This window comes from Protopterus annectens, chromosome 7.part0, assembly GCF_019279795.1.
Source record: "Protopterus annectens isolate FY-2018-M chromosome 7.part0, PAN1.0, whole genome shotgun sequence".
NCBI classification, from domain to species: Eukaryota; Metazoa; Chordata; order Ceratodontiformes; family Protopteridae; genus Protopterus; species Protopterus annectens.
In genome coordinates, this window is record NC_056739.1 from 212,990,485 (window position 1) to 213,106,929 (window position 116,445).

The 116,445-nt window shown below is 40.8% G+C and overlaps 1 pseudogene; it reads right to left on the reverse strand.

The window, feature by feature from the left end:
• Nucleotides 1-41,954: 41,954 nt before the first annotated feature.
• On the reverse strand, nt 41,955-101,423 carry LOC122805909 (annotated as a pseudogene).
• Nucleotides 101,424-116,445: the final 15,022 nt, after the last annotated feature.

Consider the following 116,445-nt stretch of genomic DNA (forward strand, 5'->3'; position numbering starts at 1 on the left):
AAATCTCTCCTTTGCTTGGGGATGTCCACTGTATACCAATATATTTTTTGTTGCTTGACTCAATTCCCTTACAGCAAAAGGATATTGGTTAAATAGCTAATCCAAATACCTTATTCTGTGGCTTTATTTGGTACAGATATCAGACTTTTATTAAAGTGGTCCATTATTCCATCCATTTAAAGCAGCACATGAAAATTCTTAATTACGTCACACTGTAAAACAGTAGCAAAACTGATGTATTACCCGTATATCTTTGAAGGTCCATACCAGGGAGAAATTTAATACTAGTTATGCAAAGGACACAGGAGATGCAGCAGAAGGTACATAATTAAAATTCCAGACTTAGTTTAAAACAGGAGACAAGGTGTTTTTATTCATTCTATTTGCAAAAAACAACATTTTAACAAGATAGCAGAGATCCTTCTGTGCATCGGAGAAAATTAACAAAGGCGACTACAAAATGAGACAGAACAAAAAATAAAAAAAAAAGAACAGATAAGTCACATACTGTAAATGTACTGAACCCTGGCGGGAAGCTGAAGCTTCTAGTTAGCCTGAAAGTTGATGTAGACACCTATTAATATGGAATCAAGGAGTCTGCCTCTGTTATTCACATACAGGAAGGCTCAGAAGCAAGAAGTAAAAAAAAGCTAATAAATGACAAGAGATTTGTTTCTGAGATAACAGGCAAAACAGATGTATTAGACTTCCATAATGGAACTGTACCAAGGGAGAAGGTGAATCTAAAAAATGGACAACAGAGTCATTGAGAAGCAATAAGTGCAGTATATAGTTCGTTTTTTAAGCAAGGTTCAAATGACAAATTCACCACCGTAACAGGTACAAGCAAGCAAAATCTGAGGGTAATGCTACTCAGTGCCAGAAGTCTAAACCTCAAAATGCATTCACTCGAGGCACTCCTTAAAATGGAGAACATTGACATCTGTGCAGTGACAAAGACCTGGTTCAAGGCTCCAGAGAGCACCCCTGCATTACCAGGCTATAATTCATACCACATCATTTGGCCACCTAACCTGGATCGAAACACTAAAGTTGGAGGTGTGTCCATATCCATTAAGGATATCCACACCTCCAGGCTAGCTGCTCAGCCTAATGTATTCAAGATTATCCAAGTGCAACTACCTTTGGGAAAGACCGCAATCCAAATTGTAACTTGCTACAGATCCCACACCATGCCCTAGGATACCCACTCCTCATTTCTTGATACACTGGAAAATATTAGGGTACAACTCAAGACCTTAATAATGGGCAATTTCAACTACCCCACCATTAACTGGGAAAACTACTCATGTACCAACTCTTTTGCTCAATGTTTTCTGGAATTCATAAATTCCAACACCTTGGATCAACTTATCCACACTCCCATCAGGGGCAGCAATATCCTAGATCTGGTCATTACCAGCATGGGTAACCGATGTTCCACACCAGAGGTCAATTCCTTGTTGGTCAGATCTGACTGCAAGCTAATCAGCCTAAACATCCACATCCCGCCCCCAGTCCCCATTAGGGACACCACCGTAAAACATTTCTCCAAAACCAACTTCACGCTTCTTATGACAGAAGTGGCAAACTTCACAACACCCATGCAGACGAACAATAGAGGTATGACTGCTGAATCCCACACAAATGCACTTTGGCGCCAATCTGGTGTTCTCCTGCCATAAATAAACTCTACAACAGAAGAAAGAAACTGTTGTAAAAAAAGAGTAAATTCCCATGACTGGAAGAACTCCCTGGTCAGCCTCAGTAAGAAGCTGAGATCCCTCATAAAATCCTCCAAAGCTAGTTATGAAAACAAAATCGCCACTGATTCTAAAGACAACCACAAATCATTCTATAGCTATATCAAGAATCTCAATGGCAACACTCAGATTTGCTCCGAGTTATAGCACAATGGCACTAAATATACAGAACAAACTGATATTGCCAACATCCTGGCAGATAGGTTCAGTGCTAACGTTACCCCTCCACCACCCCCTAAAGGGCCCATCTCTATACCGGAAGAATGCAAAGTTCCTGTAATCACGACTGCACAGGTAAAAAACACACTCTCCAAAGCCAAGAACACAGCATCCATGGGACCTGACAACATCCCAGGTGGCATTCTACATGAACTACAGAATGTACTGGCACCCCACCTAAGCACCATGTTCAATCATAGCCTCACCTCAGGCTTTGTGCCCATTGAATGCTGCACAGCGATGGTTATCCCACTCCACAAAGGGGGAGCCACCACAGACCCAGGGAACTACCGCCCCATTAGCCTAAGGGAACGTATCATCATGGAACTTATAAACAAAGACATTGATAATCTCCAGACTCTGGACCCCGCCCAGTTCAGGTTTGTAAAAGGCAGATCATGTCTCCTAAATCTGATTGACTTCTTTGAAGCAGTCAACAAAGCCGTAGACGTGGGTAAGGTGGTTCACACAGCCAAGGCTTTTGACACCATCCTCCACTCTGGAATTATAGATAAACTCACTAAACTAGGAATAAATCCCTATGTCACAAGATGGGTTGCCAACTGGCTCACTGACAGGACCCACACTGTGAAAGTATCAGACTCCAAATCCGACATCAGACCAGTGACAAGTGGAGTACCACAGGGTTCAGTCCTGGGTCCTTTCCTGTTTGGTATCTACTTTTCTGAAGTACAGGCTAACACAGAAGGTTTTTGGCTAATGAAGTTCACAAGTGACTGCAAACTAGGAGCCATAATTGAAACTCCTAATGATGTGGACATCCTACAAAAGGGCCTTACTGAGAAAGATGCCTGGTGCCAAAGCCATGGCCTCAAGCTCAATGCCAAAAAGTGCATTGTCATCCCCTTTGGTAAAAACTCTATACCCATGAGCTACCACATAGGTGGTAGGCTACTTAACACTGAAAGTGTAATAAGAGACCTTGAGACACAGGTGAACAGTAGTCTCTCCTTTAATAATCAAATTGCCACAGTAGTCAGGAAATCCTTCTACGTGGCACAGCTCATCACAAAAGGTTTCTCATCCAGGAAAAAAGTGGTCATTGTTCCCCTCTACTTGTCACTCATTATACCCCTTTTGGTATGTACCTCACAAGACATTTACAACAGCTGGAAAGGCTGCAGAAATACCTCCCAAAGAGGATTACCGGCCTCAAACAGATGCCCTATGCTGACCGTCTCAAAAAACTCCAGCTTTACTCCATCACATATTGCCTACTCAGAGACGATCTCTGCCTAACATACAAAGCTATGTCAAATGCAGAGCTGTTGGACATGCTCCACTTAAAGAAATCCCAATTCCTCCAAGCTACACTCTCTAGGGACCTAAACGTTGTCACCATAATAAACAGAACATGCTGGAGGGATAGATTCCTGTCCCAGAGACTTCCCATACTCTGGAACAAACTACCTATCTATACCAAACAAAGCTCCTCATTAGCACTCTTCAAGAAAAATCTTGATGACTGGATGGGAAATAGGAAATTCACCCCAGGGATCACCTCTGTGGCTCTGCTCGACAAGGGCACAAGAAAATAATTTTCTTGGGTGGCGAAAGCTAGGGTAGCTTTTTGGCTAGGCGTCTATAGGCCCTAGGGCCAATAGCCTAGTACCTACCTATGAACCTAAGTGAAAGAATGCTTAAAGTAACAGTTATAGAGGAGTCCCAAATTAATTCAATAGTCAGACTGTGATCTGAAGAAGTTGGGACATGTAGCCTGATGAAAAGCGCTTTATGTGACTTCTTATTTTTTTGCAATAAATAGTACTTTACTTTCTCGTGCTTGCAAGATTATTTAGTTGGGCAGCTGGATACAACGTACAGTTTCTTCTTCCTTTTTGGTGGTACAGACTTAGTTTGTGGCTGTGTCTTAGTTAGACTGTGTCAATCCCCAAGTCAGAGAACTGTACGAGACTTTGCAATGATTTCTAAAAACTTAAGCTGTTCAATTTTGACACATTTCCAATACTTCAGAGTGGATGCGGTCATAGAGAGACAAGGTAAAGCTAGAATTATCACCACCCTTAGATTTACCCAATGGGCACTGGCAGATTTTACATAGTCTTGAAGCCAAAGAAGGGTTTTCCACTTCTAAAGGCCTTTTTCATTATACCATCTTATCCTTTGAATTTCATTCAACTCCTGCCACTTTTCAGTGGCTCAAGAATAAAGTTCTGTAATGTCATGTCAGGTATTCGACAATACCTTGACAACAAAGTAATTTATTCAGAAGATTGAAAGTCACATCCATACAAAGTGAACACCATGTTGGATTCTAAGAAAGGTAACAAATGCAGTTAATGCCGCCAAAGGTAAATTTGTTATGACAGAATCCAGATACTTGTGTCATGTGACTGAGACAGGAGTAATTAGATCCCAGTCAGGCAAAATTGTTGTCAAAAACTAGCCTGCACCCAGAGCAAAATGACATGTGAAGACATTCATAGAACTAGCTGGCTAGTACAGAACTGCCATAACCTGTCTTCTAACAGACCTGACAATGGATAGCCTAAAAATAGGCTTTATACCACAAGACTGAAGGACTGCAACAGTTATTTCATTTCATAAGGGTGGACCATCAACTGTCCCCAGAAACTACAGACTTATTAGTCTGACTAGTCTAATGTGCAAAGCCATGGAACAAATTATCATGGAAATGAACAATAAAGAAATAAGCATCATTCAGGCACTGGACCCAACTCAATTATGGCTTTGAAATGGGAAGCTCATGCCTACTATACATGGCGGACTTCTTTGAGAAGGTCAGTAAGGCAATGGATGAGGGGAAAACAGTGCATGCCACCTAGCTGGACCCGGCTAAGGAATTTGATACAGTACTCTACTTGAGTATAGTTGACAAACTCACCAAACTGGGCATCAACCCCTACATAACTTGCTGGATTGCCAGCTAGCTCACAGATAGGACCCAGGAAGTCAGGATTGGTGATATCAACTTCACTAAGAGACTGATCACTAGTGGGGTACCTCAGTGCTCTGCATTGGAACTACTCCTATTTGGTTTCTACTTCTCAGAGGTAAAGGCTAATGTCAAGGGCCTTTGGCTGACCAAGTTTGCAGATGACTGCAAAATGGAGCTATCATATAATCCCCCATGACACAGATAACTTACAGGAGGGTCTAACACAGATAAATGACTGATACCAAAGTCATGGACTAAAACTCAATGCCAAGAAGTGCATTATGGTGCCTTGTTGGAAAACGGACACCCCGGGCTAATTATTCCATCAATAAGACACCCCTAAGAGTTTACTTAGTAGTCAGGGATCTGGAAACATATATAGACAGGAATCTGGCCTTTGTCCAACATGTGGCCAAAGTAGTAAGAAAAATACTCTGTGTCATCCAACTTAGGGAGGGTGGCCTAATGATTAAGGTGTTTACCTTGCAAACACAAGGTGCAGGGTTTGAGTCTCATAAGTGATAACTGGCTAAGCTTAAAATGGCTCACAAGTGCAGTTAGCCTAGTACTAACCTATGAACCTTATGAGCAGGGGCATGGTATCCAGTTTCAAAGAAGTCATAATGCCACTTTATTTGACCCTTATCAGATCCATCATTCAGTATAAATGTCCCCTTTGGTATGTACCTGGCCAGACATATGCAACAGTTGGAACACTCCATAAAGGTTTCTTACTAGGAGAATCCAGGGTATAAACACATAGTCCTGTATGGCTCACCTTAAAGCTCTGTCTCTATATTCTGTCTCTTACAGGTTACTGAGAGACAACCTATACCTGGCAAACAAGGCATCCTTAGATGCAGTTGCACATCTGCAAAACAAACAGCATCACAATCACTAGATTCTAGGATTTAAATTTTGCTTGTGACATAGATAAGACATGTTGGTAAGACAGGTATATCTCTCAAGAGGATCCCCATGTTCTGTAACAGGCTCCTCATCCATGTGAAGCATCCCTAACCCTATTTAAGCATAACCTTTACCAATGGATGGGAAATGAAAAATTCACCCTAGGCCTGGCCTACATGACTCTGATAGAGAGGCAGACACTAATGCCCAGACTTGCATACCTCCCACATAAGCCCTAAAAATGTCCTAATTTACCCCCTCCTACTAAATGCCCATGCTATATATAGGGATACAATTGAGTTGGATTGCATGTCTAGGCTTATAAAGGTCCTGGTAGTCATTAGCCTAGTATATAACTACAAACCTGTGAGCCTATAAGATACCTGTACTAGGCTTGTCACATATTAGGAATTTTTCCTCTCAGGAAATCCAGAATTCAGGGTCTCCATCAGGAAATTCAGCTTTGGTAAGAGAACACCTCAAGCATTTTTAATCATTCTGAGAGCTAATATATTTATGAAGTGCATTTCCTAAAACAACTTGGATTTCATATTTGCATTTAAATTATTTTATAAGAATAATCTTTTGTTTGTATGATCTGGCATCCTGGGGGATATGAAATGTGACCATTCACAGTTCATTAGACTCCACAAAAGATTCATTTTTCATGATACATTTTGGAAGTACACAAAAAAGTTTTAAGTCTTTTGTATTATTATTATTCCATGTGAAACAATGGAGTTGTCCTCCAGCTACACTTTATTTTTTTCTGTGATAAAATTACATTTTTTTTCTTATTTCATTTTCAATATAAGTACTGTAGATATGAATAAAATGTGAAAGCAGAAAAACTGAAAAGTACACATTACAGGAAAGTGTATAAATAATATCCATTCCTCTTCCTGTTCTTGTTTCCTCAGTACGAGTTTTAGAACCCCAAGCTTATCTAGTTTAAGTTTCAAGTCAATACACATACCAGTTACCAAAACAATGTTGTAAAAACCTTTTAACAAGCGCAGCATGTTTATACATTGGCTTACCTGTTGCATGTAACATGTTATTTACCGTCTATTCAAAACTATGGGTAAAATTATTAACTTTAAAAGAGAAGCAATGCACTTTTACTTATTGAAATTAGTGGGGCTTTTGTCAGGTTTTTGCTTTTTTCAAATGTAGTAGACTTAACCTATACAAATAAGATGGACCATAGAAGCAGATGAGGATTTTAAACACCTGGCATCTATATTATGCTAAAAGCCCATCTTTGTAGCCCAAGTTTACAATAAACCTTTCATTTGATATACCAATGCATATAAAGCTGCATGAGGAGCTACATTATTTCAGTAAGTAGGTGGGAAGGAACACCCATCTGTTACCCAAGTAGGAAGTTAAATATAGCCAAGGCAAGAATAAAAAAAGTCTTGCTATTGATTAAACACTATCTTCTCTAGGATATTTATTCTGGTAACTGAATATGTAACCCCTACAGTGGCTGTGCAAGCAATGAGATGTAAACACAAGTTGGGTAGGTGATCCTTGTTGATACAGCTGTTCTCTCTCCCCCCAAAACATACCTGGCAAAAGCCATCTGAATGTGGATAGGTTATCCTAGTCATATAACACATCCCATTCAGTATAGAAAAAAGAAGTTATGTACTTACCATAACATTCCATGTTTGTAGTCCACCGATTCTCAGCTGCAGCTCGGCTGATAGTAAAGCTCAAGAGCTTTTACTGGCTCGAGGCTAACCCCTATCCCATGGTGCCTCATGGCAATTCCCCAGATCTTATTTGCAAGAAAGTAAATAGCTACAAAATAGTAAGTAAACTATCAATAACTATGCACATACAAACAGAACACTCTGTATTACTATCCATGCCAAGTGGATGGACAACTACAACCAGGTCGGATAGCATAATGGATAGTCTACCAGTTCCTCCAGGAAACAGGAAGGGGGAAGGAGGGTGGGACGCAAGAATGTAGGTGAGATGGACTACAAGCATGGAACATTATGGTAAGTACATAACTTCTTTATGTTATGTAGTCCTATCTCACCGTAATTCTTGCTGGATGGGACAGCGTCCCTAGCACCTTTATCCCGGGTGGTTCAAGCGAAGAGACTCTTCAGCACAGTGGACCCAAAGGATGACTTGTCCCAGGAGGCCAAATCCAATTTGTAATGAGTGACAAAAGTATGAGGTCTTGCCTAAGTAGCTGCTGCACAAATGGTATCAATTGGGAGTTTTGATCTAAAGACATATGAAGTAGATACTGCTCTGTTTGAATGGCCTTTTACTTTGGCTGGTTATTGTTTGCCAGCTATTTTGTAAGCAAATGAAATATAGTCTGAAAGCCATTTAGACAAAATGACATTAGAATCAGGCAAGCCTTTATTTTTGTCTGCGAAGGAAACAAACAATTGGTCTGATTTTCGAAATTCTTTAGTCCTGTGCAGGTAAAACCTCAGAATTATGTGGACATCCAATTGGTGTAGTCTATATTCTGATTTATTACTATGATTTGGGAAGAAAACTGGTAATTCAATAGTTGTGCTGAGATTATGCTCTGAGCATACCTTAGGAAGAAAGGAAGGATTAGTCCTAAGTGAGACGCTATCCTTGTGGAAAACAATGTAAAGAGGTCGAATGGTGAGGGCTTGCAATTCTGAAACTCTCCTAGCAGAAGTTATACCCACTAAGAACAATGTCTTCCAAGACAAGAATTTCAGATCCGATGATGAAGATGGTTCAAAAGGTGGAGAAATTAAAGATGTAATAACTAGGTTCAGGTCTCAGGACTCCGGTGGTTTCCTGATTGGAGGTCTGAGAAGGAGGACTCCTTTCAAAAAGGTTTTGCATAAAGAATGGGACATGACTGGATTTCCCATGTAGCCAAAATGATAATTAGAGATGGCAGCTAACTGAACTCTAATAGTAGCAGCTGTAGCTGCTTCTTAAAAAATGGATGCCAGGAAGGACAGGATAGACTCTATGGGAGCTGAGTAGGGATCTATGCCTTGGTTTACTGCCCAAATGGAGAACCTTTTCCATTTACTGGAATATAATTTCCTGGTGGAAGGTTTCTGTGAAGAAATCAGAATGTATCAGAATGACTCAGAATCAGAATCAAAATGACTGTAGGGGAAAGGGAAACACACCTGGCTATTCATAGAACTGGAGTAGCCATACTGTCAATCTCAGGGTTTGGATAATAGAATGGAACTGCCCTGACTGATGAATCAGGAGGTCTGGAGATGGTTCCAGAATCCTTGGTTCCTCCGAGAGATAGGGCCACAGGAAGGGGAACCAGACTTGGTGAGGCCAGTAAGGAGCAATGAGGATCAGGGTACTCTTCAGCAGTTTTGCTTTCTGAATCACTTTTGGTATGAGAGGAAAGGGTGGAAAAGCATAAAGGAGTCCCGGATGCCAACTGTGAACCAGAGCATCCCTGGGTGACATTCCCGGATGGGGAATTAAGGCAAAGTAGCTGCTGCATTTGGTGTTCATATATGAGGGAAATAGGTGACAGCAAGGCTGGCCCCATTTGTGAAAAATCTCTTCTGCAATTTCTGAATTCAGGGACCACTCGTGAGGCATCAGAATTGCTCGACTGAGCTTGTCTGCTATCACATTGGACTTCCCCAGAATGTGCATTGTTACCAGAAAGCACTGAGTGTCCGTCGCCAATTTCCATACTCTTAGAGCCTCTCGACAAAGTGGGTAAGATCTGGTTCCCCCTTGCTTGTTTATGTACCACACTACAGATATTTTGTCTGATTGAATTGCAATCGTCCTAGTGGGAAGAGAACTGTGAAGTGCTTGCAACACGTATACCACCGCTCTCGTCTCCAGAACATTTATGTGCAAGTGGCTCTCGTGATCCTGCCAAATACCTTGGACTGTCATTCCCAGATAATGCCCCCCATCTGGTAGACATTCGTGGTCAAGACTGCATTTTTTTGAGGGTGAGCAAGTGGGCGACTTAGATGAAGTTGAACCGTACGTAACCACCATGTTAGATCCATCTTGCAGGTGTTTGTGATGACTATTTGGTGAGACAGCGGGAGATCCTGCATTGACACTGGGCAAATAGTAGCCACTGAAGTACTTTCATGTGCAGATGGGGTAGGAGAATGGTGGAAGCCATAGTCCCTAGGACCTGAAGGACTATCCTGGCTTGTACTTTGTCTTTCTTCAGCAAGGATCTGACTTGGTTGTGCAACGATTCTATACCTTCTGGTGTTAGTTTTGCTGTCATGGTGGTTGAGTCTATTTCTGAGCCTGAGAAGACAATGCATTGTGATGGAGATAAGGCTGCATTTTTAGGTTTATTGTAATGCCTAATCTGGCGCACAAGGATAGAGTCTCATCCATGGTTCTGATTAGTTGGTGCTTGGTGGTAACAGTGAGGAGCTAGTCTAGGTACGGAAACACCTGGAATCCTTGACATCTCAGGTAAGCTGTTACCACTGCCATGCATTTGGTGAACACTCTGGGGGCTGTAGTGAGGCCATAGGGCAGTGTTCAAAACTGAAAATGACTTGCTCACCGCCGAAAGTGTAGATGTCTTCTGGAGCACATGTCCATTTTGATGTGGTAGTATGTGTCCTGAAGATCTATGGAGCACATCCAATTGTCTTACTCGATAAAGGGAAATATTGACTGCAGAGTGATAATATGGAACTTCAATTTCTTTACAGACTTGTTGAGTTTGCTGAGATCTAGAATTGATCTCCAGAGACAGACAGTTGGGCAACCCCTCAGGGGCGATGGAAGCGACAATCAGAGAAAGTATCTCTATCTCCCTGATGTTGTGGACCTCCTCTGCCACGAGGGTGGCATCTTTCATTATATCCTCCCCCTCTGCCTCTAGGGGAGGGTTGACCTTGTGCCTGAGGGAAACCTTTTTGGGATTTACGGAACCACATTTTCCCTCCTGTTTAACCTTTGGGATAGGGTCTAGAAGGAAGGGAGAAATACTCTCTGACAGCAGATAAGGTTTTCCCTTCCTGCTCGCACCTGGTCAAAGTCTCTTTTACCTGCAGTCCAAAAAGAGCTGAACCATCAAAGGGGACGTTGGTAGACAAAAGGAGATAAAGAGAAGAAAGATTTTCTTTCTTTTTTTTTTTTTTATATATAGAAGGACTAGCAGTCAGGGAGGAAATGCCCTCTAATTTAAATGGGCAACTATGGCCCTCTAACTAAAATGGGTCGTACAATCCTAAGAAAGTGGGACAGGGGATCAAGCACTCACAACAATTACAAAGGTAATAGTAACAACAAATTAGATAGAAAGATGAAGAAACTAGACAAAAAATATCAAGATTTATCAAAAAATCTTCTACTTAGCCAACGAGCCAGTAAGGAAACAACCTTGAAGCTTTCACGGCAAACGAGATCTGGGGAATTGCCGTAAGGCACCATGGGATAGGGGTTAGCCTTGAGTCAGTAAAATCTCTCGAGCTTTAGTATCATCCAAGTCGGAGCCGAGAATCGTCTCTAAACCCATCCAGCAAGAATTATGGTGATATAGGACTACATAACATTGGGTGTTCCATGCTGTTGGGGGGGTGAGGGGGTCATTGCAACACATTGACTAGGTCAGAGATTAAGAATATTTTGATATCTATGTGTGTGTGTGTGTGTGTGTGTGTGTGTGTGTGTGTGTGTGTGTGTGTGTGTGTGTGTGTATATATATATATATATATATATATATATGTGTATATATATATATATATATATATATATATATATATATATATATATATGTATATATATATATATATATATATATATATATATATATATATATATATATATATATTTATATATATATAAACACACCCATAGCCACAGAAACCACATATTACAGTGGTAAAGCATGTAGTAATGGGCTAATGTGCTGATTAAAAGCAAAGCCTATGTCCAAAAATGGCACTGGCATTTGGCTCACTTGCAGATAGACTCTTCAAAACTATGAGTGGAGACTCTTCTGGATACCCTGACCAAAAGAAGCTGTTGAATATCAGGAGTCTATCTGTGGATGTGTTTGTGGAGTACCAAGAACCAGACTCTGGATGTGTGAGGCAGCCTGACCAGAGGTGATGTACCCATGAAATATAAGCAACTTTATATTTCATGAAGATACTTTAAAACTGGACTGAAACTCAGAACTGGATTGCAAATGAATCAAATGTGTTAAAATGCATGTGAAAATTCGCTGTTTGTATACGTTCAAAGTTAGTTCTGTTTCATTTTTAACACACATTAAATAAACTACAGATTGAACTAGAGAGACTGTTAAAGTTTTGGACTATTCATTACTGTTGCTTTTAATTCTAAGTTTAAGAGTTTTTATTTTTCATTTTTTCTCAACAAGTGAAGGCAGTCTGCTATTTCCATGAGGAGAACTGCTATCACCTCACATCTTTTCTGTGGTTTATGGACGGATATACATGTATACACACATATACGCAAAAATTAGAGAGATATACAGGATAAATATATTTCTGCTTTTTAACTCTATTACAATTTTATTTTGACTCCTTTGAAAGGTGATATTCCCTCATTCCCTTGGTGTGCTATTTTTGTGTACTCTGTCACGTCTGTCCATAGTGCGTAGTGAAATCTAACAAAAAGTCCTGCATCTCCATAATAATGTGTAGCTGTGTTCACATTTGACCCTATCAGCAGAAAGTAGTACACTTTCTTTTGGGTAAGTGTTGTTGGCCATGGGACCTACTCTCTCACCATGTGGTCTGCGAAGTGTCCCTCTCACTGCCTCCAATGATGCATACTATGGCCCAGGTTATTAACATGCTTTTGGACAGACCTTATTCTGACACAATATACCATGTATGCATGACACAAATTCCCTTGTACAGATGAGCTCAGAAATCTCAGTATCACACATTATATATCTTTAGTGGGTACTTACTTGTTTTTCATATGGGAATGACAACATAACTGTTCTTCTTGATTGTGGGTCCCAAGGCTGTTGAAAAGGCAATACTTCTCTTACAGACTACACCTCTTTTTGGGGATACACTACACTGCATTACTCCAATCTTTTGGAATCTGCCCTAAGTGTACCATAAAGTAATGCTAATAAAATAATCAGTAAAACAATTTATGGTGTTATTTTTTCTTTGATAAGTTATAAGAGGTATTTTGATAGTATGATGAAATCTAAATGTTTCTACTGCATATCATTACAGTCCTCTCAGGACAACAGTAAACATTTTCAGATATTTCACCGAAAGTTGGTTGCTTTTATTAAGAACAGTGGTGCAGGGGTTGACATTTTCACCTCACAGCAAGAGGTTCTCTGGTTTGATTCCTGGCTGGGGTAACTTCTGTGTAGAGGCTCTGTCCTAGTTGGACTTTCCCGGTCAACAAATGTTAAATAAATAAATAAAATAAAAAACTAGTGCTTAAAAAAAACATTTTAATCTTACATCTATGACAAATATTTTCCTTGTATTTAAGAATCAGAGGAAGATGAAATGACAACACAGACTTCATAAATGCCAGAATGCAATTACCATGAAGCCAATAAAAATTTAAACATAAATGCATGTAATGTTCTTTTACTATCTTTAAACAATGAAAATCCACAGATTTGTAAATACGTTCATGAACTACTGTTAGTATACGGTACTATTTTTCAGTATTTAAATAAATGTGAAGCATGGATGTCTAATAAAAGTAATATAGAAGGATGAGCTGATACAGGCTGCTGTAATCCAACTATGAACTTCAAGTAAAAGACTAGTCTGATGAGATGGATGAATGTAGTAATCAGAGTAAATAGGCTAATTGTCACAATTCATGTAGTTGTTGCAAGAATGTTAGCTAATTTTTTATACAAGGGAGGAGTGTCCTATTACCATTTCCTGGCTATTTAGATGCACATTAGAGAAACAGCTTATTAAGTCTGTAAAGAAGAAGTTGAGGAACATGTTGAGATCTGATAAGCCAGGCTTCCGCTCCTTAACTGGAAATATTAATATTATTCTCACAATGTTCTTGCAAATAGCTTGCTATCTGATCCATAACATTCCCATGGAGGCCACTAACCTGGGACTAAAAAGTTGCACTATATACTAGAACATTCCATAACAGATAAGGGCAAACATAGAATCTCCAAACAGAAACTATTAGCACCTAGAAGCACAAGGGATTGGAGTCTCCCTCATATAAATAGTTATGCATTCAAGTTTAATCTAGCCCAGTTAATAAGGTTGGAACAGGGTGATGGGGATCAGTGAAGTTCAATGGGGAGTATGGAAGGTAAAGGAGATGGCCTGATCTACTTCAGAATGTTGCAATGGCAAAATGATTTGAAGTATTTGGGAGTATATTACTAGGGGATACAATGAGCAGTTAGGATATGTGATCACCCATATCTGCAAAACTGGATCAAGGCAGAAGATAGGGGAGTTTGGGAAGCCTGTAAGATATTGCTCCTGTATCAGCTTATACATAGGGAGAATGTGAATGCAAGAACTTCTATATGCTCTAAAATGTTCCAAGAGCTGTAGAAACAATATAATATTCAAGGTTTTCAGTTGTTCACTTATTTACAACTTGTTACCTATCACAAGGACAGAGCTAATAATTACAAGAAGAAGGGAGTGAGGTGCATATCCTAGCAGACGTGGAGTGATATTAGGTTAAAATGGGGTGGGGGGACATCTAGCTTAACTTGAGAAACCTAAGTCCTAAGTCAAAGGCTTTTACCAAAACTTTTCTAACCCAGAGGTTTTAACAACTGGGAAATTAGGAGCATGAATGGCTAGGCTGAAAAAGCTCTAGGCCCATTACCCTAGTATCCCCCTATGATCCTATAAATGTTCTGATTCCTGTTATAAATGTCCTAAACAAGTCTGCTTCATATAGGGATGGTTCCCAAAATGAAAAAGTTAAAGACAAAAGTTTTGAATTCCTTAAGACAGGTTTAAGATGATCTCCAGTGAAATGAACTGCAAGTTCTATCTCGTGTCAATAATTTTGCAGGACAAAACTTGCATAAACATAACCTGTCTATATCAAATGAATAATTTGGGTATTTTCTCTCCTTGGTAAACATTCTAGCTACTACTGGGCAGAAACCATTTACAGAAAAAAGATCTGGGGAGAAAGTCGTCTCAGCATCTGAGGACATCATCATTAGCATTATTCATATGTTTACATCCCTATTTATTAATTCCATCAGGCTTACACATACGCAGGAAGAAATACTTCAGCATTAGGCATGAGTCATGGTGACTAATTCATATTTCAGGGGATTTAGATCAGCTAAAATTCAGAGTTATGACACATTTGCAAAGTAAACATACTTGGTTATGATTCAGAAATGCATAACTGATATGATAAATATTTACAGCAGTTTTCATCTACAACTGGAGAGCTATTGAAGTAGCTATGAAGTGAGTTTTGTCTTTCTTTAAAAAGTGGAATTTCACATGAAATATATCACTGTTTCTGATGCAATTAAAGAATACATAAGTGATCTCAAACATTTTAATATGTAAAAGTAACAGTTAACCAAGGAACAAGATTATGAGTGCAGGTGACATTATAAATAATATAGATTTGTTAAAGATTTGAATCATCCAGTTTGCCCTTACATTTAAGAACTGAATATGATTCATTGATGCTAAATCACTGCTCACATTCTTTAAAATATATTTACAAGACAATGGTTAAATAATTCCATCCTGAATTCTAGAAAAAAAGTTTGGATGGCCTATCGACTGCAACCTCAGTGCAGCAGTATTCCATAGTAAAGGCAAACACTGGATTTGAACCTTGTTAGCTAGTGTTTTTGATGACTTTGTAACAGTCATTTGACATACTAGGCAGAATCTTGTTAGCCTCTCTAAGTTCTGCCATGTGAATGTGCTTAGTGTGGACAAAGCTGAGTGTAAAAGATTCTAAAAACTATGAATTTGCTTGTATTTTAATATGCACCCCTATCTGTGCTCCTGACAGGAATGAGCTGCAAACCTTCTAGAGGTCATTTTATGAACAGCTGATGCATTGTTTTATAGAGCTACATTTTTTTTTTGCATTTGGCTTACTCCTAACATTTCTGAAAATAACAATTTTAGATTTAAGCTGATAAACGTACATATTCCATGAATAGGTTTTGTAATAAGGAAGAAGATGGAATAGTATTTCTGGAGAGATGTACATTCTTTTTTTACAAACAGTGTATAATACAACAGAACATCATACAAAACATGATAGTACATTAACATTGCATATCATGATCTGTAGTAAATGATTTGCAGAATTCAAAGATGCATTACATAATCCAAAAAGATGCATTGACCTGTATAGCTGAGGTTCCATGTACCATTTCCCCCAGAAGCTTGGGTTCACAGTTTCCCTGTACTTTGTGGTATTGTATAATGCCCTGTGTTAAATTAAACAAGTTCCGAGGTAAAATAAAGTAGTCCTCCAGTACTCCAACCGAACATAAACTCAGATGCTGAAAAATTTATAGTTTCTGTTGAAAAAGAATCTGTATCATGGTTTACTTCCTGTATTTATGTGTAAAAAAATTCTAACATATACTCTTGCACTCTGATCTTTTCAACCAAGCACTTAAATGTGAACTGAAAATGAGAGAAAAGTACATAAAACGAGTACTGAGTTACAATGCTGCAATGTATCTGCATCACATGCTCTGTTACTCGATGAGGGGGTTATTGTACATAAAACGAGTACTGAGTTACAATGCTGCAATGTATCTAAGTCACATGCTCTGTTACTCGATGAGGGGGTTATTGTACATAAAAAGAGTACTGAGTTACAATGCTGCAATGTATCTAAGTCACATGCTCTGTTACTCGATGAGGGGGTTATTGTAAAGCTTCTGTCTTAAAGTTTACATGTTTGGGTTTGTGTAGGAGAAATCACTGACATTGCAGAATGCCCAGATTTTGCCTCATATTTTTGGTCTGTTCCTCATAAAATTTGTGGTTTTCTGACAAATCACAGAGGATTAAATATACTAAATACTGACAGATGATTGAGTTTCAGCCTTCATGTTTGTGTCTTTCAGCTTTTCCTGGTTAGGGGTCGCCACAGCGGAACTCCGGTCCGCTAATGATTGGCAGTTGATTTTTACGTACTGGCTTACCAGGCCTGACGCACAACCTTCAACGAAAGGTACGCCCATTCACGCATGTCTCCATGCAGAAGACGTTCTAGCTGAGAATCGAACTGGACATCGTCTTACTATGAGGTGACAACACTACCACAGCACCACCACCGCAGTCTGCCTTCATACTCTTCAGAAAATCCATGTTAAAACTGTTATCCTATCAACTTTCTAAGTTTATAAGAGCAATATTTAAAAATGTTCCCTAAATTTGGCCTTTATCCCTCATTATTTTTGGTTTTGTCCAGATTTGGGGTTGGGAGGGTGGCCTAATGGTTTAGGTATTTGTCTTACAAACACAAGATGCAGGGTTTGAGTCTGACAAGGAATAACTGGCTAGGCTTAAAATGGCTTGCAAGGGCAGTTAGCCTAGTACTAATCTACGAGATTTTATTTATTTCTTGAAGCAAGAGGTTGAGAGGTATGATCACTGGCTAATTTGTCAAGTCTAAATTTTAATTCATTTAATGTACTAACCTGCTTTAAGGTTACCAAAATTATATTCTATAGCCATCAAATTCAGTTCTTGCTAGATCAAGTTTAAGGAACTTGCTGCAGTTCCAGATTAATTGATGATGTATAAGATCCACCCCCATGCAAGCAATATTCTCTTCTTGGTTAATTATTCTGAATATATTGCTTCAGCCTTTGAACATTTCTAATGCCATGGCTTTGCTGCCAGTGAAGAAACTAATGGGGGCAGATGACCTGGAATTTTATTCAGTGACAATTCAGTCGTATGCCATCAGTAAGAACTAGAACTGAGCACACTAGATGAAAATCCAGCCATCCTAACTCACAGGAAAAGCAACGAAAATATATGTCGATATGGAAGAAATTGATTTCATGGAGTATGATAAACTTAAGAATTTTTAGCCAGGGCTATAGAAAATAACATATCATGAGTGGATATTTAATATAGATAAACAATTAAGTGCAAAAAAATATATGACAAAGTATATTTTAAAGCTCTGGCTTGAACCTTATAGCAACAGTAAAGCAAAATTTTTAGCAGTAAATAGAATTAAAAATGCATTGCCTACTAGCAACAGAAAATGGTTATGTTATCCTAAGAAATCTGATAAGGTAGTTAACTTTAGTAGAATAATTATTAGTTAATGACAAAGTTTAAAATGAACAGTCTGCTACTAAGGTTAAAAAAGCTGTAAGACGTTCATTCTTTTGTTAAACAAAAAGTTGCAAGTAAAATGTGTTAAAGTTGTTACAAATCTGACAGACAAGTCACGTTGCCAAGTTCTTTGCCATTAACATTGAAGAGGATGTTACTGTGAAAACTGGAGTGCATGCTTTAAATGAAGATGTTCCAACATCTATAATATTTAAGTCATTACTGTATTACAATTAAGCTAATAAAATGGACTGTATTTTTAAAAGGGAGTGAGGTTGAAGTTATGCCTATTAGATTCCAGAAGCATGGTTCCCACACTCAAGATTCCTCTGGTGTGTAAATAGAAGATTAGTTACAACCAAAAAGTGGAAGTAATATGCATTCAAGTTGAAAGAAAATAAAATCCCCTCACTCATTTAGAAATGTAGACAGTTCTTGGAAAGTGTTGCACCCATTGCTGTACCCCCCCTGATTTAACCCATGCTGTAATATTAGGAAAAAATGTTCTACATTTTACTGTACGATGGAAAATACAGGAGGACTAAGAATCCATTGACACTGTGTGGCTGGCTAACTAATATACTTGGTAAGAAAGAAATAAGAGAAGAAGCCGAATAGGCCTACACAGTGTCAGTAATTTTGGGGAAAAATACGCCTTGCACTTCAAGGCAGATTGCTAAAGAAAGAAGTTCAGTTAGTTGACTTATAAGTAAACCATTTAAACTTTAAAAAGACACAGTGGGGAGATTATAACAAAAGTAGGGCAAGAGAGACTATGACTAAGGTTGCCGGTGAAAAGAGTAAACAGGAGGTCCCCATTACTTCTTACCACCTACTTTATGTTAAAGGATAACCTCTTAGATAAAAAAAGACCACAAAAGGGAAGAAATTCTATATCATTTACTGGTGCCAAAACCTTGTAGGATACTAGTAATGAAGCTAGTCCATAGCCATATGCTAGGAGGTTATGTAGACATAGACAAATCTAAGACAAAAGTATCAGCCAGATTTTACTGGCAAGCATAAGAAATGGAACCTTTCTTCACTTCTTGCCCAAAATACCAGAAACATTGCAGTCTCTTGAACATAATGCCTATAGTAGAAGAACCATTTGAATGCCTTGCTATGAACACTGTGCGACCATTAGTGAAATTCAGCAATGAGTAACAGTACATGCTGGTTGCAATGGATTATGTTACCAAATTTCCAGAAGCAGTGTTACTATGCGAAGTTAATGCCGAGGCTATTGCCAAAGAACTGGTGTTATTTTCCAGAGTAGGTGTTCATCAGAAGATACTTATTGACCAAGGCATTCTGTTTGTATTAAGGACACGGCATCGATTATGCCAGTGCCTTTATGTCAACATTGATTATGCCAGTGCCTTAATGTCAAAGAGTGGAAGACATCAGTTTACCATCCACAGGCTGACTGGTTAGTAGAAACATTGAATACAATGATGAAATCCATGTAAAGGAAATGCATTTATAAAAATGAAACAAACGTGCAACCGGTTATCATCCTACTTACTGTTTACAATAAGGGAGGTGCTGCAAGCTTCAGCAGGGTTTACCCCATTTGAGTATCTTTATGGCAGACATCTGAGAGGGCTGCTTGACATAGTTACAGATACTTTACAAGTATGCTAGATCACTACATTTAGTTTGCAGGCTAGAATAAAGCTGGTAATGCCCATAAAGGAGCATAAACCTAAGAAATGCAACAAGTTCATAATAAGAATGTCCGACTTACAGAATTTAACTTAGGAGATCAGGTACTAATGCTGATGTCCGCCACAAAAAACACATTTTGAACAAACGTGAGGGTCTATTTGGGGTGAAAATGAATATAGTAAACTATAAGATAAAACAACTAGGAAAGAGAAAAATAGAGCAACTCTACCCCATTAAAGAATTCTCAGAAACCTTGCAAGCAGAAGTTCCTACAGGACAGACCAGGGAGTCTTTACTTGAAGTTCAGTCTGAGGAATACTTCCCAAAACTAGAGAAACAGGAAGGAAGAGACATTTTGTATTCTTAAAAATACTTGGGAGAAGTAAACTAACAGAATATAATTTGGAGAGAACACCCAGAGTGAAAGCTACATTAAGATGCTATAGAATACCACAGTTACAAAAGCAATTTGTAAGAGACAGGCATTAAAGAATGTTCAGACTAGGCATAACAGAAAAATTAGTGAAGGGAGTAGCCCAACAGTGCATATTCCTACACCTGATGGAGAGTATCTGATTGTGCAACAGCTTTTAGGAAACAAGGTACCATTCAAAGGTTGACAGCTATCCCTTGAACAGAACTGAGGAGTTGATTGAGAACCTAGGAAACGTCAAGTACTTCATAACATCAGACTTGATGAGAGGATATATCTCTCAACCACTTTGTTAAAGGGGAAAAAGCAGCCGTGGGACATCTGATGGTCTATTTCTGCACACAATGTTACTATCTGGCCTACATGGGTCCTCATATATGGACCCCGTGATGGATAAAATACTAACTACATTATACACACACACACACACACACACATATATATATGTATTATATATATATATATATATATATATATATATATATATATATATATATATATATATATATATTATATGATACATGGTATGCTATGGCATATCTGTGTGTTATGGTCATTCATTCGGAAGACTTATCTAAGGTGCAGGCTGGTGAAGAATCCATAACAAGAAGACTTCAATGTGAACTTTAAGAAAAGCAAACTAGGTACAGTGGAAACTAAACTCATGTACCTTATAGAAAAGACAGTTGGCAAGACCAGAATTAGAAGTAAGAGACACTATTGAAATCTGGTCTGCACCCTCTGCTTAGAGATAAATAAAGGATTTCATTGGTCCAACTGGGTATTACAGAAACTTTATTACTTGTCCATTGTCAGATCTCACAAGGTTGGAAGCTCCTGTTAAAGTTCTGAGGTATCTTAAAGCAAATAAAATCTCAAATACTGAACCTGCGTTAATAAGTATCAATTTTATTGAGAGTTTACCCTATGAATAGATTCATCAGAGGGTGGTGTAGGGGCTGTGCTATGTCAGGAATTAACACAAAGCTGAGCAATGTAGAAAGGAAATACTCGGCTATTACAACAGTGTGTCTAACAATAAAGTGGGCTTTCTTTGCCTTGAAATACTATTAGGTAGGCATCAATGTGGTAACAGACCCTGATCTTTTGCAATGGTTAAGTAGACAAACAAACCTACAACAATACAAAGTTGTGCTGTACATACTATCCCTACTTCCTTTTCAGTACACTGTATCCTTTAGGTGTGGCCTAGCCACTGAAAAAGTGGATGCGCTATTCTGGGGGCCTATAACCTGTCATTATGTTTTCAAAATCTTGGACTTGTGTTGGATGGATAGTTGTGATATGCTGACCTTGCTAAATATGCAGTTTATCTTTAAAAGTGCATGTTGAATTTGGAAAATGCATAATGTACCTTTAAGGTCACTGTATTCTGTGAGATGTTAGAATACTCTTGCAGAACTGAAGCCGCAATCACCTATTAACTAAATAACCAGGTCATAACTGCCAATCACTATATGGCAAAGAGGACTGGATGGCCAAAAATCATGAAATTAGTTTCTCACATGAAGGGTAACTTGGAAGTATGAAGTGTGAGACCCCAGTTACTGTCCACTTAAGGAAACTGCTTTAAACAGTATACATAGAACAAAAAGTTTGGCCTGGAAAAAAGCTACAACCTGGAACTTTTTATGTCAGACTATTTGTTTTAGGGGCTGCACAAGCTAGTGTTTTAATGGAGAGCAACTTAAGGTACTGCTTAGCTTCTTTAAGTGAAAGCCATGAGGGTAGCATGCTATTCTGCTTTTGAAACTTAAAGTTGAGTGGGCTAGATTTTTTTGTATCTAAGCAAATTTGTGGAAAATTAATCTATATTTTATACTGTCCTACCTTGTGTGTGTATGTGTTCAGATATACAGACATAGATAGCGGAACCTATAAAAATAGAGAAAGATGTTTTTAATTCTCCTTAAATTAAATATTACTGTTTGACCCAGAGCTGGATCACAATCAAATGGGGCCCTAGGCAGGGTAATGGACCCCAACCCTCCCCACTACAGCCATTCCCCTATCCCATTACTTGACTTCCTTCCCCCGTTACCCCACACACCAACACTATTCATCTTATTTTCTTCTTTACTTTTACAATGATTAGAGGTTTTGATTTAATTTAAAAAAACATATTTCCAATTTTAGAGCAGAAACACTGATAGCCATTTCCTAAACAAAACAATCTCACATTAAAATCAGACTCACCATGAGCAACAGTAAACTGCTTCCCTTGAAACTCACATTAATTGAAAATGAATTAAAACTTACATACACTGAAAAATGAACAACCCACAGCAGATTAAGGAGATCCTTGGACCCCCAGATTTTCAACCCATATCCCCCTGCACACATTTTTAGGACCATGCATAAATGCATGTATTCTTTAATTTACCATCCTGATTTTTTAAGTTAGATTTCTTGTTTAATACAACAACGATGTTTAATTAAGCAGTAACTGCTAGAGGGTTTTAAAATTATTAGTTTTGAACATTTTTTTAGTAAGTAGTGAAACAAAATGTATGAACCGTTAACCAATAATGACAAAAGTACCCATTTCAGAACATTTCAACTATAAAAGCTGAACCACTGTTGTTATAATCCACTGTCTGTACACAACAATCACAGCCACTTTAAAGACTGTGAACACATCAGGCATGTGATTTTGATAAAAATAGCAACAGTAAAGGTATTCCCATTTTCCCAAATCCAGAATTATAGCTACTTTACTGATTGCATCCTTCTCATATTTCTGTGTTGAGAAACACTAATACTGAATGGTCACAAGTTATTCCTTGGTTCGATTCTCTGCTGGTCTTTTTTGTGTGTGGAGTCTGCATGCCCTTCTTGTGTTTGTGTGGGTTTCTTCCTTGTGCTCTGGTGTCATCCTACATTACAAAGACATGCAGTAGGTGGATTAGACAGAGTAAATTACCCACAGTTGAGAGCGTGCATGTGAGTGTGTGGTATAGAAGAACCTCGATAGGGCTAGCCACCTGGTCATGTGAACCCTGACTCTAGATGGTTGTCACTGTTGAAATGACACCACGATCCCAAGTGCAAAAATGAGAAAAAGGTGTTGTGGATGGAGTACTGGATCAAAGTCACATATTTCAAATTTGTTTAAAAAAACATACAGTAACTAATATTAATTCACACTTACAATAGTCCTGCAAAGTAAGAGAGACTGTATAAAAATGACCAGATAAGAGTAGAATGTTCTTTCATCCACAGAGAGAACCCCACTAACAGTTATAGCCACTTGGTTGATGGTGTGCACTACCTATTGATATGAAGTAAGAAAACCTATGAAAAATGAAGAAAGTGTGAAGTGGTGGTGCTGGTTTTAGAACTTTTCAGCCCATTGATTAAACACCCAGTTTCACATTTATGAAGCAAATGAGTGTAGTATGTGGAATAATTTGAATGAATGTAAAGTTTCAAATTGCATCATCATCCATTTTCAACAGAAGACTGCAGGTGGGAGCCTGCATGGAGCTCTCAAAAATGTCCAGGAGAACCTTTACTGAGCTGAGTACTGCTGGCACACAGCTTACCCAAACTGTTTTAAGGTTTCTTTAATTCTTTGTAAAGGGTGTCCTCATAAGGTTGGAGAGGGGGAAAATAGGACAGCTAGAGGAAGACAGAGAAGACAAAGAAGACACAAAATGAACACAGTAAGAGAATTGCAATGGAAGAGGTGGGAGAGGACTGGTACTATGTTTTTTTTCCTGCGGATAGATCCCCATGTTCCATTTTTTAATAAGGAAAGTTGGGGAAGAAGAAAAAAGGGGACATGATGTATGAGAGAGAATTAAGGAAGAGTTAAAGAACTTTTGTTTTTTCAAATAACTTTTTATTTATTTCATAAGAATAACAAGAAAGAAAATAGAAAACCAATATTATAACATGGATACATGAATGAGCGAATAAACTGAACTCATATTAAACATGTAAAACAAACAAAACCTGAAAAACATACTAAAGTATATACAGTATGTACAAATTAACTCGCAAGTGTGCTACCATAAAGAGAGATAAATTAGGATGAGAGAGACATGGTTCTCAGAGATAACAGTATAAATAAAGGTTCATCATGAAGTGTAAGATAAATCTCAGTTCTAAATAAAGTTGTTAGGGCTGTTATTCTTTAAGGATAAGGTCAAGAACCCTTTTCCAAACTTTTCTTAAGAGGGCAACCTTCCTGACACCTTTCGTAATAAATTTCTGTGCTGAGATGTATGCAAGAGCCATTTCCTTAAAGTTATTCCAACAGAGTCTGGTACGATCTATCCAGTTTTTGGTGATATATAATTTCATAAGAGAGCATAGAATAACAAGTACATGCATATCAAGTTTAGAAAGATTTACAGTAGGTATATGAAGAATCGCTATTTCCCAGGAGAGGGTCGATTTATGGTAACCCATTTTCTCGAGACGGACTTTCAGTGAGGACCAAAGCTTATGTGAGTAATTGCAGAACCATAGAACGTGTAGAAGATCGGCACTTGGGAAGGAACAACACGGACAAGAGGGAGAGTTCTTAGAGTCAAACTTGTTTAAGACAGAGGGAGTATAGTATGAGTTGTTGTTGATCATTAATTGTGTGTAAATAAGTTTTTTAAATGGGGATAGATCTAAGGTATTTTTTATGGCAGAAAGCTTTTGTTTCTCCGAAAGATGTGAACTATGATTGTCCCAATAACCAGAGAAAAGGCAGTCTAAGTCATGTATTATGGAGATCAGCAGACTGTACGATTTAGAGAGCATTTTCTCTGAATTTGAAAGAGTTTGGATGACTACCTCCAGCTTGGTGATATCTTGAATATTGACTATGAGGTGGGCGAATTTTGATGCGACTAGTTCTCGTAATTGACGGAGAATAGTTGTGTACTTATTATTAACCTTAAGGATTATGCGAAGATTGGTAAGTGATTCATTTCTGTGTTTAAGAATATCCCAAACCACAATATTTTTAATGAGAGGAAAGTTAGAAAGATTAATTAACAGATTATTCATTTTAATATTGGGATTTTAGTGGAGAGGTTGGAGTAGAGGAAGAATACTATAAAGTTTAATATGTTTTAATAGAATTTGAAAAGTTCTGATTTTATGTTTTAGATTGGTGGATAACTTAGAATTGTTGATAGCATCCGGGGAAAGAAAAGGGAGAGCGACAGGGTTAATTTTGTTGGCTTGAACATGTTGATACCATAGCTTGATCCAGGTAGGGTAAGAGTTATACTCTCCATGATTGAGTTTCGAGATAGACAGAATTCTATTAGCACAAATAATTGTATAGTACAATTGAAAGTTCAGTAGACCGAGGCCGCCCTTACTCTTAGGGAAGATTAATTTAGAGTACGAAATTCTGACTGATTTAGGAAACCAGATAACTTTGGCTAATTCTTTATTAATTTTTGATAAGAAAGACTTAGATATTATCTGATCTGAGGCATTACATTGATAAAGGAGTCTGGGAAGTATGTTCATCTTAACTATTGCAGATTGGGATAAGAGAGATAAGTTCATTAGTTCCCATCTACGAAGGTCATGTAATATTTTCAACCAAGTTCTGAGAAAATTATTTTGGAACATAGACAATTGGTTATGTTCGAAGTGAATGCCAAGATATTTAATGTCAAAGGTTGTCTGAAAGGGAGAATCAGGAAAATAATTAGATTTGTGACCCACAAGGTTGATAGGAAAGATGTGCAATTTCTTATGGTTAATCTGATAATCTGAGGTCTTTGAAAACTTGTTAATAGAATTAATTATTTTACTAAGGTCAGTGTTAGGAAGTTGGAAATATAGGTTAAGGTCATCTGCAAAGGCAGAAAATAATATTCTAGTGTTTAGGACTTTGGGAATCACATGAAAGGTATTCTGGGCAATATATAGAAAGAATGGTTCTATAAATATGTTGAAAAGAAAAGGGGATAAAGGACAGCCTTGTCTTGTACCATTTGTAATCTTTATTGATTTGGATAGGTTTTTGTTGATACATAGATATGTGTATGTATTTTTATATAAATATTTAATCATATCAGAAAAGACGATAGGTATACTAAGATGAGCCATGGTTTGGAATAGAAAATCCCAGTTTACCCTGTCAAAGGCTTTTGAAGCATCTAAAGTTAGTGCATAGATCGGATTTTTCTCTTTTTTGGTGAAGTGGATTAGGGAGTCCAATGTTAAAGTATTGTCCCATGTGTGTCTATGGGTCATAAAGCTGGCCTGTTCCAAGGAGATTAAAGAGGGCATAACTCTTTTCAATCTGTTCACCAGGAGAGATGCTAGGATCTTAACATCAATGTTTATTAGTGAAATAGGCTGATAGTTATGGGGGGGTCAGCTTTATCTTTCTTATTTTTCAAAATTAGAATAGTTTTCGAGGTGTTCCAGTGTAAATCAGATATTCCATTTTTTATTATATAGTTAAATACCTTCAAATTTAATAGAATTCAGAAAGCTATCCATATACCGGTTAATAGAGGGGTCTACTTTCCTACAATAAACATTTGAGTATAAGGACGAGAAAAGTTGTATTATTTCAGAGTCCGACTTATATATTTTATTTTGGAAATGTAATAAGGAGATTCTGGGGGAGCCCTGATTGTTTTTTATTATTCTTGCCAAAGTTTTAGAGGGGATTTGCGTCCATTCTTAATAAGTTGCAATAAGTTTTTGTTCAGATAGGGAAAGGTTTTGTTGATGAAGTTTTAGTAGTTCTTTTTGAGAATTGCTAATTTCTTTGTGTAAGTTAGGGTCTGGATTTAGCCTTTGTTGTTTTTCTAAATCAGAAATCCTCGAGATTAGGTTAGATTCCTTATTTTTGTAGAGTTTTTTATAATAAGAGGCTTTGTTGATTAAAATACCTCTTAAACTGGCCTTACAGGTGGCCCATTGGATATCAAATGGGATATGTGACCTTACAAGGTTAGAGCTAAAGTCTGATAGTATTTCTGTAATTTCTTGAGTTATGGCCTTATTGGAAAGCAGGTTGCTGTTCAAAGTCCAGTTATTATATTGGGGGAGATAAGTTGATCCTGGATCGTGTCTAATCTTGAAAGAGATTATTGAATGATCAGAGAAGAATCTAGGTTCTAATGAGAAGTTTATCTTGAAATTAGAGAGGGAATCGGATACTAGAAAGAAATCTAACCGTGACCATGTATTATAACATTTCGAATAATATGTGTAAATTTCGTCTTTAGATAGATGTCCACCGAATGAAATGGGGTCAATAAGGTTAAAGTCATTTATTAAATCCTCTAGTGCTAGAGATGCTTGAAAATTGTATGAGGGAGATTTGCTGGTGCGATCTATACTGGGGTCTATAACAGTATTCCAATCTCCCCCTAAAATAATATGGTGGTCCTGAAAAGCAGAAAGAATGTTATAGATCTCTAGGATGAAGACTTGTTGTTGAGTACATGGGCCATAGAGACTGAAAAAGAGGATTGGTTTATTGAGGTTGGAAAATTGAGAGGTGAAATAACACCATCTACCATTTTTGTCAGACTTCTCCTCCAGGATAACCCCATGAAAATCATTTTTGATTATACTGGCCACCCCTTTAGAGTTGGAACTATCGCCGGCAGAGATGATGGATTTTATCCACTTTTTTTTCCTCTTTAGCCCAGTCCTCTTTGTACATGTGTGTTTCTTGTAAGAAACATATGTTAGCTTGAGATTTAAACAATAAGTGAAAGAGAAGAGATTTTTTGGATTTGTTTTGTAACCCTCTAACATTCCATGAGTCAACAGACCATGCCTTAATCACTAATTAAAAGGAAACTATAAATTTGGGGTTTAGTATAACCTTACCCTTGAAGAGGGTATTTACACGTAGGAAGGAAAAGGATAGTCAGTGAGGTTAGGTATTTAGAAGAAGTGAGAGACCATATCAAAACATCATGTAGAGTGAGGAGACTGATAGTAATAATAATAATAATAGAAATGGTAGCACAGTATTCCTTCAAATCTACCCCGGTGCCTAACCACCCCACCCTTATGAGTGAAGGAATACAAGCAAAATAACAAAAGTTACAATAAACCTTGATTAACAATGAAAACACACAGTAGAAAATTGTCATGTATAAAGTCCTTTATGTATAAAGTGCCAGAAGTAGCCGTATAATGACATAAAGACAAGGGAAGACTTAGGTAGTGGTTGATGCGTGGAGAAAGTTAGTAGGCGGATAGATTGGGAAGCAGATGGAAAAAACACTAGTAAAAAGACAAAGAAAAGTAAGAATAAAACTAAAAAAATAAAAATCGCCGCTTGTTATTTATCTATGTAAGCAGCCGAATTAACAATAGAAAAGGCCACACATAGAAAGCTTATAGCACAGTACTAAATGTAAAGGACAAAGGAGAATGATCATAGAGATAAATATTGGATACAGACAAAGGATGGAAGACATTGGCTTTGAGCTCATATAGGATGCAAGCTTATGTGTACATATATGATTATAAAACTAGTACTACATAACATAACTCATTGATTATTCCTACTACAATAATCTATCTAGGCAGTAAATAATGAGCTGCCAGTAACTACAAATATGACTAGGTAATATAGGAGAAAACCTAGGACTGAGCAAATGCAGTATCTGTTGAAGCAGCAGAGGTAAATAAAATGTGAATTAGTCTTAGTTAGGCTATGAATAACATGTCTGCAACTTACTAACACACATGCAAAATCTAACATAAATAACTCACAAAGGACCCCGAACATCCAAGTTAAAGGATACAAGTTAGATAATAAGCATAAGTAAATATGATGCTGGTTGTATGAGGTCAATTAGTAAGGCAATGTTTTCCATAAGTAAGGACTATGCAACATTTTAATGAAATTATTGATTTTAACGCCTCAAGTTCTGCCTATACGTCAGGCTTCTTATTTTAACCATGTCCTTATCTGCACTAGATCGCCGAAGAATGGGACATACTAACCAGCAGCATCAGATGCAACAATAAACAAACAACATCAAGGGTTTGACAAATATAGTATTGGCATCGCTTTAAATTATTGTTTGGAACTGACAAGAAGCGTAGCAAGCATGTGTACAGCATTGATCGAGGCGAATGTTGACAAGCTTAAACAACCCTTTAAGTTATCAAAGAAGCCAGGCACATAATGCAGGAAGGATAGTTAGCAATCAAGCAATATTAATTAGCGTATTGTTTATATGACTAATCTGAGGAGTCATCGATAGCTTACTGCTTTGTAAGTGGAGCCAGGTCAGTCATAACGCTAGAAGTTGGCGTATCGAAGAGACAGTTAGTAGTTTTGGCATCATAGGAGCAGCATACCGCATGGGAACCACAGGAAGTCACCCAGCATGAAGATCCCCCAAATCACTAAGGCTGGATACAACAAGGTTCCCAGTTGAACCAAAGAACCAATGTCGCACAGATAGATCCCGAAGGGATATGGGACCAACAACCCTGTGCATTTCTGTAGATGCCCAGCTACCTTGTAAAATGAAGGACTAGAGCAGATATATCCGGTGCGTGAAGAATTATGTTCAAGACTCCAGCAATTATAGTGAAAGTATTAAAGAAATATTCCAGAGTAGAGGCACATTACAGAACAGGGGAGTTGTTGAAGGCTTTAAGAAAAGCCTCTTTTGCTTCTTTTGGGGTGTTGACCGTGTATTTATTTTCATTATAAGAGAAGATCAAGGCGTTCGGGTATCGCATCTGGAACTTGATATTTTTCTTAATCAGGTCAGCACAAAACTGAGCCAAATTTTGCCTGTTTAATTTAATTGGGAGAGGCAAGTCCTGAGAGAAAGTGAGTTTGTTCCAGATAAAATAATTTTTTTTTTTTTTTTTGCAGCCATTAAAATTTTTTGAGTGTCCTGGAAGTTAAGTAGCTTAGTGTAGATTTGACGTGGGGTAGAAGAGTCTTGACGTTTATGCATGGACCTGTGTGCTCTCTCTACAACTAAGCCAGTAGAACGACTTTCCAAGCCTAGTAAAGCTTCGAAGATTTGCCTGGTGGTTGACAATAAATTGTGGCTATCATAGGTCTCTGGGAGACCTCTGATTAGTATGTTATTGCAGCGACTTTTAGCTTCCAGGTCCGTTACTTTAGATTGTAGATCCAATAGCATTGTAGCTTTAGCGTATAGTTCTTCAGACAAGGATTGGATCAAGACTTCATTAGCCTGATTCTTGTGTTCAAGAGTGTCCACTCTTTCCACAATTTGGTTGATAGTTTTGCCAAAATTGGTTAGTTGATCGGAGAATCCTTGTATGGCAAGATGTATAGGGTGAAGCGCTGATTTAAGCTCATCTAAGTGGAAGTTGGCTTCAGTTTTACTTTTAGCGCTTGATTTGTTGAGATCCGCTGGTTGTTTAGTGATTTTTTTGTCTTTTGGAAACCACATCTTTTTCTGGAGAGAAGATTGTGGAAAGTTTAGCTTTGGTAGATTGCGTCTCCATAGTGTCCGAGTTATCAGCCATGGTCTAGATACGAAAGTTATTAGTGTGTGTGTGTGTGTGTGTGAGAGTGTGTGTGAGTGTCATCATGATTTTATCTGTGCATGCCCACCATAATGCAGGATCTTATCATTATTCTTCTGTGTAGTTATTAGTGTGCAGTAGTTAGTCCGAGGCCCCTTGGATGCACGTGGCTAAGATCACTGGAGCGAAAATGCGATATATTGACTGTTCTTTTGTCTGGATTAGTTAAATAGTCTTCCGATTCCGATGAATAAGGATAAAATAGTTGATTCCTTTACATAAGTCGTGAGAGTTGGTATTTAAAGCATGATAATTCAGCTGAGACTGTAGGTAAGGAAGGGAGCCCTATGGAGAGGGTGCAAACTAGACGGCCGCCATCTTGGAATCAAGTTAAAGAACTTTTTAAATATCAAATTACAGAGTGCAGACGAGACAGGCAGGAACACTATGGTAGGCTGACTTGGGGGGGGTGACAAGACAATGGCAGACAGATAAAGGGAGGATGAGGATATCTGTAAGGTAGCCTCCACTCTGGCCTGGAGGACATCAATTATTTCCCCTCTCTGATAGACCTAAGGGGTAATCATGATGGTATCATACCTCCCAACTGTACCAAATTACTCGTTTTTTACCGAGTTTTGGAGTTCAAATGATGGGGTGCCACGGTTCCCGAGTGGCACCCCTTCATTTCCGATTTTTTCCAGCTTTTTTGTTTTGAAATTTTTTTTCGTGCTTTTCGGCTGACGTCATCACGTGCACGATGACGTCAGCACTGTCAGCCTGCCGGAATTGAACTCAAAGGCTCACATCCATTCCACACATTTCTGGCTGTTTGAATGGAGCTATCTGCGTGGAGAATGGAGTGCTATGTACTGCTCTACATGGATCTATCTGCTGGTGCGAGAACAGAAAGGAACAATTGCTGCTGCAGACAGAAAAGGAAACTTAATTTCTTCAAGGAGAAGGAGTGGAGAAACAACTGCTGCAAGCTGCGAGAATGGACTTGACTTCTACAGGTACTGCTTAAAAGTGAGTGAGTAAGAGAGAGGGTGTGTGTGTCTGTGTGCTGCCTCTTTCAATTCATTTAAGTAAATTTTGTTAACCTTTATACCAACTTTCACTCCACAACAAGATCGAACGTAGTTTGTCTTTAAAAAAAAATTGAATAATTAGTCATGCAATTAAAACAAATTACGGAGCTGATAAAGGTAGTCCAGGACAAGTCTCTCAACTACTATCACACAAACTGTATTGTCCCAATACAAAATAAATAAAATCCCAAAAATGTAAGGTTGTGCACATGGCGTATGCCCGGTAACGGTTACTTCACAGAAGCAGCCTACAAATGGCACTGGAGTGTTTAATCAGATATCTTATTAAAGACAAATGATCATTGTTGGACTGCAGTTAAGAACAGAAACAAAGTCTGCTGTAACTGCAAATCTACAATCATAACTCTCAAAATACAAAATAGTCTGGTATTCTAAAACCTGATTTTGTGACAACAGCCAAAAAGGACTACACAAAATTATTAAATAAACCAAACCTTAAAGTTAAAACATATTTATTTAAATATGCCTTTCTTGGTAATGCGTCTTACTACAAATCCTTTTACTACATCTTTTAAATCATTAAAAATCACCATAATCAGATAGCAACTCCAATTTTGAGCCTCCGACTTTGACCATCTTTTAGTTATTTATTTGACGACAAAAAGTTTAACTTTAGAAAATACATCAATGTTATTCAACAATGTAAACCACAAACTGAATACATGACCAAAAAATACGGAAATGTACATGCTCACTGCTGCACGATTGCTCACTAGTAAGCAACAACAGGTGATTTCATGAAAAACTTAGTCGTGCGTGTCTTTCAGTTAAAACTTACATTACTCAAAGTACTCCTAATATGTGACTAGTCAATAGGCACTACGGAATTTGGGGGTGTGAAAAAATCAATTTTTTTAATTAGTTCTACAATACAAAAATGCAACTGACACTCACGGCGTTATCGCAGCGTTATCACGATGAAATAATCATATTGCAATCCTCTTCGCTAAACTCAAACATGCATGTTTGTAAACAAATCTAAATACCAATATTCTACACTACCTTAACAACATGCAAACATGGCAGCGGAAAGATCGTCATCCATCTGTTCTCGTAGTTGAATGAATACCATGCCTAAGATACTACTGCCCCAGCTTGTTCTTGTTAGAGTTAGCCTTTATCAGTGGCTCACTCACTCTCAAAGTAGTCTGCTTATGTGAATCCCATAGTGATGTACCAGGCTTTTGTGAATCTAGGGGCCTACCTGCTGTAAAATCCTCCTAGTGTGTCTTGAATTGTCAGCATCTTTACTTGTAATGTTGAAGTGCAAAAACAGGAGAACAAGATAAATGGCTATAAATGTCATTGCAGCTGCTTGGCATACAGAATACAGTACTAAGTGGACAACATGTCAGCATATTTATTGTATGTTCTGAAGTAACTAACTACTAGTATGAAGCATACCTTCCACTTTAGTCATGCCACTGTGAGATGTTAGCATTACATCTTCAGTCATTATTGCTGGTATAGCATGTATCATAAATTCTGTGCCATCATAAAACTATGCATGCATCTCAAGGGCTCTTGTTCCTTGAACTACATGCCTTTCACTGTGTTATGACACAGATTTGTTCTGTGGCTTCTTCCACACACCATATTTAATGCCTGGGAAACTCCTTTCATGCTCTAGCCTTCCTGGCATCTGAGTTAATTTCACCTGAAACATTACAGTGCACTGTTTTTCTAGGGTTATGCCCCCGATCATTGAGAAATGGATCATTCAGTTGAGTTCTGATTTGCAGTGTCTTGTAATCTTTTACCTTGCCGTATGACAACTGTAAGAAGAAGCTCATCAAAATGAGTCTATACACTGAACAGTAACATAAAGCATGCATAGTTTCTGCATCCCCTTACGATTTAAAATACTGACATAGCCTGGCTTGAATGTATTCTGCACTATATGTGTGTGTGTGTGTGTGTGTGTGTGTGTGTGTGTGTGTGTGTGTGTGTGTGTGTGTGTGTGTGTGTGTGTATGTAAGTAGACTTTTATCATGGAAATGTTCTGAATAGGGCATTTTTCTCATTATTGGTTCATGCGTTTTGTTTCATTGCCTACTGGAAAGATGTTTAAACAATAAATTTAAATTGTACTCTACTTAAGTCTAACAAGTGTGCTGTATTATACAAGAAATATAATTTAATAACGTTAGGAAGGTGTATTAAAGAACTCATGTATGTTTCTTGTTTTATGTGCACGGGGCCTATTATTTGAAAATAGCCCAAAGAAGGTAATCTTTATCCACCACTGGCCAGGTGCATTTTATTTAGATGTGGTGTGGGTATCAGTGTTGTTTCAATGAATGTGAGTTTCAAGGGCAGAGTAGTTTTAAGGCAAAGTCTATTTGCATTGTGAGACAGTATTGCTTTGTTTAGCAGATATCTTACTGTTTGTGCATTGTGTTATAAAATGTAAAACTATAATCCAAATAATCATTGTAGAAGTAAAGCAGTATGTATCATTAGTGTTTATGGTAAATGGGGCAAAATAACCAAGTAATGGGACATTGGAATGGCTGCAGTGGGACTCTGGTGCTATATTTTGGTTCTGTTCTTCATTTTGCATTTGAAAGTTGGTATCCCATGATTCCATTGGAGTGGACGGGGTTATGTAATTATATATGCAAATTTTATGTTAATCAGCATACAGATTTGTACCTATTTTTCATGGCCCTTGTCCAGATTTTTGATGTTTCCAGGTTGAGAGGTATGGATGGTATGGCAGCTGAGGCTTCTAGTGGCTTGATGGATGGATGGAGACAACTTGGTCAGTAAGACTTATGCTCACTGGAGAAGAAATTTAAATGGGTGGAACTACCGTTACATGCTCTTCTCAGCAACACCTCAATCAGGACCTGAAACTCGTGGTGTTGGCTTACCAGGCTACCTTACACCAGACAGGGCTCATGGGGTGGGGCCAGTACCCCTCAACTTGTGAAAACATCCCCAGTTGGGCAGGGAGAGGTGGAGATCTTTCCCACTCCTGGGTCACCTGTGGCTTTGCTGCCCTGGACACTGCTAGACATGTAGAAAAAAATAACAAAAGTGAGAGAGAAAAAAGAGAGAGAGAGAGAGTGAAACAGACTCAAGTGTTAAAAAGCAAATGCATTTATTTTAGTAACAGAAAATTAAGGATTTCATTATTAAATCTGAAAGTGTCATTAAGCAATGTCACATATCGCACATGTGCTAACGGAATGACGCTTGTGATGAGTACCTTTTTGATTTTTATTACTATTGCTGCTTCTTGTGTGATATGAATGAATAACTGCATTAAGTTCTACAGTGACAATATGAAGTATTGCAGCAGTAAGTACTGACAGCTACTGGTCTAGTATTTAGGTAGCACTGTCACTGTCAAAGTAGTCATTAATTTAGAGCATTTTCTTCCACTTCACTTCATCAGAATAATGAATGTGTACAAACCTCACTGGCTGTATGAACAGACTACTTACTAATGCTGACCTGACAACTTCAAATGCACTACTTCAGTGATAACTGAAACTATATTTTATTGTTGTATACTTTTCTTTTTTCCTTTGTTTTGCTTGAGTATTTGTCATACTTATGAGCTCGTTTCACCAAAGCCCCCCTACTTTCAGCTGGTACTGCCCCAAATTATAAGCAATTTTCTCAGGAGCTGTTGAGATATGAAAAAAAAATGAGAAAAAATAAAGTTGCACATCCCACATTTGTCTGGATTTTGACTGAATTAAATATTTCCTTTTCCTGTTATCTTTAATAACAAAGGTTAAGATATGGCAATAACTCCCACCCCTTTCATCTTTTTTTGTATATCACGCATTGTCTTCTTATGAGGAAATGCAACATATTTCTCTGTAACTATATGAGTGGGCCATGGGGAAGTAGCTGTCGTAAAACTATCCCCAGGATTGATGAAGCTCAGCGCAAGGACGGCATTAGGCTTGCACCGACTGCGGCATAGAGATGGTGCAGTAGCATCACATGCATATTAATGAAGGTGCGCTGCCACCACATCCACGTGCATAGGAAATGTGCATCAGTGCAGGGGGCGTGTCCAAGCACTGCACGGAGGCGTGAACATGTCGGCTGCATACTCGCAACCTAAAATGCTGACTAGTACAGCCTGCCTCCAATAGTAATCACACCTGTCAGTGTCCGTGGATACTGAAATGTATGCAAAGCATACAAGACAGTTTTGCGAACACCAAAATAAAAAGCAAATACAAAGGCACGTAGCTGAATATTGAGTCCCCATCCCTCGAACAAATGACATTTAAAACCCTGTGCCCGTATTCCATTGTAGTGTCGATAGTTATACCAAGTGGAAGCAAAATGCATCATGTTAGCGCGCCACCAATAGCTAAGCCTAGCCCAATGGTCAGGGTTACCACCTGTCCCACATTGTGAGGGACAGTCCCCCTCTGGGCAGTTGTGTCCATACCAAAACCATTATAAATGTCAAATGTCCTGCGATTGTAGGACATAAGTATGTCACATATCTTATGTAATAGTCACATACAATACTTATTTCCATATGTAAAATACCTACATGTTACAAGAAACAGAATAAGCAAGTAAACGAAACAGAAGAAGCAACTAAACTGCTACAACAATAAGCTTACATTTAGGCATAAAACAAAATTACCATCCGTTGTACTGACCATGGGTATGTGTTGGCCTGTAAAATCTGATGTGTGTCCTGAAAATGACCCATCCTGGCCATATGAAAAGGTAACAACCCTACCAATGGTCAGAGCATTCGCCCAAAATCTGCCCATTTGTGGTCCAAGCCGTCCTTGTCAGGAAGAGCCAAAGATGAACGGGTATTAACCGGGTCTACCTACCATGTCATGAAAGATAAGTATCTGCATGTACCTATGTGTGTGATGTACAGCATGTGGAAGGCAAAAATGCTAGGGTAGTCCTCACAACCATACAGGTACCAGAGATATGTAGTGTATGCAATGTGTTCCCTTGACCGTGCCATGGGCCATCAACCAGAGAAGGGATGGATGGAGTGTGTGGAATATGGGGGTGGGGGGAAGGGTAATGTAACAATTCGCCAAGGGGAGACTGTGTTGGATGCACAATAGGTGAACTGGAGGTGTACGAGGGAGCAGTGGGTGAATCAGAAAGAAAAACAAAGAATAAACATACACATCCACAATACAACCTGACAGGCCATACTGTAGAACACAATCCCACAAACATATGAAAATGTGCGATACACATGTACAGAAACGTCACCGGCACATACCCACATAATGGTCTGGCCTGAACTGAGCCATCCAACCACAACACACCTGGATACATAATTGAATACCCACCATCCCCTCCACAGCACACAACCCCCCCCCTTCCTGAACGTCCACCAAATCCAACCATACTCAGGCTGCTAGCTTGGCGCAGCCATATCTGCACATAGTAACCACTACTCATATCTAGTAGGCAGTCTCACTCTAGGCTGTCTCAGGATTGCAAACTATCTATCCCTTGCACGTATAACCCTATCACATTTTCGTAAAGTCAAAAGAATTGAGGTTATTGGTCTACACAATTTTTGGACATCCCTCATGGGATAAGTATCCTGTCTAAACATCAGACTTGGTGTCACGACATGATGTCCAGTCCTGTAGACATCTGGACAAAAGTTGTATGAGCAGTAGTTGTCCATCTGACCGTGATGCATGTCTCCCCACATGCATTATCGGGAATATATACTTTACACATTTGTATAGTGGCAGTCGGATATAGGGTGATTAAGGCGCTTTAAAGCAGACGTAAGCAGGGTACCACCTGTCTCACTTTGCGAGGGACAGTCCCTGTTTGGGCAGTTGTGTCCTGACCAAAAATAATACAATGGCAAATGTCCTGTGATTGTAGAAAATAATTATGTACCATATTTCATGTAACAGTTGCATAAAACAGTTATTTCTGTATGTAAAATATGTAAATGTTACAAGAAACTGAATAAGCAACTAAACTGCTACAAGAATAAGCTTTCATCTAGGCAAATAAGTAAAGTTCTAAGCCCTGTACTGAACGTGGGTATGTGTCGGCCTGTAAAATCTGATGTGCATCCCGAAAATGCCCCTCTTTGGCCATTAGAAAAGGTGGCAACCCTAGACATAAGCAGGTATGCAAGTGCATATGCTCGACGGTAGGTGGCAGTGATTAAACGGTATGGGAAATGTAAAAACGTATGTAGGTGTATATGCATGTGTATGTACAGACCGATATATATATATATATAGAGAGAGATATAAAGATATATATATATATATATATATATATATATATATATATATATATATATATATAAATATATATGTATGTATGTAGTTATGAAGAATGAACATGGTCACAATATAGGAGTCACAACGAATGTGAAGGGAAACAGCAGCGGAACTGCCCGTAATATTTAGTGCTGTTATATATCAGGATGGCCATAGGTGAGCACACCTCTGCATCCCCAACCACAGGTAGGACGCTAAAAGTGGAACTAACGATGTCCCTGTGCTAAGTCTGACTTTCAACTAGGTACAGGGCAGTCCCGGTCCCCAGTTGGACAAGCCTAAACCCGGATGACCACATGAACACCCCGACAATCAAATACATGTATGTGCCAGGACTACAGGCTTAGGAGGTCTGAATATACTTTGAGTGAGTCAACATGCGGAAAGGGTCCAGAGCGGTATGGAATGGCGCATGTGTAGTACTGCAGTTTTCCCAACAGGAAAATGGATGCCGGCTGTGTTAGTGAAGTGTTGAGTTGTGTGTTCGGGTAACTATGAACCATGGGTATACATATAAATGAAGGAGAACACAAATAATGTAGTGGTTAGAGCATCCGACTATCGAGCAGACATTGCCAGTTCGACTACAGCACACACTGTTTATGATGCGTAATCCGTATACGAGCATATCTTGCTAATTTTATGCTGTATAATGATATACAGCCAATTAAATGTGAACTGGGGTGACGTATCACAGTAATAATGTAGATGGATTTTGCATGACGTGAATCGGCGGTTAAACAGAAAACTGCAGCTGACAAGTGTTGTATTCACCCTTTGTCCAAATGCCCTTGTTCCACCCAGCAAGACAATATACCGTGTCGGCCAGGACCAATGCCAGGACCCTACACATCACAATCAATGTGATTTACTACTAAGCCATGGCAGTTATACCTAACGTTGATGTTATCACAAACATAGCAGACAGCACAGTCATTCAACAGTATGATCAAAGTAATGAAATCATATAGATGTGTATGCATGCGTACTTACACACACACACATATATATATATGTACATACATATAGGGTAACCACCTGTCACACTTTGTGAGGGACTGTCCCTCATTGACCAGTTGTGTCCTGTACACTTAGTGTCAAATGGCAGATGCCCTCATCTTTAATGACATAAATATGTCCTATATTTATGTAATAGTTGAATAAAGCAGTTATTCTGTATCAGAAACACCTAAATGTCATACACAACTGAATAAGCAACTAAACTGCTACAAGAAGAAGCTGTGAAATATATATATATATATATATATATATATATATATATATATATATACATACAACAAGAAAGCAATCATAAAGGAATATAGCTGGCCAGAGGTGGGCAAAATCTAACCACAGGTAGGATGCTAACAGTGGGAGTAACCTTGTCCCAACAGGTAAATGGATGCCTGCTGTGTAAGTGAAGTGTTGAGGCATGTGTTCAATGAAGCAGAACATGGAATGATTGTTGCTCTGCTGTAAAGCCAACATTTAAATATGTAAAAGAACCCTTCAATCAAAGTGGTACTGTCATAATGAATAAGCCACAAGTAAGCACAAACCAGCAAATGTAAGTTTGTGTGTACAGATGTAATGTATGTATATATATATATATATATATATATATATATATATATATATATAAATATATATATATATATATATTTTTTATATGTAATGTATATAGACATGTATCTATACACACACATATATATGTGTGTGTGTGTGTGTGTGTGAGTGTATATATATATATATATATATATATATATATATATATATATATATATATATATATCTACACACACACACACACACACACACACACACACACACATATATGTGTGTATAGATAGATATCTACATACATTACATATAAAAAAATATATATATATATATATATATATATATATATATATATATATATATATATATATATAATGAACGTTGTAACAATACAGCATACACAAGGGATGTGAAGGAAATCGAGAGCAATTATGGTATTATACAGTGCTGTCAGCATATGTCATAAAAAGCTGCACAGGTGTGAGCAGAGCACCGCCACTCACAACACAGGCATGGATTTACCAGTGGGAATATCATCGTTGAATTGCTAAGTCTACTGTACACACAGACGGAATGTAGGCCATGCTGGGCCCATCAAAAATTTTAAAGCGCAAATGGCTGTAATCCATTACACAAGGAAAGGCACGTATGTGGAAATATACATGGCGGGAGACCCTGTGAATGCACGAGGTGGGATAACATGTGTGTAGGGCCCCAAACGCTCTGGAGAGGGCAATGCGTAAGGTGTTTTATGGCTGCAATAACAAGTTGATAATGGATGTTACGTGTGTAAATTCAACACCGGTGGGATGGAGGAACTATGGCTGTGGCGGATTTAGGCATGGGCGCAGGGGCGCGCGGTGGCCCCTTTTTAGACTTTTAGACTTTTTTTTTTAAATGCATGTCTTACAGAGAATCCTGTCAACAACGCGCCTAATACTGTACATTGGAGATGTGATTGGAGGTGCAGTCAGATGACTTTTCTTTAACATCCTCCAACTGCATCTCCATTTTAATTTAGGCACGTTGGTGACAGCTGTGATAACGAATCAAAGTTATTTACCTTGCGACGGTCAGACTGTTCAAGACAGTCTAAAACCAGACAAAAGACTTTAAAACTGCTCTTCCAGTGTGAGGGAGTGAGCTGCATTGAGGTAATTTGCTATTTTTCATTGAAGTACCAATTATTTTCAAGGCGCCAAAAAAGCGGTAGTTGAAAGAGTGCTGCATTTGGCACGCTTACAGCATTAATTAATATATAACTCGCAGAGCTTTATTAAGCATTTGTTAGTGATGCTTCTGGCTACCGTGGCAAGACTTTAAATATAAAATAATGGTCTGTGCCACAGATGACCCAATGTTTGTTTTCGGATGCTGCAGACATCTGCAGAGTAACACCTGGCAGACACACAGGAAAAAAAAGTAATGTGCACAATTCTGCAATGATCTGGCCACTCCATGCATGTAACTGCATCATTCGTTAGGCCCAGGATTCCTAAGTGTCAAGAGGAAACTAAGTGAACTCAGCAGGTGGGTGGTTATCATTCAACACTTTTTGCTGAAGGCCCAGACAACCATTACGTGGAAGTAGAGTCCCTAGGCTACTAATATAACACTGAAGTACACAAGTGACAATAACATCCATACAGCCGTTTTTAGTTAGAATTTCACTGGATGTCCTCATTTTGTGTCATATTTTTGTATGTTCCTCATAAAATGTGTGGTTTTCTGGCAAGTTATTGAGAATTTAAGTGAGTAAACAGTGACAACTTTTGGGTTTCTGAGTTCATACATTTCAGAAAATGAGTGTGAATGCCAAACCTGTTAGTCTATCAACTTTTAAAATTTATAAGCGCAACATTTAAAATGTGTTCCTGATTTGGAGTCTTTGTCCTTTCTTACACTTTTTTTTGTTTTATCCTGAGTTCTTACTCTAAGAGGTTAATTGAAAGTAGTGCACAGTATAATGCCCAGGGAAGTCTTAGCCATCGTGAGGCTCCAAAGCGCCCTCATCCTGTCATGTACGCTACCATGATTTGGTGTCTGTCAAAGTCTTACAGACAAAGCTGATATTCTTCAGAATAAGCTTTGCTGCAATGCCAAACTGTGTTGTTGCTTATACAACTTTAAGAATAAAACAAATTGCTTAAAATTCAAAAGCACCTGGGTGATATTTTTTCCAACTGTTTTACGTAAAAGTTTACAGAATACTTTATGCTACTCTTTGTGGTTAGTGGGAAAGCTCATATATTAGCACTGATATCTAAATTCCTACCTGTCAAGAAGCAAAAAATGAGGCTGGGCTGATAAGGCTCCGGTTACAGGGATTCCGTCCTGCCATAAACTCATCAGTGCAAACGTCACAGTCGTCAGCATCTCTCCAGTCCCAGTAAGGAATGGTGAAGTTTTCATCTCCAGTCACTTTCTGGAGCTCGTGTTCCCAAAGAAGCAGGTAAGCTCTGTGCCATGGAAGGAAACCTGGCGCTTTGTGCACAAAGTCTATATTTCTTCAGATACGCGATTTGTTTACGAATGTGTCCCAGGAAGAGTAGTAATGCATCCAAACAAAGAGATCATAAATGTTTATGTCCCGGAACATTGGTGTGGTGCCCACCTCAATAACATAGTCTCTACTAGGAGTGTGCTTTGCAAGACTGACATAGGCAGGATACTTGTTCTTTTCAGCTGTAGTAAGCTGTAGTATGTTCTTTCTAACTAGTAATTTCCATTCATTGCAGGTAGACCCTGTAAAGCCAAAGAAATATTCTCCACAGTTGGGTCTCATGAAGCTTGCAGCACATTTGCAAGTCCTGTTATAAAATACTGTTGGCCATTCTTCTCCATCATCTACGCCAGCAAAGGGGAAATGGGGGCCATTGATGGCATCAGTAAGAATTACATCTTGATAGGAACCTATTCCACTGATCTTCCCACAACAGGATCCATCCTCAGCCCAGACTGGACAACATTCCTTTCTTATAAACTATCATCAGAGCTGCAAGCTCTTGGAAATTGTTTGGAAAAAGCAATCAAGGTTAGGAAAATGCAAAGAAGTAGCGCTAGATGCAGCCGCTGTTTCTTCTCTGGGCATACAAACAAGAAAGAGATGCAACCTTTCTTTAAAACTTTTTATTGCAGGAATTGCAAGTATTTTCAAATTAATATGACCATCACATGTTCAGATTATGTCAAAGGAGTTCTTCATCAAGGGAAGCTGCTCTAGGACATTAAAGTGCAATCGGGGGCAAGTAATCACTTTAGGGTTATTAACTGTACTTTTTTTTTTGTGGACAGTCCTACTTAGGTAGTTTTATCAAAGAAACACACTCAGTTTCCTCGTAAATGTATCATTCTAAACTTTATTAAATGAGACATATAATATGTTTAATTATAACTAAACTTCAATCAACAGCAGATATTACTTTTACGAAAAAAATATATTAGCGGTAGGTATTTATTCTATAGCATAAAATACCATTCATTTGTGAGATGGGAATTTTTCATGCCCTCTGTAATAATTTTTTTTTCCTTACCCACTCACTTGACACACATACAGACACACCCAGGCACAAAAAGCAACCGACAGACAGACAGACAGGCACAAGTCTTTAGTCATATGGGAGCAAGGAGGAGAATCATTTGATTGCAAGATGTGCATGTGTGTGTGTGTCTACCATTTTAGAAGAAATATGGCTAAGTGTATTTATATGGTACGTGTGACTTTATAATTTGGAAATAATCTTCATTCTTCAAACACAGGGATACCCCTCAGCCTCTTAGCACAAGAAATCTAGACAAAGCCTAAAATAATGGGGGTGTGGGGGGCAAAGGCCCAAAATATGAACATATTTTAGATAGTATTCTTACAGGCTTAGAAAGTTGCTAGAATAACAATCTGCGTTAGCATGCATTTTCTGAAGGGCATGAAGCCTATAACTGAAATGTATGTCATTATTTAGTGATTTCAGTCCTCAGTGACTTGCCAGAAAACCACACATTTTATGCGGACCAGACTGAAAATGTGAGTCAAAAATATACACAGTATGATGGAGATAAGGCCAGAACTCACAAGTGACATGGCCGCCAGTGAGATTGTGTGTTAATGCTGTACAAATGATAAATTACGAGCCCCACTTGGTATAGTCTGATTGTTAAGTTAATGTTTATTACTTCATTACCTTTCCCCACAGACTATTTTTATTTAAGTATTGGATCACATTTTGTTTTCACAAAGTCCTCTGTTTACCCCAATACTGTATCACAGTCTCAGTCAAACTGAAACAATGAGTTTGAGGTTGATAATTCTCATTAGTTTTTTGTCGGCTGTGCTAGAGGGATTTGGAGTTGAAAACAAATACAATTTGGAGAGCTGTATACAACTTTCTACAAAGGCAAGTAATAAAGATTATATTTTCAAAGTTATTGAAATGAGTATTAACGCATACACTGAAAATGAATATAACTATATTTGGTATATTTTCAGCGATTATAAAAAAATACAAAACAGACTCGAGATGTTAAGTTTCTAGTTAAATTAATCCCATCTCTATATTGCAGTGTGCACAGGTATACACACAAATGCATATTCACACACGAATACCAGTACAGGTGGGACTAACCTGATCATCTAAGCCTAAATAAATAAATAAAATCAAACACATCTTATTGAAGCTAATATTTACTTAGAAAACACTTTCATATCTTATCAAAATATATAATAGTTCTCAACGTCTTTGTTCAAGAATTCAGGACACCCCCCTCAACTATTTCTATTTATTTAGAATTTGTTTACCAATGTATTGCACTGATCTCAATGGACCAATTTTAGGCTCAGTCTAAGAGTAAAGTGTAAGATTCTATTATCTGGCTTCACCGACTGACTGTAATCTTCAGTGATTTATCAGAAAATGGCTGAAATATGAAACAAAATTTGGGACACTTCAGAGTCGTGACTTATATGCTAGTTAAAACTAAGCCATTGTCTACGAATGTGTTTGTAATTATTATTTTCTGTCTAGCTGACTATGAATAAATGCATTTTGCCAGTGACTGTACTGTGCATTTCATTCACATTTTGGAGAAAAATAGATAAAAAAATCACGAAATGAATGCAAAATCATTATTTACATTTGTGTTGTCTACTGCAAGTGGGCATAAAACCGCAGGAGAAAATTTGTGCCCACAGTGTCAAGCAAGTGACTTCTAAGGCACATGTTCTCCTACACAGTAACATAATGAACTCCTCTCAAGACACAGAAAAACACTTTGAAACACACCCATACAGAAAAGAGTAATGTTTTCACCGTTTATTAAGAGTAATGTAAACCACGTATCCTTTTATTAAATTTGTATAATATATCTTGTTTACACATTCCCCCAATATAAACAATTTTAAATGAATATAAGTAATTCATCCGCTGCAGTTTTAAAAATACACCCCATCATTCTGTATACAGATAAGTGGTGCATTCCTTTTATTTTTATTTATTTATTTTCCATTTTTTGACTGGGCTAGTCTAGCTGGATATATGTCCATTTTTAGTAGAGGCCCAGGGAGAAAAGCTCCAAAGTATTAATACATAGTTTAATAAAAAGTAACAATAAAAGTAAAAACAGATATAATGCTGAACAGGAACGTGTTTTTTTTTTTTTAAGAATTGGGAGATTTATAGCACAATAGTCTTACACATATGTGAAATATACAAACCCACATACTATGTGATGTGCATAACACAATACTCTTTCCAATATAATATAATCTAAAAACATTAATGTATGAGATGAAGATAAAGTGTGAAAGGAGGTGAAGGAAAGATGGGAACAGTATCAGAGATAGTATTGGTTAGGATTTTGCTATTTCTAATCCAGTACAGCATAGATACAGTTAACTAATAACATTATTTATTGTAAAAAAAAAAAAAAAAAAAAAAAAAAACAGACATATCTGGGCCTCCTTCCTTCTGGAGGTTAGCCTCATGGACTGACAAAATGGTAGTCTTTCTTTTACTTGCCTGTAACTATGATGATAGCACTAGACTTCAAAGATATGCATGTAATTTGCTGGTTGTTCAATATATCTTCATTCCAGTGTATGTAGACTGTAATGTCACTAAGGATTATTATTTTATGTCTAGCTAACTATGAATAAATGCATTTTGCCAGTGGCTGTGCTGTGCTGTGCAATTCATTCATGTTTTGAATGTATGTATCGGTGTGTGTGTGTGATACCTCACAACTGGTTAGAGTAAAAAATCTGGACAAAGGCTAACATAATGGGAGGACAAAGGACAAAAAATAGGGACGTATTTTAAATACTGCTCATATAAACTTTGAAAGGTGCTAGAATAACAGGTTTTATGTTATGATGTATTTTCTGAAGGATATACAGTGTGCATCTGAAATGTGTGTCATTATTTAGTAGCTTCAGTAGTCAATGATTTGCCAGAGAATCACAAATTTCATGAGGAACAGACCAAAAAATATGAGGCAAACATCTGGACAGTCGAGAGATATGGTGTGTGTGTGTGTGTGTGTGTGTGTGTGTGTGTGTGTGTGTGTGTGTGTGTGTGTGTATGTTTGTTTCTGTGGGGATGTCCTTTATAATACCAAGGGCAGTAGTTTACCATTGGTTTTACAGGTATCCTCCTATCCCTCAGTTACTCAGTTCACATGGTATTAAATCCAAACACTGATGTGGCATTTAACTGTGTTGAAGTAGTCACAGTATGACCACTATAAATACTATAAATACTCATTTGTCAGACATTTTATAGTTTTGGCCTTGAAAGTGTTCTTTTTCTTGTTTAAATTAACAAAGTTATCAAGTAAAGTGTGTATATCCCTACTACAATCACAGCAGGAGTGCAATACTCAATTGTGTTGCCCAATTGGTCAAGAAGGTGCAAAAATGATGAAAGGATAACAAAGGGAATAGACGGCACTGGGGATAAAACATATTTTCATTCTTTTTTTATTCTTGTTCTTCTCCCTTTCCTGATTCTTTCTCTCTCTTCTTCTGCTCTCCTTATCACTGTTACGGTACTGCTTTTTCTCTGTTTAATAACTCCAGTATATTTAAATCGTATACACAGCAACAATTACATGTTCCATTTGTTGTAAAACTTTGCCAGTTTGATGTAACAGTTTGTCAGTTATGTAACTGTTTTATATCTGTTTGAGACTTGAGTGCATTGATGATATGTCCGATTCTGGCACCCGACAAACAACTAACCATGACTTTCTCCTTATCCAGCCTGGTGAGGGGCACATCTGTGTGTCTCACAATGGAGTCTCCTATGACTAATAAGATGGGGTTATGTTTAGGCCTTAGTGGCTGTGCAACACATGTGTGAGTACTATGTGTGGTGTGGTGGGCTGTGTAGTTTGCATACGTTTATGCCTCGGACGTCTCTTTTGTTTGGGTATACTTTTGTTGAGGGCCTACGCATATGTGGGAGCGTGTGGTGTAGGTTTGGGTGGTGTTTGAGCTGTGGTATTCATGTTGCCAACATTTTCAGTGCCAGATATACTGGTTTGTGGGGGAGAGTGCAATGACACTAGGTGCTTGACATATTTACATCTCTTACAAATTATGTTCCTAGGTAGTAGTAGAGGGTTGTCCAAGTACACCAGGCAGTTGCTACACTACAACAAAGACCACTTGCACGGACAGAAACTGCACGGCACTAAAAAATTAATAAAACCACAAAAATAGCCAGCATGGTGGAGAAACCTGCATTTAATACAGTTACTACACTGTCTCAGGATGCCCATACTGATCAGACTGGCAGGAGAAAATGTAAGAAATTGTCCATCCATATTTGTCAGAAACTAAAAAAGCAAAGAGGGTAAAGGGAGGAAGGTCTAAGAGTAGTGCTACTAGATGATAACACAAGTGCTACTAAGGGAAAACTTGAAGATGGGATATCTCAAAAGGGTTAAAAACAATTCATGTGTCTTTCCACACGTGATGTCAGAGCTTATTAAGGTAATCTTTTCACAACCACCAAACCCAGTGTCTCACTTTCCCGCTTTCACCCAGTAGTCAACTAACCAGACTGCGCCCCCCCCCTTTGCAAATTCCTGGATCCGCCACTGTATGGGTATGCAATTATGGATCCGGGTGTGCCAGTGTTGGCTGGGCCGGTTCTTATGGACCGCCCCGTGGAGGTCAGCTAGTTCGTAATAGGTATATATGCATACACACATGCAAACAACAATATGTTGCAGTATATTCTCTGTAACACACGTATTCCATTTGTTGACATAAATAATATGAATGTGCACATACAAACATCAACAGTAGATGGACTAATAGTCTGTGCAGAAGAGGGATGGGTGGAATCATACTGTAACACATTCCAATTACCACTGGTAATCCGTACATGAACATATTGCAACATCTGTCCGCTGTATAATGTTCTAAATACCGATTACAAGATAACTGGAGTGAAGTGTCGGTGTCACAATGAATAAGGCACTAGTATGCTGGTGAAGCATATATAAACACTATTACGCATGTGTAAGTGCTTATGAGTGGGGAATGTATTGGTCTACAGACACACAGATGTATATATATATATATATATATATATATATATATATATATATATATATATATATATATATATATATATATATAGATATAGATATACACACACAAATAGATATATATATCTAGACAGCAGGATATGAATATACATGTATGCATACATATGCAGATATATCTGTATATATCAATGTACATAGCTATATATATGTTACATTAAATATACACATGTGTATGCCTAGGTTATGTTACATCAGTCACGGGTAACATATGTTCAGACCGGGCATATGTTGGTGGGAGGTCCAATAAACAAACGTCTACCCCCCCCCCAGCTAGGCCGGTGAGACATACAGACATGCAATAAAGGTAAATACACCACTGCTTCCCAGACCACCGGCAGCAAACTACCAGTGGGAGAGATCTACAAGTTCTACACTATAAACATAGACAGAGATGTCCCCTTGTGGGACACCAAAAATTCTGTTCTTCTAGGCTAGCCCAGTAATGATTGATGCGACCAGGATGTAGCTGTACACGGAACAGTAGGTTGTGCAAGCCTGATATCACATGGGTTGACACAACGTGCGATGTGTGTCCTGACACAGGGAAAATGGGCAGTGTGTAGGGGTGTGTTCATACCCCACCTGCGCTCATAGTAAGGATGAGTGCTGTAGAGGAGTGTCAGGTAGGGGAACTATGGGTATGCGATTATGGGCCTAGGTGTTGGCTGGCAGAGACGTATTAGGACCGCCCCATGGATTTAAGTAATATTCTGATGTGGGTATAGCAGATGCCCATACCTCCCAAACCTTAAGAGCACATCTACTGGATAGTCCGTAAATCATTGGGGGAATACGTAGGGACCATATCACTGACCTGTCCCTGATTACCATAGACGTCCGTGATTACGAATTGGAATCTAACACAGTCCCAACTAAACCCTCCTAGAACTAGTGATATTAGGACAGGTTGCGGAATACAGGTAATGAATAATGACAACATGTAAGAGTCATAAACAGCATGTACCTCAGACTATAATGTGTATGAATACATATGCTCTGGGACTGTCAATGTGTCAGGTTAATAGCACCAAACATTGAAATGTGTCCCTGAGGGTGTTATGCAGTGTCTCTGATTCAGTGTTCACTCTTCCCCATTTGTATGAGAGGTCTGCTAGTGATGGAAGGCGCATATTCTGCCAACTAACTTAGAAAGATGATAGAATAATAGGTTGATGTTAACACCTGTCCACCTTTGTGAGGGACTCTACCCTTTGGGCAGTTGTGTCCTGCAAAATAAATGTACTTACGGCAAATGTCCTGTGATTTAGGGCTCAGAAGTCCTATATTGTCTGTAGTAGTTGCATAAAATAATTATTTTGTATCTGAAACATATGAATGTTATAATAAACAGTATAAGCAACTATAATGCTACAAGAATAAACTTTTATTTAGGCAAATCAGTGAAGTACTCTCCTTTCTACTGGCTGTGGGTATGTGTTGCCCTGCAAAATCTGACATCTCTACATACAGGTCCTATAGGCTTGCCACCTTTCCAAATGGCCAAAGTGGGACATGTTCTGTAGAAAGGTCAGACTTTCCAGGACGAAACATACCTACAGCTGTGCATAGTACAGATTTATACTTATTTGCACAAGCAAAAGCTTAGTCTAGTAACATTTTAATTGCTTATGCTACTTCACATAACATATAGAAGTGTTATATATAAAATAACTGTTTAATGTAACTATTAAAGAAACGTAGAATATAATATTGTCCTGTAATGAGGACATTTGCTATGTCTTGATTATTTCTGCAGGACACAACTGTCTAAAGAGGGACTGTCCCTCACAAAGTGGAACAGGTGTTAACCCTAAAGTCCCACCTTGGCCAATATAAAAGGTGGCAAACCTACAATAGATATGCGCTAGCATGACTCGGCCGACGGATGTGGCTCCCAAGACTCAATTACTTGTCTGTACTGAAGAGTATCAGTACCCATGTATCAGCCAGATGAGAGCAGATTGTATGAGGAATACACAAATAAAATGATTAATTCACTGGATAGGCCGCTGATTCCGTACAGTCGAATGCCATGCCATCGCCTAATGGGCAGCCATTCCCGATACTGTAGTCATGTAGTCCGAGGTAATAGGCATCACAAGGTAATATTGTGGTTGTTGCTCCCACCCAGAGGTGTGAGTGACACATGCAAGCACCAATGTCGGTGCATGTGCAAGTGCAGGAGCGAGTGGCTGTAAGCATGTTTGGTGACCAGTATGCGAGTATTGCACTGGTAAAGCAATGTAGAGGCTAGCCGAGTGTAAGAAGCTGTAATCAGAGGTCAGCAGTGCCTAACACCATGCAAAACCACGCACAACCGCTCCCAGCTGCTTTAATGTTCCTTACTCCCTCCGTATCCAATGGGCATGTTCTGCCCTACAACCAAATGAACGCCCTTTGCAAGGGTTGGACATGGACCCTGCACACACAGCTAATGAGAATTACCAATACGCCATGGCAGATATACAGACAACGGACAGTAACATAAACATATCATACAGTGCAGTCATTCAGCAGTATAGGAATGTACCGGCAGATATGTCCAGACTCCTGTTGTTTGCAGACCTGGCCTTCATGTGTGTGAGCATGCCCAGTATGACCATTCAGTATGTTGTCGACTGACATTTCCGTCATACCTTCAAGTGTGTGAGCATGCCCAGTATGGCCAACTGTATCGCATGTGTTATATGTCCAGGTAGTCTGTAATGTGGTGCTGACCTTTGCGTTGTACACTGACAGGTGGCATGCTGTGTCTGCAGAGTATCCATCGATCATGTGGCATTGACTGTTGCTATATTTCTCCATAGTAGGGGGGGACATCCGACTGTATCTACATTCCTACACAGGAGGGGGGGCACACCTGACTGTTGCTATATGTGTACGTTAGATGGGGTGCACACCTGACACATGTACACATTTGCTAGTACTGTACTGGTATGTCAGGCACTCCATTTCAGTGTGTAGACCTACGTATTGTGCTGGCTAGAGGCATGCTGGTGTACTACAGATCTTAGCTTTAATTACCAACATATTAGTTTCTGACTTCCTAGTCTTCACAACCTACATCCAATTGCCTGGCTTGCTGTAGTCTGTCTGCATGGGGTTGTGGGAGGGGTTACCCATAGGGCATATTCAGAGGCCATAGTACAGCATTTGTTTGTGTTGATCTACACCTGTCCAGCTGGATGAGACTTGTATGGGCTGTATGGACACACATGATGCTCAGTCCATTACCCGCAGTGGGTTTTGTCACCCTGTGTACTACTGGCTACTATGGTGACCCCAGTATGTGCTACAGATGTCATGGTGCCACTATGGGCATCTACTCTCTGCTGCCGTAACATTCGGCCACCCAATTCCCTTGCATGCTCACATCCATACCATAGCTACAGGTACCAACACATTCTAATACATCTGCCAATTGGTAGGTTGATTGGCTTACCTTGAGGGTGTGCCAGACCTGAGGATGGTGCTGGAGGGCTGCCTATGTCGGATGCACATAGTACACTCCCTACACATGGCTGAGCACAGGTAGTGTCATGTTTGGCATCCCTTTTACTGTCTGTGCGAGTCAGAGGGGGTGACATTCCCTGGGTCCCTACTGTGTCAGTGCATATGCAATGCGTTGCCTCTTTGCCAAGGCCAGGTCATACTGGGCATGCCTCCTTCCGCCTACTGGGTCCGGCTCAGGTTGTTCCTCCTCTGAGTCACTCTGTGCCTGTACAGGCCTTGGCATTGGTGGGGGGCTGTGTGGCCCTGCCCCATGCTGTTCCTGCTGCAGCTGTTTCCACAGGATCATATTGTGTAGCATAGCACATACCATAACAATTTGGGTGCATGTAGCTGGTGAATACTGCAAGGCTCCACTGGATGTGTCCAGACACCGGAACCGTGACCTGTGCATCCCAAACACATGCTCTATTATATGTCTGGCCTGTGCGTGTGCCTCATTATGGCATTGTTGTTCAGGTATGTGTGCATTTCTGATGGGTGTCATCAGCCATGGCTCCAGTGGGTACCCAGCATCCCCCACTAGGTGACCATAGGGGATGTCCATATTGGCAAAGCTGTGGTACAGCTGCATCAGATGCCAAATATATGAATAGTCATAGCTTCCAGGGCAGCCAGCACACACATTCATTATAATGCCCTGGGCATCGCATACGACCTGGCAGTTGATGGAGGCGATGCCCCTGCAGTTGATGTAGGCCCTACCCTGCTCACCGGCTGGTGTTTTAATGCATACGTGCATGCAGGCTACAGCACCCACTTCCCCATGGTAGTCTGCTATTTGGTGGAAGAGATGCATATTGCTGGTCTACACCTCACGTGTGTTGAAGAAATGTACGTGCTCACTGGCATGTGCTGATATGGCATCCAGGAACTGGTGGAATACCCTGGATGCAGATGCCTGTGAGATCCCCATGATATCCCCAGTTGTGCTTTGGGAGGTACCTGTGGCTAGTATACCTAGGCCTACACATACCTTGGTATCCACTGGGGTGGGTTCCCCTCGGCCTGTTCGATGTGTCGGGTGTGGCCGGCACAGCTCAACAATCTGCTGTAGGAGGTCTCTGTCCACCGTATATCCCTCCACTATCTCCAGCTCATGTAGCCCCTGGTAGGTTACCCTGGGTCTGTACACTCTTCTCTGTCTCCTCACTGAGGGTTGTTCACCAGCATTCACATTCTCACCAACTTCAGCCTCTTGCACATGTTGGTCTATGTTGCCTGCTGCAGCCCTTCTCATTTCATAGGTTTGTTTGCTAAAATTTCCCTGCATGTATACACCGGTGGTGTAGAGTATGAAAAACCAGAGGGGAAGGTGTTTGCTTACTTTATCGTAGTGTTCTGGGCTGGTCTGGTCTGCTGGGCCTGTAATCAGCTAATTCTGATACATATCATCTGTTTGCCCAGCTAGTTCATCTTGATTACTCTCCTACTGCTGTTGTCCCTCCCACTTGCACAAGTCAGGTATAGACCCACCCCTAGCTTAGCCGTGCTAAGCTAGGAGCAATCCCGATTCACAGGGCTCCAATCCACGTACAGTATGCCTGACACACCCCCCCATGATTTCACCTATATCTGAGTCCTGCACCCGGCTATCTATACATATACACTATTGGGACCTGCATCACACCCTGGGGATAACTGGGATTCACTATCTTTTACCTCATTTGCATAGTATTGCCTTTTAATGCATAGTTACATGACCCATACTGAGCCTCCCCAAAAATAACCACTGCTTACTGTCGCGCAGACCGCACACAACTGCTTAAAAGCGCCTTACTATCACCGTATTCAATGTCCCTTGTTCTGTCCAGCAACAAAACAACCGGCCTCTGCAAGGCTCGAAACCAGGAACCTGCACACCACAGACGATGTGCTTTAGCACTAAGCCATGGCAGATATACATTCATCAGAGGTTATCACGTACAGATCATCCAGCACAGGCATTCAACAGTATAGGACATGTATTCCATCACGTAGATGTATGTGTGCTAATGTATATACGTATATATATATATATATATATATATATATATATATATATATATATATATATATATATATATATATATATATATATATATATATATATATACATATATATATATATATATATATATATATATATATACACACACACACACACACACACACACACACACACACACACACACACACACATGCGTAGGTATAGAATATATATCTCAAGAGCGAACCACGTGACACCAAAGCATTAGACAAGAATGAAAAGGAAACCACATGCGCCTCCTGTATTATGTACTGGTGTTAATCTCAAGGCAAGTGTGTTTCTGTGCATCACAAGGGTTCAGACTGTATTCAGGGTAAGATTAGGGCTGTTGACATTACTCACCAGACCTATTGCCGAATGTATGGGTATGTCTTGCCAACCCAGTCTCTTGGCCGATTGTGACATTTCTGGCCACTATATAAGGAAACAACAAAACACTCTCCTCAACACATCCAGTAGCTAGCCACTCACAGACACCAACACATAGGATATGACTGCCAAACACACACACCTGCCATGCCTTGGAATAGAACACCTACCTCACTATTCTATCACATTACAGCATTACGCAGTTACATACCATGCTACTGAGATTACTGGGAGACAGCACTCCCAGAGGTGTACTTCTAGGGGGGTGACATCATCAGTACTGCCAAAGTTGGTGATACGAATTGTATGGAGTGTGAGCAGTCTGAAAGCATTATTCTGTCCCAGGCAGATGGAGACAGACACACACACACACACACACACACACACACACACACACACACACACACATATACAAACACAGTCGGCATGGCTGGGATTAGAACAGTGACCTAACTACCTTATCACACAGCAGCATTACGCAATTACAGAATGTACTACCGAGATTTCTGGGACACAGCACTCCCAGGGGTGTACTTCTAGGTAGGTGACATCATCAGCATTGCCAAAGTCGGTGATAGGAATTGTATGGAGTGTGAGCAGTTTAAAAACATTATTCTGTCTCCAGGCAGACGGATACACACACACACACACACACACACACACACACACACACACACACACACACACACACACACACAGAGTTGGCATGGCTGGGATTAGAACAGCGACCTAACTACCTTATCACACTACAGCATTACGCAGGTACAGAACACGCTACCGAGATTACTTGGACACAGCACTCCCAGGGGTGTAATTCTAGGTGGGTGACATCATCAGCACTGCCATAGTCGGCGATGGAATTGTATGGGGTGTGAGCAGTGTAAAAGCATATTTCTGTCCCCAGGCAGACGGCGACAAACACACATGCCAGTGGTGGGATCAGGACAACTGCCTATCTACAGACCACTATTACAATACTACATAGATATGAGCCGCACCACAGAAACTACACCTTTCAAGACTGTCAATATGACCTTCTAGGAATGCGGAGATCGACATGGATGCTGGCAGTTATGATGTACATACCTGTGAACCTGTGTGCTCAATGTAGGAATCCATCCTGAAGTGGAATATGGCCATCTGTTGACTGGACGACTACTATCGCTATACAGGGTTACAATGGCCATGCCCATACACATAGAGGCACATAACTGACACAAGGTGTCACTGTGCATGCTCACACACTTAGTAGCACATGGCCGTTTGGAATGCACTATGTGTCCATCTACACAAGGTTATACTGGGCATGCTCACACACTTAGTAGCACAGGGCTGTTTTGTATGCACTCTGATTCTAAACACGGAAGGGCACAGTGGCCATGCTATTACAGTTAGATGTGAACAACACATTGTAATGGACTCCATTGTCGATAGTTATCATTGTTAGCAGGAATGCTGCACTACATATATCTGACACCAATCTTCTACACATCTGCTGCTGTCCGTCACCTTAGATGTAACATTCTATACCTGGAACACTACTACCACCCCTGGTGATGTCCTGCCAGGAGTAGCTACTTCGCCCATATAGTGCCATTCACAGTTGAATGTCCTGAGACCAGGATAACACACTGACACCTAGAGGACAACTGCATTGTATGTGTATGTTAAACAGTGCTAGATGTGTAGTGTTCGTAATCACAGCTGCCCACTGTAGATCCAACAATCGGGAATACTGACATCTGTGCAGTGAGGAACACCTGGCTGAAGGCTCAGTACTGCACAACAACACTACCACCATAAACCTCGGAACCAGACATGTGGGCCATAACACAGGTACAGACCGCTCCAGGTGGTGGTGTCCCTATGTACATGAAGGCCACTCACATGTACTGACCAGTACACCCTTAAAAGGCATCACAGATGTGTCAGGTGCAGGTAACAGTGTCAAAAGCCACATTGTAGGATGTAGCCCTCAGACATCACCATGTCCTTGGACCAGCAACACACATCCATACATGTGGTAGGACATATAATAGTACAACACCATGTGACCTTTGACCAGTGGACTGTGCCTAGCTCTACATCAACTGTGCAGACTACCCATGTACTGACACAGTTGCATCATGTGTTATGCAATGCAATGATACCATTGTTTATAACCAGGTCGGCTGTACACATAACAGGGGCCCTTGGTTATATACAGCAGTAACAGATGACTGTTGCTGTACACCAGTAAACACTCTCATGTTTGGATATGACATACATGTATCTGCCATGGATATGTACATGCCACACACACACACACACACACACACACACACACACACACACACACACACACACACACACACACACACACACAACATATATGTATATAGCATAGCTGTTGTTGTCCTTTGTACGGACAGGTGGCTACAGCAATCACACACATGCACATGGAAGGTAGGGCCATGGCTGCTGAATGCTAACAGTACATATGGTGTGATATCAATGTTGACTGAGTTAACATTCCCTCTGTACTGGTCACCCATGACAACTATCACATCATACAACAGTCCATGTGGCATGTATGTCATTACACTTGTCCACCATTGCAATGCCTACAAACATAGCCAAATGACAGGAATGTAGGACCTACACACATGTACATGTAGTGGTGTGCATTCAACTACCATGCGTGTGCAGTAGCTGATGTTTGCAGGTGATGTGTGTCTTACTGCAACATGCAGTTGCAATGCAGCCCCATCATTGCCAACTGTATATGGTGATATGCTGACAGTACGGTAAGATATACATCAGGTATGGACAGATGTGTGGACATAACTAAGTGGTGAGGCATCTTTGCAGATGGATGTTTGCTGAGGACAGCTCACAGGTGTGTCACAAGCAGTCATACAATAACCTGTGCAACCACTAAGATATGGTTCTGTTAATTGAAGGGGAACACACACAACCTACACAGCGGTCAGGGTGTCACTGACTGTAAATCACTTGACACCTGTAACACTTAAGACCTCCCGTGTGCATATATCAGCACAATTGCCAAAGGAAGTGTCAGTACACATTGTAATGTGTGCAATACTGCTGCAAGTCTGTCATACGTATCATAAGACAGCAGGTGTTTGATTCATAGTACTGTCATGTGTGTTTGCTTGTGTGTCCATATATGTTACATATGGTGGGGAATACATCCCAATTGTTACTCACTCTCCTGTACACTGTTGTAGAGATCTGTACATACTGCATTGTAGAAAGCAGGACATAGGCAGGGGTGGGGTGTGTATCACACACATGTGAGCTATCTGTATGTGCATGATATAGGTGTATTCAATTGTGAACTCCACAGTGTGTGTGTGTGTATGTATGTATGTATGGCTGTCTGGTCCATGGAGTGGGGATGTATGTTACCATAGTGAACAGATAGGACCCCTACCCCCTCCAGGTGATGCAATCTACTACCCTGTTGATGCCCTCGATCTTAGGCTACCTGTACATGTGTATTCTTTGTGGTGCATCATGTAGGTGCACAGTACTATAATGGTGGTTACCACATAGGCAGGGGTCCTCACCTCAACACTATCAAGTGTGTGTGTGTGTGTGTGTGTGTGTGTGTGTGTGTGTGTGTGTGTGTGTGTGTGTGTGTGTGTGTGTGTAGTTGTGTGTTCGCATCCTGTAATGGGAATGTGTATTACTGCTACACAATGAGGCATCACGCTATCAACTGGCCTCTGCCCTTGTCATCAGCTAGACTGCTATGTTAACTCCTTGCCCCATGTAACTGTACCTGTGATGTCAACCAGTATGGATGTCACATCTCTAGCCACAGTAGCTTAGCACACAGCTCCCATGCTCCTGGATCAGTAGATGTGTAGACGTCTTTGGAATGTCAGCCTTTCTAACTGTGATGTTGAAGCTACGAATAGCATGCTGGTATTTCCATACATACCTGTGAGTAGTCCACATTTACACATGGGACACTAACTGCACACAATGACACTCACTGGCACATGCAATTAGACCTGAAGGAGGGAAGCAGGACATCATGACCAACATGCTCTTACTGTTGTTACCAAGAAACATACTGTGAACATTAAACAATGCATTCTAAACCTGTACTACATGGTATGTCTGCTGCCTGTCAGCAGTACACAACACTTGTAATCTACACTTATCTCCCTATTCTGTTCACCCTGTGCATCAGACCATATGAGCATGTCCCTGCACTGATGGTGTGGATGACAGGGATGTGGCACAGGCATCATCATATGCACAGGGTGATAATGTTTGCCAGAGGCCTAGGCTGCACCAGTGGATGACATCATGTGTGTAGGTTAGAGCCTATGATCTAATTGGCCATGTGTGGTTGTTATGCATGTGTGTGTTGCTGTGCCCTACAGATGTTTCTGGTGTGTGCGTGTATGTGTGCACACAGTTTTGCCATGTGTCTGGCCTACACAGGGGTATTATTGACAGCTCCAGACTGTGCAGACCAGGTTTTACAGCTCACGGTGTCTGGCCACGGCCACTTGACCTGTGCCTGCCAGGGGTTGCATGGGCACTACCAGGCAGAGGTGCAGATTGGGTACTGTCCGATGACACATGTCCACTGGAACTGTGTTCCTGTCGGAACCATCCAGGGCCATGTACAGGTGGCCTGCTGTGTCCTGGTGTGGACAGCACAGCACCAGCTACACTGCTGCTACCGCCACTATGGGATCGGGCATGTGAGGTAGCTCATTCACGTAGATCTGCACCAGGTGACGTAGCTGGCCTATGCCTCACTCCTACCAGATGGTCCAGTGCAGACAGCTCACGCTCGCGGATTGTCATGCCACGGTCAAGGATTCCAACCATGTCACCCAATCGTCTGTCCAAAACCTCAACAATCTGCTGTTGAGCATTTGCCATTGCTTGGATGTTGTTGTTTAAAGAACGGATAGCAGCCCTCTGAAGCCTCTGCCCTTCTCTGTTCTGCCATTCAGCACATGTCTGTGCCGCCATTACAGCCTGAAACATGCGTCTGGTGGCATCAGCTGCTGAGCTCTGTCCTGCAGGGGCATGTTGGCCAGAGGTCCTCCTACAAGCAGCACTGGCCACATGCTTGTGTGAGCCATCTCCAGTCATTTGCCTGACACCATGGTGTGAAGACACACCTTCCATAGCCACCCCACTTTCCTGTTCCTAGGTACCACATGCCAACTGTCTTTCCTCTATGGCCACTGGTGATGGGGTATGTGTTGGCATGAGATCTGTGTGCGAGGATGAGGGGGATATAGGTGGAATGGCAACCAATGGCACAGATTCAGCCCCTGACAACCCTGCCTGTGCCTCAAGAATATGTTCATCATCACTGCTAGAGTCTGTGGGGACACTAACTTCAGATGGACCGCAGGAGGGTAACGCACCTACATCACCTGTGAGGGCAAACAAAGACTCTACATTACAATACAGACACACACACAGACACACACAGACACACAACATGCATGTGATATGACAGAAGGCATGCAATGCATGTGATACAGCAGACGGCATGCAGCTCAGACAATAATAGTGGTAGTTATCATACATCCCTGGGTTGCACACAACAGCATGCATGTGTCATAGCAGAAGCCATGCATTTCACACAATCATAGTAGTAAGCATGCATCCCTGTACTACACCATGTAGACCAGCACAGGTTAACAGTACACATGCCTGATGTGTGGCATATGACCTTGACATTAACATGTAGTATGACATGTAATCTGCTGACATGTGCATTGACATGCATACATGTTTAACACAATGGTGTCCTGTCACATATACAGTGGGGTAATGGTGTCACACTGCAATGTTGTCTGTCCGCCCTACAGATAAAATGCACATGTAGCAGATGTGCATGCCCATTTCAGGGTATTATGAGGTGTCTATAATGCTATACAGTGTGAACTAAACACAGTGCCATTTTAATGAATCATGAGGCTTCTCTATTGCTATACAGTGTGAATTATAGACACAGTGCATAGCCATGACTGTGTGCATACACAATACATATATACTGTGGAATGTGATTCACGTCACTGAGATGTATGCACACTAAACTATGATGTGGAATGTGTGACACAGGTCACCAAAGGCCATACGGATGACACCCCTGCACATCTGCAAACATATTTTTGCTGCCTGGCAACTATGTCCACACATGGCAGACTTGTCAATACACCATGTCCCACATGACATTTGTGTACCACACACATGAGGTGCACGGATGACAGTGATGTCCGACAGCAGCAAGGGAAATGTACTGTATCTGTGGCCTGATGTGGTTGTCTGTGTATGCATGTGGATGCTGTACAAGTGACTGCTGTCATGCTGTGACACAGTCATGATGTTCAACTCATCTTATGTGGTTGAATGATGTTACGCCTCCACAAGCTGTGCACAGGCCTGTAGGATGTCTAGTGTTCCACATCTGCAATATAACCATTACACAAAGGCTATAGTTGGACCATGTGGAGACAATGTACAACAGGGTGTACACACAAACACATCACATATACTGTGTGTTGCTTCATGTCTCTGGACATCCTCCATGGCCATGTGTGAACATGTGTTGGCCAAATGGTTGTGACAGCTGTCTATCTCACATGTCTGTGTTGTCCCATATGACATACACCCATATATGTCATATACTCTACTGTCCACAGGATTATGCAGATAAAGGGTTGTATGTTTGGTATGTGGGGTATGTTTTACAGGATAGTGAGACAATGTTGCAGCCAGCCCACTACATGTCATGGACATGTCAGATGGCACATCACAATGTGTGCACTCATAGCAGGGGCATAATCCACACCGGTGAATCCTGTGGGCTGCCCATACTCCAGCTCACTGTGTAGTACTGTTTGTATACCCCACATGTGTAGTTCTGATGTATAGTACATGTTCCTACATTAAACAACACCTCCACCATTGTATGCACAGCTGTCCACACATCTAGCAATGACAGTTTGTGAGGTTTCATGTCAGTGTTTCACATAGTTTGTAAGTATTGCACATGGGTAGTCATTGTGATGAATTGCAGATGCGATCTGTATATTGTGACAGGACCATACATTATGTGTACATGTGTTAAATGGCCACATGGCGAATAGATCTGTGCATTAACATGCCTGATACTTATAACTGTCTCACCTGCAACAGGCTGCTGTCTTAGCGGAATGCCAGAGGTACCTATATAGGGGTGACACAGCAGTATGATCATTATCCACACCTATATGACAGCTACAGGGTGCAATGTGCATGTTAACACATTCGTCGGTACAATAGGATATACTATGGAGTATGCACATGTGTGCATACACAGAGTAGCATACTATAGTATGTAGCATGTGTGTATACATGCCTTGCATATGATGTTACATTACATATTGTACAGTGACACATGCAACTATATGGGATATAATAGTTATATGTGCTGTAGTGACTTACCAGGCAACTCGAGGTTCGGTGGTTGAGAGACACCCACCTCCACGATGTCAGCTAAGGCTTGTGGATAATGTTCTGCAAGTGTCCCCAGGTTGGCCAGTAGCTCCTCGGTACGTGTGAGTGGGGGCAGGGTTGGTGGCCCACCACCTGTTGCACCTTGTTCCCTGGCGATTGCATTCACACTGTTTCGCCCATCTGATTAGGTCTGTACAGTGTCTGCACACCTGCTGATATGTGCAGTTATGGCCAACCACACCATTAACTCTCCTGCGAAGTTCCTGCCACAGGTCATCCCACTGCTGTGCATCTTGTGGCACATGGCTAAACAGGACATCATACTTGTCGTGTAGGTAAGGTATGAGGGCCTCATCCTCCAAGTGTGTATAGGCTGGTAGCCTTGCACGTTGCATACCTGGAAGATATAATTTAATGATGGAGACAGGTCACAATATCTAAGAGATGCACAGAACTACAGCTGCACATACATGTGTATCACATTTATTACATATAAATAGTTGTCTTTGCAAATCTACATGACACTGACACCACTGACATGTTTGTGTCACACACATGTGACACTCAATGGTGATTATATATTATCACCATATATGTGTGTGTCATCTGATTACATTGCTCATACTCCATGTGGATGCTGTCTTGATGTGGGCATGTCTGTTTGCCTGTACTGGTGTTCTTACATATCAGCACATGCCTGGATGTGTCCACATTAATGCTGTTGACCTTGATGCTGTGTATATATCACATATAAACACTTACACTGCCCTAACGGACATGACCTGTGACACTGCAGACATGCACATGGAAGGTATTACATGCATGTGTTTTGCCATATAGATCTTTTGCCATATACATCTACATGGCACTGAACAGCAGTTCAACATCCTATCATGTATCACCTGTGTTGCACATATTTTACACATGGGACGCTGGCTAGCCTGATGGTATTTGCAGGGATGGTTATCAACTATAGCCTGTATGGCCAAGGTCATCTAGTAGTCTGTATGCCCTGGGCCATGTATGAGCCTAGGATGTAAGGTTACCTAGCTGTAGCTGACAGCCGTGTTTCCGGGGCCAGGCGAAGCAGTGCCACATAACTGATCCACAGGGTTAATGATACATCTACCATGCGGTCATCACACCATGTCTGAAAGAGGGGAAATGTGCAGCTTTGCTGGACAGGGATGCATAGTATGGCAGGAGTATGTAATGTGTATGGCACAAGGATCTGTTCAGCATGTGGCGATCCTTGTACTAGGAAGGTGGATATCCATGACGTATGTATTTGAAATCAGGATATGTACGTGTAGCATGTCCAACATCACAGTGTTGGTCATGGCTTTATGCAGGGTAGGCATCATGCTACATAGTGGAGATGAGGATTGGGAAGGCTGGTGTCGGCCATCCGAACATGGCCAATACCCCTTAAAGGTAATATGTGATCCGATATAGGTCACTTGAGTGATGAGTATGGCTGAACAATGATCTCTATATTCATGGATGGCACCCTGTCATGACTAGGGTTGCCACTTATGACTACCTAAAAGATGTGGTAATGTCACTATCTCAGGTTGGACAACTGCACAGCAGCATCCCTAACACACAGTGTCCATTATGTTGACCGCTGCCTAGGTGGTTGTTCATGGGTACGGGGTTAATAACCTAGTGATGAAAATGCAATATGCAGTTGTCAGATTGTGCACATATGTCACACACCTCACCCACAAAGCCCCTTCTGTATGTTGTCCACAACACTGAGTCAGCTATTGCTCCTAGGTCATAGCCATTCACATACTTACATAGGCAGATGCTTTCCGTTTGTTTGTGTGGTATGGTCTACAATGAGGGGGAGTACAATGAATTAACCCTGTCTTACTGTAGCTGGCACTGGTGTGATATGCACCTTCGACACCTTCTGTAGTGTTGGTTCTGCCAACAGTCCACTGGCAGAACACTCCTGTGACATACGAATGTACCTCTAGTATACTGAGTGTAGGTGGAACACAGTATGGGTGATGATGTCCTATGACCTGTCACAGGTATGATATGCAGTGTGAAATCATCCTTACTGTCATCTACATCTGTACTGCTGACAACAAATAAGTTGATTAAGGTTCATGGCCTTTCAGACCAGACTCAGCAGGGTAGTAGTGCAGTGCCTCCCATTATGAGTGTTGTCTCCACTTTGTGGGTTGTGATAACTGTTGGTGTGCACCATTCAGTGTGTACACAGACTGACATAAAGCTATGTTTTACATGATGTGTATGTGTAGAGCAAACTGTCTTGCCTTGTGCGTATGATACAACCAGGGATGTGGACAGGTCCCATGCAGCCTGAGTGCACCTTGTACCTGCATAGTTATGGTTACAGGGGCTCTGTAGTGTACATGGATATATCATTGTGTACCTGTTGGGGGAGCAGTGTGTTTATGTCATCCAACACCCTATCTGTATTGCTTATTCATGCTCAGCACTTGTTCAGAACATGTAAGCACTACATGCGCTACTAATTACTATAGCACTCAGTCCTCCTCATTACCTACAGGTAAACAGTGTGTGTATGTACATTTCCCACTTGCGTAGAGTAAAACAGCTCTTGTACACACTTTCCTCACTTATCTAGAGTGAAATAGTTATATATTCAGGCATGTCCAAGTGTCAATTACCAGTGTTCTTGCCTGTCTATATGATGAATATGGGCATCTTGAGGCAATATAGAAATTGTCTCATGTACACAGTCAACCCTCTCCTCCTAACATCCAACACTACAACCTGTGAGAAATGCATTTATCTAGCCATACTGGAGGTAAAGCACTCTCCAACCCAAACTGAACTTGACAATCATGTGGGGAAGTTAAACATTTGCACCACACCACACTCATCACATAGTCTCACTAAATCTCCACCACCACAGGCCACACATAGTAACACAACAACATTTGCGGAGCCTCTCAATACTACTCTGTCTAGGCAACAGAGAACTCCAAAGCAGAAATGCAGGCAGTCCCCATCCCCCAACACAACACCAATGACTTATAGTCCACAGACTCAGTGTGCCCATCAACCACAGCCTATAGGGCAAAATAACGTACCCAACACACTAGTCATAGGTGACTCTATAGGCGGCCACACTGATGTCCCACTCACCAGGCTACACAAGGAGATAGTTACTGTCAGCTGCCTGTCAGGTAACAGGATCCGCAACATAACCTATGCACTCAGGTCACTCCTCAACAAGTACAATACGACTGTGTCATTTTCCGTGTTAGTGTGAATGCCCTGAGATGTACCTTCCTGGACTACATGTAAAGAGACATGGAATAGCTCTTCGATCTTGTAGCCCAGGCAGGTATGGCCCTAGCCCTGAGTAGCATTCTGCATCGTCCAGACTGATAACGCAGTACAAGGACAAAATGATTTACTTCAACAATTGGCTATGCTTCTGGTGTCATTCTAAGGGTATCCAGTATCTGTCTGCTTGGAATGACATGGTCGACAGAACAAGATGCTTTGGCACAGATGGCCTGCACCTGTTGGAACTGGGATTCCAGATAATGGCTAAGGCTCTTGCTGCTCCTAAAGTGCCTGTTTTAGGCACGGTTCAAATAACATATTCACCACCATAACAGGAACAGGCAAGCAAAAACTGAAGGTAATGCTACTCAATGCTTGATGTCTTAGTCTCAAAATGCACTCACCCGCGGCACTCCTTGTAATGGACCACTTCGATATCTGTGCAGTGACTGGGACTTGATTCAAGGCTCCTGAGAGCACCCCTGCACTACCAGGCTATTACTCATACCACACTTTTCAGTCATGTAACCAGGACCAGAACACCCACGGTGGAGGTGTGCCCATATTTCCTAAGGATATCCACACCTCCAGGCTAGTCGTTTAGCACAATGCATCACAGGTTATCCAAGTGCAACTAACTCTGGCCATAACTGCTATACAAATTGTAGCGTGCTACAGATCCCCCACCATACCCCACAGTTAACGGTCCTCTCTTCTTGGTGTACTGGAAATTAGGGTTCAACCAGACACACTACTAATGTGCGACTGACACTACCCCACCATTAACTGTGATACCTACTTGTGTACCGACACATTAGGCCAACACTTTCTTGGATTCATTAACTCCAATAGCCTGGATCAACCTATCCATACTATCCACCAGGGGCAACAATATCCTAGACCTGGTCATTACCAACATGTGTGACTGGTGTTCCACACCTGGGGTTATCTCCTTGTTGTTCAGATCCGAACGTACGCTAATCACCCTTGTTATCCACATCCCGGCACCATACCCTTTATGGAAACCACAGTACAATATTTCTACAAAGCCAACTTCAGGCTTCTTATGACAGCAGTAGTAAACGTCATGACACCCATGCAGATGGACAATACAGTTACAACCGCTGAATCATACACAAATGCACTTTATTAGCACTTCAACGACTGCATGGATCGTGCTATCCCAAACAGAAACATAACGCTGCCCTCCAGAAAAAGGAAGCCAATCTGGTGGTCCACTGCCATGGACATAATGTACAACAGAAGGAAGAGACTGTTGCAAATGAGAGTACAATCCCATGAGTGGAGGAGCTCCCTGGTCAGCCTCAGTAAGAATCTGAGATCCCTTATCAGATCCTCCAAAGCTAGCTACGTAAACATAACCACAACTAATTCCAAGGACTACCACAAAGCATTCTAGAGGTATGTCACTAGTCTCAATGGCGATACCCACATCTTCTCTGACTTACAGCAGTAAGGCATGAACATTACAGAACCGACTGATATTGGCAACATCCAGGCAGATACATTCAGTGCTAACTTTACACCCCTCTCACACCTTAAAGGGCCCATATCTATACAGGAATGATGCAGAGTCTCTGCAATCACAACTATGCAGTTCAAAACTGCACTCTCTAAAGCCAGGAATACAGCATCCATGGGACCGTACAACATCCCAGGCTGCATTTTCCATGAAATTCAGAACGAATTGGCTCCCCACTTAGGTGCCATATTCAATAATAGCCTTGCATCACACATTGTGGCCTCTGAATGGTGCACAGCAACAGTTATCACACTCCACAAAGGTGGCTCCACAACGGACCATGGGAAGTATTGCCCTATATGCCTGACTAACCTGTTCTGCAAGGTTATGGAGCACATCATCATGGATCTCATTCACAGAGACATTGGTGGCCTCCAAACCTTTGATCCCACCCAGTTTGGATTTGTTAGGGCCAGACCATGCCTCCTAAACCTGGTGGACTCCTTTGAGACAGTTACCAAGGCATTAGATGAGGGTAAGGAGGTCCATACAGCCTACCTTGATCTCTCAAAGGTTTTCAACACAGTTCCCCATTCTGGTATTATCAACATACACGTCCACCTGCACATTAACCCCTATGTCACGAGATGTTTTGCAAAGTGGCTCATGGACAGAACCCACACAGTGAGGGTAGCATACCCTAGGTCCTACTGTAAAACAGTTACAATTGGCATTCCCCAGTACTCGGTCATAGGGCCCCTCATATTCGGTATATGCTTCTCTGAGGTACAGGCTAGCACAGGAGGACTTAGGCTGAAAAGGTTTGCAGATGACTGCAAACTAGGGGCCATGATTGATTCCCCAGCTGATACAGATACCCTCCATGAGGGTGTCACTGAGATGGATACCTTGTGTCATTAACACGGCCTCAAGCTGCATGCCACAAGGTGCATAGACATCCCCTTTGGATTACACCAATCATCCATGGACTATCACATAGGTGGTAGTCCCCTACATACATAAGATGTAATAAGGGATCTTAGAACCCAAGCAGATAGCATTCACTCCTTTGATAACCATATTGGCAAGGTGGTGTGGATATCCTTCTACGTGGCCCCCCTAATCTCTAATGGAATTGTATCCAGAACAAAGGCAGCCATTGTGCCTCTCTACTCATGACTTATGAGACACATTAAAGGGTACAACACCCATTTGGGATGTACCTTATGAGACAACAGCAATGGCTTGAAACACCACAACATTACCACACCAAGAGGAATACTGACTTCCGAAGGATGACGTATGCAGTCCAACTACAGAAACTCCAGCTGTACTCTTGCATACCACGTACTCAGATATGATCTCTGCTGACATACAAGGCCCATGTCCAAAACAGTATTGATGGCTATGCTACACATAAGCAAAAGCCCCTGAGAGCCACATGCTCTGGGATATGTACCTAAACGCAACGTTGACTAGGACGTGCTGGTGGGATACATTCCTGACCTGGACACTCCCAATGCTTTGGAACATGATTCCTATGTGCATCAGGCAGGGACTCTCACTAGAACTCTTCAAGAGAAACCTCGATGGGTGGATGGGAGACAGACATGTACACCAGGGATCACTGCAGTGGCTCTGCTGGACAGTGGCACAGGGAAGTAATGGCTCTGCTGTTCAGAGGCACAGGAAACTAACCTAGGAAGGTGGCACAAGCCAACACACTGTAGCTAGGCTTATGAATGGCCTTGGCCAGACAGCATAGTACCTACCTATGGACCTATGAACCTATTACATGTCTTTTGTTCATGGATAATTAATTAGCTCTTACATTTCACTTAGCTATCATGCTGATACACTGCCTGGTGACTACAAGTCATATGTATCCTGTTATTGTGTATTGCACATGCCAACAGACATACCTGATGTTTGTCTATCATAACAGTAATGCTATGTAAAATGTTAGACATATCTACCTACAATACTGTACATTACACAGTTTTTGGCACAATATCCCACAATGCAAATCATAATTGCACAGCAGGACCACATTCGACATGTTATTCTCAGTTATATGCCCATACGTATGCCTACTGTTACAGTATATCAACATATACTATCCCCTGTTATGGCACGTACTTGTTGGACCAACCCTGCCACTGACAGTGGCTGGAGTGGAATTGTTGTGTTCAAAGTCCTTATATAGCATCCCTTGTGGTGTATGATGTGTTTACCTTGTGGCCTACAGCAGTACACACATAATTTCTATGAGCGTTACTATGCTCAACAATACATCACTACAAGATACCTTTTCCCACTATATGCATTGCGTACACTTTAATTATTACAGAACAGGTACTACATACACTGACATACTGAGTGTTCTACATACCTTATTAATAACCCAAGTTGTCGTTGATGGTAATTTAAATCCTATTCAGTTTGTGTTGCAATCCTCATTGTAAAGTTTTGCTGGTATATACAGACGGTTTGAATGTGTGACAAGCCATCCTTTTATACTTAGATATCAGTAACATGTGGTATCCTGCCACCAATTGGTGTTCCAGAGTAGATGATCCCATGCACATCAGCTGTGCAGCTACAACATTAGCCAATAACATGGCAACAGTGGTGTATAACTGAATATTCCACTTGGGTGTTGTCCCTTTGCCCTACCTTCGAGGAAGACGGCCTGGATGTGTTGTTTGTGATGAATTGCAACAGCTATATGGAGACACACAGAGATATATTAACTTCATGGCCACTGTGGATTGTGTGTAACAGCTAGAGGATGTAGTTCTACATGTGCGCCCAGCTGTTATATTTCTGAACATTGCGACTTGTGCAGGGTTTGTACCTGATACATCTGCAAATGTGTAGGTCTGGCAAGGATGTTTGGGCAGCTCAAGGCTGTGCGGCTATGCATAGAATGTTAGGTGTTTTGAAGTGTGCTCACCTGACATCTTTGGTATAATGTACATGTGTATCATACTGTGCTGTTAATCAGTAATTGGAAACACTTACTGGTGTACGCACAGCCATCTGAAACGGGATTATTGCAACCAAACCCTGTAACATCGGCAGCTGTTCCATTGTACAACAACAACTATTTCACATAGGGCCATTTTAGTGTGTCTCTGACAAGGTATGTTAAGGCTTCTGCAGATGTCATAGAGTGAGTGGATGTTTGTGATGATATTACAGTATGTATTGTAATTGTTTCGGGTGTGGGGGAGATGTAGGTAGGTGTACATAGCAGATGCAGGTGTGTAGGAACTGCATTTATACATATTCGATATGTGTGTGAGGGCTCCTTCCCTATTTGAAGACCTATCCTTTAGTGGACTAGAACTATGGTAATTACAGGCTGATTCATTAAACCATTGTTAATTGGTTCCTGTATAGCATGCAGTTGATGTTGGTCCTTCAATCCCTTCGGAAATACATCGGTATGTAATTAAGTGTTTCTACATGAAAGCTGTCTCGTCTATTTCTGTCACAGATATTTGCACTCATTGGACTTGTGTTGATGACTGAACCTCTTTGTCTAGGGTTGTCACCTTTTCAAATGGCCATAGTGGGAGATTTGTAGGGCACACATTGGATTTTAGAGGCCGACACATACCCACGGTCAGTACAAAGTATAGAACTTTACATATATGCCTACATAATAGCTTATTCTTGTACTGGTTTACTTGCTTATCCTGTTTCTTGTTACATGTAGGTATTTTAGATACAGACATGACTATTTTATGCAACAATTACATTAAATATGGAACATGCCAAATGTCTCGAGATTGTAGGACATTAGCATTTGTACTCATTTTGGTCAGGACATTACTGGACATAGAAGGACTGTCCCTCGCAAGGTGGGACAGGTGGGAACTCTATCTTTGGCTCATGTCCATAGCACATATTTGTAATAGTGTATAGACATATACTGACCATATCATTTGTTCATAACGTTCGGTCGTGGCGAAATGTGTGATTGCTATGGTCCATGTTATGCACATATTTGAAGACTTCAACAGCTGTATACAGGATACCCACGGATTCCGGAACGCACACAGTTCCAACGCCCACATTGCCATTCCCATACTCCCAAATCCCACAATACTGAACACTCAAACTCACGACAGTCAAACTCACGAAAGTAACACAAATGCAGAACACACACACACAGACACACTGCTACCCATCACAGCCAAACAAACCATCCTACACTACGTATGAGCAGGTGGGCATGCCCCCATACACCCCCATGTGGGTGGCTGCGTACCCCACACCACACCTACTTTAATAATCTACCTCCGAGATAGCACAAAAAGACACACGAAGCAAACCCACACACACACATTACAGTCCCCCAGAAACACACACCACACTCAGAACACACACTTATACACACTACAAGAATCAGAAACACACTTACACACAGTACCTTCCTGAACCACAGCACCAGAAGCACTAACTAAATGTTCTTTAACATTGTGATAGTAGCACTCGCGGTTCTGGTGTTTCGATACTGTGGTCTTTCAGTCTTTAAGCCTCCTGATTACACGCGTTGGTATGTAAAGCATTCAGTATTTGGTCATCATCATCTTCTTTCGGCTGTTCCCGTTAGGGATCACCACAGTGGGTCATCTGTTTCCATTTCTTCCTGTCCTCTGCATCTTGCTCTGTCACACCAACCACCTGCATGTCCTCTCTCACCACATCTATAAACCTTATCTTAAGCCTTCCTCTTTTCCTGTTACCTAGTAGCTTCATCCTTAGCATCTTTTTCCCAATATACTCAGCATCCTTCCTCAGCACATGTCCAAACCAACGTAATCTTGCCTCTCTGGCTTTTTCTCCAAACCTTCCAACCTCGGCTGACCCTCTAATATACTTATTCTTAATCCTGTCCACCCTTGTCACACCCAGTGCAAATCTTAACATCTTTAACTCTGCCACATCCAGCTCAAACTCCTGCCTTTTTGTCAATGCCACTGTCTCCAACCCATATAACATAGCTGGTCTCACTACCCTCTTGTAGACCTTCCCTTTCACTCTTACAGGTACTCGTCTGTCACAAATCACTCCTGACACTCTTCTCCACCCACTCCATCCTGCCTGTACTCTCTTCTTCACCTCTCTTCCACACTCACCGTTACTCTGAACTACTGACCCCAAGTATTTAAACTTATCCACCTTTGCCACCTCTACTCCTTGCATCCTCATGATTCCTCTATCCTCTCTCTCATTCACACATATATATTCTGTCTTAGTCCTGCTGACCTTCATTCCTCTTCTCTCTAGAGCATATCTTCAGTATTTGGTAGTTATCCTATTTATATGTACCTCCATGGTTGTGTAGATGTTGTTAACCTATCTATATATTTGCATATATATATGTATATCCATATATATTGACATTTATCTCTCGCTCACCCTGTCTCTCTCTCTCTCTCTCTCTATATATATATATATATATATATATATATATAGAGAGAGAGAGAGAGAGCATACACCTTTCATTGGGTACATGGAGGTTTGTCCTATTTCCCCAAAGTCCGCCCTTTTGTGTTTTAACATGTCACAATACACAACTGCTGTTGGTACATCTCAGGTAGCTTACTGGTAGGTTATTGTGAAGATTGTGTACATGGTTATGTGTTCTACTCCTGGCAGTGGTCATTTTACCTCTCAGAGCAGGCACTAGTAGTACAAGGGTGAATAACACACATTTCAGCGGTTGTGGGCAGCTTTGCCCGTGATCTGCACAATATTCAGCAAAGGTTAGACCTGTGTTGTGCTTATCCGTGTAGTCATGTTTAAGCACCGCTTACCGGCACTTACCGGTGCAATAACCTGCTAACATGTACTTAAACGTGCTTTCATGACCTGCATCCAATATTCCTTATTTGGGACTTCAGAATGGCGTAGCAGCCCTTGCAGGTCATGAAACCGGGACCATGAACAACACAGTCACTGGCTTTACCACTGAGGCATCTGGGATATGTACAAGTGTTATGGTGTTTAATATGTAGAGTGTACTACAGCTGTTTCTCAATACTGCAAACAAATGTGTAACTCAGTTGGTGTACATATGGATGATACCTGTTAATGGTATGTCCAAGTCAGGCTTAATGGATATTCTCCAGCTATGGGAATCCATGTCACAGTGAGCCACACACTGTAATGAGCTACACCTTGCCACAACCATAACTGGAGAATGCTGGGGTGACAGATACCTGTCACTGGTCCTCCCCATGCTTTGGAACTACATTTGGATTACATTATATGGGGCCCCTCAATAACACACCAGGAAATCCATGCAGAGTGGGTGGGGAACAGTGGTTACACACCAGGGATCCTGCAATTGGCTCTGCTCCACAGAGGGACAGTTAGTTAATCAATGGGGTGGTGACAGCAGACACATTTTGGCTAGGCTTATGAATGGCCTCTGACAGTTAGGCATGTACCTACCAATGTACCTAGGAACCAATACATACAGTATCAACACATGCTGATAGTTTAATTTACTGTTCAGGTATTGACTTAACCTCTGCCAATAGCAGTTGTGTGTGCAATAGTTGAGGGCTGCCTATGTAGGATGCACATAGTAGACCACCTATACATGACAATTTACAGGTGGTTGTGTGTGTGCGCTATCCATGTTTACTGTGTGTGCAGGTAGAGAAGTGTGTCAATCCGTAGGGACCTACACTGTCAGTGTATGTGCTATACGTTCCCTCTTTGCTAAGGCATGGGCATACTGGTCACGCCTCCATCTGCCTACTGGGGCTGGCACAGGGTGTTCATGGTCTGAGTCCCTCTGTGCCTGTGGTGCCCTTGGCAATAGTGATGGGCTGTGAGGGCCTTCACCATTCTGTCCCTGCTACAGCTGTTTCTGCAGGATCATATTATGTAGCATGGCACATACTATGAAGATGTGGGCACACGTGCCTGGAGAGTACTGCAAGGCTCCACCAGATATGTCCAAGCAATGAAACCGTGATTTCAGCATCCCAAACACATGCTCTATGATGATTCTGCTTTGTGCGTGTGCCTCATTATGGCATTCTTGCATGGGTGTGTGTGCATTTCTAATGGGAGTCATCATCCACGGTTCCAGTGCATAGCCAGCATCTCCCACCAGGTAGCCGTATGGGATGTCCCCCCTGGCAAATACCTGGTACAGCTGTGAGGCATGCCAGATGTGGGAGTCGTGGTATCTTCCAGGGCTGCCGGCACACACATCCATGATAATGCCCTGGGCATTGCACATGACCTGGCAGTTGATAGAGTGGTATCCCTTGTGGTTTATGTAGCGCCTACCATGCTCACTGGGTGGTGACTTGATGTGTATGTGAGTGCAGTCTATTGCACCTAGTACCTCCGGGTAGTCTGCCACATGGTTGAAGAGACGCATATTGCTGGCCAACTCCTCCTACATTCGGGGGAAGTATATGTGCTCATTGGCATGTGGTAACATGGCATCCAGGAACTGGTGGAGTACCCTGGATGCTGATGCCTGTGAGATCCCCATGATATCCCCAGTTGGCCTTTGAAAGGTACCTGTGGCTAGTATTCTCAAGCTTACACATACCTTCATGTCCACTGGGATGGGTTCCCCTCTGTTATTCCTGGATCTGAGGTGTGGCCAGCACAGCTCAACAATTTGCTGTATGGTGTCCCTGTCCACCCTGTAATGCTCTACTATCTCCAGATCATTTAGCCCCTGGTAGGTTACCCTTGGTCTGAACACTCTTCTCCTCCTCCAGTTTTTGAAGTGGTTGTCAGCCTCATCCTCCACACCACCTTCAGTCTCCAACACATGCTGATGAATCAAAGCTATGGCGACCCCTACCATGTACATTTTAAAAGTTCCTCATCTGTTTACACCGATGGTGCAAAGTGTTTGGGAATACACAAATGTGCATGAGGTGCTTTCACACTTTATATTATTGTGCTTTGGAAGCTGCTGATGTCATTGGGTGTGTATGTGCACTTCCAGCTGCAGGGTATCTTACTTGTGGGTTTCACAGCAGGTACGCTATTGTGAGGCCTGTGGTGTTGAATTACACTTGGCTGCCATGATTCATCTATTGCCCTTTACTTCACGTTTCAACCCGATTCCCCTCCCATTGTCAGGCATGCATCCATCTGCCTGCTTTTTTGTTTTGTACTTTCCCAACCCAGGATTGTGTTGTGAAATGTGTTATGTAGCTGATCTACTGCAGGTTTGCTTTGTTCTGATGTGACAGTTCTCTTTTCTTAGCAGTACGGCAACTCCTCTTTCCTGTTCTGCAGGCAGCTGCTGGCAGCCTTGTTAGATGTCGTCAATGGCCCACTGTGAGTTCCTTGGTGTTAATTACTCATTTGTACTCAAATTATCATGCTGCAGCATTTCCTTATTGTCTTTCTGTAACCTTCCTGTTTCAGCTGAGTTGTGCACCATGCGAGGCCGTTTACCGGCTTTTGAGTGCGTTTTCATCGACGTTCACATGCACTTTGGGTCACCTTGCGTACTCTCTGCTAAGCAAAGCTATGGCTAGGTACACACCCCTGTCCTGCGGCTTTGCTTAGCAACAGGCAACTCGGATTACCCATGCTCCAATGTGCTTACAGCTATGGCGGCGCACTCCTCTCATGATGTCATGTTTACCTCCAGGCCACTCTTCGGTGTTGTACCACTGCACCGTGTGGTACATCCTTAAGCCGGCGGGGCATTTGTGATTCAGTATTACTTGACTCATTTGCATGGCATTGACTACTAATTCCTAGTTACCGCGCGGAACACTGTCACAGACCCTTAGCAACCCTTGCGCCATGGTTGTGGTGTAGCATGCGTACCATTGACTATTATGGTGAATTCGTGAATTGTGTTACATTGCAGTTTTATGACATCTAAATATATTTTCCTTGTGATCCCATTTGCGCACCCATGCACTGCGGTTGTACTTTGCATTAGTGTGGCCATGACATTAAATGTTATTTTTTATGTGTTGTGCATGTTTTTTTTATGCCATTGGCTGTATATTTAGCCATTGGCATATGTTAGCATTATCATACGTACGTTTGGTCCGCTTTCATGGCTCCAATGGTCTGTTTGAAAAAAATGTAAACTATTTTTTTTTTGGTTTACATTTCTGCATGCTTACGCTATGCCTGCACCACTTCATGAATCTCTAGATACCTTCATTTGTATGCTACACTGCTGTACATGGGGTAATTAGCATACATGCACCGGGAGCTGCGCATCTCTGACGTACACTGGTAGTGCACATGGAAATACCTGGATCGCTCAGTGGCCATATTTGGCATTAGAACACCAACACTACGCCTGCACCTGGCGCAAGCTTCATGAATCCCAGTGTATATCTCTACAGTTGAGAAAGTATGCATAACAGAAAAAAAGCTATTATGATGCATACTTTTGCTGCAAGAGGGTATGGTCATGAACTTGAAATAATTGTTACAGATGGCACTGAACATTACTGCGATGATAAATTCAGAAGCGCCATAACGTCTGTGCTGGAGAGGTTAAATGATCTATTTAAACATCTGTTTCTGAAAGGTTTGCTACCATGGCAACCTCAGGGGATTGTCAATTTCAGGAAAGCTGCAGTCTTACAGATGTTTCTAACGCACGAATAATGAAGGGTCTACTCTAAAGTAATGTTTAGGTCTTTTATGACTGTATATCATTGCCTCACATGTATGTTATTACAATAACATTTTCATTATTATGTCTGCATGATATTAAGCATGCCCTAATGCATTTCAATCTACATGAAAGCAAAACAACGAAGGTTATGTAGTTCAAAATCATTTTCTACAACCCCACCCCCTAGTTTTGGTGTGGTGTTTCTCTGTATGTGGCCATTAGTGAAGCTGAGGAAAGTTCTGGAAATCCACAAATTAACAAAAGCAGTTTGCATGCTGGTGTAGCATAATGCTAAAACATCTTAGAATCCAAACTGAAGATTATTAATAAGTAATTAAACTTCATGAACCTAATAATAATACCACAGTTATTAGTATCATTACAATGAAAACTGACTGAACTGCAATGTATGACAAATACAGCAAATAAACATTTAAGAAGGTATTTCAAATATGGTTTGGAGATGGCAGCAATACCTATTTTTACAACAGCCCTGACCCATTGTATTTTTACTGCCTTGTCTAATGCATGAATGCTTACTGCTGCAACATACTCACACACACGCAGAATTATATACTCACAAATATATTCAGACCTTTATACACATATATGAATGTGCATATAAGCAGGTATTGATATGCATATGTATGCATGTGTGTGTGCGCATGTGTATGTTGTGTGCATACACACACACACACACACACACATATATCTCTATATATATATATATATATATATATATATATATATATATATATATATATATATATATATATATATATATATATATATATACACATACAGATTATATATATGTATATATATATATATATATATATATATATATATATAGCGAGGGGGGGTGCATCCTTAATAGCAAGAAACACAGCCTACCAGGACCACTATAATCACTATTTAACCATAGCCTCCAGACGTGCTTCATGCCAAACAAATGTAATGGAGGACTGCACTCATCATCCCCAGCACAAGGGCAGGTCATCTAGAGACCCAGGTCACTACAGACCATAAGTCTGATTAGTCTCATATGCAAAGCCATGATAAGAAATACCAATGAAATGATAAACTATGACTTGGGAAAGCTTCAGCCATTGGAGCGAACCCTGTTTGCTAAGTAGAGGCCATGTGCACTGAACCCGGTGGACTGCTTTGAGAAGGTCAGCAAAGCAATGTACAATAGTAAAATAGTGCATACTGTCTACCTTGACCTGGCCAAAACATTAAACACTATACCCCACCAGGTATTGCAGATAAACTCATGAAGTTAGGTATAAAACCTTGTGTCACCCACTGGAAAGCCAGTTGTCTCACAGATATGATGCAAGAGGTTTGGATAGCTGAGACTACCTCCATAAAGAGGCCAGTCCTAGTGCAGCCCCTCAAGGCTTGATGCTGGGGTTATTTCTTTTTAGCAGCTACTTCTCTGAAGTCAAGGTCAACATCAAGGACCTCTGGATGATCCATTTTGCAGTTGATTCCAAAATAGGCACAGTGAAAGAATCTCCCAAAGCTGCAAAAACCCTCCCAAGAAGGCCTGACACAGACTAAAAACTGGTAGCAGTGCCACAAAATGCATACTAGTATCCTATGGGTAGAAGGCTACAACTGGAAACTACCAAATTGACAATACATCCCTAAGAGTAGACTCAGTGGTCAGAGATTTAGGAACACATGTAGACAATAATTTTGCCTTTGACCATCATGTGTCTATGGTAGTAAGGAAATAATTTTATATTGCACAACTTATAAGTTAGAGTATGGCTTATAGGTCCATGGTTGTTACTGATCCACTGTACTTGGCCCTCATTAGACCAGTCCTTGAGTACAATGCCCCATTTGGCATTATAATGGCCAGCATTACCATTATGCAATATGATGGCTATACTAAGTCACGCCTAAGGTTAACTAGTGAAATATGGTAACTAAACAGCTGCTATTCACTAGTCTCTATTTATTCTCTATCTTAACAGTATAGGAGTTTGGTGGTGGGTATTTATTTATTATGTTTCACTGGATAATGGGTATAGAATGTGTTTATGTAATGTGAACTACCTCTTGCATGTCATATATGTTATTTTCTTTATGTTATTCTTTAATACCACTGTATCTATTTTATTTGCACTGCATTTCTCTCCTGAGCTGACATTGTAATTTCGTATAGGCTGCACTTGTGTGGTCCTAAATGACAAAGTTTCTTTGAATCTTTTGACTCTTGAATCTTACCAGGCATATGTACAGCTGGTGCATCTCCAGAGGTTCTTCACAAAAGGAATATAGGGTGTAAACAGCATGTCCTACCTGGACTGCCTCAAAGCTCTTTCTCTGCACTCACTGTCCTACAGAATGGTGAGAAGCTATCTATGCCTGGCCTACAAAGCATCCTCGGATGATCCCTCTCTGATGGACATGTTGCATATCCACAAAACAAATAGCATCAGAATTACATGATCTAGGGTTCCAATCCTATTGTCTGTAACATAAATAGGACATGTTGAAGGGACAGATATATGCTTCACAGATAACCCCTTCTCAGAAACAGGCATATCCATATGAAGCAGAGCTCTTACCTAACCCAGTTCAAGCATAACTTGGACCAATGGATGGGAAATCCAAAACTTACTCCGGGTCTGACACATACAAGGTCAAGCCTGCATAAACCCCATAAAAATAACCCTACAGTATCAAACTTCTCAGACACATTTGAGAAACATGGCTAGACTTAAAAATGTCCCACCTGGGATCATTAGCCTAGTAATCACCTATGAAAGTTTTTCTTTGAATGGAAAAAAGCCCATATGTGTGAAAGAAAATCAGTAGATCTCCCATACTGGCTTTTTTGTGTGTATATCATGGTACAGCACATATCGGACAATTAGTTTTCCCCACTTTAATGTGATTTCAGAGTTCGTACATATAATTAGCAGGCAGTGTGTGGGGCTTGACCCCCTTCAAAAAAAATGTTTAAAGTTTTCTTTTTTCTTGATGTTTGTATTTTCAAGCACTTGTGCTTGATTAGGTTAGCTTCAACATGTTTCATGGTAAACCAAGCAACATACATCCATATATACAAGTATATAGATACATATAAATATATGCATACATTTGTACATGTATGTAAATATATATGCAAGTAAGTAGATGCCTAAACATATAAATGAACACAGAAACAGCTAAATATCTACACAGATCTCAGTATATATGATATACAAGAAATATATTACTTACTATAGAACTCTGGCCTTCAGTCCTGTATATCAGAAACTCACTTTGTCAGCTAGTCTCTCCTCCACCTCCGCAGGTCATCATACCTCTGGCAGCACTGATCACTCTAGTGAAGGATCACTATCATTGAAAACCACAGATCTTCATCTCCTAACAAGTGTTTTTTTTTTCAGGAGCCACTTTCTGCGGCCTCCTCCAACTTCCACAGGTATGACTCCAGCATCAGGCAAAGGAGAATCTTTGTCTCTATTTGACCAGCTTGTGGGCATTACCCTAGGATTTAACATATTCTATAGCCATAAAATACCATGTTCAGAATGAGATGTAGAAGTCTCATTCACTTCTCATCCCTGCACTTGCCCAAAACTCATAGCAAGCACTAATAAACGCACTAGACCCCCCTATACTGTAGAGAAGGACAAGGCTCTCTATTCGACCTTACCAGCCAATCAGTAAAACAGTTCACTATTGCTATCCAGGCATGTCCAAAGGGCAGTCTCATGTGAACTCTCCAGTCCAACTGGTGAATCTGGGCATTTTGAGGCAATGTTACAATTGCCTCATGTACACAGACAATTCTCTCCTCCTTCCACCAAACACTAATACATGTGAGAGATGCAATTATACAGCCAAACTGGGGGCTAAGCTCTCTCAACCCAAGACTAGACCAGGCAGTCAAGAGGAGAAGGGAATTACTTGCATCACACCACCAGTCTCACATAGACCTATGAAACCAGCACTGGCAAAAACACACATAAATACACAAAAACATACTTGGAGGCTCTAAATAAAAATCTGCAAAAGCAACAGAGACCTCCAAAGCAGACATCCAAGCAACCTCCACCCCCAACACAAACCATGAAACACATACTTCACAAAACCAGTGTGCCACACAATCACAGCCCTTAAGGCAAAATAACATACCCAACACACTAGTAATAGGTGACTCTATAGTCAGGCACACTGACATTCCACTCACTAGGCTGAACAAGGAGAAGGTTACTGTTAGTTGTCTGTCGGGTGCCAGGATCCGCCACATAACACATGCACTCAGGTCACTCCAGAACAAGTACAAATATGACTCTGTCATTGTCCATGTTGGTGTGAATGACCTGAGCCATACCTCCTTGGACTACATGAAAAGAGACATGGAGGAGCTCTCTGATCACGTAGCCCAGACTGGTATGGCCCTGACCCTGAGTAGCATCCTGCTCTCACCAAGAATGATACCAAGAATGATACCACGGTATAGAGAAAAAATGATCAATTTCAACAATTGGCTAAGCTTCTGGTGTCATTCTAAGGGGATCCAGTGTCTGTCAGCCTGGGATGACATGCTCGACAAGCCACACTGCTTTGCTAGAGACGGCTTGCACCTGTCACCCTTAGGCTTTTGAATACTTGCCACCCCCATAGTGCCTTTTTTAGGCAAGGCTCAAAAGACAAACCCACCGTAGTAAATAGCACAAGTAACAAAAAACTGAGGGTAATGCTGCTCAATGCCAGAAGTCTAAACCTCAAAATGCATGCACTCGAGGCACTCCTCAGTATGGAGAAAATTGATATATGTGCAGCAACAGAAACCTGGTTTAAGGCTCCAGGGAGCACCCCAGTACTACCAGGCTACAACTCATACCATACATTTTGGCCACAAAACCAGGACCGCAATACAAAAGGTGGGGCATATCCATATTCACCAAGGATACCCACACCTCCAGGTTAGTGGCACAGCATGATGGTTCAGAGATCATCCACATGCAACTATCAACGGGCAAAACTGCTATTCAAATTATAGCTTGCTACAGATCATCCACCATGTCCAAGGACCCCCACTCCGCATTCCAGGAAACACTTGGAAAAATAAAGGTCCTACCAAATACCCTGATAGTGGTGATACTGGAAGAACTACTCAAGTATGAACTCCCTGGCCCAACATTTAGAATTTATAAACTCAAACACCCTGGATCAACTAGTTAACACCCCCACCAGAGGTGACAACATATTGGACATGGTCAACATCAACATGAGTGACCGGTGTTCCACACCGGAGGTCAACCCCTCGCTGGTTAGATCTGACCATAAACTAATCACTCTGGATATCCACATTCCGCCATCACCCCTGGTCAAAGAAACCACTGTGAAAAACTTTTCAAAAGCAAACTTCACACTACTTAAGATCGGGGTGGGAAGTTTCAAAGCCCCTATGTTAAAGAATAACGTTGTCCAAGCTGAAACATCCTTTACTAATGCATTCTACGGGCACCTACAAGAATGCATGGATCCTGCTATCCCAAACAAAACCAAGACTCACTCCTCCAAGAAAAGGAAACCAGTCTGGTGGACCCCTGCCATAAACAAGCTATACAATAGAAGGAGGAAACTAGTACAGAAAAGAATAAAATCCCAAGGAGGGAAGACATCCCTGATCAGTATCAGCAAGAAACTACATTCCCTCATAAAATCATCCAAGGCTAGCTTCGAAAGAAAAATTGCCATGGACTCCAAAGATAACCACAAGGCATTCTTTAGCTATGTCAATAATCTAAGTGGCATTTCTCAGATCTGCTCAGAGTTAGTGCAGAATGGCACAAAATACGCTGAACCGACCGATATAGCCAACATACTGGCAGACAGGTTCAGTGCAAACTTCACCACCCTCTCACCATCAAAAGGGCCCATATTTATACCAGGAGAAAGTAGTGACCCTGAAATCACAGACACTCAGGTTAAAACAGCCCTTTCGAAAGCCAAAACACAGCATCAATGGGACTGGATGGTGTCCCAGGCTGCGTCCTACATGAGCTCAAAGATGAAGTAACCCCTCACCTAAACACACTGTTTAAACTCAGCCTCTCCACAGGCTACATGCCCACAGAGTGGCGCACAGCAATGGTTATTCTGCTCCACAAAGGTGGAGCCACAACAGACCCTGGGAACTATCTTCCTATAAGCCTGACTAGCTTGGTCTGCAAAGCTATGGAGTGCATCATCATTAATCTCATTAACAGAGACATTGGAAACCTCCAAACACTAGACCCAACCCAGTTCGACTTTGTTAAGGGCAGATCATGCCTCCTAAACCTGGTGGACTTCTTTGAGACAGTTACCATGGCTATAGATGAGGGAAAGGTGGTCCACACAGCCTACCTAGACCTCGCAAAGGCCTTTAACACTATTCCCCACTCAGGTATTATAGACAAGTTCACCAGCCTGAACATAAACCCCTACGTCACGAGATGGGTTGCCAACTGGCTCACGGACAGAACCCACATGGTAAGAGTTGCAGGAGCTAGGTCTGACTCTAAACCTGTTACAAGTGGTGTTCCCCAGGGCTCAGTCCTAGGACCCCTCCTGTTTGGCATATACTTCTCAGAGGTACAGGCAAGCACATGAGGACTATGGCTCACCAAGTTTGCAGACGACTGCAAACTAGGGTCTATAACTGACTCTCCAGCTGACACAGACATCCTCCAAAAGGGTCTCACTGAGACAGATACCTGGTGTCAAAACCATGGTCTCAAGCTAAATGCCAAAAAGTGCATAGTCATCCCCTTTGGAAAAAACAAAGTACCCACAAACTACCACATAGGTGGTAGCCCCCTAAATACGGAAGACATAATAAGGGATCTGGGGACCCAAGTAGATAGTAACCTCTCCTTTGATAATCATATTGCCAAAGTGGTTAGAAAATCCTTCTATGTGGCCCACCTAATCACAAAAGGGTTTGCATCCAGATCGAAAGAGGTCATTGGGCCCCTCTATGCATCACTCATCAGACCCATTATAGAGTACAATGCCCCATTTGGGATGTACCTTACAAGACACCTGCAACAACTGGAAAGACCACAGAAGCTCCTCACCAAGAGGATCACTGGCTTCAAGCAGATGCCCTATGCAGCTCGACTGAAGAAACTCCAGCTGTACTCAGTTGCATACCGCCTACTCAGAGGTGATCTCTGCCTGACATACAAGGCCATGTCCAACCCAGAATTGATGGACATGCTCCACCTAAAGAAAACCATATCCTCTCAAGCCACACACTCCAGGGATCTAAACCTCACCACAACAATAAATAGGACGTGCTGGAGGGATAGATTCCTGTCCCAGAGACTTCCCATGCTCTGGAACAAGATTCCAATCTACATTAGGCAGAGCTCCTCACTAACCCTCTTCAAGAGAAACCTTGACGAGTGGATGGGAAACAGAAAGTTTACCCCAGGGATCACTTCAATGGCTCTGCTGGACAGAGGCACAAGGAACTAATCTAAGGGGGCGGCGACAGCCAACACATTCCGGCTAGGCTTATAAATGCCTTCGGGCAGATAGCCTAGTATCTACCTATGAACCTATGAACCTAAGGTGTATTAGGGTGTAAACCACATCCATACCCACATGGGTGTGACACCAGTCTGCCCTGCTCATACATGCCCATAAGGTTACTTCTTTAACTGATAAAAGTGAAAAAGTTGGTATAATAACATTTATCAGGAAAGGTGATACCCACATCCACTGCAAAGGAGTGAACTTGTATTTTTTATGGCAAAAAATAAATGTTATCCTTTATGTAATTTGAAATGTTTATTGTGTTTTAGATTTTTTAAGGGTGCTTGTATACAGAGACATTGTCCCCTGTAATAGTAACAGGGAGGTCACAGAACAATTTCAGTATTAAAGCCTCAGGGAATGCTTCATTTGTAAATTTGTGTGACATGATTGCAGCTTCGCCTTGGTAGGGACTGAGCTGTGTGATTAAGGTCAGCTGGTATCACAACAGCCTGAAAAGGTGAATGCTGGTCACAGAAAAGCATATAAATGCATACATGCCATAAACAAGGTACAGCATGCTGGAGTTCAAATAAAGTATGAATGACACCCATACTTGTGCATGAGCAAAGTGCAGATTGTACACAGCAAAGCAAAGACAGCTACAGCAATAAGAGTGAATACACATGTGTGCTGTGGTACAGGTCATAACGCTGAGTGCAGTTGAATCTCAGCTGCATGAGAACTTCTCTAATCAGCCCCGACTTATGATGTCAGCCTGCTTCAGTCCACAGTTCTAAGCATCCATGGGCTGTATGCTTTCATGAAAGTTAATGAAAAGTTCAGATAACAAAAAAACGTATTTAAAGCTGAGTTAACCTGGAAATATTAGGAAAAAGCAGTCATTGGTGTAATTTATTGTGATCTGTTAAACATTAGCCAGTATTTTCTTGACATGAACTATTACACTGAGTCTATACAAAAAGACCTTTGAAATGTTTGAGGTGTCATTTTGTGGGTTGCCTCCGTCTTTGAAGTGGCTTCCTGCAGATAATGGTCTCCTTCAATGGGCAATGATGAGGACTGCACTATAGGCAACATTCATTAAACTAAGGAGTGACATACACAAGCAATTTAAGGGTCTATATTAGATCAGCGAAAGCTGATTCATCGAACTTAGGTAAGCGAAAGCTTACAATCTCGAACTGTCAGAACAGCGATTTTTTTCCTAGGGAAAAAAATTGCTGTTCCAAAACACATACACACAACACAAGCACACCAAACAAACAGCAATCCATACACATACACCTAAAAATCTCACACCTAACCCTATGCTAAACTATACACACACTAACTATCCACTTACCTTAACCCAGACCCTAACCCTAAGGTCCATCACTATCGCACACTCACCTCACCCGCTCCCTAAACCTAACTCACCTAACCCACCGAAACCCTCATGTCCTCACAATCACACACATACCTAACCCATGCCCTAACCCTAACTCACCTAACCTGCCCTAACACTAACATCTACACAATCGCACACTTACCTGAACCCGACCCGTAACTTTCCACCACAGCACTGAAAATACGGAAGCAACAGAAACGGACAACCAAATTCTTTCCCTAGGACAAAATTTGAGTTTCTGTTGCTTTGATATTTTCAACTTTCGCTTACCTAAGTTCGATGAATCAGCGTTCGCTTTTTTAAGCATTCGCTGATCTAATATAGACCCATTATTTAATACACACTGTAACACACCTTCACAACAAACACTTAAAGGCATATATTTCACTGCTGTAGTAGAGAGATACATAATACAAACACTATTGTAAATAAAAGGCAATCCAATAACTCAGAATTAATGTTTCACTGGGCTTGTCGCACCTTTTTATTTATTATGCAGTGGCCTGCATGAAGTACAGTTGCTTAAAGCTACATACATGTGAGGCAGGTATAATTTTGCCTAATGTACTTGCATGTTAGAAAATGTTGCAGCAGCAGGGAACAAGAAACAGAAGTTTCATCTTTGGTACTGTGGAGAATCACATCCTTATGGATGCTATGAGGACATATGGAAAATGTCTTTGTAAAAGTGGGCCCATAACAGGCAGAGATTGTTAAGCTATTGAACCAAGTAATGTCTGACAAATGCTGTAGGGGAAAGGAACCCCAGGAAAATAGCAAATGGCATGGTGGGAATGTCCAGGACATAAGCTAGGCAGAATCCAAATGCCCATAGAGGCACTCGTGGTGGCCTTTCCACACCACAACCTGTAAACACACAAGAGTAGTACATTCTCTCTCTAAAGGTTGAAGACTGATGCAGATGAGGTTGTTGTTGTAATTATCAGATGTGATGTGGACACCAAAATTTTCAGACTTTTGTAGCAACCACAGCCAGGCAGTGTGGAAGCCTAGCATGTACCTAATTTTACAAAATTAAGCCAATTAAGGCCTGACACATGTGCAGATATAAATCTTGCTTGTTTATCATCAGGTACACCATCAACTTCAGATGCAGTGCTTACACTGCAGGCAGTGCATGGTGAGTGTGGGCATCTTTCCTTGGGAGCATGTCAGTCCAATGGCAATTTCAGCAAATGCAAAGAAACTAAAACCAGTTCACCAAAACTGGAGATTGCCTTTTTCTCCACTATTTTGTGACATTGGAATTGGTATATTTAATTCTGTGTGTGTGTGTGTGTGTGTGTGTGGGGGGGGGGTCCCCTCACATGGGTAGTGCAAAAAAAAATTGTTTCAATGCTTGCAGAAGAAAGTATTGGCAAAATGGGTTTGAATTATTTGCATTCATCGAAACTGCCTTCAATGGATAAGCCATTACACCTGTCACACATCACATTAAGCATATCTCGACACATTTCTTCACAGGGTCAAGCACTAGAAACAACCACTTTCTGTGCATCAGCACAGAAGGATGATGTTGACAGCAGAATGGCCATCAAAGATGATGCCACAACTTTCACACTCAAACCACAGCCTGAGGACAGTGGCACACAGTCACAAACAGTACTAGCAGGCCCCTCCTCCTAAATCTCAAACTCCATAGGTAGTGACACAGGCTCCTGCAATCAGTCAAAAGAGGAAATGACATTCAGTAGGGGTGGGATACCACATAGCTCAACACATACTTCTGGACAGCCTGAACTCCTTCATGAAGAGACTATATTATTCAGAGGTAGCAGTACTCACTGTCAAACCTATACACAGATGTCACATGAAGACATATTTCACAGTAGAGCTCCAGACACACACAAGGTCTTTGCTGCCCAAAATCAATTGTGCCAAAACATAGCTCAGGCACCAGCTGCTGCCACTGACAGTTGGGTAGAGATGATTAGACTATTGTTGGTTGTACCTGAAGAATTTCACCATTACATGATAAGAGTGGAAGCCAAGAGCAATGCCACTATGATCCTCAAGTGCAGTTTGGTTACTCGCACAGCATCCGTGTCAGCCTCCATACACATTAAATGGCTTGCAAGGCACACATTGGGAACACAACTGGGACTCACCTTATGCATGGTAGATGAGATACCAGACACCACATGTATCCCAAGAAAGTGCTGTAAGCACTCATGTGAATTCAACTAAGACTGCATCACTCAGGCCTTCTCAGACTTCAACAAGAAGTGGTAGAACCTCTCAAAGTCTTGATCCTGCAGCAATGTTAAGTCAATGTCAAGAGGTTTACAGACTTGTGTCATTAACTAAGTTTCAAGTGGGTAACCTACATTCACCTGGAAAATGAAACCATGAGGAGACACAACAAAAAAGGAAGAGTTCATTGCTCAGTGCTACATCTGCCACTCTACTGCTGAAGAAATTACTGCATTTAGAAACAGCTAACTGACCATGATGAATCCTTTCATGCAGGAAGAGATGGGTACAGTGAGTGTGTGTACCAAATATGGGAAGTGTAATCACTGTCAGAATGCTGGTCTGACATGTTGGTGATGCACCCCCACACTACCTGACACGATGGAATGATAGGTCTTCTTGTTAAGTACTGCTTCACCCCATGTTCCAGATAGTGTCATAATAGAAACATGGCTAAACAAAAGGCAATACATAAATAATAAATCTGTTGCACCAAGCACCTCAGCAAAGTGTGCCATTCTGTAAAAGGCACACATGTTATTGGCTCAGTCATGAGGTGACACGTGGAAAAAGATAATTTAATACACACATGCCAAGAGTATGGTGAGAAACTGGTGAGGTATCCTCAAGGCAGAAGCCTGTGAGATAACCAGCATGTCCTCAGTTTGTCTCAGGTAGGTCTCCATGGCAAGTACACTGAGGGTTATAAATACCTTGGTATTCCCAGGTATAAAAGGGATATGCACCCCCCCACCATCCAGAGTCACCATCTGTGGGCCATATAAACTCTGTAATGCTCATGCTATATAGCTTTGTATACCCTAAACCAGTCCATGATTTCCTTATCAGCAAAGCTTAGATGGCTGGTGACTGCCAATAGGTGAACCTGTTTTTTTTTTTTTCTAAGACAGAGATGAGCACCTCAGACATGGGAGACAGCTAAGCTGTAAGTAAATGCAAGCATCTTCACAGATTGTAGAGTGAATCAAAAAGGCATAACTTCCCTTTCTATAAGCCTTATGTGGAAGGTGCACGTGTGTATTAAAAGTGACTATGAATGGCAGAAAGGTAGGAAAAGCTCCTTATTGTATAAGGATTTAGATTTTTCACACATTCCTTATTTATATCTCATTATTATCACATTTGCATAAAGTTTCTCAAACTGGTTCAAATGACTGCACCTTAGTACAGCTTCACTTTCTGAATCATGCCTTAGCTGCACTTAGGTGTAGCATGTGCAGTTATCTGCTGTGCTTAAGTGTAACAACTGTGAATGCCGCCCTATATCTTGATCTGGATCACAGCTGCAGTTCACATCTGTATGTAGTAGCACATGTAACAGAGCTAATAAAGTTGACAGACTTGGTTCAAATTTGTTACAGTAATTTAGTGTTTCTGAAAAAGCTTTACTTTTTACCATACTAATTACTTTTGGTAAACTGCTTGCAAACCCATGGCATCTACCCTGAGTTAGAAATGGCATTTATTTTTGCTCTATATTCATTCACCACTTTAAGAATACATACAAGGTATGATGTTGTGAGGTAGTGCCAGCTGTGCCAGGGAAAGTAGGGCAGTTCCTGTGTAACATATGTTAGCACAGCTAGCTGGAGTTTTGTAAAGAATTCTATATCATTTGAATATCAAACTGATTTGTACAGATACTTGTGTTAAAAATGTATTTGTAAAGTTGCTTGGGTTAAAAATGTATCAACAGTGGGTCCTGCTGGACAAGAAAGACATATACATGTATGTCAGACTGTATTATTGTAACTGATGAAATGTATATATTTTAACAGAAGATGCTGGAAGGGAAGGGTTTAAGCTAGGTCCAGCTAACCTTAAAAAATAGCCTGTAATTAAATGGCTTGATTTTGGACATAAAGATTTTATTTTACAGGTCTGAATGCAGACAGAGACGTAATGCCTGTGAAAAGCCTGAGATGGGATCCTGTTCTGTTGTCCTTAGTAGTGAACTAATTGCTACTCTGGGATGCCAGATAATGGCTTTCTGAGTTTCTGCAGGGAGTGTGGAAGTGTTGGAATTGTTTTAAAATTTTCAGATGCTGCAATAAACCTTAGCTAAAGTTGTGTGTGTGTGCCAGATGCTGTCTCAGTTTCTAGTGAGAGGGTGTGGGAACCACAGAGTCAGGTGACCAGATGTGATATGATTATGTAGCCAGCACTGAAACTGTATTTGAATACTAGTGAGAGATTTGAGGAGTTCACTCTGTTTTTGGACCTGACAAAACACTCATCCACTTTCATTTTGTCTTGCTTTAGTAAGTAACTAGGGAACAGTAATTCTCCAGTTAGTTAAAATATATAGTGAGGGTAGCTAAATGTTTTGATTTGTATCTGTCTGAGTCTTTCCATCTGTGTTTTTTATATTTCCTGTGATAGAAACTCTGGTGTTTATTGTAAATAGATATTCAGTATTTTTTCATGTTTTTATTATTAGTAGTATTATTATTAATAAGTATATCTACACCTTTCATTGTGGCTGGTACTTGCATTTATTTAGTGGCACTGTGGCTCCACATTCCTGAAAGTCTTGTTGCTTGGTTAAACACTACCATTTGTATAAGCATTAATTTTAATAAGTGTAATTGGTTACCCTGGTAAGAGCCTTAAAGTTGGAGATGTCAAAGCAGGAAAGCAGGTAACTTTTGCCAGCCTTTCCTAGGTGTGTGTGTGTGTGTATGTGTGTGTGTGTGTGTGTGTGTGTGTGTGTGTGTGTGTGTGTGTGTGTGTGTGTGTGTGTGTGTGTGTGAAAATCAAATCTCAAAGAGTGTGTGCGTGACAGCTATATTTAACAGGGACACTGAGAGCACTGATTTCACAGAGAGGGTGGTAGAGGACTTGGCTTGGAACACCTGGCTAAGGACTCAGGTCTGTAGTGGTTAGTGGGGAGTTATTTGAGGCCTGGAGAGAAACCCCAGCACCAGGACTGGAGTGTGCATTCCCTGTGTGCTCTTAAGGGAAACTATACATGGCTGCATCTAAAAATACTATGTGTATATTTATTTTTCTCACAGTGAGTGTTCCCCACTGGTGTCAGTGGTGAGGACTGAGGCTCCTTGATCACTGGCCAACAGTAGCAACATCACATACTGGTGGCAGTGGTGGGGTATTAATTGAACTTCTTTACTGACGAATGCTTACAGACTACAGGTGTGTCTACTCTCAGCAGCCATAAGATAAACATACACATCACAACAGTTTTATTTATTTATTTTTTAGTTTAGTTTAGTTAGGGAAAGCAGGTAAGGATGTTAGCAAAGGATCATGGCAAACTGACAGTGAACCATTTGGTTAAGGTGTGCAAATCCAAAGGACTAAAGAAGAAATTATTTCAGCCTTAGTCACAGCTGCATCACAGAGCAGCAAACAGGAAGACAGCCAGTCTGGTGATGAGGATGTGTAGCCCTCAGAAACAGAACAGTTTGTCTTTTCCTCAAAGTACTTAAAAATTCTCCTGGAGTTAAAAAGATTTGAACTAGAGGCAAAGCATATGGAATTAAAATTGGCAGAGAGACTCCGGTGTTTGTTGTCAAAGGAAAATGAGAAGCAGCATCAACATGAGATGGACATGCTGACTCTTCAACAGGAATATGGAAGTAATGGGAAAGGGAATAACTGAACCCCAGAAGCAACAAAGGTCAGTAAATGTCTTACACAGTATACAGAATGTGATAATTTTGATAGTTTTATTCACATATTCGAAAGAGTATGTAAACAGTATGATGTTGACCAAGGGCTCCAGGTACAGTTCCTGACCCACTTACTCCATGGTAAAGCTGTAACTGCTGTTGCTAAATTGTCTTATACTGATTGTTTAAATTATGACAAGGTTAAACAATGTTTATTGCAATGTGCAAAGTTAGCACCTGAAGCTTACAGGATAAAATTTGTGAGCATGGAAGTAAGGCAGATGAAAGTTCATGTGATTATATTGCTGAGCTAAACACATATTGTCATATGTGGGTGAGTGGGTGTCAGATAACCACTTTTGAAAGGCTTACAGACCTTTTGGTGAGGGCACAAGCCCTTAGCACTTTGCCTGAGGACATGAGAATCTGGTTGGCAGACCAGGAGTGTAACTCAGCAGATGAGCTGGGGAGAAAAAGGGATCTACTTGACAAGCAGGATACCACTTCACAAGAAGAGGATACCAAGCGCTACACATAGATACAAGGGAACCCATAGTGGGCAGCCTAAACCACCTGAACAGAGTCCATCAGTAAAAGGGGAAGCCACTAGTTCAGGTACATAGCCAGGATGAGGGATGAGATGTTTCAAATGTAACGAGAGAGACCATGTAGCATACAAATGTCCACTGAAGCAAGGTGGGGAACAAAAGGTGAGAGAGCCAACAAGTGGGAATAACAGCATGCCAGATGTAAGTTTTCTGGAGACAACAGGCATACCAAACTATCACCAGAGTGTGTATCCTATCTTAGTGGATGGAAAACAGGCCACTGCCAGGAGAAACACAGCCTCTGACATAATCAATGTGAAGCCTGCAGTGATTAAAGAGAAGCAGTACTTGCTTGGGCAGTCCACTCCAGTCAGAGCTTTAGAAGGGACCTCATTCCAAATACCTTTGGCCAGAGTTCACCTTGACTGTGAGAGTGGAAAAGGAAGCAAGCAAGTAGGTGTCTTTGAGGATATCCCTACAGATGTCTTGCTTGCTAATTATTTTCATAATGCAGTACTTTGTGTGCATGCAGTTGCGCACAGTCAGGCTTGGAGACCGGCATGTGAGTCTGGTAGCCTAGGGAAGACCCAGACAGACCCCACACCTGAAGCTGGGGCTGCTGGCGTGGCTATTTCAGGGAGGGAGCTGCCCAATAGCAGTTGGCCTGAAGGCAATCCACAGCTGCTGATAGGTACTGATGTTCCCTTGGACAGGGTGACTTCAAAGGACAGAGGTGAATGGTAGTACCCAGGCTGACAGTGAGACACTACAGTCAGACAATACCAGACTTCCTGTGGAATGGGAGCAGGGAAGAGTCACAAAGGCAGAGTTGAGACAGGCTCTACATTATGAGGCTTGAGGGAGGTAGCTAAGGAGGTACCTGATTCTCAAGGAAAAGGGAAGTCTGCATACTAGAACAAAGGTTTACTGCATAGAGAGTGGACCCCTGAGGGAAGGCTAGAGGTGAGGTAATACTGCAGTTGGTGGTGCCCAGAGTCTACTGTCTACCACTTCTAGCCATAGTCCATGACATTCCTTTTGCAGGTCATATGGGTATAAAACATACCACAAGATGTATTATGCAGAACTTTTATTGGTGTGGGATTGCAAGGGATGTAACAGGAATGCTCCAGAACTTGTGAGCAGTGCCAAAAAGAGGAAGGCAGGAGACAAGGTCTAAGCTCCTTTGATGCCTTTACCTGTGATTGAAGAGCCATTTCAGAGGGTAGCTATGGATATTGTGTGGCCTTTAAGTACACCAAGTTCCACAAGGAAGAAATATATCCTAGTGGTAGTAGATTATGCTACTAGATACCCTGAGGCAGAGGCTCTCTCCTCCATCAAGGCAAAGAAGGTGGAAAATACTCTGTTAGATATTTTCAGCAGCGTAGGTTTCCTGAGAGGAATACTGACTGACAGAGGTGCCAACTTCATGTCAGACCTGCTGGCTTGTCTATGGGAGTGCTGTAGGGTGAAGAACCCAAAGACTACCCCAGACTAATGGTCTTGTGGAGAGGTTAAACTCTGCACTGAAGACTATGCTAAGGGCACTTGCAGATGAGTTTGAAAGAGAGTGGGACAAATGCTTGCATCACCTGCAGTTTGCATACAGAGAGGTAACTTAGGAGTCCACAGGTTTTTCACCCTTTGAGTTGCTGCATGGGCATAGCTTGAGGGAGCCCTTAGATATGATTCATGATGAGTAGGAGGGTGAGTGTGAATCCCACAAGGAGTCTGTTGTGGCATATGTCATAAACCTCAGGACATGGCTTAGGGAAGCTCATGGGCTTTACCCAGGAGAAACTGGCAGAAAAAGGTCTGGTATGACAGGAATGCTAAAACTTGAGAGTATGCTGTGGGACAGCAGGTTATGGTGCTCATTCCTGTCTAACACAATAAGCTGCAGGCAGCTTGGGAAGGACACTTCAAAGGGGTAAGGAAAGTTAGTGATGTTAACTACATGGTACAACTGCTAGGGTGAGGGCAGGAAATTTTGAAACTGGGAGTAATCCAGGAGTCCAGCAGTCCCTGGGCCTCCAAAGTGGTGTTAGTACCATAGAATGATGGCAGTAATAGGTTCTGTGTAGACTACAGAAAACTAAACAGTCACACAGAGTCAGATGTTTACCACATGCAGAGGACAGATTATGCCTTAGAGCAGCTGGGTAGGGATAAGTATTTGACCACTATTTATCTGACAAAGGGCTACTGCCAGATGCCATTGACTCTCACTGCTACTAAGAAGTCAGCCTCTGTGACTCCTTTCCAATTATACAACTTCACAAAGATGCCCTTTGGGATGAAAAATGCCACAGTGACCCTCCAGAGGTTGATAGATCGTATCCTAGCAGGATCAGGAGATTATGCCCTTGCTTACCTGGATGATATTGGACATGACAAGACACTCATCCACTTTCATCTAGCTTACTTTAGTAAGTAACTAGGGAACAGTAATTCTTTAGTTAAAGTATAGTGAGATTTGCTAAATGCTGTTTTTGCTGTATCTATCAGTCTTTCCATCTTTGTTGTTTTTTATATTTCCTGTGATTGAAACTCTTGTGTTTATTGTAAATAGGTATTCAGTATTTTCTTGTTTTTTATTATTTATTATTAAATATATCTGTACCTTTCATTGTGGCTGGTCTTTTAGAAACTATTTAACCTTTGAAGTAGCTGGCTTCAGGTGCTCTGGTGGCAGCCAATCTACCCTATAGTCTGGGTGGAAGTGGCACAGCAGGTAAGCTGTGCCAGCCTTTCCCAGGTGTGTGTGTGTGTGTGTGTGTGTGTGCATGTGTGTGTGTGTGTGTGTGTGTGTGTGTGTGTGTTTGTGTGTGTGTTTGTATCAAATATTGGAGAGTGTGTTTGACAGCTACTTTGAACAGAGACAAAGAGCACTGATTTCACAAAGAGGGTGGTGGAGGACTTAGCTTGGAATACCAGCTAAGGACTCAGTTTTATAGTGGTCAGTGGAGAGTTTTATTTGGGGCAGGGGAGGAAGCCCAGCCCTAGGACTTGAGTGTGCAGTCCCTGTGTGCTCTTAAGGGACATTGTACTTGGTGCAGAGGGCTGCTTCTGAAAATACTGTGTGCTTATTTTTCTCACAGTGAATGTTCCCTATTGGTGTCAGTGGTGAGGACTGAGGCTGTTTGATCACTGGCCCAGAATAGGAACAGCACACAAGGCAAAGGTAATTTCATTTTCACATTTGTTTTCAGAACATACTGGCTTGACCTTTAACCTTGTTATATAGATTGATGATCACAGACAGTTATGAATGGCTTTTTTTCAGTGTGTCTAATTTTTATACTTTAAGCTCTTTTCTGCCTTTTTTGCTTAGTCTCAGACAGCTGGTAGACAGTAATCTAGGTTATATTTCATTGTTTTATGCAATAACCCCTCAAAACATTTGGATCAGATCATGGAGCAAGGACATAATGAAATTTCTCTTCTACTACAAGTTATTTCATGCTGCTTTATCGCTGTAATTTGCTCTAAAAGGCAAGGCTCGAACTCCAGTAACCTGACCTCATGTAACTACTCAGCCCTCCCAACATCCTGTCCTATAAAGCTGTACGGCCCTATCAGAACCCTAAAACTCTTTTCCTACTCCCTAAATTTAAAATCACTCCCATTCCATGACCCAATGAGCCCTTTCTCACTCCATAACTCTAACTCTTCCTTTTTGCTCCCTAAACCTAAAGCTCCCCAACTGACAAATGCCCTACTCCACACTCCTATCCCTTCCCATTCCCTGACCATTTCCCCTCAATATTTAATACCAATGACAATAAAAAAATGTTAGACAATACCTCATAATATTCTTCCTCATTTTCAGTTTGAGGGTCAAATGGAGCCAAGATTCCTAACACAAGCGTGAATTCCCATCATTAGTATGCATTATCCCCAGTATGTGTGAGTCTCACAAAGTGGCCATACCATAAATATGAAAAAAAGTGATTCTATATTCCAACCAACATCAGCATATGGACAGTTCATGCTAAACTAGCATAAGGTATCTCAGTAGCAAACACTTTGCAAAGTCAAATAAACATTCTTGATAAATGTACATATCCTGTTAATTCTCACATGGAAAAAAAAACATTGTATCAGAAGCATCATTTTTTATTCTTATATAAGCATTACTTCACTAGCCACAAAAGAAAATCAATTATGTCTGAATTGCCTTCAGTTCCAGTAATCCCCACTCCACATCAGAATACTTAACTGATTTCATTTGCTTGTTTTTCTGTTTCCAAAAGTGCTGTACTTCCATATACTCCATTTTCTATTTGTCTGTTGCTTATCTACTCTTACCTTTTTATCATCATGACTAGCTAAACTAACTCCTGCTGTTTACTCCCCCATGTACATTTCTTATTTGACTCTCTGGTAAATGAGATTTTTTTTTAAATATCTTACTTTCAAAGGTGATACGTCATTATAAACCTTTTTTTTTTTTTAGAGTATGCATTGTTAGCCCTACTTTTGTATATGGTTTATGCTCACCATTAATATATATATAGTTAATTTATAATTTAGTTCAAGAAAAATACAACTATTGATTATTATTTTTAGGCAGCAATAATCAGCAACTTAATTTCTTCATATCTGTGCCACTTCTACTATTATGAGTTGAAAGACTATAGACATTCAGCTTGTATGACACTCCACTGTGTCTAATGTGAAGCTTCCAGTCTCGATAGTTTCTCTTTAGGTACAGTATTTTGCAAATGACTATACTGCAACTTGGCTAAACGAGCTAAAAACTCAAGAAAGATTTTAGCATTGTTTTGATCCCTTATCCCTGTAAACAGATTTTAAGGATGCTTTATTTAAAAAAAATATGTAGTTCTTTTGTGCGTTTCCAGTGTTTAGCAAAAGAAAACATGGTGTTGAGTGCTGTGATCATTCTAACAGGTTCATAGGTTCATAGGTAGGTAGGTACTAGGCTATCTGCCCAAGGGCCTACATATGCCTAGCCAGCAAGGTACCATAGGTTACGCCACCCAAGAAAGTTATTTTCCTGTGCCACTGTCCACCCGAGACACAGAAGTGATCCCTGGGGTGTATTTCCTATTTCCCATCCGCTCATCAAGATTTTTCTTGGAGAGTGCTAATGAAGAACTTTGCTAGACATAGATGTGTTACTTGTTCCAGAGTATAGGAAGTCTCTGGGACATGAATCTATCCCTCCAGCGTGTCCTGTTTATTGTGGTGACAAGGTTTAGGTCCCTTGAGTGTTTAGCTTGGAGGGATTGGGATTTCTTTAGATGTAGCATGTCCAACAGCTCTGTGTTTGACATAGCTTTATATGTTAGGCAGAGATCACCTCGGAGTAGACGATATGCTACGGAGTAAATCTGGAGTTTTTTGAGGTGGTCAGTGTAGGGCATTTGTTTGAGGCCAGTAATCCTCTTTGTGAGGTACTTCTGTGGCCTTTCCAGCTGCTGCAGATGTCTTGTGAGGTACATTCCAAAAGGGGCATTGTACTCTATAATGGGTCTAATGAGAGACGAGTAGAGGGGAACAATGATCTCTTTTTTCCTGGATGAGAACCCTTTTATGATGAGGTGTGCCATGTAGAAGGACTTCCTGACTACTGTGGAGATGTGACTATCAAAGGAGAGACTACTGTCCACCTGGGTCCCAAGGTCTCTTATCACGCATTCAGTGTTAAGTAGATTGCTGCCTATGTGGTAGTTCATGGGTACAGAGTTTTTTACTAAAGGGGATGACACTGCACTTTTTGGCATTGAGCTTGAAGCCATGGCTCTGACACCAGGCATATGTCTCAGTGAGGCCCTTCTGTAGGATGTCCACATCATTTGGGGACTTGACTATGGCTCCTAGTTTGCAGTCATCTGTGAAATTCGTCAGCCAGAGGCCTTTTGTGTTAGCCGGTTCTTCAGAGAAGTAGAAACCAAACAGGAGAGGTCCCAGGATGGAACCCTGTGGCACTCCACTTGTCACTGCCTTGAGGTCAGATTTGGAGTCTGCAACTTTTACAGTGTGGGTTCTGTCAGTGAGCCACTTGGCAACCCATCTTGTGATGTAGGGATTTATACCTAGTTTAGTGAGTTTAGCTATAATTCCAGAATGGGGGATGGTGTCGAAAGCCTTGGTGAGGTCAGGATAGGCTGTGTGAACCACCTTACCCTCATTCAAGGCTTTGGTGACTGCCTCAAAGAAGTCGATCAGGTTCAGGAGGCATGATCAGCCTTTCACAAACCCGAACTGGGTGGGATCCAGAGTTTGGAGGTTACCAATGTCTTTGTTTATGAGTTTCACGATGATATGTTCCATGGCCTTGCAGACCAGGCTCGTCAGGCTAATAGGTCGATAGTTCCCGAGATCAGTGGTGGCTCCCCCTTTGTGGAGTGGGATAACTGTTGCTGTGCACCATTCAGTGGGCACAAAACCTGATGCGAGGCTATTATTGAACATGGTGCTTCCGTGGGGAGCCAGTTCGTTCTGAAGTTCGTGTCAAACACAGCCTGGGATGTTGTCCGGTCCCATGGATGCTGAGTTTTTGGCTTTAGAGAGTGCAGCTTTTACCTGCATAGTTGTGATTACAGAGACTCTGCATTCTTCCTGTATAGATATGGGCCCTTTAGGGGGTGAGAGGGGGGTAAAGTTATAACTGAACCGATCTGCCAGGATGTTGGCAATATCAGTTGTTTCTGTAATTTTCATGCCTTTGTGCTGTAACTCAGAGCAGATCTGGGTGTTGCCATCTAGATTCTTGACATAGCAAACACTAACTGTAAACCTTAAACATTCAATATGAATAGTGGTACAGACATGACAGTATATGCACTAATGGAACTATCAGGTTTGTTAAGATGAAAGTATTCAAAATTAAGCATACACAATAATGGATCTGGAGAGAAACATATTTGCAACTATAACAATGAAATCTGGTTTGATAGTTTTACACACATCAGAAATACAGGTTAAAAAGTCAGCATTATAATACTTCATAATTAAAAATATTCAGTACCAGCAAGATACCTTGTTAAGAGGCAGATCACATCTTTGCCAACCCAGCAATGCATAGTGCATGTATTTGTAGGAAAAGCCTTAACTATCTGTGTTATGCTCTGGGTTACTTCACTGACGGATGTCTGTTCAGCTGCAACATCTAGATAAAGGACTGGACAATACAGATAGGTGACAGCAGTCCAATAGTCATAATGATCAAATGGATCCTGTTCAGAAAGATTATATTAAGAATGGTTGCTGCAAGCCTGAGGTGGTTCTACCATTTAAACAAGTCTGAACAAATAAACATCACAAATGGCTCTGGTAAATCGACCTCACATCCAGGAGCCCTGTGTATCACAAAAAGTGACTCACAGGACAAACAAGTACAAAAAACCACAACAGAGATGTGAGGAAATAGCTGTCTCCAGCATTAAGGGAGATAACTGACTTCACTTCCTTGTTATATGTAAAAAATGAAAAATAAAACACTTAAACATTACAATATTAAGCAACAGTAATAAACAGTCTAAAACTTCAGATGTTAATTCCTTTTCTATGAAGATACTGAAAAAAAAAACAAACTCAAACAGGATTATTCACTGGAATAACTCAGCTTTGACTCATGATAAGCACTCTCACCTACCGCCTAGACTTCATCAGGTTCATTTTTCAAAAACAGCTGTAACCCATGGAAAACTGATTTAGACATAAAAAGCAAAAAGGATCATAAATCAAGATTGATCACCTCTGTGATGGGTCCCTACTCTGGGTCAGCAATCAAGGTGACTCAATCCTCACTACTGACTTTGGTGAGGGACAGTCACTAAGAGGAAAGATGAATTCACATACTATTTTCAGAAGCAGCTCTCTGCACCAAGCACAGTTTCCCTCAAGATCACGCAGGAAGCATGCTCCAGACCTGTGGCTGGACTATCTTTCTCTCTTCACACCCACACAAAATTCCACACTGACATCTTTGGAGCTCTGTGCCCCTGTTCCCAGTAGCTGATACACACTTGGATATTTGAGTTTCACACACACACATACACACCTTGGAAAAGCTGGCACAGATTTACTAGCTCTACCCCTTTCTTCCCAGACTCTGAGGTAATCACACTGCCAGTCAACTACTGTAAGGCAATTATATAATGTAAAATTAATACTAATACAAATGGTAGGGTGTGATCAAAGCAGCAAGGCTTTCAGGAACGGCCACAGTGTCACTAAAACAAGCATAAGTACTCTCAAGATGTTACAAGTATTCTCTAAAGGACCACCTACAATGAAAGGTATTAAAGTATTTAATGATAAATAATACAACAGAAAACAGAAGAATACTGAATACAATAAACATCAGAGTTTCAGCCACAGAGATATAAAAAAAAGAATACTTTTGGATAGATCCTCACAGATGCAGAAAACAATACTAAGCTATTCTTACTAAATGTCCCTGACTGACTAAAGAATTACTGTTACCTGACTACTTACTAAAGCAAGGCAAGCTTATGTGTGCCGAGTGTCCCACCACAGCACAAGCCAGATGATGTATCTCTGTCTGTTTGGATGTGTGAGATGCATATCTTGTCAGAAATCTTTTCTGTCAGATTCTAAAGTGCTGCAGTAAGGGTTCCAAATAAACCAGATGCTGGCTAGAGGATGATGTCACCTTCAGTCCCCTGACTCTGGTACAATACATACACAGAGCTTTACTAGATTTGAAGCAGCATCTGAAAACTATAACACAATTTCAAACTTTCCACCCTTCCAGCGTTCTCTGATAAACATATACATTTGCTTAGTATACAACAATACAACTTAATATACATGCATAAATAATTTCTGTAGGACCTACTGTTGATGCATTTTTAACACAAGTAACCTTACAAATACATTTTTAACTCAAACATCTGTACAAATCAGTGTGATAGTCAAACAACCAAGGACGCCCGCAGGCAGGTGCAAGGGGGTGCACTTGCACCACCCTGGAACCGGCTGGCCGAGAAATTAATTTTATTTTAATTTAAAAAAAAAGTTTTCTCTTTTTTAAAGGGCATTCCTCTTTAAGAATGCCCTTTACATCCTGTCCAGTTGCACAGACGCAACAGGTGTTTGCAACCTGTTTTTGTCTTCTGTGCATAGGCGCTGAAACCATAGCACTTTTCAGCTGCAAAGACCGGTTGTAGGACCCAACAGTCATGTGTGCATCGCATGAATTTTAAATACAAATGTGTGCGCACTGCGCGGGAAGGGAATCACATCATTTCTGCCAAAGAGTCACCCACAGTAAGTAGTTGTGCCTGCCTAATTTGGAGAGGAAGAGCTTGCATGAAGGCAATCCTATAGCTGTTCCATGTAAGTGAGACTTTCTTTTTGGCAGTTTGCAGAATTTTCAGGACATGTTGTTGGTACTGCAGAAATTTAACATAAATCCTTCTCGTATTGGCTGGATTCTGTGGCAGGCGTAACGCACGGTGTGAGCTTTCTATATTCATTTGGTTCACCTCTTCAGGATTCTCCAGTAGAGCAATTAGGTATATGGTTAATTGTCGATATTGGATCTGAATGAGCAAGCCCATGATATTATTTCTTCTTGACCGGGCTTCTAAGTCCGCAATTTTGGCTTGGATCTCTTGAATTAGTTTTAGGTTATTTTCCGGTTGGTGGTGTAGCTTTTCAATTTTTATTTAGTTGTCTGCAATCTTATTTACTGATTTTTTTTTTCCCATTCTTGATATTGTCTGATTAAAGGACCTGCCAAACGTTTGGAATTGCGTGGTGCGATCCTTAATTACTTGGTGTATTGGTTGAAGGGCAGTTTTCAGATCTTCCACATTCGCTGGTTCGTCCAATTTTGATTTCCCAGTAGGTTTTGTTGGATCCTGCTGTTTCCCAGTCCTTGGTCTTTTGGAAGTAATGTCTTTCTCTGGAGAAGCAAGTACTAAGAATTTCATTTTAGTGGTTATGGTCTCCTTGTTTAGTTCTTCACTGGACATTTTAAAGTTTTCCTTATGTGTCAGTATGCTGGTAAAGACTTTGTACCTTGTGGAAATTGAGTAACAGCAGATTAAATTCAATCTACAAAATCTTATCATTTGTAACCGAAGAATGTAAACTTAAGACCCAGTATTGGGTAGATAGTGAATTCTTTTTTTTTTTTTTTTTTTTTTTTAATTGCTGCTCATTTTTCTGATTGGTTTTCCTTGATGATAAGTATAGGAGAGTTAGGAGTTGCAGTGTCTATAGGTTAGTGGTCATCTTGGTTTTCCTTGATAAGTATAGGAGAGTTAGGAGTTGCAGTGTCTATAGGTTAGTGGTCACCTTGTTCTCCCTCTTGCCTTCACTTTTATTTTTATTTTTTCAGCCTATGTCATGTTACTTGTGGAAACGGGCACCCGACGTAAGCTAAACCAGTTGTGAAGTGACTGCTGGCTGCTATACCTAACAGCCTAAACAGCTCCCAGGGAAGAGTTTTGTCTGCACTTTCTGAATTTACAGGAGGATGACACAAAATCACTTTCTTCTCTATAGGGGACTAACTTTAAATCCTTGGCTGTTTTTTAAAAACGAGTCCAGCTTTTGTTTTTTGGTGGGGCGTAGATAAATGTAACTCCACTCAGGTGAGTTCTTTGAAAAGGTAAAGTGCAAAAATGAATGCATTTATAATCTTGAAGAAAAGTGAACAAAATCAAAGTCTGGTGCCATAAATCGCCACTGTATTTAAAGTCCTTCAGGTCACAAAGAAGGTTTGGTATAATCATGTAAATTGCTCAGCTTATGTTTTTGACACGGCACAGTACATGAGCACAACTACCCTTATTTCATTTGTGGGACTCTCTTCTGTGGAAGTCCCACTTCGTAAGTGGGACAAAGGACTAGCAGTGTCCAGCCTCCGTGAAGAGATCAAATAATTTCCAGAAGTAATTTCAATTCTGAACCAAGGGTAACGCTACCAAAACTCTCTTCTGCCAAAGTTAGTATAGGACTATTCCAAAAGAAGTCTTTGCCGAGGGAAAATTTTACATCGCTTTCCCATTTCCGCATCTACTGATGGGTCTCATTTAGCAGACATTGGCATCAAAGTAATTCATTCATGGAACCTATTCTGACAGACTAGTCACTCTTTACAAAAAATATCCTGCTAGATCTATATATACTACCAGGGACTCTGTTACATTAGAAAAAGGTAAATTGTCACAAGTTATAGGTACTGTTTAATATTTTGGGGATAAAAGGAATTAAGATCTAGTAAAAAGTAACTTTTGGTGGACTACAAAAGGTATCTAATGATGTGACTATTACTCTGCTGATTCAGAAGGACCTCCTTTATGGAAAGCTAGTTTGTTACAAAATCAAATTGTCTCTCTAGTGGTAGAAGTTACCAGCTGAAATAAAAGAAAGCATAATGGCACAACAATCATCCCTGATACTGGAATGCATAGGAAAACACCAATTACATTCAATGGCTTTCTTTAATCTAAAATATTATAAACTTTATTTTAAGTTGATAGTAAAGTAGGCAATTAGCTGTTGAATTTGAAGAAAAGTAAGCTTTAATTAGAAACCTGTTCAGGCAGGTTTAATCTGTGGTTTGTTGGCATCCCTGAACCATTGGATAACACTAACTCTCCTCACGAGATGGCTCAGGATTTTTTGAAAGTTAGATAATTGATATAAACCAAGACGACATACTGAATAATGCTGGAGGGATAGATTCCTATCCCAGAGACTTCCCATACTCTGGAACAAGCTACCTATCTATATCAAACAAAGCTCCTCATTAGCACTCTTCAAGAAAAATCTTGATGATGGGATGGGAAATAGGCAAATCACCTCTGTGGCTCTGCTCGACAGGGGGACAGGAAAATAATTTTCTTGGGTGGCGAACGCCAGGGTATCTTTTTGGCTAGGCTTGTATAGGCCCTAGGGTTGATAGCCTAGTACTTACCTAAGAACCTACCTAAGAACCTAAGTATGTTTATCCTGGTTGTAGAAAGTCTGTGGACAGCAGGCAGTGGACTGTGATGGGCTCCCCTCAGACGGGTAGTGTTTGTGACAGATGCTGACACTTGTTGTCTCTGCTCCTACTTCTGTCTGTGGTCATACTAAAAAGTTTAGTAACTCCCGCCATGACTTAACCTGTTTGGATGTGCTTGATATATCCCAAATCCTGCGGGTTAACATGCGGTTGTGTATGCCATCATGCTAAACAGCCACAGGAGCAGGGATTGGGGGAGCAGTGTCCCCACCTTGGTACGGATGTTTTGATATTGAGATTCAAACATAGTTAAGAGTTAAAACTCATTTCCCTTGCATTCTTCCTTACTTAAGGTACATACAGTTCCATGATCATAATGTAACACTCAGCAGTGTGTTTTTAAGAACTTCTTAATCCTGTAACACATAGCCCAGCAGTGGTATCTGCTCTGATGGCCAGTAAGAATTAATAGTTTGATTCACTTGGTGTTTTGATATAAACTGAAATACAGAGAAAGAAAACTTGCAGACCAAATGCATTGCTAAGAACTTCCCATTTTGATACAAGTTGTCACTTTAGTAGACCAGAGTTTAGGTGGAAGTGTGATTGTTGCATTTATTTTAATTAGTTTCTAAAAAACTTGTAACTTTTAGTCATTAAGGACGGCTATTTATGAAACTTGCTGCCAGAGTCACGCAGTAAGCACTGCCATGTATTTATGTTATGAAATTGCTGCTGGGCTTGCTCCATTTACTCATTTGCTGTTTAAGTTGCTAGGCTTGCTTCGTTCACTGTTTAAGCTGCTGGGCTTACTCCGTTCATGGTTTAAGCTGCTGGTGATCGCATGTGATTGTCTAGGTACTATATATTCTGTGATTATAAATAGTCAAACCTGCTTCTAAAACAGTAGTAGTTGTGTGTCCAGTGACCTAACTTTTGACCAACATGAGCCCAGATTCATAAAAAAGTCTTTTTATAATGCACAGCTTATAAACAAATTGTGACTAGATCTAGAGATGTTATTGCCCCCTTTACAAAGTCCTCATTAGATCAATCACTTTATATAATGCCCACTTTGGCATGTGTACATTGGAAATGTACAGTATATTCATGTCCTCTAGAGCTTACTTTTATGACGGCAGTGCACAGAAGGAAATAAAAGCATAAAGACAAGGTACCAAAGAATGGGTTCTTTACAGAGCATACACGTTTTCTGTTCTGGAAATTGATTGATATACATTTGATTTATAATTTCCCCAGTTTTGGTGGTGCAATTGCTAGTTTACTGAGATTCTTTATTTTTTCTTTATGCAAAATAATTGTTTTTCATGAGTAAAAGAGGACAGGGCAGTGAAACAAAATACTCTGTAACCTGGCTGGCGAATATATGGCCATTTCTTATAAAAACAGAGAAAACAGGAGTAAGTAATTTGCATATGTACTGCACTTTAACATGACCTAGTAACTAATCACTACAACAGGAGAGATGATGATCAGAGCTCCCTGCTGTTTTTGACAGGGACACAGGCCTTGGTTCATTGTAATACTAGAGAATACATATGTCCTCGAAAAGCTGTTGTAATGAGCATTCATTGCTGACATCTGTTTCTCTGGGTCCTTGAAAGACGGATGTGGCATAAAAGATGTATAGAAGACTGTAGTGTTTAGATGTAAAATCTGCAGGAGTGTTGTACATCTCTGCGCTCTGTACATCTCTGTTCACAATCCATTTAACTAGCACATGGTGCATCTATGAAAGCTTTGGGATCCGCACTGACATCATTGCATATTTGGCATGTGTCTGTGTATGGGGGAGAGACAGAAGATTAAAGTATAAATGAAAAAAAATGAATAATCCATTAATGACTGTTCACATCTGTCTGACTTTCACACAGATTCTTTTTTGCACCCCCCCCCTGCAAAAACCTGAAATAAGAACTTTCCATATTTTAGGTTATTTTTTTTGTAAGTTTGATATTTCAGCACTTCGATCCTCTGGTCTTCTACTATCAGAGGTTCAATGTTCTGAAATTTCTACTCTTCATAGTGAATATATATATATATATATATATATATATATATATATATATATATATATATATATATATATAAAAAATGTGTGTGTGTGTCTGTATATATATTTAAATCAGTGTTGCGGTATCATAAGCTATAGGGGTTATTCCTTACCTAGGATATAACCACCATCCACGTTTGAGGGTCACAGCTTTCTTGTTGACAGTGCTTTATATCTGTGTGCTTTGTTAAACTGATTGTTGGCTAACCATCTTTTCAAGGCTCTGAAGATAATTCCTCTAATGGAAAATAACTTCATTTATGTCATTTTGCCATAAAAAAATGTTTTTTGTGGGAATCTGATTAATTTTAAGCTGCAAAATTATTTTTGTGGGACTGTCATGTTACTGAAGGGATTTTTACTTGTGTAATGCTTGTGTGGAGGGAAAAGTCAGTGTAAAAATATTTTTATTGATGTAATCTATTTCTGTGTTGTGTGTGTGTGTGTGGGCAGGATTTCTCTCTTCTAGGACCGTCAAAGATTTACTGCAGAACCTTGATGTTCCTCCCCAAGGGTTTACTGTCTCAGTCAGGTTTTGCAGTCTCCTTGTGAGACTTCTTTCCCATATTGAACACTAAACAATTGTCTGTCTCCATGGATGTTCATCATGTTTCACTGTTGCAGTCATAACACTTGGGTTATCCTGCTGGCAGGCTACCTGCAGTCAGCCAGAATTCCAAAGTCTTGGTCCGGCGTCAGTTGCTGTCACCTCTTCCCTGATGTCAGTGCGACAGGGGTATATAAGATGCAGCCGACGCCATTTTCTTCAGTCTTTCTTGCCGCATGGTGCCCGAAGCAAAAGCAGTTCGCAAGTGCTGGTCGGCCGACTCCTGAGATTTTCGAAATTGAATTTCAGAACTGAAGTCTTCAATAAAGCTAAGTACCCCGTTGGGGAAACTTTTTCTTGCTCCAGACCAATGTCAGTAAAAGTTAACAATTGTATTTCTTGTGGGAAGCAAATACCTCATAAGGACTTTCACTCTTACTGTATCCCTTGCCTAGGCCCTGACCATGACGTTTCTGGTTGTTGGTTTTGTGCTAGGTTCAACCGACGCACTATTAAGCGTCGGTTTGATTTTGCATTCCATTATTTTGGCCGAAGGTTTAACTACATAATGCCGTCAGAGCAACCGACTACCACAATTCATAAAAAATGCAAAGACAAGGAAAAGGACAGGCATCCGAGGTCCAAAACCGATGACGAAGCCTCTTCTAGGCCAGTTCGCCAGTTCTCAGTGAGGCGCTTTCGCAGCCCTGGCACCTGCTACCTCAGATCCACAGGCCGCCTCCGACTCCCACATGGAGACAACTAGGCCTCTGGAAACTCAAGGTATTGGGCCTATGGAAATTATTCCCTCAGATGGGTCTGAAGCCACTGAGCAGGCATCGGATTTTGAGGGTGTTTTCAGACCTACACAGCTTACAATCAAGTCAACTCCAGCAACCGAGGCAAAGTCTAAAACACCATTAAAGACAAAGAAACAAGTACATCATTCTCCTGGGCAGTCATCCATGCCTAAGAAACAGATGCTCAAAATGGCCGAAGACCTAATTACTTTGATCAGGGGTTCCCATCCCCCACCTGATAAAAGGCCTAGGCAGGATACAGACTATGAATCCTCTGACCAGGTTTCTATTTCATCTGATTCCTCTTCAGACCAGGGATACTCTCTTCCTCCCTATGAGGACTCTGATGCTGAAGAATCTATCCCTTCAGCCTCTCATCCTGAGGATTACTCTTTTGGGGAAACTTTGCACTCCATGAGGGAGTATTTCCATTGGGAGAGCCATGATTATTCAGAATCAAAGAAAAGGCTCAGAGATTTTCTTTTACTGCCTCAGCACAGGCCCCTTGCTATACCTGCTGTGTTAGATATTGTTGTTGATGTTTTTTCAGAATCTAGTTTGTCTCCTGATTCTTTACCCCCTGCACCAGTCAAGCCAGATAGGTACTATAGGGTCCCAGACTCTCATAAATTTCTTTATAAAAACCCTGAACCCAGAAACAATTTCTCAGGGTCCCAAAGAGGTAAAGGCTTCCACTGCGAAAAAACCCAGCCCCTCTGACAGGGATTTTAGAGCACTGGATAGATGGGGAAAAATGTTTACACTTCTGCAATGTTAGCAGTAAGGGCTTTGAATTGCCAGTTTCACATGCTGAAATACCAACAATACTTAATGTCTTTGTTAAAACAGAAAATGATTACAAGCTCAGAATGTCCTGACAATAAGGAAATGCAGGATTTATTGCATGCAGCCGAACAAGTGGGAAAACATACTCTGCAATGTGGTTTTGATTCATTAGAGGCTTCTTGTAGAGCCGCAGTTACGGGATCTGTCATTCGAAGGCATGCTTGGGTAAAAGAACAAAGTTTACCTGATCATGTTAAAGCAAAATTATTGGATGCTCCTTTACAGCATAATACTTTGTTTGGTGTTAAGGCAGAAGAGGTATTAAAGAAAATGGAGGATAAGGCAAAATCAACACAGACAGTAAAGGATTTCTTACAGGTACAGCCACCTAGATTTAGCAGAAATTGGCCTTCTAAAAATTGGTCCTTTTCAGTGTCAGACAGGCCTGAAAGAGGAAGATACAGATGCCCAAGAGGCAGATCTCAGCCCCAAGGCTCTTACAGACCTAGACAGTAAGGTGCTTCAACCCCCAAAGGAGAAGACAAGTCACAACCTTATAGGAAACAGTCCCAATGACTTCCCTTTTCAAATGCCAAGCACTTACCTTTTGGCAGCACCCTTAGGGGGAAAGCTAGCACTTTTCTCACAAAATTGGCACATAATCACCCAGGACAAATGGGTACTGAATATTGTCTTGCAGGGTTACAGGTTCCACTTTCACACCCTACCAAGGTCAAAAGGAATGCCAGACCTGCCACAAAATCAAAGGGCAGAAGTACAAAAACAGATTACAGCCCTCATGGACATGAGAGCTATTCAAAAAGTACCACAGCAAGAACAAGGACAAGGATTTTACTTAAGACTTTTCTTGGTTCCCAGAAAGGACAAAACCTGGAGACTCATACTGGACCTGTCTATTCTAAATACTTTCCTGGATGTTCTGAAATTCAAAATGTTGACACTACAGCAACTTCTACCCATGCTGGGCAAGAGGGCTTGGCTCGTTACTTTAGACCTCAAAGAGGCATACCTGCATGTCCAAATCAGACAAAATTGCAGAAGATACCTCAGATTCATAGCTGGCACAATGCATTACCAATTCTTTGCACTGCCCTTTCGCTTATCTACTGTGCCCAGGGTCTTCACAAAATGCCTGGCACCAGTGATTGTATTTTGCAGACAAAAAGGAATTCAAATATATCCCTACTTGGATGACTGCCTTATTCAAGCAGAGAGCAAGGACATTCTACTAAAGCATCTGGCATTTGTAAAAAGATTACTAATTGGCCTAGGGTACACAGTAAACGAAAAGACGTCAAAACTAGTACCCTCTCAAGAGATAATATTCCTGGGTGCAAGCTTAAATACAACTGCCCAGATGGCTTATCTCACGCCAGACAAGCAAAGGCAACTGACTCATTACTTTCAAATGATAGCAACAAAAACCCAGCTACCTGCAAGAAAAATTCTGCAGGCTTTGGGGTTCATGGCATCCTGCATCCTGTTAATTCCATATGCAAGACTGCATATGAGGAAGTTACAATGGTATCTAAAAAATGTTTGGACTCAACATTGCCACAGCCTGGAAGCAATAATAACTCTTATTCCCTGCCTGCAACAGGAGTTTCGATGGTGGGCACTGGCATGTCACCACAACAAGGGACATCCTTTCACTTTACCCACAGCCAGGCAGACACTAACAACAGATGCATCGGATTATGCCTGGGGGGTGCACATGGCAGGAAAATGTATTCAGGGCAAGTGGTCCACAGACCAAATGCATCTTCACATCAATCAAAAAGAGATGCTAGCTGTACAGAATGCCGTGACAGCTTTCAAGGACCTACTGCATCCAGGACAACTATTACTAAAGACTGACAACTCCACAGTTATGTGGTACATAAACAAGCAAGGGGGCACGCACTCATATCCCCTCTGCAGGCAAGCCATGACTTTGTGGAACACAGCACTGACCTATCAAGTTCATCTGCAAGCACAATTCCTGCCAGGAAAGAAAAATACTCTGGCAGACGATCTAAGCAGAAACCTCATGGATCCTCATGAGTGGAAACTAAATCCACAGGTCTTCAGCATGATAACACAGAAATGGGGATGCCCGGACATAGATCTTTTTGTCTCCCCTCTCAACTTCCAACTACAGAAATTCTTCACAAAGACTTACCACCCACAAGCATGGAAAGTGGATGCTCTCTCATTCAGCTGGAGAAACCTAGAAGTTTATGCCTTCCCACCACTGCCTCTCCTTTCCAAGGTGCTCCTAAAAGTCAGACAAGACAAGCCAAAAATGATCCTGATTGCCCCAGACTGGCCACGCCAGCACTGGTACCCAATCTTAAAGAACTTGGCTCAAGGCCCAGCCTGGACTTTACCTCAAATACCTCAACTTTGTGCTCAACAAAACAATCAGATCCTGCACAGCCAACTCAGAACCTTAAATCTGGCTGCATGGCAGATAAAATAGCCTCTCAGACCACATCTCTTTCTAAAGCTGTTATGGATGTCATTCTGGAGGCCAGGAGGCCCAGTACCAGGAAATCTTATGCAGGCAAATGGAAGAGATTCTGTGCCTGGAAACAGGCACAAGGCTTTGACCCACTTGTACCAAATATCCCTCAGATTTTACAATACCTAATTGAGATGCTGGACAAAGGCCTATCCTTTTCATCAATTAAGATCCATGCCTCTCCCATTTCAGCTCATTATAACATGGAACCTCCTATTTTCTCTCACCCATTACTAAGGCAGTACCTCAGAGGGGCTAAAAACATAAGACCCCCCCCCCCGGAGAGCACAGATACCTACTTGGGACCTCAACTTTGTCTTGGAAAAACTCACTTTACCTCCTTTTGAGCCAGCCAATACAGCTGATATAATATTTTTATCATGGAAAACTGCTCTGCTTCTAGCAATAACTTCAGCACGAAGAGTCTCAGAGCTACATGCATTAATAGCAGTGGAACCTTTTATAATTTTTCATCAAGACAGGGTTTCCCTAAGGACAAACCCAACATTTATGCCAAAGGTGGTATCCACTGTGGCTCTTAACCAAACCATTCATTTGCCAACATTTTATCCAAATCCCCAGAATAAAGGAGAGAGACGTCTGCACTCTTTGGACATACACAGGCAGTTACACTTCTACTTGGACAAAACAAAAGCTTTCAGAAAAACTGAGCAACTGTTTGTAGCATACGCTGCAGGATCACAAGGAAAGGCTATCTCAAAGCAGACTATTTCAAAGTGGATAGGACACTGTATTCGTTTCTGCTACACACAACATTGAAAGCCAGTGCCTAACAACATTAGACCACATTCTACCAGGGCAGCAGCCACTTCAGCAGCCTTCCTCAGAGGAGTACCAACCAAGGATATTTTGGAAGCTGCAACTTGGAGTTCAGTACACACCTTTACCAAGCATTACCACTTGCCTCTTTACTCCAAATCCAGAGCAGGCTTCGCCACTGCAGTTCTGCAGGGCCTCATAGCCACTCCTAATCCTATTTAGATCCAGCCACCCTACCTCAGCTTTGGGATTCAACCCAAGTGTAATGACTGCAACAGTGAAACACGATGAACATAGTACAGTTGTGTACCTACCATAAATGTAGATGTTCGAGTGTATTCACTGTTGCAGTCCAGGTTACCCCCCCCCTCCATCCCCACTTTCTTTGCTGGAACTTATCTATACCTTTCTATCCTATACAACCTATGTGGTGTATTTGCTTGTAGATGAAGGTATTGCTTTTATTTTACTGTATGGTTTTATTAGCCTACCTATTTGGGGGCACCTGACATCTGGGGCAAGAAAAACTGAAGAAAATGGAGTCGGCTGCATCTTATATACCCCTGGCGCACTGATGTCAGGGAAGAGGCGACAGCAACCGACACTGGACCAAGACTTTGGAATTCTGGCCGACTGTGGGTAGCCTGCCAGCAGGATAACCCAAGTGTAATGACTGCAACAGTGAATACACTCGAACATCTACATTTACGGTAGGTACACAACTGTACTTTCTTGCTACTCCTGTCCGCAAGAAGAAGAAAGTTAAGAAGTCCTTGGGTGTCTGTCTCCATCACTGCCTCAATCATTGGTGAGTGACTCCTTTGTGGCCAAAGCTGTTTCCTTGGATGATCCATCTTTTGCCTTCTGGTTCCTCTAGCAGCAGCTCTTCAGGAAGCCATTAATGACTGGGAGATTGACATATTCCCTGCAGCTATAGGGTTGATTCACTGTGCAAGGAAAAAACACTTTGGCTGACCTTCCAGGTATGAGTGTTTGAAGGTATATTGCTTATCTGGGGTAAGGTACCTGATTCCCAGTCTAGTGCTCCTGTCATGAGTCAGTCCCGTTCCAGGGATTTCCCTAGGAAGAAAAAGCAGAAACTTAAAAATGTCTCTTCTCCTGTGTCTGTTGTTGAGTCAAGTCTACTAATAGCACCATTTAAAAGAGGAAAAAAACTTGGCTAGGCTTGTAAGGGCCTCAGGGCCATTAGCCTAGTAACCTCTTATGATCCTGTGAAGCTTGGTTGTAAGCAGTCTGCTGTCTAAAAACTGTGAAGATGCAGCCTGCACTTACAGACATTCCGTTGGCCTAGACAGAGCGAGAGAGAGAGTTTTTATTTTTTTTTTCTTTTACGGACAATATGGCACCTTGTTTGCATATATGCCTACAAAATCTTGCATGCTAAAGGTCAAAATAAACAATAAGTGATATAAATCCATGGAAGTATGACAGTATTTATGAAGTAATGTATGTATTGTGCTATTTTCTTTTCTTAAAAATGTTTATTGGTTTTGGAAAACTTTCATACCTCACAATTCTGATTTTTGTCTCATATTTTCAGTTTGTTTCTCATAAAATTGTGTTCTTTTGGCAAACTATTGAAGACTGAAGTCAGAAAATAATGGCAGGCATTTTAGTTTGACTTCATATCCTCAGAAAATGCATACTAATGCAAACGTTGTTGTTCTATGCACTTTCTAAGGGGGTCAAGGGATGTATGTGTGTGTCATACCTATCAACTGTACAGATTTCCACAGACTCTCCAGACTTTTGCCTTATATTTTTGGTCTGTTTCTCATAAAAATTCATTTTTTTGACAAATCACTGGGATGAGCTAAGGAATAAAGTTACTAAATAATGACATGTATTTGATTTTCAAACTTCATATCCTGTAGAAAATTCATTCTAACACAAATCCTGTTATTCTAGCAACTTTCTAAATGTGGCCCTAGTTTGGGCCTTAGTCCCCAACATTATAACAGGCTTTTTCCAGATTTCATGTGCTAAGAGATTGAGAGGTACTGTGTGTGTGTGTGTGTGTGTGTGTGTGTGTGTGTGTGTGTGTGTGTGTGTGTGTGTGTGTGTGAGCTGTCCAGGTTTTTTCAGAATGTCCAGATTTCTTCCTCATATTCCTCCTGAGCTTTTCTCCCCGGGCCTCCACTGAAAAAGGGATTTTGCACAGATGGACTATCCCAGTTAACAAATGCCAAATAAGGATTGAAGTTGCTAAATAATAACAGACATTTGAGTTTTAGATGTCATATCCTTTAGAAAAATGCATACTAACACAAATCCTGTTATTCTACTATTATTACGTTCATGAGAGCAATATTTATAATCCGTCCCTATTTATTTTAGGCTTTGTCCAGATTTCTTGCAGTAAGAGGTTGAGGTGTGCATGTGTGAGAGTGAAATGCTCTATTTAGAGTTAGCAGGTGGAGTTTATTTTCACATACAGTTTCTAGGAATTGTGAGCTTCAAGGGAAGAGATGTTTACTGTTGTTCATGCTAAGTCTGCTTAAAATGTGCAACTGTTTTGTTTAGCAAATGGTATCACTGTTGTGGTGTAGAATTTCAAAACAGTCTTAGTAGCACAGCAGGTAGAATACTTGCATCTTGATGTAGAGGGCTGTAGGTTCTACTCCCACATGTAGATTTGTATTTTAAGGGGGTGGAGTGCTGCAGTCCTGAGTATGTCCTCCTTTGGATGAGATGCCTAGTAACTATGAACCTGTGTTTCCGCTTGCCACTTATTCCTATTGCAATATACAAGCTTAGCATTTTTTTTAAATGCAACATAGGCAATTTATTGTTTAAGGGCAGTAGGCACTGAATTTGTAGATGAAACACTGAAATATAAAGCTGTTTTCTAGCAACAACCTCTCCATTAGTTTCAGATCTCTTTAATGTGAAATTATTCAGATGACTTTTACTTCTGCAGAGATTGTGCATATTGACTGATATTGGTAGATTGTAATGATAGACATTTAAGTGGCCTTTTATGGTTGAAATGTTCTGAATTGGGCAATTTGTCATTATTGGTTCATATGTTTTGTTTCATTGCTTAATGGAAAAATGTTCAAAACTATAAAACACACTCTGAAGTGGTGCTGTATTAACAAGGGATATAATTCAGTTATTGTATATTATAATTAATACAATCAGGAAGGTGAATCAAAGCAGTTATGCATGGTTCTGAAATGTGTGCAACGGGCCTATGATTTGAAAACAGTCCAAATGTAAACTTAACCTGCCACTGGCCAGATGTATTTTCTTTGAATGTGGGTTTAAATGCTGTTTCAGTGTAAGCAAGTTTCAAAGGTATGGAAGTTTTAATGCTAAGTCTGTTTTCATTGTAAGACTATTGCTTTGTTTAAGTTTAGCAAATGTCTATCAGTGTTTGTGCTATAAAACAGGAGGTTACTAAGCTATTGGCCCTGAGGCCCTAAAATTTGAAATAAAAGTTGAAAATTAAAACCAAGTATCTGTATTCATTGTAGAAGTAATGCATAAAACAGTATGCACACAGAAAGGTTTGAACAGTGTTTATGGCAACTGGGGAGAAATAGCCAAGTAATGGAATACTGGAATGGCTGCGTGTGTTTGTTGGGGTGTGTGTGAAGGGGTGGGGTTGGGGGCGGTGCTTTGAAGGGGGTGGGGTTGGGGCGGTGCACCTCCCTGCAAAAAATCCTGTGGACTCCCTTGCAAACAACATAAAATTCTTTACAAAACTCCAGCTAGCTATGCTGGCATATATACACATGCACTGCCCTACTCTCATTGGCACAGATGGCACTTCCTCATAAGGTTATTTAGCACCAAGGTAATATGATCCTTCCAAAGGGAATAAAAACAGACTAGATCTCAATAGGACATTTTTCGACTGAGCCTGGGTGTACAAAATCAAGATGAAATAGTATTAAACTAAAATGAATGCATCTAGTTGTTCAAACAAGGAAAAGGGCACATTAAGAAGAGTAAGCTGACATTGACTCCATGCTACAGAAAACATTAGAAAGGGAATATAATTTGATACATGATTATATTTGAAACAATCAGAGAAAACAAAGAATCAATGTAGATGTCATTATAATTGATCTGTTGGTATGCTAAAAGGCAAGCTTGCAACTATGAAAGGATTGATAATTTAGTTCACTTTCATGAATGTCCCCCATCTAGAAGCCCTCAATAGTAATTTGGTTATGCAATGATGAAATAAAGGTGCATCTCCTCTGGTGCTCATCTAATGTTTTCAATGTTGAGGGACTGAGATTTTTTAGAAAATGTATTTTACTTAAATACAAGAATGTACATTATGCGTTAGAACTCAAAAAGGCTATGCAACAATTTAATACCAAGGGACAATGTTCCATCCTTATCTCATGCCATAAAATGAACACAAGGAGGCCCTCTGGTAAAGGAGGTGATATGGCCACAATTGCAATATAATGCTGAAGTCATATAAACTAGTCATCATCTCATGACAGTTATTAATACTTAACTTGAATGGGGAATTTTTAGGTCAAGTAAGTACACAAGGTCACTGATTTACAGTTGTGTCTGGTTCCTAATGCAATTCCTGAAAAGAGCAAATCTCAAATTAATGGTCTACCTAAGCAAAGCTATATATAATTGCCAAACTGAAATAATGAATCCATAATAAATTATATTACTTCAAAGGTAAGTAAAATAAGTTGCATAGAAAAGTAAAGAATAAGTAATGCCTCAAAGCTGCACTCCCTATAATCCTCAAAACCCCCCCCCCCCAAAAAAACAAAAACTGCTATTCACAAATCTATCATCACCACGAAACCTAATAGTTAATATAGCTTTTGATAAATGATGTGCAGCAACACCTCTTACATTGATTGGAGGGGGGGTTGAAAGGAGGGGTAACCTCCTACAGTTTTGATAATATATGCCATTTCATGTTTTTAGCAGTTTTAGATTTCCTTGATTACAACATTATCTCCTTCACATTCCATTCTTCAAATGTTGTTCAGGAAATGTGAAGTTAATTCAAAGTTACTAGCATAGCTACTGAAAGCAATATACATCTTTTCTGCCCCCAACTAATGCCTGATAACCATCAGTCCCTTTTCAGTGGTCTTTGGCCCATTTGCTCCCTCACTACAACAGCCACACATCAGAGACCACTGGGGGAGATCAGATCCAGAATGAGGGGCCAGTATCCAGGTAGTCACGAAGGGTGATGCATTTTCATCAGGATCCTTAATGTTATCCCCTGTTGGCTGCATATGTGCGAACCTACAATTCCTTCCCTGATGCATCTGCACATACAAAAATATAATCTTTTATTTTACAGCTGTGTTGGTCAGATTTATATGTTTATTTTTATTTTACAGCATCTACACATACACAAGGAAGACTATCTAGTAAACATGGCTTAGCAGAGCTAAATATACATCCATGCAATTGTTGGCACTGCAATGGCCTGTCTACCTTCCTCTCCTGAAGGATAGGTAAGCCCACAATGGCTACCCGCCAACTTCCAAAATTCAGGTTATT